This window comes from Sciurus vulgaris (genome assembly GCF_902686455.1).
Source record: "Sciurus vulgaris genome assembly, chromosome: 8".
In the NCBI taxonomy this organism is placed as follows: Eukaryota; Metazoa; Chordata; class Mammalia; order Rodentia; family Sciuridae; genus Sciurus; species Sciurus vulgaris.
The window spans coordinates 81,536,101-81,680,279 of NC_136468.1; the positions used below are offsets into that span (position 1 = coordinate 81,536,101).

The following is a 144,179-nucleotide window of genomic DNA, read 5'->3' on the forward strand; positions in this document are numbered from 1 at the left end:
CCTTGTATCAACACCTACACGGGTCCTCACCATAGGCTGCATGTAAGTGACACAGGGGGTGCTGTGATTTCATTCTCCACCTCCCTCTGAAGTATGTGGGCCTGCACCACTGTCCAGAAAAAGGGCAAGTGCTTCAGGCCCATGACCAGTATTGGCGCAGGCAGTGCCAGAGACCCTTATAAGTAACAGAGCCAATAAACAGTTCCAGAGGAAACCCCCAGTCCCTGAGAGGTGTCACCACTGCCATTGTAGGAGTAGTCAAGCAGGGTATACCCCACATATTCTGCTGGCTATACCATACCTGCCTAAACTGCTAGCGTCCCCAATCCTGATAGACAGTGAGTATTTCAGATTTGAATACATTATACACTGCGCCCAAATTCACTGATCAAAGAAACAAACCCCATTATAGTACCCAACTAGCAATAAGGTCAACACTGCATAACAAAACGATACCTCAAGACACATAGGAGAAAGCTAGTTATTAAGAAGACCATCCCATAAAAGTAGTAAAGATTCCATCAGATGTATAAATCTCAAAATAGGAATACAAGAAATATAAAAGAAGGTAATATGACACCTCCTAAAGATCATAACTTCCTAGTAACAGATTTCAGAGACATCAAAATAGATGAAATGCCTAGCAAAGATTTCTAAAGAGTGATTTTTAGGAAATTTAATGAAATCCAAGAGAATACAAATAAAAAGTAAAATGAAATTAAGAAGACAGTTCAGGACATGAATGAGAAACTCTGCAAAGACATTTTGTGTTTTTTGTTTTTTTTTTTTTTTTGTGATGCTGGGGATCGAACCCAGGGCCTTGTGCATGCAAGGCACGCACTCTACCGACTGAGCTATCTCCCCAGCCCAGCAAAGACATTTTGAAGAGAACCAAACAAATCTCAGAAAAGTTAAGTCAAATAAAAAATTCAGTCAAAACTCTCAACAATGTCTGGATCAGGCAGAAGAAACAAAGAATATCAAAGCTTGAAGACATTTTCAAACTATCACATTCAGATGCAAACAAAACAAAAACAAAGAATGAAGAAAGCATTCAAGATCTTTAGGCCACCATTACATGATTAAACAACTGCATCACTGGTACACCCAAAGGGAAGAAGGTTAAAGGCATAGAAAACCAGTCGCATGAAAGAGCAACAGAAAACCTCCCTCATCTTGGGAAAGACGTGGGCATCTAGATACATGACACCAAATAACAAGATCAGAAAATCTCCTCACCAAAACATAATAAAATCAAATTTTCAAGAGTACAAGACAAAGAAATTTCAAAAATCTGCAGGAGAACAGTTCCAAGTTACATTCATGGGTAACCCCACTGATGAATAGATTTCTCAGCAGAAAACCTATAGGCCAAAAGGACATGGACTAATGTTTTTCAAGATCTAAAAGAAAACCACTAGTTAACAGGATTACTATACTCAGTATAGCTTTCATTCAGAAATGAAGAAATAAAGACATCTGAAGATAAACAAAACGGAAATCATGACCACCACACCAGACTTACAATGCTTGAGTCCTACACCCAGAAGTGAAAGACTAGCATCAAGATAGCAGTGAAAGTACAAATCCTGTTAGAAGAGTGAGACACAAAACAAATATAAAACAACCAAATATCGGGGCTGGGGAGATAGCTCAGCTGGTGGAGTGCTTGCCTTGCAAGCACAAGGCCCTGAGTTCAATCCCCAGTACCGCAAAAAAAAAAAAAAAAAAAAAAAAAAACAACCAAATATCACCAATATGAAAAAAAATCATAAGACGCGAAGAAACTAACAAAGAATACCCAAAATAAATAGAAGAAAAATCAACAAAATCACAGGAATTTCAATAATTTTTAATAGTAACTCTAAATGTAATGGACTTAATTCTTCCATTAAAAGATAAGGGCCAACTGAATGGATTAAAAAACAAGACTCAACAACATTCAGTCTATAAGAAGCACTCCTCACCAGAAAAGACAAAGAATGAAAAATGTTATTTGTAGCAAATGGAATCCTAAAACAAGCAGGTTAAGCTATACATCAGACAAAACAGATCTTAATACAAAAATAGTAAGAATATACAAAGAAGGATATAAAATGATCCAAGGACCAATTTGTCAAGAAGATATAAGGATTATTAATCTATATGCACTTCATGTGGGAGTACCCAGTTTTATAAAATGCTCTAAGGCCTAAAGGGACAGACTGGTTCCAATACAGTAATGATGGGGAATTTCAATACCCTACCATCACCAATGGTTAGATCAACACAGTAATATCACAGTTAAACTATATTACAGTTGAAAGGGACTTGACATTTATAGAACTCTATCCAACATCTACACGGTACACATTCATCAACACAAGGAACATTCTCTATATCATATATTAGGCCACAAATCAAGTCTTAAGAAATTCCAAAAAAATTAAAATCATTTCCTCTATCTCTTATGATCACAATGGAATGAAACTAGAAGTTAACAAGAGAAATATAAGAAAAATTATACAAACATGTGAAGACTGAACAGCATATTTTTGAGTGAGTGAACAGTGGGCCATTAAAGAAGTCAGAAGGAAAATTTAAAAATTCCTTGAAACACATGAAAATGGAAACAGAACATAACAAAACTTGTGGGATAAAGCAAAAGCAGTACCAAAAGGAAAGTTTACAGCAATGACTGCCTACATAAAAAAAGTATAGGAAGATTTCAAATAACTTAATGAGGCATCTCGAGTACTTAAGAAAGACCAAACCAAACCCCAAATTAGAAGGAAAGAAATAGAAAGATCTGAGTAGAATAAATGAATTAAGAGTATAAAAGAACAATATGAAGGACTCATATTTGACAAAACTTTAGCCAGAGTAACCAAAAAAAAAAAAAAAAAAAAAGCGTGCAAGAGAAAAAGAAAAAGGAGAGATTATAACTGATACTACAGAAATTCAAAAGGGTCATTAGGGATCACTTTGAAAAACTATATTTTGACAAACTGGAAAATCTAGAATAAATGTACAAATTCCTGGGCATATATGACCAGCCAAAATTAAGGACATAAAAAGTCTAACAGATCAAATATCAAGTCATTTGATTAAATCATTAATAAAAAGTCCCCCCATACAAAAGTCTAGTACTGGATGGCTTTACTGCTGAATTTTAACTAAAAAAAAAAAAAAAAAGAAAAAGAAAAAAACAAAAACTACTCCAAATATGACTGAAGAACACAGATATGAAAATTACCAAGAAAATACTAGCAAACTGAACTCAATGGCACATCAAAAAGATCAAAAACTATGAGCAAGCTGGTTTCATTATAATGATGCAAGAATGGCTAAACATATGCCAGTCACAAATGTAATCCATCACATAAAGGTCTGAAGGAGAAAAAAATCATTCAGTCATCTCAATAGATATAGCAAAAGCATTTCATAAAATTCAAGATCTCTTCTTGAAAAAAGTCCTGGACAAACTGGATACAGAAGGATCTCCGCATCTAATAAAATAAAGGCTATGTATGATAAACCCATTGCCAAAAACATACTGAGTTGGGAAAACCGGAAAGCATCTCCTCTAAGATCAAGAACAAGACAAGGGTGCCCATTCTCACCACTCTCATTCATCATACAGTACTAGAAATATTAACAAGAGCAATTAGACAAGAAATGAAAGAGATACGAATAGAAAAGGAGGAAGTCAAATTATCCTTTTGTAGATTATATGATTCTATACACCAAAAAACCTAGGCTCCACCAAAATACCATTAAAACTGATAAATAAGAATTCAATAAAGCAAGAGGATTCAAAATCAATATTCAAAAATCAGTAGCTATTCTATACACCAATGAGTTTGCTGAGAAAGAAGTCATAAAAGAAATAGCAGTCACAATAATCCCCTCTCCAAAACAATAAAAACAATCTAGGAATGAACATAGGGAAGTAAAAGATTGTTATTATGAAAATTAAAAAAAATAATAATAAACTGAAGAAAGTGAAGGAGACACTAAAAGATGGAAAGACTTCCCTATGTTCATGGGTTGAAAATTATTTTTTAAAGGAACTTATTACTCAAAGTTATCTACATATTCAATACAATTGCATCAATCATCAGTCACATTCTTCGCAAACTAGAAAAAAAATCCTAAAATATATATGAATGCATAAAAGACCCTGAATAGCCAAAACAATCTTGAGCAAAAAGAGTAAAGTTGGAGGTATCATAATATCTCATTTCAAGACATATTAAAGAGTCATAATAACAAAAACAGTATGGTATTAGCATAAAAAGAGACATAGATCAACGTTAACAAAATAGAGGATCCAGTAATAAACCCACACATCTACAAGCCAACTGATTCTCAAGAAAGATGCCAAAAACAAACACTGAAAGAAGGATAGCCTCTTTAACAAGTGGTACTGAGAAAAATGGATATTCATAAGAAGATGCAAGCTTGATGCCTATCTCTCACTCTGTACAAAAATCAATTCAAAATACATCAAAGACCTTAATCCAAGATCTAAAACTGAAACCAATAAAGGAAAACATAGGGGAATCACTTGAAGATACTGGTACACACAATGAATAGCTACTACCAAAAAACCAAAAGAAAAAATCCTGGCAAAGATGTGGAGGGAAAGAATCTTACCCACTGCTGGTGGGAATGGAAACTAACAGACACTATACAAAACAGCAAGAAGGTTCCTCAAAGTAAAACAAAAACAATTACCATATGAGGGCTGGGGTTGTAGCTCAGTGGTACAGTGCTAGCCTAACACATGTAAGGCACTGGGTACAATCCTCAGTACCACATTAAAAAGTAAATAAATAAAATAAAGATATTGTATCAATCTACAACTAAAAACACTTTTTTAAAAAATTACCATTATGATCCAGTGATCCCACTCCTAGGTATAAACATGTAACAAACATAAAGTTCAGCATGTAAGAGAGATACCTGCATGTCCATGTTTACTGTGGCACAATTCACAATACCTAAGATATGCAATCAGTCTAGGTACCTGTCAACAGATGAATGGATAAAGAAAATACGGTATATGTACAAAGTGAAGTAGTATTCAGTCATAAAGAATGAAATCCTGTCATTTGTAGCAGAACAGGGATGTAACTAGAGGACATAACATTAAACAAAATAAGCCAGACACAAAAAGACAAGTTTTGAATTTTCTCACATATGTGGAAACCAAAAACTAACAAAACAAAACAAAAATAATTTTAAAAAGACTTAAAAAAAGAAAAGGAAAAAAAAAAATCCACCTTAACCTGAAAGTAGAATAGAGACTACTAGAGACTAGGAAGGGTGTCAGTCCCAGATTAAAGGATGCAGAGCAACTAGAAGTAATGAATGGGAAATAAGTTGATAATACTTTTTCAAAAAATTAAAAACACATTTACCTTGCGACTCAGCATTTCCACTTCCACTTATACACTTGATAAATATTAAAATGTGTACAGAATAGCTTTATTCTTAATAGTCCTAGACTAGAAATAAACCCAATGTCCATCAATGAAGATAATCAAACTATGATATACTCACAAGACAGCACAAAATTAAAGTGACTATTGTTTAAACTACTGTCACAATAAACAGTATGGATGAAATTAAAAAACATGTCTACAAAAAGTAGCCAGATTTTAGAAGAGTATGAGTTAACTGTGCAAATATGGAATTACAGAATGAGCAAAACAAATTAATGATACAAAGTATCAAAACAGCATTTGTATCTGGGACAGAGGGAACTGAAGAGGCAGGAGCATAAGGGTCCTTTCAAGGATATGGAATGATATGTGGAACTGCCAAAATTCATGATTTGTGCATGTTATTATATGTAAATTATATCTAATTAGAAACAAAAAATTGAAAAAAGTGGACAAAAGTATTTGAGGACTGAATCTTGTCTGTACAGAATAAATAAAAGGGACATTTTCACTTTTGTACTTTCTGTACAATTTTAATGTTACTTCCATATACATCTTCACACTTAAAATGATTATTTACAAAAAAGCAGATAGAAGTCTGGGAATTAATATGTACAAATCTCCTGCCAACTTTACTAGTATGAAGTCCACGACACTATTCCTAATGTTTTAATTGCTACTAAAAAAATTTTAAAAATTGAAATTTCTTGTGAATTTTGTCATAGTGAAATGTGATCTATATTTTTATTAACAGTGCTGATGGTTAACAGTTCTTATCTACTAAATATACATATACAGATATATGAATATAAATATACATAAACCAACATATATATACAAACAGATCTGATGGTGGAAGAGCAAGTAAAGAGGATAAAAGATACATATTTCAACAGATTTCACATCAATTTCTCCATTTCCATGGTCTAGAAAACTGGAAGATCTACACAGAACCTCCACTTTCTTGGCATTGACTGACTGCCCTATCCTGTTATTCATTTGTTTTCATTACTTGCCTGACTCCACAGCCATATGAATGCCTGTTTCTTATGAAAGTATACTACTTGAATCCTTTATTAAGACAAGATATTTGGGTAGAATTGAGGAATTTTAAAGTATTGCTATTTTTATCCCTCAAGATTACCCTAAGGACTTTGCAAAAAAATGGAAGAATGAAAGAAAGGAAAAAAAGAAAAAAATCAACTGGATAGGTCACGTACTGTGCACCCATGCGTTTTACTAGGATGGAGTATACATACTCAACTTGACTGAAATGATATATTTTTTCTTTTAAAATAATCTTTGTTTATTCACATTATTTAGGTCTCTTTAAAGTTTCCCAAATTACAAAATTATTCCAAGAAAGCTAAGAAAAAATGATATACATACCATAAGCTTTTGTCCAGGTTCAGGGCTAAAAATAACAAAATCAGCTTCAATGTTAAGATGAATGTGTCCTTGATCATCATATATATCTCCCAGTTCACCCACAACTTTGATGTTATCATATGCAATAGGGACACCTAAAAGACTTAAAAAAAAGAAGAAAATGATGCCTTTTACCTTTCTATAAATTAAGCCATTATGATACTGATTAGATATTCTAAGAACCCAAAAAGTGTACGTGTCCTAAATATATCACCCATGTCAAAAGCATAGCAGTATATGTTTAGTCTGTAACAACTCCTCATCAGTTCCACTTCACCAAAAGGTTCCAATGTGCTGGTTAAGTTAAAATGATTATTCAAGATAAACTATTCAGAAACAAAAGGTCCATTTATGTACCAGCAATAAATTGACCCTTCTTCCTTATTTGCTACCTATTTGAATTAATCAAGCTAGAAAGAGAAATAATGGAAATTGGCAAGAAAAATGTATATGCTTTTTTTTTTAACTGAACAGGTAATATTGATATTATCCAATATGATTAAATTTCTGTACTTGATAGCATATACGGTTAAAGCTGAAGCCCCTGAATACTATAGCCAATAACTTAATACAGAAAAATCTCAAACTGCGACTGTTGCTAGTAAATGGAAATTTTAAAACACACAACTATATCATTTATTAAGAAACTGACTTTGACACTCTACACATTTCAGAGTCAGGATTAGTTGACAACTATTATTTCAAAATATCATTTTTTAACTATGAAGGATAAAAACGTGGCTGCTTTTACTACTACACCCGCTACTTGAAGGAAACTTCCCTAACTTTTCAAGGCAAACCTGAAATCACTCTTTTAGTATAAATTTATCACTGTTCTTAACCTAATTTTATTGAAACTATTTGTACGTGTTTGGATTTTACAAACACTTTAAGGCTATTAGCGGCAGAGAATTGTGTGTGTGTGTGAGACAAGTTTCCAGCATGATTCACAAATAATAAAAGAATTTATCCCTAACAGATTTTTAGTAAAATAGCCACAACTCCCAAGAAAGGAACTATAGTAATTACCAAATTAGAAAAATCAAACTCAGAGATTAATTTAGGAATGCCCTTTTTAGTTTTTACTTTATGCATGTAGCTTTCTTCATAAGGAACCAGCAATTATCACTCAGACTATCTTATAGTTGCTGAAAACAGTAAGAAGGAAGGAAAAATTAATCGCTAAATGACAGCAAAAAAAATTTATAACCTTGTTTCCTTTAATCAAAGCTTCCTCTCTCTACTACAGAATGATTTTCAAGTGGAGAATACCGCTGTTTCCTGAAAGGCACTTGGGAATTTTTGGGACCATTCATGTTTGCTACAAACACTGCAAAGAGGAGGGAAGGGAAAAAGTCTGTTATGCACAGGACAGCCCTGTACAATGATGAAATATCCTAGCTCTGCATGACTTTTGAGTAAAGAGATGAGCTTGTTTATAAATAGTTGGGCACAGAATATAACTTTAAAAGTAAATGTATCAACATAAAATCATCTTTGCATGGTTTAAATAAAATATAAAATTTCTAGGAATGGAGTAATAAGCAAGTTGAAGAGACTGTTTCATGTAGCACTTTATAAGAATTACTCAACCATTTCAGAAAAACATTATGACTGAAAATATTATGTGTTATCTGAGCTATCAATGCAAAATGTCTACATCAATCCAAAGCTTTAGCTGTCACATTCACGATAATCCTCAGGAATAAGTGAGGGAGGCATTAAACTTCTTTAGTTTTTTTCAGATAGTCATGTTAGATATTCATGTTCAGATAGTCAGAACACCATCATATTGAAACATTTTATTGTATTAAGAGTACTATATAGATTTTTTTTTTTATTGTGTAGGCAGGTTATATTTATCTTTAAATTTGATTTCAGTACAGTAAAGAATGTTTTCACAATAGTGAAGATGGTATTGCAAACTATTGCTTACAAAAGGGAGGTACTAAATCCTATAGGGTTCAGGGCAATGATCAGGGATTGTATGATAGAGCCTAAGGACAAAGGATTTGTGTAAATCCATCAAAGCTTTGAGAAAACAACTCATTTAACTTACTAAAAATCACCAGATATGCAAAGACAGATTCCCCAACACTACATATCTTTTCCTCTTTTACTTTTGTATTCCAAAAACTATCCTAAGTAGATGTCAGAACAGAGTGACAACCTCACATGAGAGATTAGAGAACAATTCAATCAAGTTTAAGGGATGCTTAGATTGAACTTTCATTTAAGACTTCTCTCAAACTACTGGAAGAGAACATATGATTTGTCCCTTTTCTTTCTCCCTGAATGGCTGCTCAAAGGTACAACTTAGCCATAAGTTATAACGTGATTTTTAAAAACTTTCTTAACTTTCTCTAATTAGACAGTCCAAATTTGAAATGTGATACCTTTAAAAAAAAAAATCCTGTCACTGGGAAAGAAAGGAAGTCTACCAAATAGGAGATGACTTAAACACAAACCGCAAAAGCACTTCTCAATTCTCCTTTTCTCAGACTTTCAACAAAGAAAAGTAAGTCCTACTGATGCTACAGGATGGTCAATGAGACTAAAAACAAACTACACATGATAAATGGTGGATGTGACACTATTATAATTCCCAATATAGTCAATGTTCTATCCCTCATTAGTAATGTTTAGTTCAATGTGTGATGCCTAATCATCACTCAGGAGTAATGGTGGCTCCTACTGGACAACTCTGGGAGACTTTCCCCTATTTTGTCAAATGCAGGAGGTACATGGATACAGACAGCAACAACACAGCTGCTTACATTTCCATGTTCTATGACCACCCTGTATATTCTTAAATCTCTCAAATCTATTCTCTTTAATCACTGTTCTCTTAGGTAACTGTAACAAACTCTTAACTGATCTCCTTGTCAACTGTCTCATCCTATTTAAAAAATTGTACAATGCTGAAGTGCCATTTCTTTAACTGCAAACCTGATTACATCCCAGGAACTTCAGATATGTACTATTCTCTCAAGGGTATGCCATGCCTCTGAGTTGGAGGGAGGATAATAAGGGATGAAAAGAATCACTATGCTTAAAGAGCAGAAGAAACAAAATTGAACCAAAAAATAAACAGAACAACAGCAACAAAACTGGTAAAGGCAGAAAGGAAGAAACAAAATGGCCATCCTCCTAGTTAACTCCCATTCCTGTCTTTGACATTCTGTTCTCCAATTCCATGGCACTCAATACCTTTCCTCTGATACAAGCCTTTTTCTAGCTACACAGTACGTACAGTTCTCTGACCAAAGCATACTAGTTTACATTAGTACCCATTTAGTCATTTACTCTGTCTGGAATGCTACCATCTCAAAGTACCCTCTTCCAACAAGTTGTTCTCCAAGGTCACAAGATCCAACTAACAATCCCTTCTTTTACTGTAACTTCAATCCCCAAATTTTAGATTTCTGCCAAATTTTGACACTTCACTAGATCTATATGGCTTACATTTATATCTGTATTAGAGGATATAATAAAACTAGGCTCCTTGAAACTAGGAACTTATTTTTTTGGTTTAATATCATGAGTTCCTAGTATATACACTATAGACATCCAAGGGTGTGTGTGTGTTGGTGCTTAGAAGAAGCTGTATATTCTAGATATGCTTGATTCTCAATGGGGGTGGAGTGAGGGATGTCCGGAATCCTAGGAGGAAGTGGTAAATTATAGATAACTTGTCTAAGGAAATTCCTACAATTCTAAGGGTTTGTAAAATTGCTATAGGAAATCATAAATCCCAGTAGAATCTGTTCACCCGAATTTTAGAACCTGTCTTTTGAGGCAACATAGTTCAGACAAATGTTAGGGCACATACTCTCAACTTCTAATTCTCAGTTTTCAAGTTACTTTTGATAAATGTAAATGCACCAGTTTGTTTTGTTTTTCTGCCAGAGCAACAAGTTCTCCAGTTAGAATGAATGAACTTTCTATTCTTAAAAATAAAACAATTAGCCGGGCATGGTAGCCCAGGTCTGTAATCCCAGCTGGGGACGCTGAGGCAGGAGGATCATGAGTTCAAAGCCAGCCTCAGCAATACCAGGGTCCTTAGCAACCCAGTCCTTAAATAAGCACATACACACAAAAAAAGGGCTAGGGATGTGGCTCAGTGGTTGACTGCCCTACGTTCCACCATATGTATGTATGAATGAATGAATGAATGAATGAATGAATGAATAAAACAAACAGTATTTCCCTCATTCCCGATCAGGTACAAAAGAGAATCGCGGGAAATTACCAGATCCAAAACAAACAACAAAAACCGACCATCGTATTTTACTCCGAAAACGGTTGTACAAATACTTATGTGCGATCTTCTATGGAATGAGAGAGAATCTACTTAAGTACTATTACCAACTCTTCATTGTCAAATGAAGGGCTAAATGAAACCTTCAATGTCAAAGAAAATTCCGTCTACTGGGTCTCTAGACACCTGGTCTATTCTCATGTCCACACCTGGAGCGAGTTTTTCCACTGCTTCAGTCGACACTTTCCTGTAAGTTTTCTTTACTGCCCAGAAAAGGACCCTGAAGAGATCTCGACCTGGATGCTACAGGCCATGAAGGGCGGACCACAACTACAATCTCTCCATACTACGCTCGGGTGGGGGTGGCCGGTGCGACCTTTACCACTTCTCCTCTTTTCTGCTGCGCCAGTAGCATGCCGTTCCCGTACCCCAAAGAAGGGGCTACCATCTACGTTACCGCGTGGTTGGCTTTGGAGAAGGAAAAGGCAAAAAGGCCCGTACCTCTCGGAATAGCGCAGGAGTTCAGCATCTAGTTGCTCTCGGATACCGGTGCGTTTCCTGTTGAGGTAGCGGGGCGACAGAGCAATGTGCCGTCGATGCGGCCCGGCCACCAGGCAGGAATAACGGCTATTCACCAGAGCACAAGCAGCAGCATAAGTGGGCAGCTCCAGGCAAGGTACGACACCGGCCGGTCCTACCACCGGCCCCTCGGAGGCCGCCTTGGGCCGCGGAGACTCAGAGCAACCAGCAGCCATGCGGCTGGTTACCTTCCCCTCGGCGCGCACCACTGACGCAAGCATAACCGCCTTTCCTCCGACGCCCGTTTCTACGTCATCCACCAGCTACCACGCCCCTAGAACTTTTCTCTCCTTTCGCTGCATTATGCACGTTTGACCGGCAGGGGGCAACCGTTTTTGTTTTGTTTTGTTTTGTTTTGTTCATCCCCGCGTTTGGAGGACCGTGCTAAGAGCCTGTGGTTGTCTGTACTGAGCATGCGCCAGGGTTTCTTTGTAAGGGAGGCAAACGTTTTTCCACAAACTCCTCAACGGATTTAGTATGTAGATTAATGAGATTGCCCACTTTGATCATTTGCAATAGTAGCGTGTTTTGGTAGAATGTTTCAAGCTTGAACTATTCAATAATATATGAAAAAATACAATGGAGTATAGTCCACGCAGTAAACCAAATCTTTTACAGCAACTCTCAGACCTCAAATGCAGTTATCTGAACGAGTACCCTCTCCGATCTAACGTTATTTCTCATTAGGCCAATCATTTAATTAGAAAATCCTCCCACTTTTCCAGTTGTCTAAGCCCAGCTATGATCTTCAGGTCTCTCTTGTGCCCCCAAACACCAAATCAGCCCAAAGTAAAAACCACAGCTGTATTTGTGCAGTTCTGTGTTCACGCAGTCAGAACTACAAAAGTCCTTTCCTGTCTATGAAAGGTTAACTTGTTGATCAAAAGCATACCCAGAAGCAGCCTGGTTTCTGAAACAACTTCGGTGATGATGTGCCTTTTTTAAAGCCCTAGGTAGGATCTGGTTTCCCCTAAGATAATCCAGATTCCTTAATAGAACTAATAAATTACTAGGCCATTTTATTATCTGCCCCTAGTTTCTTTCTTTAACATCATTCATCATTCTCTCTATGTTAACAATATCTGATAGCCATCCTGCTTATTGATCCACTTTCAGCTCTCCCCTTCTCCCCACTCCCTCCCTCCTTCCGGTTTCCAGCCATTCCTCCCCCCTCCCCCCACGTAATAATGTATATTTTCTCTTTCGTGGTTAAATTCTATTTCTGTCTATTTTTAGTTTCGATTTTACAGTCCCTTCCTCTGTAAAGAGTTCTCTACCTCCTTATCTCCCTCTTTCCCTGTAAGGACTAAGTAGTTCCCCATCTGTTTGTCACCCTCATGCACTTGTTGTTATGTTAAATTTGTCATAACTGGCTACTTGCCTGATGCATCCCTAGATTCCAGTTTCAGTGGGGGAAACCCCGTGAAGTTAGTCTTGTTCTCCAGAGAAACCCCCATAAACCAACCCCTTCCTCCCCCCCAAAAAATCAAACAATGCATCCTAAATGAATGAATAATATATGAAAAAAATTAATAAATGATATAACCATTGATAAAGAGTTCAGAGCCCAAATGAGAATGGGATCGTTGGGGCAGACCCCAAAAGGCTGTAGATGGACTCGGTTACAGAGACTTGTGGCAGGCTATGTTATGTCTTTAGAATATTGCCAGAGCTGGGAATCAAATATGCTGTGGTTAGTCAAGGCCAGAAACACTCTGATTCAGTGTTTATATTCAAGGTCACAAACATTAACTGTGAGCATGCACCCCCTTATGTAACCTGTTGGCATTGTGTCTTACTTGTTTGACCTGCATATAAAAAGGGCCTATGAAAAAGACTCCGGAGCTGATGGGGGCAAAATGAGGGCTAAAAAGGCACTGACTGGGGGCTAAGCTGAAGCTGGAGTTTGGAACCTGTTACCACCTCTGAATAAAGCAAGTCTGCTATCCTGTGTCTGGCATCTTCTTCCACCTGCTGAACCCCAAATCTGTTTCCTGGGTCAGAGTCCGTGCACCACAGGAATCTAAACAAGCATTTGGCATAGGTTCTAAGGGATAAATACCAAGAGAAAAGTATAGCAAGGAGTGGTTTGAATGTGCCCCAAATATTGTAAACCTAAAAACCCTGTTGTTTCACTTGCTGAATGGGGATAATAATGTGTGCCCTGCCTATCTTTGAGAGTTGATAGATGGTTCAAATAAGATAAATAAAAAAGAATTTTCTTCATTATTCTATAACTGACTACAAACTGAGCATGGAATGAAATTGTTTTCAACATCTCCAGACAATTGAAGTTCATAAATGGAAAACATAGCAACCTTTGCCTTTTTTTAAAGAATTCGGTAATATCTTTGTGTATGACTCTTTTGTTCAGTGCTCTCACCTTTGGCTGAACACTGAAATCACCAACGGTTTCAAAACTCCTGATGCTGAGGGATCATCCTAAGGAGATCAATTAAGTTAAATTTCTTCAAGTAATTGATTATAATTTGTCATTGAGATGGATCTGAATTGCCTGAAACTTTTTCAATTAAAAACAATTTGTCTGGTCTGTCGGGGGTCCTGGAGGCGGGATGTGGTGGTCTAATTTACACCAAAAATACAAAGAACCCAGTCAATAAATGGGCTAAGGAACTGGGCAGACACTTCACAGAAGATCACAAATATATGAAAAAGTGCTCATCATCCCTAGTAATTAGAGAAATGCAAATTAAAACCACCCTAAGATTTCATCTAAATCCAATTAGAATGACTATTATCAAGAACAGAAGCAATAGTAAGTGTTGGCATAGATGTGGGGAGAAAGGTACACTCATACATTGCTGGTGGAGTTGCAAATTGGTGCAGCCACTCTGGAAAGCAGTATGGAGATTCCTCAGAAAACTTGAAGTGGAACAACAATTTGACCCAGCTATCCCACTCCTTGGTTTATACCGAAAGGACTTAAAATCAGCATACTACAGTAACACAGTCACATTAATGTTCATAGCAACTCAATTCACAATAACTAGATTTTTGGAACCAATGGAGATGCCCTTAAATAGATGAATGGATATAAATAACTGAGGTATATATACACCACGGAATATTATTCAGCCATAAAGAAGAATAAAATTATGGTATTTGCTGGTAAATGGAGGAAGTTGGAAAATATCATGCTAAGTGAAATAGGTCAATCCCAAAAAACCAAAGGTCAAATGTTTTTTCTGATAACTGCATGACAATACAAAACGAGGAGGGGGTGGGGAGTGGGGAGAGAAGAATGAAGGAACTTTGGATGGTGTAGAGAACTTTTGATGGGGTGGAAGGAGAAATAGAGTGAGACAGACAGTATTATCCTATGTATGATTACATGAATGGTGTGAATCTACATTGTGTACAACCATAGAAATGAAAAGTTGTACCCCATTTGTGTACAATGAATCAAAATGCAGTCTGTAAAAACAAAATAAAAGAAAAAAAACAATTTGTCCAAAAACCAATTTAGTATAAAAGTATCTGTACAATTCAATCAAATATCTACACACTTTACCTGAAATCAAGTATTCTTGTCATGATTTTGAGCAATATTAAATATGATGAATCATGGAATAGTTTTGGAACCCTTTATGTATCCATAATTATTTTTTATCTCTGAAAATTATTAGAGTGGAATTTTATGAAGAAATGGAATTGAACAGGATTTTTAAAAGCTATGTGTAACATTTTACATCAAATGGTTTCATATAAAAGGTATTCCAAAGAAAAGCATTATCCTCTCTGTTGACTTTTGCTTCATAATAAACTATTCCTCCATTTAGTGGCTTTATACAACAGCCACTACTATTAATTTAATTCATAGATTTGGGGGTATAAATTCGGTCTGGGTTCATTTGGGCTCACTAGTGGCACCCGTGGGCAGATATGATTTCATGCGACTGATCTACCAGAAGACTAGAATGAGCTTGCTTTCCCGGAACAGCTGTGGAGGTGTGCAGGGGTGGGGGCATGCCCTACATCCGGTATGCATTACACGTCCCTAAATATGTCTATCCATAAAGAATAAATCCAGTACAGACTGGAAAGTTGTCATTTCTGTGTTAGCTGATTTTATCAAGTTGATTGGATGAGTAATAACCATTGTGTTAACTAGCAGTCCATTTCTGTGAAAAAATAACCTGAGATAATCAATTTAGAAGGAGGAATGATTTGTTTGGCTTAAAGTTTCAGGGTTTTTAGTTCATGGCCAGTTGGATCCTATGGTTAGGTTGTGTGGTTAGGCAGAATATCATGGCAGGGAGCACGTGAGGAAAGGAGCTGCTCTCCTCCTGGCAGCTGAGAAATAGAGAAAGAAGGGACTGGAGCCAATATCTCCTTCAAGAGCAGACTTTCAATGACCTAACTTCCTTCTACTAGGCCCTACCTTCTAAAGGTTCCACTGCCTTCCAATAGCATGACAGTCTGGCAACCCAACCTTGAACACTTGACTTTTGGGTAACGTTTAAGATACAAACCATAACAATCAACGTCACAAAGAGCAACTTAATCGTCCTCATGGTCAGGATCAAAGTTTATTGCAAACCTGCCAGACACTGTGCTAAGTGCCTTGTATAAATGACCAACTCAGAATTTGTATGAGTTTATTACAATTATTACATATATTTACAGAAAAGAAGATTAGATTCTAGGGAAGATTAAAAAGCTAACTTCGTGATGGTGGCAATTCTCTCTGGATTAATTGTCATATGATAAGAGTCTAGCACATATTCTAAGTGAAAGAATGCATGACGTTCCAAAGGACAGACTAGTGACCAATCAAGGAGCTATAACCCAGGCTGAACTTATCTCATGCTCACACTTTGAATCATTAAAAGTTCTCACTTTTCGTTCATATTTGATCAAAGCTGATAAAAGGAGAAATTGTAACTGGAGAGTAAATGGCTAATTTTATTTAGCATCTGCCTAAAAATGTTAGTGAAACTCATACCAAAATGGTAAATGTCACCATTTTAAACAGGCTTGGGAAGGTGTCAGACAAGCATTGGTTTTAGCTAAATCATGAATGCTGGTGGTCTTGTGGAAAATAATTCATGCAATATGTCATTAGGAGCCAGATGCTAAACTCAGGTTATATGGGTGAAAATCCCAGCTGTCACCTTGGACAATTTACTTAGTGTTTTTAACTTCAACTTCCTAAACTTTCCTGTAGAGGTGTGAAGATATGGTCACATCTTTAAGATTTAGGAAAATAACAAGGGTGTAATACTAAACCCAGTGACTGCCCCACATTGAAGGCCTGAAAATATGTTTCTGTGAATCCATGATCAATAACTCATATGTGATATACTTGATTCAACATGATGACGGCTGTGAAGTTAAACTCGAGGTCAGGAGAACATGACCTTTGTGAATAGTAAGGTCACCAGAAAATAAAAGTGTGGATAAGAGTATGAATAAATACTGGAGGATATTTTGGCTCCTGTTCTCTGGAAATGATTTTTATTTTCTTGCTTTAGTGGTATTAACATGATTAATTTCAGATCCTTCTTACTTTACTGTAATTACAAGCAAATTAATACATGAATATTTGATTCAGCTTAAACTTTTGATATAGTATTTAAAATATTTTGTTGATAAAATTTGCTGTAAATATACATTTGTATACTGAGATAAAAATTTGTAGTTTCAAGTGTACGAACTAAAACAGCTTCAGTAAAAATCAACCATTCAAAATCAATGCAATTAGCTAAGGAAATAGTTTTATTTGAGTTGTTCAGAAATTATGGAACATGGTGTTCTTAGGGAAAATACTTGTTTAAAATTTGCCTACTGAGTTGAGGAAATAAAGAAACAACAACAAATGTGAACATTACTTACATCAAATATTGGTTGATAAAGACCCCATGTAATTCACGAATACATCAGCAGATGGCAAACGTGAGCTTTAAATTTGTCACATTTCACTTTAACCTAATATACTAGCAATGGCAAAAATCATGGCAGTTTTTGATTGATGATTTCTTTTTACATAATCTTTCTTCATAGAGGAACTTAGGATCGACTTTCGACTTGGAAATCTCCTACTTGCTTGTTATGCTGTTGTTGCTATCTGATGTACACAGACAATATGTCTACAGAAAACAAGGAAAAAATAATATTTTATTAAATACAGCAGATTTCACTTTACAAGATATGGCTAATGCTATGAAAGCCTATATATGAATGGCTTCAATGAATCTAAGTTAAGATTCAATTTCTTTAATAAGAGTGTTGTATGGGTGGTCCTCAAATCAGCGTTCTGGACTCATAGCATCAATAGCATCTGGAAACTGCTTAGAAATTAAAATTCTCAGGCCCTCCCAGGCTCACTCCATCTGGGTCTAGAGCCCAGAAATTTGTTTTAATAAGCTCTCTAGGTAAGTATAATACCTGTTGAAGTCAGAACCAGTGATTCTATAGAGACTTGAAGTACAAACCAGAGACTCTGAAATGATCATTTTTATTCAGCTATAATTGATGCAAACAAAATGATAATTAACTACCTGGTTGATTGATTAATTTGATTCAATGCAAACATGGAATGTTTGCTAAATAATATACGTAAACAAGTATGTAGCATACATAGATTCAGAAAGGTAAACTATCATTACTAAATTCTCTTCCATTTCTTACATAATGAAGATTTTAATTTATGTTCTCCTTAGATTATACTGCAAAAGATAACATTGTCATGATTTTTGTAATTATAAGTAATGAAACAAATTATAATTAACTGAAAACCTGATTATTTCTAAGGCATATAGAACATTTTATAGGACGAAAACTAATTCTGCATAAAACATATGCTCTTCTTATTTGTATTAACAAATGTGTGCTCCATTTTGTCCTAGTGATAGCCAAATCTCCTACAATTCATCCAATCACTGAAATAGATACAAGCACTTTAAATTAATAACAAATACACTCAAGTTGCATTTTTATTTATAAATAAGTAAAGGTAAACAAAAATTATGTAGTGATAATTTTATCCTAAATACTACTGTTTCAATTATCTGAATGTCTGTTCAATTTTACTTTATTAGTTCAGAATTTCTGAAATAACACCTAAGGTTCAATTCCCATGAAGAGGCAACGTGTATTCTGCTTCCTCAGTCTAGTGGTGTATTGTATCCTTGTCTGTTACGTATAAATACAGCTTTTACAGGTTTACAGTTTTAATAGGGATTATGTGTAAATCTCATCAGATATTTATGAGGGTAATAATGAGCAAAATCTACACATGTCAGGGAGGCAAGAGAGATACTGGTTTATACCTGAATTTAAAATACAGGTCTAAATGAAGTCATGCTAATATTTTAGCTTCATTTACCTTAGGTTGTAAGTATCTATGTAGGTATCTAGCAATCATTATTGGGCAATAAACCCCTTGGATGAAAGATACTAGATTAAAAGGATTGGTAAACATAATAAAAATTAATTTGAGGTGTGTGTGTGTGTGTGTGCGCGCGCACTTGTGCGCATAAGAATACACATATTCAACTATGAATATAGATGATTCTCTGCAGATATTGGGAAGGGTTAAAGGTGGTATCTCAATGGGGTGGGGCTGCTTTAGAAAGAGAGGATGCCACCTTTATATAATTTGCTATTCTTTTATGAAAACTAAGGTTAGTATTTCTTCTAAGGCCCTGTATGTTCTCTAATCAACCCTTACCACAGCTATGTTTCATCACACTGCTTTCAACCTTTTCCAGTCCAAGGAATCTGGCTAATAAAATTAGCTATGGTGCTTGCAAGGGTGCCTGTGGAAATCTCATTTACTTCCATCTGTCTTCAGCTCACTGCAGAATCAAAATAGGAAACCACATCATTTCCCCCCCCCTTTTTTTTTTTAAATTACTTTAAAGTGGTAGTTTAATAAGCCACCTGCTGGCTGCAGAGTCTGTGTGGGTAAGAACTCAAAGATTCAAAGATCCTGGACATTAAACATTTCCAAAGAAGGAGATATGGAAAGTTTGAGGGTGGAAAGTAGATAAAAACAAAACTTAGACATGGAGTTTTTGATGAGTAATTTACTCTGAAGCGACTGGACAAACTCCGTACCAAGGTATCATATTTTATTCCCCCTTTATTTTTATGGTTGGGATGTCTAATTGGTATCCAGGTCCTTAGTGTTCTGAACAAAGAATTGAGCAACACACACATAAGTTATAGGCAAAGTACAGATTTTTCGAAAGTACAGATAAGGGTAGCATTCTGCAAGGAAGAGCAGAGTGGGTCAAGTGAGAAAGAGAGGCTCAAAGACCCAGGGTCTGAAAATTAGTGTCTTAAATGCTGAACTTGAGTCCTTCTCTTTCCTATAAGGACTGGATTGAAGACCTTTAACTCATTTGCTCTTATTGGTTATCTAATGATACCTGATTAGAATATTGTCCAATTTCCCCCCATTGGTTACTTTAGAAAACGTATTTATAATGTGAAGAGAGAGCCTAAGAATGGGAGAAAATCTTTACCACATGCACTTCAGATAGAGCATTAATCTCCAAGATATATAAAGAATTCAAAAACCTTAACACCAAAAAAAAAAAAAACACAAATAACATAATCAATAAATGGACTAAGGATCTGAGCAGACACTTCACAGAAGAAATACAATCAATCAACAAATGTATGAAAAGATGTTCAACATCTCTAGCAATTAGAGAAATGCAAATCAAAACTACTCTAAGATTCCATCTCACTTTAGTCAGAATGGCAATGATCAAGAATACAAGTAACAATAAATGTTAATGAGGACATGGAGAAAAAGATACATTTATACATTGCTAGTGGAGCTGCAAATTGGTACAACCACTATGGAAAGCAGTACTGAGATTCCCCAGAAAACTTCAAATGGAATCACCAGTTATCCCACTCCTTGATTTATACTCAAAGCAATACCACGTCCTTTATTAACCATGAGAAATTAGGACTTAGGACCACTCCTTGCTATTAATTAGGGTACTCTGGTAAGCAGTATGGAGATTCCTCAGAAAATTTCAAATAGAACCACCATCTGACCCAGTTATCCCACTCCTTGGTTTATACTCAAAGGATTTAAAAACAGCATACTATACTGACACAGCCACATCAATGTTCATAGCAGCTCAATTCAGAATAGCTATGGTACCAACCTAGATGCCCTTCAACAGATGAATGGACAAAAAAAAATGTGGTATATATACATAATGGAATATTACTCAGCCTTTAAGAAGTAAGAAATTATAGCCCTTGCTAGTAAATGGACAGAGATGGAGAATATTATGCTAAGTGAAATAAGCCCATCTCAAAGAAGCAAAGGCTGAATGTTTTCTCTGCTATGTGTATGGTAATTCACAGTAAGTGGGGGGCGAATAGGGAAGAATAGAGTTACTTTGGATTAGACAGAGGGGATTGAAGGGAGGGAAGGGAAGAGTATGGGAAGGACAGTGGAATGAATCAGACATTATTACCTTATATACATGTATGGTTACAGGACTGGTGTAATTCTACATTATGTATAATCAGAAAAATGAGAAATTACACTCCATTTATGTATGATATGTCAAAATACATTCTACAATCATGTATAACTAATTAGAATGAATTTTAAAAAGAAAAAAAGAACCTAATTAGAATACTGCCCACTTACTCCCTATTAGTCACTTTAAAATACTGAACCGGTGGTGGAGTTTTCATGGTGATAAGTCATAAGTGGTGTCATGGTAATGGGACATGATTCCTCTACCTTTTCATTTCCCTCCAATGGCATCATTTTTATACCCTGCCCCTGCCATCTTGACATCCCTGAACTCCTACCTAATATTATGACCACAAGTATTAATACTTTCTAATTTGAAAATGATTATAGTAATGAACTTACTTTCTCCATCAGCAAAGTGGACTTTTCCAGTAACAAAAGAATGGCCTGCAAAAATTTACAACGGAAGGCATTAACTAAGGGGCCCATTTGCTAACAACATATTTGGAACTCCAGGTTCTGCACTGATAGGTGCATTTCTAAGTGAAGTGGACCAATGACTAAATGAAAACAATTCATCCCTTTGTGTCTCACTTTCTCTTGATATTTCTTCTTGTGATTCCTGCTGTCTTATGCTATATTGACTAGGGTGACACTGACAGTCCTAGCCCCACCTTGAATAAAACCAGTTGTAATATTCTGTGGTACATTTGAGTAGGCTAAACTAGAGATTTTACAATGAGGGAAAAACACCCAGAAAAAATGAATATATCTGGCATATGAGGGAAAATATTTTTTCAAAACAAAATTAGTTTTCTCTATAGCTTATAGGTCCAATCCCATTATCTACAGAGCCCAGGGGAATAAAATGATCTTCCTTCAATTTCTAACTTATAGCTCCCTGCCTGTCTCCAGTGACCTTCCAGATTTTCAAACTTCCTTACATCCAAGGTGTATGAATTTTGTGTTTTCTTTCAGTTCCTGAGATCCTTCTTTTGAATTCCTTTTTCTAAGTTAAACAAATACCTGTTGGCCAGGTCATGAATATTGTCCAAATGCCTTCTGTTACTAGCTGGTGCTGGCTCAATGACCCAGGCTGGATTTCACTGGCTGGTTCGGAGTGGGGAGTTTTGTTAAACAATCGCGAGTGCCTAAAGTGAAGGGGTTACCGTCAAGAGTCGACAACTGGAGAAAGGAAGACTAGGTTCAAGTGCAGTGGACGGAAACAGAAATCAAGGCATCACCACAGAAGCAGAAATTTAGACATGAAATCGAAGAGCAGATCAAATAAAACAGAGAGAGAGAGAGAGAGAGAGAGAGAGAGAGAGAGAGAGAGAGAGAGAGAGAGAGAGAGAGAGAGAGAGAGAGTGAGTTGTGGCTTGCTTTATTGACCTAAGAGTATATATATGTCACATGACTTGTGTGAATGACTTGTGGTTCTCAAACATCTAAACATTTGGAGGTATAGCCAAATGTAATCTCACCTTTCAAGGGGAAATATTGAGGTTTATTTTATGTTTCTTATTTCATCTTTAAAAAAATTTATAATAATAAAAGATGAATATACACATTTATAGATAGTGTACATTACAATAGTGCTTGGTAAATGGTTGCGTTTCACCTGCTGTATGGCTTTCTGTTTTGCTGGCAGCAATAAATTAAAATTACTAGTACTCCATGCTGTGACTTAGAAACTTAACAACTTCTCCAGAGGTTCATTTTATTATAGAGGACATGAAAACTTCATTTTATTTTCTTACAGATTTTTATAAGAATACTAATATATTTTGAAGACAAAAAGACTGGATCTCAATAGATTTTGGGGATGAGTATCTAGTGAGGACAGTGAGTATCTAGGCAGCTATCTACACAGGGGCCTTGGAGTACATTTACATACAGAGGGTTTGAGTTTCCTTATTCCTGGCTAGTTGATGGCCCTGAGTGAGGGGAATTGTTGACTAGTAGAGCCACTGACAATGGAATCTATCGCTTTTCTTTACTGGGCAGTGACCTTGGCAAGCCCAAGGGATTTTCTTTTCATTCTCCCTTAGGGTGTTATGGAATGATGTTTGAGAACCACTGTCCTGGTGATTAGGCAAACAATGGTACTCTAATTTTTTTCTATATGTAATTTTTTTTTCTATTTAACTGTTAGCTATTTAATTTTATTGAAGCTGAAAGGATACACATGTAAGAAATCATCAAATTGCTATATGAATTGGACTTTGCAAAACCTTCCTCAAGTGAGCCTATTTCATATTTACCTGCAATTCCTGAGCTTTATAATCTTGAAAGTAAGATTCTTTTTTTATTGTTTGTTCTATTTAGTTATACATGACAGCAAAGTGCAATTTGATTCATTGTACACAAATGGAGTACAACTTTTCATTTCTCTGGTTGTACACAAAGTAGAGTCACAACATTAATGCAATTATACATACATACATGTACCTAGGGCAATGACATTTGTCTCATTCCACCATCTTTCCTTCCCCCTTCCCCCTCCCCTCCCCTCATTTCCCTGTACACAATCCAATGTTCCTCCATTCTTCCCTTACCCACTCCCCGACCCCATTCGGTATCAGCATCCACTTATCAGAGAAAACATTTGGCCTTTTGTTTTATGGGATTGGTTTATTTCACTTAGCATGATATTCTATAACTCCATTCATTTACCTGCAAATGCCATAATTTCTTTCTTCTTAAAGGCTGAGTAATATTCTATTGCATACATATATCACATTTTCTTTATCCATTCATCTGTTGAAGGGCATCTAGGTTGGTCCATAGCTTAGCTATTGTGAATTGAGCTGCTATGAACATTGATGTGGCTGCATCACTGTAGTATGCTGATTTTAAATCCTTTGAGTATAAACCAAGGAGTGGGATAACTGGGTCAGATGGTGGTTCTATTTGAAATTTTCTGAGGAATCTCCATACTGCTTACCAGAGTACCCTAATTAATAGCAAGGAGTGGTCCTAAGTCCTAATTCCTCATGGTTAATAAAGGACATGGTATTGCTTTGACATGATTATAGGTTTCTCTGTGAAGTTTCAGCCAAGTTCCAGAGCCTTCTTGGCAATTCTCAGTAACATAATAGATGTTGGCTTTGGAGAATGGCTGTAATGTATTGTGTGGCTAAAGAAGTAGAGCCTTTGTTTGTTAATAAAGAAAAACCTTTCAAATCAGTAGACTTTAGCTGATGTGAAAGTAAAGATGACTTATAGACCTTTGAGAATTCCAAATATATGAAAGCTATCTGCCTAAAATAAAGGACTGTCTTCACTATAATTAGTTGATAAAAGATAACATTGAACTCTTACAACATTGAAACAAAATATCTATAGCTTGATATTTTAATAATATATTTCTTGGGCAATGCATTCCTAGTTAAGACTCTGGTATTCAATACATAGCTTTCCTGGCAAAGAGAGAAAAAAATCCCTCTGTATAGTTTTACTAGGACCCCATCAGAATTGGTTTCCTCTGCTATGAATAACTGACAACTTGTGATTTATGGATTTGGAATAATTGAATTTCTTGGCTGTCATACACTGTGAGTAAGAAGTATTACATATGTTTCCAGAAAAAAAAGTGGCTTAAAGAAGAAAAGAGTGAAGTGATGCCAAGTTTCGAAATTTTATTTGGAAACAGTGTTCTAACCAAACGGTACTTAAGATGCTCCTCTAAGTTTCCGAAACATGTTTGCTAAATAATCTTTGAAAATATAGTTTGGGACATAAGGTTTTACAACATGCCATTTTTTGAGCTAAATCAAAGAATAAAGTAGAAGGCAGCATATTGTTATTATCACCTTCCCAAGCACAGGAAATGCAGGTTTATGCATTGAAACATGGCAATATGTAGAGTAAATTTCTCCAAAAATAGAAGTTGCACAACATCTCATTCTGCCTGTCAAGCACAGAAAATTCAATGATTTAGTGGAATCTTTCTGTGAGAAGAATTTTTAACATGAACTCTCTAAAGCAATTTCTCAACATTACTATGTTTTGACCTACTGCAAACTACAACCACCTACTTTTGCTACTTTTTACTAGTTTTACACAGTCCATGGAATTACTGGTCCATACATTTTCAAGTTCCATAGAGTGCTTACCAATTCTTTTCACATTTCCTATTTTAATGATGATTGGTTGACTGTAGAATAACTTATATAAGGACTGAAGAATGCAGGCAATTCCTCTTTGTGTGCTTTTGATCTGCACTATCAAATAGGACTTTCTGAGGCGATGGAAGTATTTTGTAACTGTTGCCCACATATGGGCAACATATTTAGCACTTGGAATGTGACTAGTTTGATGGAGATATTGAATATGGAATTTTAATTAAGTTTTATTTAACTTTAGTCACAGGTATCTAGTAGCTATCCTATTGAATAATACAGGGAGACTTTATGTGTTAGAGAACTTTCTGTTTCTGTGACAAAATACCTGAGACAATTAACTTATGGGGAGGATAGATTTATTTTGGCTCACAGATTTAGACGTTTCAGTCCATGGTCAACTGGCTCTGTTGCTTTGGGTCTGTGGCAAGGGAGAACATCACAGTGGGAAATGTGTAGTGGATAAGGTTACTTATATGATGGTTGCCAAGAAGCAAAGAGAGAAAGAGGATGGGACTGGACTCTCAAAGGCCCTTAAAGGGCACACACCCAATAACCCAACTTCCTTCCACTAGGTCCCACCTCCTAAGAGTTCCACCACCTTTAACAGTACCATCAGCTAGGGATCAAGGCTTCAAATATAAGCCTTTTGGAGACATTTCAAATCCAAACCATAACATTCTGTCTCCAGCCCCCAAAGTCTCATGTCCATCTCACAATGCAAAATACATTCAGTATATCTCCATAGTTCCCAAAGTATTAAATGTTCCAGCAATTCTCCAAAAGGCAAGTCCAAAGTCTCTTGTGAGACTCAATGCAAACTATTTTTCTGTGAGCCCCTATAAAAATCAAAATACAAATAACATACTTCCAAGATGTAGGCACGAGGTAATAATTTCCATTCTCAAAAGGAAGAATAGGAACAAAGAATCCAACCAAAGCAAGACCAAAACCCTGTAGGTCCAACATTAAATCCTAATTCTTCATGTCTGACACAGAGTGGTGTGATGTGAGCTCCAAAAGGTTTGGGCAAAACAACCTCTGTGACCTTGCCAGTTGCAGTCCACATGGTCTCTCTTTGGGGGATGGCTCTGCTTACTGCTTCTTATTTCCCTTGGTAGATGTTTCACATGTCTGGCACCTCTAACTTCTCTAGCTTCTCCACTGCAGCTTCAGATTTACTCTCACCCTCTCAGGGACTTCTTGCAGAATTTTAATCCTGCCACATATTGCCTAGTTTGAAATCTTGGTGGAAGCCTCCGTGACTCTACATCTCTCACATTCTACGTGCATACAAAACCAGCACCAGAAGAAAAATGCCAAGGTCTTCCACCGGTGTGAGTCATAGACAGGCCAAGTAAAACCATGGTTGTAGTGGTCTCTGAATACGTGAATGGGGGCAGTGAATCCCAGGAAACAATTCCCTAATAGGCCCTGTGCCTCCCTTTCAAACAAAAGTCTTTGAACCTTGCTGACTCCTGGGATGCCCAAAAGGCATCTTGCCTATTTTTCTTGAGAAAAATACTTGGCTTCCTTATCATGGCACCAATCTTTTCAGCTACTGCATGTACCCACTTGGCTGCAACTTCAAACATGCTCCTTTTCTAACTAAACTGCACATTTAAAATTTTTTTCTGCTATGCTTTGAGCTCCTTATTCTCACAGTAAATCTCACTAAAAACAACCAGCAATAGCCATGGCACTTCCTGAATGCTGTGCTGCTTTAAAATTTCCTTCACCAGGTGAATTATTCTGTCACCTTTAAACTCAGCTTCACACAAAGTCTCAGAGAATGGACAAAATGTAGACAGACTCTTTGCCAGAATGTAACATGAATGGTCTTTATTACAGTTCCCCAAATAGATCTCATTTCAACCTGAAACTTTGTGAGCTTCACTTTATTTTTTGTATTCCTATCAGCATTCTAGTCTTCTGAGCTCCTACCAAAATCTCTTGCTAAGCTCCACTTTTATTATTTTATGTTTTTATTAACCTTCTTATCCACACATTTTCAAACTCTTCCCACAAACTAATTCTAAAGATTCTCATCGACATCATTAGGTATAATCAAAGCTATGACCCCTCTTCTTGGTACCTATTTTTAATGTTAGTCTGTTTCTGTTACTGTGACAAAATACTTGAAAAATATAAGGAAAGATTTATTTTGGCTCACAGTTTCAAGTTTCAGTACATGGGCAGCTGGCTGTGTTGTTCTGGGCCTTTGATGAGGGAGAACATCATGGTGAGGAGTGTGTGGTAGATGAGGCTATCACCTCATGGCAGTCAGAAATGAGAGAGAGAGGAATAGCCTGGGTTTCCAATGTCCCCATCAAGGATATGTCCCCAGAGACCCAACTTCCTTCACTAGATCCCACCTCATAAAGTTCCTACTACTTCCAACAGCACTATCAGTTTGAGACTAAGTTTTCACCACATGAAGTTTTGAGGGACATTTGAGATCTACACCATAAAAATTTTGAACTGGGAGTTTATGACCTTGAGCAATTCAGGTCTACACTTTTGGGTAGCATTAAAATAGGTTGCCCCAAATCATGCTCAATGGTTTTTCTCAGTGGTTCTAAATTGGGCAGTATTCCCTATCATACAAACAGATGAAAGTTTGTTAGGGCATTTTTGGTTGCAAGGGTGACTGGGTGAATCCTTCTAGCATTTAATGAGTAGGGACCAGAAATGGTAAATAGCCTGAAATGCATAGGACAGTCTTCATGATGTGTCATTGGTACCCAGTTTGACAAACAAGTAGAATATCAGAATTCCCTAAATACTGTTGTTTTACTTGTGAGATTTGCAATCTCAGTCCTACCTGCAAGCAAAAATAACCAAAAAAGGGAGCAGACCTTGGATCAGCAAGCTGTCTTTGTTAAGCAGAGGTGGAATGGCACATTTTCAGGGGAGAAAATGGTGACTGGTTACAAAAGGGGTCTGTTTTTATAGGTCTTAATGCGCATTAATCATAGCAGAATGTTTTGTATGACTTAATCATTAAAGACTGAGGTTGTGCACTTGGGCAGTTAGAAAACTAGTTGTGTAGGTTAAAAATCTAACTCAGGAAAAGAGTTACAAAAGCTTGAAACTCATTGTTACTGGGATAAAATCCCATTTGTTTGCCTTCTCCTCCAGGAGAAGTTACTCAGTGTAACTGGGAAAGGATGAAAAACCAGAGCCCAGAGCCTAAAGTTTACCTTCTCTCTTCTAGGACCCATTGTCCTCTCTCCTCCCTGGGGACTGTCATTCCCCTCTTCTTGGGGGATGCTATTTTCCATATCCTTCACTACCTATAATTTATTCTGTCCTCTCTGATCTGTATTTCATCTCCTACTGCCTCCCGGGACTTTATTTTCTTATCATCATTTTATTTTGTGTCCTCAACCACTCTTCAGTTGAACAAGTTTTAGTTTTTCCTATGTTAAGGAGTGTTCTTTAAACTTCTATATTCTCTGTGGCTGTTTTTTCTCCTTATTCACAGCAGTATTTACCTTGCCAATATCAGATTAGCACATTTATTTATTTAGCTTTGGGGGGATAACCATTTTTTGTATTATAATAAAAACAAAGCTGACACCATACAAATTTCAAAGAACACCATCTTTTATTACATAGATGCATTTAGAATCATACCACTTTCCACTTCAAAACCTTTGTGTGTGAGTGTACACACACACATATATGCATACAAATGTTTTAAAATTTTCAAGGAGAGTCCACTTTTATTCTTTTATGCTAATAATAACTCCACTGGTTTGTACTCAAACCACATCCCCACATTGTTTTAACATATTTTTTTCTAATTTATTATCACATTACTTTCCCTCATGAATGGGCTCATACTAAAACTATAGTCACTTAAAAAACTAGTTCATAGTCAATGTATTGTCAAAACTAAGTCTTCAATTATTTGAACAGTGTCTTTTTAACTTCCCCTACTTATCTCAAGAATCATTATACATCCAAAGTAAATCACTCCACAGAGCCTTGAAAACATTAAATCACTCCACGGAGCCTTGAAAACATTGCATTGAAATAATTGCATTTAAATATATAGCTATACTTGGTTAAACATAATTCTGTACTATTTGGATAACTGTGATGACTGCAATTTTTTTTTAACTCTATGTCAAAGCAATGATATACTACTTTTGTCTTTTAATGTGTGGTTTTATGAAGTAGTTTAAAGGCGTTAAAATGACCTACTAATGTATTATAATTCTGTATTGTACAAACATGTCTACAGAGAAATGCCACCAAAAATTAGCGTCGGTGGTTTCTTTCTGTACAAAACTATATCCTTGCATAAATTCAGTAGAACTGCATACACACAAAATTTCTGCATTTATAGTTCAGATTTTCAGTGACAAAACCATGCCTGATTTTGGCATCAAATGAACTGTGATGATGTTGATTCACTATTTAAGGTTACATTTATGGACAACATGTGTAATCTACCAGATACTGAAGTTATCTCAATGAGTTGGGAAACTTCATAAACTATATCAAACTAGAGTCCAGTTGTTACTGTTGAGTTGATAAAGAGAATTTTTTAAGGAACTAATTTAAACAGTTTAAATGATAATCATGTTGCTATAAAACTAAAAGCCTTCAGGTGTACATTAAATCAAATTATTATTTTTAGCACAATTAAAACCCTTATCTTCCTTATAAGCTACAACATATTCTTATGCTGGATAGTAAAGATTTTAATTTTACCTATGGTTCAGTAAGTAACTCATAAAAAATGACAAAAATTGATACATGTTGGGAAGTAATAAAAATATACAATATAGTGTGTTATTTATTTAAAAACATTAGATTTCTTCATTTTCTGTCAGAGTTTATATTCTCAATGACCACAATATTTTCTTGCCCATATGCAATATTGGTTGCTATTTTACCATTCCATTATGGAAGAGAAGAATTGAATGTAGCTATATGAATGTCATTCATATTTTTATTTCCTCCTACAACAACTCTTTCAGAGCCTTGGGATACATGTCTTCCCATTATAAAAGAGAATAGAGAAAAAGGGGTGGGTCTGTAAGTCTGTGGTGGAGCATTTGCCTGATATGCATGAAAACCTGGATTTCATCCCCAGTACTGCAAAATAAATAAATAGATAAATAAATAGATAAATTAAAGGAAGAAAAAGAAAACACCTTAATAAAGGATAGCAAAGCTGACTGTAATTTTGTTTTTAAAGGGGGGACTGGGGAAGGATACATCATCTGTTTTCTGTATAATTTAATTGTGTTCGAAATCTATCACAAGTAATCCTAAGTTGTAATGCCTTTGTTTATAAATATGAAAGATATGGTTTGAAGTTATTATTATAAATCAATCTTGAAATTATTATTACATAAGTACTATGATCATAGTAAAATAGCCAAAAAACTAAGTAATCTATGTTTAAAATACTGTATTCAGATCACAGAACTCCATAAATATCAGTCACAAAGTTATATACATACAACAGATATGAAGAAAAAAATGCGAAATTTTAGTAGAAATTAAATATGTGATTTTGTGGGCATAGAAAAACTTTGAGCAGTTACCTTGCCATCTGTGTTGAAATACCCCACAGCATCACAATTTCTTTTCTACTATCTGTTTACATTCATGTAGCTATAAATATATGCTGTATATATGTTCTGTATTTACAGTATATACACACATACACACTTTATTAACTCATTTGTGAACATGCAGATTAATCTGCACAGTGTGATCAAAACATTTTTCTCATATGGTATTCATTTATAACTTTTCACTCATGTGCAAAAATGCAAAAATATCATACAGATTAATATTCTCTTTCTAAAAATTTCTCTTCTTTATGTTTTAGGGTTTTTGTTGTTTACAAGTAAATTATGAAATATAGTTCATTCACAAATTGAAAATAATTACAATGTTGTTGTAACAAGGCATTGCTGAGGTTTTGAATTGTGGCATTCTTGAAGCCATCGTCTTTCAAAACAAAGACATCAATAAGTTATTGGTATTTTCTGTTATTTTCACTTTTTAATTACTCAATAGGAAATATGTAATTACAAATCTAATACTCATGCTAGTCAAATGTTTGTGTAGAATATGAATTTTATTTCTGTTTTATATAGTTTTGTTTTTTTCCTGAAAATTCTTCTTCAGAACAATCTGTAAAGTATGCTGAAATGATCAAACTAGAGCATTTCTGGAAAGGTTTTCACTGCATAAAAATGGTTGAAGAATAAGTGAGATAAAATTGATGAAGAATAATTTTAGTGGATGCTCAGGAGAGAGAAAAGCAAATACAAGAACTGTTTTAATTTTATCTCCTAGTCCCTTGATATCTCCTTGCCTCATGAAAATCCTAAAAACATTGATTATACTCTTCCATTAAATATCAGTTGTGGTCCTCCATTGCTCATGTTGTCTGTCACTTCCTGTTAGGAAAATAACATGAATTAATTAAAATTCACTTACAGAGTAAGATATTGATTTCATTAACAGAGTTGAAACAGAAATTTCAAGCCATTGAAAGACTTTTGAGGGGAAGGACAGGATTGATATTGTTGCTCCATTTGAGGGAATATAATTTCATGGGATTTTGGAGCACATGAAAATGCTGAAGGGACAGTCCCTTAAACCAAGGTCTCCTATCCACAAAATCAGTTCACTCTCCCTACTTTCCTGAGTGCCCCCTTTTCCCACTCTGCTCTATTTTGGAGGGACCTCAACTAGAAAGAAGATGATCAAGTGCTCAGGTTTCCCACTGTACCAGCTGCTCTGCTATGCCAGCACATTGCCTGGATTACCTTCGTTCTATAGAAAAATGCAGCCTTTGGACTACAAAATGAAAAGACTCACAAAGGGATTGTTGTTCATTTGTAACTATGGTTAACAAAAAAATTATAGAAGGAAAGTTTTTTTTTTTTAATGACACTATCACTTTTTATAGTAAAAAACAAAACAATGAAATTGCTGAGCATGTCTTTAAGGGCCCAATTACCAAGAAGTAAGGCAATGAAAAAATATATGTAAAGAATAACACAAAAAGTTCCATTGTAATTATAGAAATATATTAAGAAAAATTTGGTTGTTTTGAATTTATATATCTTATTTAATATTAAGCCCTTCCTTACAAAATAAAAGGTGATAAGATGTGAAGCCCATTTACTTTTATCATGGAGCACCATATTATAAATAATATATCAGTAAAATTATCTAAAAATATATTGAAAACATCCATATTCAAACAAGCCTATTTGCAAAAGAGCAGGAATAAAAAATACTTTCAAGTGAAATTATTTTCTCAATAATCTAATTTCTATCTAATTTCTGTTTTGAGAAAGTACAAGTTATCTTTGGAGAATCTTCTAGAGATATACAATGTGAAAGTGGTCTGAAAATACATTCATGTTATTGGACCTGTGTTAACCTGATTTGAGGCTTCATTTAATAATTCACTATTGATGGGAAGATTAATAGAAAGTGTGCCCCAAAATGATAGTTAACAAAATTTACTCAAAATTTTTATTCTTATTTATCCTGCTAGAAGAAAGAGAACTTTTTTGTGGATTTATAGAAATAGGAACCTTATTTGTCTCTTCCTTTTCAGAAAAGGCTTTGCATTAATAAATCTGCTTTAAAAATATAAAACTGAAGTATCAAACTTTTATTGCAGAATTTAAAGAAAGTTTTTTTTTTTAAAATTTACAGAATAAGAGAATTGTCTTAACTAAATTCACCCCAATATGGACACAGTTAAATTATTCATAGGAAATAACAGTAAAAAATAGTTTTGAAATGGATGAGTCTTATCACCTTATTTGTAAATAGGAATGTCCAATTTAATGAGAAGGTTCTAGTAGAAATTTGGATAGGGCCAATTGGATATTTGCAAATGGACATACTTTCTGCAATTGGGTCACTGTATAACTTTCTGTATTTCCAATTATACTGTTGAACCAAACCAAAAACTTTATTTTCAGCAATTGGAAATATGGAAAATAAATTGGAAAAATATTGTATTGGATAATTTTGCCAGAAAAACTTCTTATACAGAATTTGTACTATATTAATGTCAAAGTTTGGCTCTCTGTTCATGCAATTTTGGCAAGATGGAGATACAGTTTGTAGACTCATCTATTATTGAAAGCAAAACTTGTCTGTGAATGATGATATTGAGTCAGAATCATGATGTAGCAGAGAATAAAAGGAATTATGAATCATCCAAGCAAAAACGTGTTTGGATGCTTAAAGGCAGGCTGAATATTTTAAATACTCAACCAACTTTCAAGCTGCAAGACGCTGCCATGTAGATTTATGTCAACTCCTCGAAGCAGCCCTTATGAAAGTGATACTTGGAGGAATAACATTACAGCATCAGTCCAGACTGATCTGCTGACATCATGGCTTCCTGAAAGAAGCAGTGCTTCCTGCAGCGACATTACAACATGGCAACTCCCTGGAAATCAGCGTACCTTGTAGGTAACTCTGGTGTCGGGGGCACCACCGGGCAGCTGGGCAAGTCGGTTATTTCAATAGCCCTCAATCTCTAATGTAAATATAACAATTATACAATAAATATTGCACAAACATATACAAAAAAATGAAAGCACACTAGAATAGAAATAGAGCACAAAAAACTATCCAATATATTATGATCATCTATTTGTAATGACCTATTTCTTTAAATTATCTGTCCTGTTACTTATACTATTAATTATTTTTTGAAGGATATCCAGAGCTCTGTCTAAAATTACTTTCTTGGGACAATTTAAGAGCATCTCCTCCCCTTATATATGGATCATATACAAAATGAAAACATACCAACTGTATAATAAATACTTTTTTTAACTTCAAGGGAACATTATAAAGAAATATACTGTAACTCCTGCTACTATTTATTTTACTCTGTGGTTGCAGAATTTTATTTCCATGACACAAAGCAAAATATGTTTGGCCATTATTTTAGTGAGTTTATTTTACAGATGTTTATTATTTTCTTAATAGATCCAGTAATAGGAACTGAATTAAGAAATGTGTGCAAAATATAGCAGAAACACAGCTCTCTATATTATTTCTCCTTTTATGCAATTAATATAACTTTCTGCTTGAATAGGTTTCATGAAACAATTGTGCAAGGATCATTGTTTAAAATACAGGCAAAGCAATCCAAATATGCATCAAGTTAAGATGAGAATTAAATGAAGCTTTATATGGATTGTAAAATATGCACTGATAGATGAAGCATTTTGTCGCCTTCTTAAAAAGCCCCTTTATACTTGATCTAATTTACATAATCAAATGCATCTACTTACAAGAACAAGGGATGAGCTAGTAAAGGGAATTCATGCGATTTCTAAAACTGGCATTATTGAGTTGAGACTGTTTTTAGTTTGTGTTTTTCCTTGGTATAATACATAAAAATTCATATTTATAAGGCATTCAATATTTTATGAAAGGCTATTTTAGGAAATGTGTTTTGAATAGTCAGGCTACAAAATTATGTTGAAAATAGATGTAACCGTGAATTGCAGAGAAAACATAATTTAAAAATTCCCATACTTAATCCAATAGGGTCAAATTTATAAATTATGATTCCCTCATATTGTCATCTAGGCTTGCAAGTTGAGTCACCCAGAGCAGACTGCAGTCTTCATCACATGACAGCAGTAGGAGGCAAAGGTACAAAACTCACTTTCTCAGCCATTTCATGAGAGTGATGCAGGGAATGCTCCCTTTCTGAGAACATCCTCCTCTGCTCATAGCTGGCTAGTCGGCAAGTGAGCCAGGAAGACAGGGTGCAGCCCCCAATCCCAATGCACGCCAGGGACATGGAGGCGAGATGCAGAGGATACAGGGACGAGGTCTTCTTTGTGACTGCCCGAAGGAACTGAAAATTCAGGATGCCCCCAATGAGCCCACAGATACAGCAGGCTGAGAAGAGGATCATCTGATAAGGAAAAGAAATAGGGGTTAAACTTAGCTAACCTAGAAGATGCTAATAGGGGACAGGAGCTAACCGTTCAGCTGGGATTCTACTCATTCAGATGTATTGGAGAGGGAGTAGACCACAGTGTCTCAGAAATAGAAATCAAGGATATATCTGATGACAATTCTGAAGTAAGCATGGTCTTTCACCTAGATTCAGATTTAAACAAAATTTATTTAATACCTATTGTGTGCTGCTATGCTAGGAATTGCAATAGTTGTCATCTCAATTTGCCTCCACTGAAGAGATACTAATACACATTTTGGAAAGGTGAATGGTGATCAGAATAAATTCAGATTTTAAGTACACAGATTTTCTGACTTAAATCCAGTTTCACTATGTCAGTCCTCTCAAAGTGTCAAAATATCTTCTTCTCATTAAATTTTCATTACTTCCACCTAACTTTGAATATTTATGCCTTTCTACCTATGGGAACTTAGGAAATTTAATTAAATTCTTGTTTCTTTCATTAAGTATTTTATTGTATATGTATCTATTTCCCCAACATGTAGATTGAGGCTTCCCATGAACTGGCCCTGTATCTTACAAATCTTTTGTTTTACTCTGGTGGCACTACAATGAAATATACATAAGTGTTCCAGAAATACTGTTTGATTATGGCTTAGCTTTCAAACTTATTGGTTTGATCTGGGTCTCTCTCATAGGAGTGGGAAGTAATCAACTTAAATAGCATCCCAGAAGAACCAAGTACAATGCCTTCTGTAGCAATGTTCTCTGAATATTTAAGAAACTTAATTGACTATTCCAAAAACTTTAATAAATTTTTCTTTGTTTTTGCATCTGGTATAAATAATCCTGGTACTTGATAAGGTCATACTAATTTAATTATCCAACCTTGTTTCCATTCTTCTCTGGAACACAGTATCCAATCACCCCATCCCAACACCTACTGGTCTAGGGATGGAACCCAACCCTCAAGCTCTAAGTCAAGCACTGCAGCACTGAGCTACAAACCAGCCCAGACATTCTTGCCCATTAATAGAGCTTGCTCATTTCCACCTCAAGGATATTTTTAGTTTCCTGGAAAAGATTTTGCTTTTTACTTGTACTCCTAGATGAAAGGCACAAATCAAGTCTTAACTTTTTCAGAAAACCTACCTGAATTTATTGACGCCCTCTTTGCAATAATTCCCCAGAGCAAGCAACTTTATAAATTACTTTAGCGTTTACTTTTACAATAAGGTATTGTTTGCTGACTACAGGTAGTTAAGTGTAGCATCATTACTGAGTACCTAGCACTTGGGAGACCATAGTGAGGCAGCTGGCACTACCAAGAATAGCTCATAATTATTCTCCTTGAGATCTTGTGAAAGAGAAGATTCAACTTCTCAAGGTGGTATGATAAATATTAAGAGGAGGCGATGCATGGTTGCCCTAGGAGTAGGGAAAAGGGGAGTTTAGAGCTCAGCCCAGTGAGAGTTGTTGAAAGCTTCCTGGATAATATGCCATCTCAGTTAAGTCCGTCTACATGCCAGCAGAAGGCCCAGCCTGTGTGGATCAAGCACAATGAATAATGTTCAGATCTTATGATTTTTTTCTTTTATATTTTATAAGAGACTTAGGAAGACAGAAAAGAGACAGTAGTGTCTTTTTAAAAAGTTTGTCCTCCCTCTGTCCCTTTCTTGCTTTTTTCTCTCAATAAGTTGTTCCTGCACAACCATAGAGAGTCTTGATTGAGGAAAGGTGTAGAAAGAATGAAGGTCATGTCTAAGGAATGATGGGAGAATCACAGGTACCAATTCCATGTATCCAAGAAACACTTTTTTCATCCAAAGATTTCCTTTTCCATTTTCATATAATTTTTTAAAAGTACAGCTCACATGTCTACAGCAGTGAGTGTGGAACCCTTTTTGTCACAGTAGAAGTTATCATAGAGAAAGGCATAATTAGAAAATGGGGTAAAACGAAGATAGCTGCAATTCTATCCATTTCTGGCCCTGCTCAGTTATCTGACGCCTCCTTGTAGAACTTCAGGCACAAAGGCCACTTCCTGGAGTTGTTGTGCAGCATGGATTTTCCCATTTGGCAAAGGTTTATGATCTTTGCTTTTGTATTCAATAAAATAAACCATGCTCTTTCCTTCTCTTCAAACTCTCACAAAATGTCATGAAAGGCAATAAGGGGTTCCACACTTTAGCATGCAGGGTTCTCCTCCAACCTAATGTCAGAGTCAACTGGGAGCATGTTCCCTACCCCAGAACCCCATGATAGAACCATTAAACATCTGAAAACAATTACATGTGCATTTATAATAATAAAACAAAATAAATCTTTAAGAATTGTCTGTAAGGGTAGCAACACAGCTGTCTTGATGCTTTGCAAAATTAGTTTCATAAAGCCAGTAATCCTTAGGCCCAGTTCCTTCTTAACCAGTTAAATTTCCCATAGACTCAAGCTTTATCTTTTTTAGCTTGTGGAAGGATTCAGGTGATTGCTAGGGAGTCTCTAAGTGGAAAACTGGAGCTGTCATTCCTAGCAGACATTAATGCTTGCATATTTATGTATTAAGAGGATATATCAAAGCTTTTTTGTTGTTGTTTTGGTGTTTTGTTATTGTCTGTACTACTCTTGGTGATTTTCTTTGAAACAAGAAAACCAGGATTTATTTGTCAGATTTGTCAGTCTCCTTTTTATCCTAGATTAGTAACATCCATTACACTAAAGTTGGCTAGTCATCATTTCTGTTTTTGAATTCTTATAATTTAAACACTTCAATGCACAGTACAAACAAGGCATAAACTTACGACAAGTCCTGATTTTTTTTTGGCGCACAATATCCCACATATGCCACAAAGAAGAAACTGCAAAGAAAAAGAAGAACAGTTACTTCATATTCAAAGATAGGAGAACACCTAGATTTTAGTTTATTATAATTCACTCATGACACTTGCTCCAGGGAGGCGTGAAAGTTTTAAATTCCCATGAAAGGCTAGAAAGAAAAATACCTGGTTATAGAATAGTGAAGGCTAAAAATGTACACTTTAATTAAAATTTATTTTTTGCAAAGTTGATAAATGTAATTGTGATATTTAAGCCCAAATTAATCAGGCTAACACCAGACAAAAATATGAAGTAAATGAATTTAGAGTTCTGTTCCTCTTGTTTCCTATTACTTCTTATCTCTTTCTACTTCCTCAGGAAGAAAAATGGTGTGATACATTCATTCATACTAAGCAACTAGCAATAGGTTATACTACAGGTAGGGGTTTAACACTTTATCTTTTTAGATAAGGCATCAGAGACATATTTCTCTATAGAGAAATTATTTGTAACTGTCAATTGGTACAATGGCTCCCTTAGTCCATCAGAACTGAGGATGCTGCCTTTGTGGAAACATCAAAAGAACACAAGGGAATGAAGTGACTAGAGGCATGTAATTTCATGTAAATAAGAACACTGGTGACATAATTGCTTTGCAAAAGCAATTACATCTAGTCATTTCCAATGACAGATATTAGACATTTTGATTATCATGAAATGGTAAACAATTAAGTTTGGATATAAACATTTAAGGCCATTTGAATCCAAATTGGCAAATATTTTCGACTTGAAATATATCATATAAATAGAATAATTCATTAGCAAGAATAAACCCACTAAAGGCTTTCAGATTTGCAAAAAGAAACTTGTTTCCACTTTATCTTTTTAAATTTTGCTATTTCAAATAAGAACTAGAAATAAAACTGATTTAAACTACATATCTCACACATGAATAGATTTTAAAAGTATATATCATAATATCCTAAGGCTTATCTGAAATAGTATGCATGTGAGAAGTACAAATAAAACTTGTTGGAAAATAATAGGTAAGGGAAATTGTTGCCAGAGCACTTCCTAAATAAGGGAGGAGAATAATTACAAAGCAGGCAGAGGTACTGGAGGACAAATCAAGTGACACGATTTAGATGACCTTTCAAACTGATGAGGAAAGGATCAGGATTATTTGTTCAATAAATGAAATTACATAATTTGTTAACTTTCCCTAATGTCTCACACCATAATTAATATGAAGTGATTTGAGTGTTTAGAGGCATAAAAATTTATAAGTGCATTGGGATACAACAAAGTTAAAAATCTATAATTTTACAGGAATGGGAAGCTTATCTAAATATAACACTGAAGTTATAGATCAAGGTAGAAAACACTTATAAGTTGAAGAGGAAATTATGATTTTATGAATCAAAAATATTGAAACTTTCAAAGACAAAAATAACTTTAGGGTTATGTTCAGAAAATATATTATGGAAAAAGGGTTAAAATATTCTATATATAGCTCTCACACAATATTTATAGTGCTATAAAACCAGGAGAAGATAGAAAACTTGAATACTTGCATAATTTTCAAAAATATTAAAAAGTTATTTCTGAGCAACTGCTTCTCACTGCCGTCTGTGCCCTAACTTAGTCCTCCTGGTGTTTGTGGAGTCCTTATAACTGATTCTATCTAGCATATTTCAAGGCCATGCTCAAAAAATTCCAGTTTGGACCAATCCTGTACCTCTTCATGCTTCAAACTTCAAAGCCCAAGCACATCCTTCTCCTTAACTAATTCTAACTCGACCTGAAAATCTATTCACCTGGAATTCATTCTTGAAATAATTTGAAAGCAGTGTAGTTTTATGTTCTTTGGACCTGTTTTGAAATCTATAAATATCATCATTATTTATTTACAGTAAGGCTCAGGGGACCTCAGGAGCATAAGCGGAGGTCACTACACCAGGCACTTGGTCGGAACATCTAGTTGGAAATGAAATTGCTACATCTAGGTAGCAATTGTTCCACTTCACTTGGATGGAGCTAAGAAATTGGGATTTCAGGGCTGGGGAAGGGGAAAGTAGAGGAGGGAAATTAAGCAATATTTTTCCATTCCTGCTCATCTCTGCAGTGTAAATACTCTCTAAGAGTTACATCTGGATCCAAAATCCACATTCCCTAGAGGAAACCTGTAATCTGAGAAAAAACAGACACATGTAATGGGAAATATATAAAATCATGGAATTTCTGAATATAATCTAAGAGATTTTGACTTAAGTTTAGTCATTGTAATTTATAGAGAAGAGAAAAAGCACCCTCCATCCCAAAAGCTGTAAAATGACCTTTTATTGCAGTGGCTGTCTTTACCCCAAGCCATACCACTGGAAGGGATTTCAAGTGATGATTTAATTAGCCCTCATTATTTGCACATGGGGACCTGGAAAACTAGATGTCCAAGCAGGTTTAGTGACTTACTAAATGTCACAAATGAAGATCAGCCTTCACACCCTTCACATATAATTTAAGATTTTACTAACTGTCTAATTTAACTCACTTCTATTAATATGATGGAAATGCTTCTGAAAATAATTTTTTCAAGTGTGAGTACAGTGTACTTTAAACTAGTAAATTCAATGAACATCCACTCATCTATGATTGCTATCTTTGCTCTTGGCATAGTTAATTTTCATGGTAATAAAAATAATTAGAAACTCATCATGGTGTTACAGTCTAAAATTACTTGTACCTTATTTTATAGGGGAATCTGCTATAATAATTTAGAATTACTTATTTTGCTCAACATGACTTTATGCAGGATGGAAAGTACTTATTCACATTGTGGAAATTATTAAGCAAGTATAAAACAAACTAGCTCAAAGCTGATAGCTGGTCACATAAATGTGTGTGTGTGTGTGTGTGTGTGAGAGAGAGAGAGAGAGAGAGAGAGAGAGATGGGAGGGATGTGTGTGAAACCATGCTCCTTCCTTATTCTTCCCTTTTTAAAATAATAGTTTTAAGACCCTGGCAGAGGGATCACAAAGTGTTTCATTTCCAGGGCATAGGCAAGAGTAGATGGCCACTGTAATTAGGGAAAAGTAGAAGAAACAATTATTTGTATAGGAAAAGAGGCAGAAATTCATCTGGGGCCTAATACCCTATGCCTATACTTAATGAACACTATCAACTACTGGAGAAGAGGCAGTATCCCACTACTTAAGATCATCCACAGATACAAGGCAGAATTTAGCTTGTCACAAAGAGGAGGGTACAGAATACTAAGACAGTACCATATCTGAGGCTAGATGCACAGGGTCTTTCTAAACTGAGATGGGCCTAGAACAAAAAAGAAGTTTATTCTGGATCCCACCTGCCCTTAACTTGGAGCCTAGCACATGGAAGTAACAAGTAACAGCAGTTTTCCACTAAGGGGAGGCAAGAGCATGGCAGAAGACCCCTCTGGTGCTTGTGAGCAGGGACTCAAGCTGAGTGTCTGACATTAATAATGGAGAATATATTTTTGCACCCAAGTTCCTACCTGGAACACAGGATGACCATGGCCTACTACTAGAAGAATTTGAAGACTATGGTGCACCAAAGACATTTATAGTAATAACAAAATTTAATTCCTCCTTAGGATGACAGGACCTCTCACACTAGTAGTCTAAAAGAAGATATAAACTACTATATTCTGGGAAAAAAAAAAAAAAGACTGAAATTGGAGCTATACCCTCCATCCAAACTCTTACTCAAGAGATTATAAGAAAACCATGCACATGTGGCTACTGGCATGGTGGTAGAATGGATTATGGCCCTCCATGTTCTAATCCCAAGAACCTTTGAATGTCACCTTATTTGGAAAATAAAAACAAAAACAAGCAGATGTGATTAAGTTAAGGGTCTTGATATGGGGAGATTATTATAGATTTTCCAGAGACACCCTAAAAATATAACCACAAGGATCCATTGTTGGGACTAATGACACGTTAACTAACTCAGGTTGACTCCTTACTCCCTGGCGAGTGAGCAAGATCAAGGCTCAAAGGCGGTTTCAAAAGTTAATGACAATAAATCAGACCACCATCAGGGATTGATTAACAACAGTTCCGAAAACGTGATCAGCTCGTGCTTGCCATATAGTCCTATGGGACTCTCACCTGTGTGAACCCCCGTGCCTTGCTGACCTTTAAGCTGATTGGTTCCCGCCTAGCCTCCACCATACATAAAAGCTGTGTGACTTCCTCAATAAACGAGTTCCTGCTGTGACTGGTCTCCCTGATGCGCCTGATTGTCCTCTGCCTGGAGGGCTGGGTGCAGGCAGTCAGTCGGCTCTACCTTTCCTGGTCTGACCTTGTTGGGGAGTGCTCCCTTCCCTTGTTGCTGGTCGAGAAGAGCAAAGGGGCTAAAGACTCCGACAATCCATTAAGTGGGGAGCAGGATCAAAAGGAATAGAAGGCTATGTAATAACAAAAGCAAAGAGGCAGAGAAATTCCTGAAAATAACACAGGGCTGTTTTTGAAGATTGGAGAAGGGAGCCATAAGGCAAAGGATGTAGGAGTCCTCTGTCAATTGGGGAGGAAAATGACATGAATTCTCCCTGGAACCTGTAGTCCTACAGACCCATTTTAGACTTCCAGCATTCAGAATTTTGAGAGAATGAATTTCTGTTGTTTTAAGTCACTAAGTAAGGATTCCTTTTTATTTTTACAAAAGCAGTAGGAAACTAACACAGGTTCCAAAACATTTCACATGAAACACTCTAAGAGAATTACTAGAAGCTGTTTTTAAAGAAGATAGAGGAATGAAGTAGCAAAAGCACTGACTAAGATGGGCTCAGTGGCACATGCTTGTCATTCCAGTGACTTAGGAGGCTGAGGCAGGAGGACCCCAAGTTCAAGGTCAGCCTCATCAACTTAGTGAGGCCCTAAAGAAATTAATGAGACCCCGTCTCAAAATAAAAATAAATAAATTATTTAGAGACAGGGTCTTACTGAGTTGCTTAGTGCCTTGTTTTTGCTGTAGCTGGCTTTGAACATGTGATCCGCCTGCCTCAGTGTCTCAAGTCACTGGGATTACAGTGAGGTACTGGAAACTTTCAGGGACACAATAAGTCCACAGGGTAGAAACTATACTGCTTCAGATTCATACTCTGAGATGGGTAGACACACAAAGAACATGAAAAAGCAAGGGAAAAAATTGCCCCAAGCAAACCAAGATACTCCAATAACAGAATCCATTGACACCACAGTGGAAGAAATGTCAGAGAAGGAGTTTAGAATGTGCATAGTTGAACAGATCTGCAAAAGTAAAGGATGATGTAGGAGAGCAAATATAGGTAGCAAAAGATCACTTCAATAAAGAGACAGAGATTCTGAAACAAACGAACATAAATCCTTGAAATGAAGGAAACAATAAACCAAATTAAAAATCAATAGAAAGCATCATCAATAGACTAGACTACTTGGAAGACAGAGTTTCAGGCAATAAAGGCAAAATATATAATCTTGAAAACAGAGTTGACCACAGAGAGAGATGTTAAGAAACCATGAACAGAGCTTCCAAGAATTATGGGATAACATGAAAAGACCAAATTTAAGATTTATCAGGATAGATGAAAGTGTGGAGATACAAACCAAAGAAATGTGTGATCTTTTCAATGAAATAATATCAGAAAATTTCACAAATCTAAAGAATGAAATGGAAAATCCAATACAGGAAGCTTATAGGACCCCAAATGTGCAAAATTACAACAGACCTACATCAAGGCACATTATAATGAAAATACCTAACATACAGAATAAGGATATAATTTTAAAGGCTTCGAGAGAAAAATATCAGATTACATATAGGTGAAACCAATTCAGATCTCAACTGATTTCTCAACCCAGACCCTCAAAGCTAGGAGGTCCTGGAATAAGACATACCAAACTCTGAAAGAAATGGATGCCAACCAAGAATCCTATGTCCAGCAAAATTAAGCTTCAGTTTGAAAATGAAATAAAAACCTTCCATGATAAACAAAAATTAAAAGAATTTACAACAAGAAAGACTACACTTCAGAATATTCTCAACAAAATATTCCATGAAGACAAATGGAAAAAGAAAGTGAAAACCAGATAAGAGAGGAACTACGTTAAAGTAATAGTCAAACAAAGAGAAACTAATTCAAATTAAAACCTAGAAATAAACCAAAGTGACAAGGAACACAAATCATATCTCAATAATAACCTTGAACATTAACAGTCTAAACTCATCAATCAAAAGACATAGACTGGCATATTAGATTCAAAAACAGGACCTAACAATATGCTGTCGACAAGAGACTTACCTCACAGACAAACACATCCACAGACTAAATGTGAAAGGATGGGAACAAGTATCACTCACATGGATCACATAAACAAGCAAGGGTTTCTATCCTTATATCAGATAAAGTAGATTTCAAGCCAAAGTTAATTAGAAAGGACAAAGAAGACCATTTCATACTGCTTGAGGGAATTATACAAAAATAAGACATAACAATCATAAATATTTTTTATGCCCCACAAAATGGAGTATATATGTACATCAAACAAACCCTTCACAACTTCAAGAATCAAATAGACCACAACACAAATATACTAGGTTTGAACATTTTAAAACATATATATGAACACAAATGTGAATATATATGTAAAAATATATATGAAAATATTTAAATGGATATGGATTTGTGTATAGTTATTTTTCATTTGAGATGGATGCTTATGATTTTGGTAAGATATAGGATATGATTATGTAACTGAATATATATGAAAATTTTTGGGTAGGACTTGGGTTGCCATTAAGGTGCCTATATATATATATATATGAATGTATACATACATATATGGAATATATATATGTATATGTATATATACATATATAAATATATATTATATTATAAATATAATTTATAAATATTATATTATAAATATATACATATATATAAATATATATGTATATGCATATATGAATGTATACATACATATATGGAATATATATGTGAAAATACATAAGGATATTTAGTTGTGTTTATAATTTTTGTTTAAAAGGCTCAAGATTATGGGTAGGGTTAGGTTTAGTTCTGAGTTATGGCTTTGGTTTAGGGAATGGATTATCTTAGGAACATATATATCAATATATATGAACATAAATATGAATATAGAGATAATATTATACATCCAAATATATATGTATAAATATATATTTACCTATGGATATTTTTAAGGTAAGCGATATTGTTATATCATGTGTGAAATATGGGTTATGCCTGTAGAAATGAATATATATATAAATCTCTGGGTTTTTATGTGAATTTATGAATTTATATCCCCAAATACATAGGTACATTCATGTAAAATTTTATGATTCATATATAGAGAGATTTCTCTGAGGTGTACTGGTAGGTATAGGACTAATGTAGAAAAACAGGATTAATTTAGGGATTGAAAACTTTTACCTATATATAGGAATACAAATATGAATATATATATATAAAATACATGACAATATTTAAATGGATATAAATTTGTATGTAGTTATTTTTATTTTGAGATGCTGTTTACAATTTATTTTAGTTACAGTTTATGATTATGTAATTGAATATATATGAAAATGTATGAGCAGGAGTTTGGTTTTTGTTAGAGTATATATATATATGAATGTATATAAACATATATAGGCATATATGTGTGAAAATACATATGGATACTCAAACTAAATATAAATAAATAAATGAATAAATAGATTTAAAAAATAAAAATGAATAAATAAATGAAGAGCTGGGGATGACAAAACATCCCTAGGTTCAGTCTTAGGGGTGGGGTTTGCGGGGGGGGGCGGCACAGAATAAAATAAAATAGGAAATCTTTTAAGTGGAAAATATTGATTCAAAAAGTTAGTACATATTTAGAATGGATAGCCCAGTTGATTTTGATTTTGGCATGAGATATGCTGTAAGCAAAATGTTCTTTTTTCTTATATCATTTAGCAGAATAATAGAGATCCTAACTAGTTCTAAATATTGATAGGAAAGTAGAAATTTAAATTTGTGCATTTAATTATAGAAAACTAGAAAAATAAAGAGAAAAAACATAGTGATAACCACAAAGATTAAACCAACAGATGTCAGGAAAGTTAAAAAATAGTGAAAAGAAATAAAGTGAAACTATAAGGTAGGTGGACATGAATAATTCTCATAATGAAAGCCATTGGACTAAATGTGAATGCGTTCAATTTTTCCAACAAAGGATTTTGTCAACATGAATGAAAACTTGTCCTTTTCTTAGAGGTTCTTCCTCTCCTTTCCATCTCTAAGAATAAAACATACTAAGACAGGCTTTTGTGGAATTTCCCGGTTTGTGTTATGTAACAAAGGTTCTCCAAGGATGATTGCTGTGGAAGCAGATAAAAGCAGTGGGTCCCTCAACCAGTCCGAGAGCATGTGAGGCTGACTTAATGGGACTATGAAAGATGATGAGCCAATCTCGTTTCCAGACAGCATATTAACCTTTTTTTTCCACTTTACATTTTACCACTTCATATGAAATGCTTTTTTCTGAAATTCTGTAACCATTACAGAAGATGCATTCATTAGAAAAAGGACTAGTTGTTTTCCCCTTCAGATCAGGGGCTGAACCACAAATGGAATTAAATACTTTAAAACCACTCCTGATTTATGCACTTTTATAAAAATCACTCAGTTTTAAAGATGTATTGAAAAATTGTCAGGAAAACACACAAACATTAAATGTTGTGAAATTGATCTAATATTATCTATTTAATTTAGATAATATAGTCTGTAGTTGGATTAAAAGTTGTATAATTTGTTTCGCAACTAGAAGTTTTTAAATATCTTTATTCTGCTTCAACCATTTCTTATTTAAAAAATAACAACTATGGGCTCTCTTAAATGGATTATTTTGGAGTGTAGCATTAAAATGCACATAAAAAGCAATTCGTATTTTTCCTGGTATCATGCTGATATAATTGTAGGTTTGTTTTTTTTTTTTTTTTTTTTTTTTTTAATCAACACTAGTTAAACTCTAAGGATGCCACTCTTTCATGGGATTCATTTCATTTGGGATTCCTTTCCCCTAGATATTTCTGTAAAGATTATTTGTGTAGGGCTGGGGATATAGCTCAGTTGGTAGAGTGCCTGCCTCGCAAGCATAAGGCCCTGGGTTCAATCCCCAGTATCCAAAAAAAAAAAAGATGATTTGTGTAAAATGGGAAAGTTTATCAATTTGGGTAGCTTGCGTATAAGCAGTGGGTCTCAACTTTGGTTGCATATCAGTTTAAAATTCTTGATGCCTTGAAGCAGTTAGAATCTCCAAGTTAGAGTCCATATATTTAAATCTTTCCAGGTGATTCCAGTGTATAGTCAGGAGCCAAGAACCATATGCCATTAGGAATCACACACATGCTCAATGATACCTTACCTGTAGACCCTCACTTCAGGATTTTCTACAGAAGCTTTGGTATGGCCCTTAATTCCCTCAGTGAGATATGGACAAACATGAAGGCCAGCAAAGTACTCTTCAAGGGAAAAATACCAAGTTTATAACATACCAAGTTTATAAAATAAGGTCAGAGAGTCAGAGCTGTTTGGTCTCTAATGACTCTTAGAAATTGAGATCATTATATCATCAGTCTTTAGTTTTATTCTACTCAGTCCCTTTCATCATTGCTAATAAATTTTTCCCCCTGACCCTCTGAACTTTTCTAAACTTTCTTCAAGTTTTCTGTTTCACTTTACTTTACTACATCTAGAGATAACCATAATACATGATTATCAGGAAGTATCATAGTATGTTTGTTGAGAAAAAGGGCATAAGAAAGATACCTATACAAATAATCACCAATTTAGGAAACTATTGAAATGGAATAGGTTGAAATTAAGTGAGAGAAAAATAAGAAAACAAATGGCTAAATTAAAATATGGGCAAAATATCTGAACAGACACCAGAACAAAGAAGACATACCTGACAACTAAGCATATGAAAAGATAGTCAACATTACTTGTCATTAAGAAATTTATATTTAGGATTCTCCATATTGCTTTCCAGAGTGGCTGCACCAATTTGCAACTCCACCAGCAATGTAAAAATGTGTCTTTTCCCCACATCCATGGCAACATCTATTATTGTTTGTGTTCTTGATAATAGCCATTCTAATTGGAGTAAGATGAAATCTTGGAGTTGTTTTAATTTGCATTTCTCTAATTACTAGAGATGTTGAACACTTTTTCATATATTTATCAATTGCCTGTATGTGTTCTTCTATAAAGTGTCCTTCAACAGATGAATGGATAAAATAACTGTAGTATATATACACAATGGAATATTATTCAACCATAAAGAAGAATAATATTATGGCATTTATAGGTAAGTGGATGGAATTGGAGAATATCATGCTAAGTGAAATAAGCAAATTCCAAAAAACCAAAGGCCAAAAATTTTCCCTGATAAGTGGATGATGATATATAATGGGAGTGGAGGAGTAGGGGGTGAGAGAAGAATGCAGGAACTTTAGATTATGTAGAGGCAAATGAGAGGGAGGAAGGAGGGAGCGGTGGTATGAAAGATGGTGGAATGAGACAGACATCATTACCCTATGTACATGTATGATTACACGAATGGTATGAATCTACATTGTGTATGACCAAAGAAACGAAATGATGTACCCCATTTATGTACAATGAATCAAAATGCAGTCTGTAAAAAATTAAAAGCTAAATAAAAAGAGAAATAAAACCAATAAAATTTAAAAAAAGAAATTTATATTTAAACAGCAACTGAGCACCAATACATCTTTTAAAGTGGGTAAAATGCAAAATACAAGCCTGATGATACTAACTACTGGTGATGTGAAGCAACAGGAATATTCATTTTTTGCTTATAAAAATAGAAAAGGAAACAGCTGTTTTGGAAAACAGTGTGGTAGTTTCTTACAAAGCTAAATATAGTCTTCCCTTATGCCCTGACTGTGCTTTTGGTATCTGTCCAACTAATCTGAATTATCATGGCTTTATTTATCATTGATAAAAATTGGAAGCAGTGAAGTTTTTCTTTATTAGGTGAATGGATAAACTGTGGAACAACCTTGTAAAGCAATATAATTCAATGATTAAAAAATGAGATATCAAATCACTCAAAGACATGGATAGAATTTAAATAAATATTGCTAAATTAAAAAAAACTAGTCTATGTACAGTACAAGTCTGATTATAGAGCATTCTGAAAAAAGTGAAAAAAAGAAATAGCCAAAAACAACAATAAAAAAAAGTAGCAGGCCTTTTGGGGAGAGAAAGAAGGTTGAATAGGTAAAGCAGATATTTTCAAGACAGTAAAATTACTCTGTATGATATTGTAACTGTGGATACACGGTATTTGAATTTGTTGAATTTGTTTATGGCACAAAAACCTTAGTGTATGCAAATTTTTAAAAAAAACTTTTAAAAATTCATTCAGGAATAAAAATAAGAGAATACAGAACATTACCAAACAATATAATTATTACAAATGTATTAAGATGATTTTACTGAAAGTGGGAAGAGAAAGACACTGACTTAAGTAACTTTGGAAATAGTAGAATAGAAAACTTAAAGGAAAAAAATAGAAAATCTGAACCTATGTACTGTATTTGACAATATTGTTCCTGCAGGGTAACTGGTTAACAATTCTGATACAAATATAGATGTATCTTGGAACTGAAAAATTCAGTTAATGTGTGGTGTGGTGGAAGCCAGATTTCTTATTGTTGGCATATGAGTTTATAGATAATCAAGGGGAAGAGGTTAGAATAATCTACATGGTAAGTGATTAGAATGAAAGATACGGTATTAAACACTTTTATAATTAATATAGATACAGATGGTTAAATATAGAAATATTTATAGATATGTCTATATTCACATTAGAATACACACATAAATTTCACTGCTTTGTCAGCTGAAAGGGCCTACATATAATTAAACCTCAGTAAAAATGAGCATACCTCTCACCCAGATCTTGGTTTTTAATATCATTCTCCATAAAAGGAGCTATGCCTCCTTGGAGAAATGGCTGATTCTAGATTAAGGCAGGAAATATATAAGGTGAGCTTAGAGTATACTATAGTATCAGAAGTAATTAGATACCCAAGAAACAAATAGCACACACTGATTGAAGTTTGTCAAAAGGAAAAAGGAATCAATTGAAAGAGCTTCCAATTGCCAAAGTTGGAAAAATTTGAGCAATAAAATAGGTAAGTATTGGATTATGACCTTCTGTGTACAGTAAATATTCATGAGATCATAAAGATGAAAACAAATGACCAAATAAATCAATAAATGGTAAAAAGAGAAAAATATCTATGCAAAAAAATCCAAATAATTTATATAAATACTTTGCTCTTAAGGCAATAAAAATATATATCACTCTCCCTAAGTGTGGGTCACACATAATGATTTACTTCCAAAAGTATCATATGTAAAAGGGAAAAAGTGTAAACTTAAGGTAGAGAAATGGAACAAAAGCTACTTCAGTCAGGTGACAAAGGTCAATACCAAGAGTGATGACATGTCCATTTTTTATGTACTTGATATGATATGACAAAAATGTAAAGATGTCTACTATAATCACTTGTGTTAAACACTGAAATGGAAGTACTTAACAAGAATTAAACAATAGAAAGAAATTTAATATATAAAAATTGGAAAGGTGTAGACAAATTGTCATTGTTTTCAGACAATTTGATTAATTTATGAACTCTCCAAAAGAACCAAATCCAAAATTTGCTACAAAAAAGTAGAGTAATTTAGTAAGGTAGCAAGGCACAAATTAATATATGGAAATTAATAATATTTATGTACAAAGCATCCTATTGGAAGCTTCAATGGGAGAAATCCCATTCTTATACAAAAGGATGGATTTCCTAAAAATTTATTTTATAATACAGGTGTTAATCAATAAGTGGAAAACTTAAAAACATGAATGATGAACATAATCACAGATTTGTACAATTGAAAAATATATAACATGATGGCTACCTATGTTAAGTTTATGAATGGGAATAATGCCCTAAAAGAGACCTGAGGAAAATTGTTCATCCCTTCAGCCATGTGGTGCACTAGAGGTGCCATCTTCCCCCAGATGCTGACTCTAATGGTGACCTGATCCTGTACTTCCCAGCCTCCAGAACTGTGGGCAATACACTTTTGCTTTTCATTAATCATTGAGTCTAAGGCATTTTGTCATAATAACTTAAACTGACTAAGACAATGATCTTAGATGGGAAAATTATAATAGTAAAGTATGCTGATAGTTTTAATTTAATTTGGTAATTTAATACAATGCAATAAAACACCAAAATGATTTATTCTCTTAAATTAGAAGGCTGATTTTAAAATTAATGTGAAAGCATAAATATCTTTCAGGGGAAATATCAAAGGAAAACTCTGTTAAAGATGAGCTATGAAGTTGTTGAATTTTAATAGCAGCTATCAAAACATATTATGAAACCTCAGTAATTTTAAAAAAATGGTATTTGAAAATGAATAGAAAAATTGAATAAAGGAATAGAATTACAAAGTCTAGAAATAGTCAAATATATATGAAATTCATTTTATAATAAAATGGCATCTTTAAGCAGTTATGAAAAGATAACTTTTAAATGGTATTTGGGCATCTCTGTATTCATCTGGAAGAAAAAATGAAATTAGATTCATAATTTACATCATCTCAGGGTAATAGCCCGATGGACTAAAGATTTCATTTACAAACAAAACTATGAAAGTACTGGAAGAAAACAGAACTTCTTTAGTACTTTGAAGTGGCAAGGACCTTTCATCTATGACTAATAATCCATAAAATGATAGACATTAAAAAATTAAGAGCTAAAAACTGTCACTAAGAAAAATTACAGAAAAACTTCCTATGTGGCCAAAACAAACAAACAAACAAACAAAAAACCAACTATGAATAAGTTTTAAATGACATACTGGTGACAATATTTGCAGCTATAAAAAAAAGTCTAATCTTCGCAATGTAACATGAACTCTTAGGAGTCAATTAAGAAAAGACTAACTATCCAATAGAAATACAGGCAAGAGATATGAACAGATACTGCCTTGAAATACGAATGACTTTTAAACATGAATAAGCTCAACTTCATCCATAATGACAGAAATGCAATTTCAAATTAACTTGGTTAAGCTTTTTTCGCTATTTGATTGGCAGAAGTCTTAGAGTTTAATAAGAACTTTGCCAGTCTTGGCAAAGATAACCAGACAGTCATATATTGTTTGTAGAAAAATTAATTGCTACAATCTCTACTAGAAGAATTCATCAGCAATTATCTAAATTATATAACACATATATTTACACTCAGCAGTCCCATTTTTGAGAATTTAGCCAACAGATGTAACTGGAAGTATGCAAAGAGATCTATGTGCCAAATTATTTATTTTAGTATGGTAAGTAATGACACAGAAGGGCAATTCCAAATATCAGTCAGTAGAGAATTGACTAAATTGAATAGAATTCTCTATAACTACTTAAAAAATAAATATGAGAAATCACTACACATTGATATGGAAAGTTCTCCTAAGTATAGTGAAAATAGCAGAACTCAGGATCATGTATTATATGATACAAAACTTTTTGTGTAGATAGGCAAGAGACACATAGTAATATGAATGCCATTTACACACACACACACACACACACACACACACACACACACACACACATATATATGTAAGGTAATTCTGGAAAAACACAGAAGAAACATGGCTGTGGTTACTGGCAGGGAGTGAGGGGAGAGGAGTGATGGCAACCTGGTAATGGGGGCTGGACTTTTCATTGGATATTTTTGGTTTTATTTATTATTGAGCCATATGTAGGTGTTGCCTATTTAGAAAGTTAAATAAGTAACCTCCTATTTGCTCAAGTCAAAATTATTGTGTAGATATCAGAAAAAAAAAATAACCCATTAAGATTCATCCTTACAAGTGAATGACTCAGAGAGATTCACGCCTCCTGTGGGTATTTAGAAAACACCAATAAAACCCTCCCAGTCTGTATATTATCAGAATGTGTACTTAGGAAGAAACATTGAGGGTCACAGAGCTCTGCTAGTGTGTCTTCAGTCACAACTTGAAGGTCATTGTCTTGCCTTCCTATTTGCAAGACTGATTTTCCATGTTGAATTAAACTGAGGTAAGAATTTTCTAGGGTAAGAACTGTTAGACAGACACAAACCCACAAGTGCCACAGAGTAGTTAAAAGAAGTGAGCATGGTCCTTGAAATAAAATGAAGCCTATCACGGAGAATAGAGGTGGAAGGCTGAGTGACTTTTTCTTCTTAAATATAGTGAAACATAAATCTCTACATATTAAAGTAGGAGCAGCTTCACCTTCAATGACCACTGTATTTCATCTTTGCATAGAAAGGATTTTGTAGTTTCACCTATTCATAATAGAAGCTGAAATAAAGTTTTATTTTGAAAAGTATTCTGATTGTCTCTCAATCCTCTAGAGGAAATAAAGAGTTGAAAAGGCATTTTTCCTCCAAGATGGATAAGTTGATGAAGAAAATAAATCAGGGAGCAAAGAAACAGTTTTGAAGTTCATATGAACCTCCATATACAAAAATGGAATTCAGTATGTAATTTTATTTGCCATTGCTGGTATTGTTCAGGTGACAGGTTTTGTTTGTTATATCCAGCTCTGCCATAGCTTCTCCTATGAAGATGTGCTATTGGAATAAAATTTCTAGGTGACATAACGTAAATTCAAACTGAATGATTGAAATAGTACATTATTGAATTATTGTATTTATAGCATGCATGGGGAGAGGCAAAATTAATAATTTCTGTCAATTCTAAAACATATATATAGGTATAATCCCTCTTTTCATGGGGTAAAATTTAGTTATTCATTTTTTTAAGAATATCCACAAGTAGATTTATTTATCACCTTCTCAATGAAAGTGGTTGAAAATAATTTGGATGGTGTTGACTTTTTAAGTATACTAGTCATCCTTTTATAGCTTTCTCAGATGCTAAGATGTCAACATAAATAGATTTTTCCAGGCCAAAGTCAATGAAAAGAATTTTACCTTGACCCTGAGTGATGATTATAGAAGATTCCTATTTAGAGGTGAAAGTGACTTTCGAAACTGAAAAAAGGTTGTATTCTTATGAGACAGAAAATAATTCAGGAAAGTTATCTATGAGTATGTGTCCCAATGTTCTAGTTGATTCACTTTCTCTTGGAATAAGTTTGACATAGGATAGCTTTTCCCCTTTGGTGAAACTAAAATGTTGGGCAATATCACAGCACTCTCATCTGATTGCTATCACCTACTATAAACTAGTACACTGCTGTGAGTTCAATCTCCTCTGTACTCTCCCCTCTAGCCTTAATACACAAGCAATCCCAATTCCAAAGAAAAATGTGTTTCAGGAAGAAATAAGATACTTTTCATTTACTTGAGATCCAATAATTTAAAAGCAAACAAAAAAATATCAGAAAATGCTTCAGTACATGAAGATTTCACAATACATAAAAAGAAAAAGTTTCAAATGTTTTGCCACTTTGTGGTTCTTTTAATCCTTCAGATATTATTCCTGGCAAGCCATGCCCATCTAAAAGCAGAGGTTTTAAAGGAAGGAGAGGTGCACCACATTTTCTGATTATGATCAATGGCTCATCTTAAAAGCACTATGACTAAATCTAGGCCTTGCCATCTTTGTTGGTTATGCTTTATGGGGAAAAAAGACAATACTTTTATAGAGAGTTTAGGGACTCCTAAGAACAACTTCATCAAATCTCAGGGCTTCTGTCATATTAATAACAATCTAGACTTTACATACCCAATTTGAAATTCTGTATGAGATCTCATTCAGAATAGTTCTTTACAAAATAATCCCATGTAAATATGTGTCCATTCAGTACAAAAAGATTTCCCTCAACACTGTTGGTATTTAGATAGATATAAAAGCCGCCCATGTTACCTGCTTCTTCTCCAAGGGAAGTCTTTCAGAATCTGCTTCGGACTGTCTTGAAATTGGACCTACTTTTACCCCAATGACCTGAGTAACAAAGTGATGGCAAGAGTTTTTTCAAAGAATGATTTTTGTAGACAATTATCATTAGAATGATATGGACATTTTCATTAGAAATGCAGATCTATGGGCCTCTATTAAATCAAATTTTGATGAGTGAAGTGGAAGAATCTGCATCTTGGATCAAACCCCAAGGTAATTCTTGTGCTGTATACAGTTTGAGAACCTTAGCTGTAGAATCTGAGCACTGATTTAATTATCTACTTTGGCTCAGATGGGCTGGCCCTACCTTGAGCTGGCCAAATATGGGCACTGATAAAGAAAAAGTAGTCCTGGAGGATAACCAGCTTGTGGCATGGAAGGGAGCAGCAATGGTTATCAAATATTAGATCACAAAGACTCCTTAGGCTTATATCATGAACCAATGTGTCCTTCTTTAAAGGTCTATGCTTTTTCTAGAGACTTCATCTCTCCATTCCTAGGTGTCAAGCCAATTTTCTAAATGATTCTAGCAGGATTTATTGTCTTGTTCATACTTGTCTTCCTCAACCATAGGGGAAGGAAATGAATGTTTTCTCTAGAACTATTTTAGACATTTTATGCCTTGGCATGACAAGTTTTATGTGTTTATCTTTTACAAGCTGATACACCATCAAAGAATTGTTGGGTTGGGTGTGTTGGTGTATACTAGTATTTCCAGAGACTTCAGAGTCTGGGGCAGGAGGATTGCAACTTTGAGGCCAGCCTCAACAATTTAGAAAGATCCTGACTCAGAATTAAAAATGTAGCTCAGTGGAAAACTACTACTTAATTGCGTTAATTGGTTCAATCCCCAATACTGGGTGATATTGGGGAATTGGTGATATGGTTGAACTTTTAAGTTCTTTTAAGTCTCATTTGCTTCTCTGTTTCCCATGATGAGGAGTCATTTCAGGAAATCAGAACACCTATGTTGAAAGGGAAGTGGTGCTATCAGTATTCCAAACTTCACCTCCAAGGAATGAAGGAATTGCTTTTTTTTTCCCCTCCCATACTGGGAATTGAACCCACAACATGGTGCATGCTAGGCAAGTGCCCTACCATTGAGCTACATTCACAGACCTTTTAAATCTTGTTTTGAGACAGAGTATCTCTAAATTGACAATAATGGTCTTAAACTTCCCCCAAGAGACTGGAATTACAGGTGTGAACCACTGTACCTGGTTGAGAATTGCTTTCTTAAGGGGCATTAACAAAGTGAAAGTTTTCTTACCCTACTTCTGTCCCTATTTTTCTCTCCCTCCCTCTCCCTTTTAAGGGAGTCTGGAGCAGTTGATTAGAGGCCTGTGAAAGAAACACAGGGAAGAATTTTATTATCATTCTGCTCTCTGCTACAATTCTATAATGCATATTTTGTATCAGGCATAAAATTATGATTTTCTTCTTGAATTTATTTATGCCAGAGGTCATCAGTATATATAATTGGACTATGAAAACTAAGGGATTGGAAAAAATTAAACTAGAATGAAGAATTTCTAAACTCCACTAAAAACCAATGAATCACAGAGCACTATTTACAACTCATTTGAAATTCCCTGAAAGGAGAGTGTCTCCTCTTTCCATGTGACTATCCAGTTAATTTCAAACTGGTTTTAGAGGGTAGCAAACATGTGCAGTATCTTTCCAGTAGTTGATTCAATTTGTCTTCCAGAGAGACTTAAAACCCTCATAAGGTTAATAAGGAGACTTGAAAATCTAATCTCAAAAGGGGACATTAGAGAATTATAAAATTAAAAAGAGATTATACATTTCCCATTGCCTCAAACAGTCTAAAACAAGACTTTACAGGAACATGAATTAGGCTGTTAAAACTAGCAGATTCTGGGAAGTGAATCTGGAGAGGGAGGTTTTTAAGAATTGGATTCTGGAAGGAAGCATTGTAATTGAAGTACAAAAACAGTACAAATGATTTATGAACTTAAGGACCCAGAAAAGATGCTGAATTTCTGAACTATTTAAGAATAGCTCTGAATGGTGGTTTCTATGCCTCATTGATTTCTGTTATTAATCTTATAGCCTTCAGCTTCCTCTGGATAAAAAGGAATGTCATAAAATCATTTTAAACCCTTTCTCTCGCCTTTCACTAGTTCATTTCTTCATGACTCAGCAATCTACTCTTCCAGCAAAGATGTGTAGAGGACTTAACACTTGTAAGTCTGTCATTTTATAACGTGATGCTACAGTGAATCAAAACTGGCTTATACTTCCAACAGCCAGACAATAGTTTCTGGCTCATAAAAAAAAAAAAAACAAGAAGAAACAAGCCTGATAGATTTTCTATTTCCTGGAGTTAAGGTGTGCTTTTACTGAGAAGCCCACAAAAGTTGCAGGAAGAAATATCAATGTGGCACAATAAAAACTTTGAGTTCATTGAAAAAAAAAAAAAAACTTGTGTTAAGGACTTTGAGGAAAATACTCAACACTGTACTATTCATTGATATCCTTCAGCATAACAATTACCTGCCTTATCATAAGAAAATTCCCAAGATGTCTTAGCAGGTGGGACCTTTGTTCCCCTCCTCCAGTCCTTTGACTTTGATTCCTATTAAAGGACCCAAAAGGAAACAATTTCTCAAGGATTCTGTTGGAAATGAATTTTCCAATTCCCATGGTTTACTTTTTTTAGGACGTTGTTTTAGAACTTCTATTTGGATTGTCTTCTTCAACGTGGGGTGGGAGGGCACTGAGAAAACACTCTTTAGTATTTCTTTTCTGTGGGTAGAGAAATTAAGATGCAATCAATCAATCTGTCAGGCACATATCAAATCCTAGAAGTTCAATGAGAAATGAAACTTGAGATTCCCAAACCACAGTGCCTTAAACTCCACTGTTACTTCAAAACACATCAGAGAAGGTACTGGTAGGAAATATGCTCTTTAATAGATAAATCATAAAATGATGTCAGTGAAAAGTTTTTGAGGGGAATCTCTTGGTCAGGAAGGATAATTATGGAAGGAGCCTATCACCACAGTGTTGACCTTCCCATTGAAAGTTTTTATTTTTTCCCCCCAAACTCATGATCATATTTAACATTAGGTTTCTGCAGTATCTCTTGCTCAGTTATGAGTAAAATCTACCGTAAAATAAATCCCTTTCCATTTAACCCTTAACACAATCAAAATAAGCTGATATTTTCAACGTACTAGAAAACAAAGTGAGTAGAAAAAGAAAATGAATTAAAATTATATGATGTGTCTCCTTTCTGGGACATAATTCATCTTATTTGCAGGACCTACTACATCTCACATCCCATCTGAGGGACCTTCTGAGGGTCCAAAAAGTATAACAAACCTTAGGAAACAAAGGGTCAGAGGCCACTTCTGTGGTCATATGCATATAATTGAAATCATCCTTTGGTGCATACTGTGGTTTACCTGTTAGAGGTGCATAGAATAGGGTTGAAATATTTCTGACAAGGCATAGAAGTAAACTTCCTATAAAATAAACTGAAACAAACTGATATTCTAGTTGACAACAATGTACCACTTGGCTAAATGCTCAAAGAATTCAATTTTAGTGACATACATTGGACACTGTAGTCTCTCTCTGATTATGAGACAGAAGACATTTTAGCCTCCTTCAGTGTCCTGAGCTCTTTATTATTATGAGAACAAATTAGTCAATTTTCAAATATAAGAATGTATTGGTTAATCGAGACTACTGACCACAGAATATCAGATGATAGTCCAGTATAACTGAAGAAATAATCACACTATTTTTACCCTTCTTTTCACTTAAGTTTAATAACTGATGACTTTTTATAGTTCCTATTGAATGAAATTATAATTGGAATCCACATATAGATTTTATATTTTAGGCCACATCCCACAAACACTCATTGATTCATATTCTTTATAGCATTTGTGGGAGTTGGGAGAACTAAAAATAGACTTAATTGCTTTGCCCAGCACCTTAGCAAGAAGAAACCACGACTGCCTGATCTATATGGAGAGCTTGGAAGGTTTCTTCATTTTTGTCTTCACACTCTGCTTCTCTCTTCAGAACTAGGGAAATCAAAAAACATCCTATCATGGTTGGCAAAGTATTGTTATGGTGGTGTTACCTTCTTAGTCTGAGCCTTTTTAGGTTTGGGTTGATATATCAATAATAATTGTAATGACATGAAACACTTAGGTTTGAGGAAGGAAAATAGTTGTCATAATAAAAAGGATTGGGTGACGTTTACTGAGCAAACACCAGACTCTGAGCTAAACCTTTTGTACACATCACCTAAATTCATCCTCATGTTTCAGCAGAGAAAACATTTCAGATAACTTCTTGTTCACAATATAGAGCAGATAGATGGTACAACTGGTATCTGAACACAAACCTTTATGACTCTAGAGGCTAGTTTAAGATTTCCTAAGTTTAATAGTTGATTTAAACTCAACTTTTTCAGCATTCATGGTGCAGTTTTCTTTCTGTATTTGAGACCGAGTTTAAAATAAACCCATAAATTTCATATTTTGACAGGATACTATTTTGATAGTGTGTGTATAGAAAGCAAAGCCATCTTACCATTTTATGAAGATCAGATCTTGGATGGTTATTGATGCAAAAGAACCCATATTTGGGTCCAAGCCCCAATGGGGGCTTTTCCTCCTAAAAGCAATTGCATTCTCTTTTCCAAGGAAGTATTTTGCTACCACTTGGTGGCAGCAGCTACCAATTAATTAACAGGGCTGTTTTCCAATTTATAGCTACAAATATCGTCTTTACCTCTAGGTAAAGGGGATGATTTCTGTTTCTTTTGAGTAAACATCAATCCTTTCAATTAATTACCCTTTCTATGTAATAAATTTATTTCCATAAGTTTCTTCTGTGATGATGATGATGATGATGATGATGATTGTCTTGGACATCACTCAGCAATGTCTGCCTCTCCTAAGCAAAGATTCTGGATTTCCCTTTAAAATAAAAGCCATACACAATGACAACAGAATAGTTTCATTCACTCAACTTTATAGCTTTAGAGATGTTCATTGTGCAGCTGACCAAAATAGACTTATGACATAGCTTGGAAAGAATGAGGGCTTATGAAACCAGAACTGGAAAACAACTCATAATCATCAAGCAATATACTATTAGTATTATGGGTTTTCACCTCATCAAGAACTTCAAGCATACTGCCTCAATCCATATGACCAGTCCATTTTACAGAAGAGGAAAAAGTTCAGAACAGCTTCAAGGATTTTGATTAAGATATACTTGGACAAAGTGCACAGCTAATAAATGGCAGATGTGAGATTCAAATCCACAACTGTCCAAATCAAAGCATGTACCCTCTCCATCCTTTCCATGTTGCCTCTACAATGATGGTATTACTATGGTTAAGGAAAGACACAGTTAAGCAAGACTTCTAATTTTCAAGTTCAAAAAGAGATATAAAAATGTCAAGGATGCCGAATTCTCCGATGTAGAGACAGGTAGTAGAAATAAATTTATAAAAGTATAGAAAGACTATATTTTGGTTAGCTTTAAAGATAGATGAAATTTTTGTCTACTAAAATTAGCTAAAGGAAAAAATTTTGGTAGCTATAAATAATCTATCTTAAATAATGATATGGAATTATCTGAAAGTAGATGATGAGACTACCAAATCACTAAAATTTGGGACTGACAATGAGGCTTTCTTGAACTCTGTTAAGTCAAAATAAAATACCTGGAGACTATTTTCAGAGACAGAAAAAGATGGCAGCTGAGTAAGGTCTCCAGTGTTTGCCTCCCCATAGATACATCAATTCCAACAGCCATCCATGAACCACACTACCTCCACTAAGCTAAGGAAGCTAGGCGAGAGAACACAGTGCCCAATGATAGTATCATAGTAATAAGAGATGCATTGAAGAAGGCAGGAAGGAGATTCCCACATATCCCTCCCTGAACTCCAAGCAGCATAGAGAGAGGCCTCTTACTTTTTGGAGGTCAAGGATATTAAGTTCAGGCTTTGGACTTGATACCCAGTCACCAGGCCCTCTACAGTGAAACTCAATGTTGGGAAAAGCCCTAAAACCCTGTGCCCAGGCTGGTACCAGCAGACTGAGGTATAAGACCTGATCAGTAGCTAAGTGATTGCCTCTACTACCCCTTCCCTTACCTTGGGGAGCAGGAAGAAGAACATGATTCCACCTTCTGGGAAGCAGGGAATGGAAGCTAGAACAGAACTTATAATCAAGCTCTCCAAGGAGAAAATAAAGGGGATTTTCTCAAGGCTTCAAGAATAAAGAAATAAATAACATATGAGGGTATTCCAATTAACCTGACAGCAGAAAGCTTAGGAGCCAGGAGATGAAATTTTCATTGCACTAAAGAAAAATTTAAAAATCTTGTCCACCAAGGATATTCTACTCAGTAGTCTATCCTTTAGAAATGAGGGAGAGTTAAACAGTCTCAAACAAAAGCTAAAAGAATGTATTTCCACCATACCTGTCCTACAAGGAATGCTAGTGATTTCTTCAAACTGTAATAAACAGAAATAAATGAGTGAGAGTAAAAGATTGGAAGGTATAAAATCCATTGGTAAGTGTAATTATACAAATTCAAGAATGCTCCAATAATGTAAGCATGGTACAGAAACCAATCATATTGTTATTATGGAGGATTAAAAACAACTGAAAAGAAAAGTTATTCCATTAATATATTAAGAGATAGGTAACATCGAAATATGAAAAATGGGACACCAAAACTTCAAATGTGGGGAAGAATTGAGTACAAGTGTCGAGTTTTTTACTGGTGTATTTTGTCTTCCTTTATGATCATAGAATATTGCCATCATTTCCAAATAGCTTATTATAATCAAAAAAGTTTTTTGTAAGTTCTATGATAATAACAAAGCAAAAATCAATAATAGATCAATCAAAAAACATAAACAAGGGATGAAAACACTGTTACAACAAATCCCTTAATCGCCATAATCATCATATAATACACAATCCTACTCTTGGCTACATAGCCAAAGGAAATAAAAGTAATACGTCGAATAGACATCAGCATTCCCATGTTCATTGCAGCACTATTTGCAAAGGCCGAGAAGGGAAAAGAACCGAAGTGTCCATCAAGTAATGAGTGGATGAAGAAAATGTAGTACACATGCACAATGGAATACTATTCAACCGCAAAAAAGAATGAAATCCTGTCATTTGTGACAACATCATGGAACTGGAGATTGTTCTGTTAAGTGAAATAAGCCAGACACAGAAATACAAGTACTGCATGATGTCACTCATACGGAATATAAAAATGTTAATCTTATAGAAGTTGAGAGTTGTTGGTTACCAGTGGCTGCAGAGAAGCTAATCAATCATGTTAAATTAAAATTAGAAAAAAGAAGATCTGGTGTGCTATTGCACAGTAAGGTGACTGTACATAGCAATTATATATTGTATATTTGAAAAATACTAGAAGAAATTTTTTTTTTTTTTTTTTTTGCGGTGCTGGGGATTGAACCCAGGGCCTTGTGCTTGCAAGGCAAGCACTCTACCCACTGAGCTATCTCCCCAGCCCAAGAAATTATTTTTAATGTGCTTCTGTAAAGAAAGGATAAATGTTTGAGAACTGTGCTAAATGTCTGGGAGAGTTATGGTTCTTTTTTTAAAATGAATTTTATTGTATATTTAAAATATATAACATGGCATTATATGGCAGATAGATTGATAGATAGATATAGAGAGATAGTAAAATGGTTACTCTAGCAAAGCAAATTAATATATTCATCATCTCTTTCAATGAAAGGAAAGTCAGGTCTGTGAGTTAGTTTTGTGCTGATTAAGTGCTCCTCTAGATTTTTCTCTTCTATTTGTTTTCTTTCCTTTTCCCTACTTGGTCTTGCTGTCTCTCAATAAGCAACAATCACAAACAATTCTTCTACTTACTAGGACTCAGCTCAACCTGCTGCAGTGGAAACTAGGGTGTTACTTGTCCAACATCACTCTATTTCTTGTATGCCTTGCTTGAGGAATTTTTACGGTTTAAGATCAACCTTCTCCATGAACAAAGGATTTCTTTTTTTCTAAGTTTTAAGTAACTCTGTCAACAAACTTTCTTTTATTAAGCCTGAAGCCTTTATCTCTGTCTACAATTTGAATCCACCATTAACCCTGTGTCTTCTCTAGGAGAAACATGCTCTAGTCTCCTCACAATTTTTGCAACTACTCTTTCCTGATGTTGTTTTTATTTCTCTCTCCTTAAGAAAATTATCAGCAGCCTCTCCCCATCTCCCCCAAAGAACAGATTTTAAAAGTTTTCACTACAAAAACTTAAGATTGTGAGGTGATCAATATGTTATCTAGCTTGACTTAATTATTTCAGAAAATAAATACATATAAACACCATATTGAACCCTATAAATAAACACAATTATTATTTGTCAGTTAAAAATCAAAGAACAATTAAAAAGTGACAGCCATGGAATTGCTCGGAAAGCAAATCAATACATTGGTGAAGTTTCTTCTTTTAGTTAGGATACAATTTCTTTCTAGTAAATTTTCAAATAGTTGATGTCTCTAAATCATCATTTTGTTTGGTTCACATTCTCCTGATACATATTTGTATCTCAGAAACACCTCCTAATATGTATCAGTTTTAAACTGTTAGAAAGTTGCTTTGGGGCTGTGATTTCTTAAAAGCAGTGGTCCTCTGGTGTTCCTTTGTCTATTCCAGGTCATTTTCTACTCCCCTAAACAAGACAATAGAGGTTTAAAATACATGGGGTCTACAACGTTCAGGAGTCTATAAGCAAACATCACCCATCCATTATGCAATTCTTTTCTTTTAGAGGTATTCCTATACTTTATAGAATTCAAAATAGCATCATCCTCCTATAAATAAGGTTGTATTCAATTTGCACCAAAAATGCAGCTTTGGAAACTTTGAATTGGGAGATAATTATATATTATACCTTTTAAATATCTGCTTTAAAGGTTTCAATTTCCCAATGCTCATTTCCTTGAATAGGATTTTGTTTCCAAAGGTATTTGAGAACACTAACTGTAATGCTTGAACCAAGTTAAGAGGAATGGATAAAGATTAATGCAATTCAAAGTTTTCTTCTCATCTCCAACGGAGAAAACAGGGAGAGTATCTGATTTGAGGAAAAGGATATTATGTTTATTATCATTTTTTAGTATAGAACTAAGAAGATGTCGGCTGGCATGTGAAGAAGAAACAAAAAGGTTGTAAAGGAAAATGATCCCATTCTCTTCACAAGCTAAATGGTGTGGTGGCTGTGCACTGGCTAGCAGGGAGGGCTCTCAGGTGGAAGGAAAGTGTCTATAAAGGCTTTTCAGGATGGGTTGCTGGTTTCTGAAGCACTAGAGGAGCCATATTGATGCTTCGAAAACACTTTTCACTCTGGGAAAATGTTAATTTTGAGGTGCTAACCAGAAAGGTCAGGGATATAGAACCAACACTTCTCTTCAGAGACAGAGTTTAAAAGAAATAATTGGATAGGCATAGTGCTTACGAGTACATTCTTTGAAGTCAAGGAAACAAGGGTATTAAATTTGGCGGTACCACATAGCAGTAGGGCTTAAAGAACCTGCCTACACTCTCAGAATCCCATTTCTCCATCTATAAAACAAATATACTATAAGTATGCTAATATTCATCTTACATTTCTGTTAAAAGAATTACTAAGATAATGCTTATGTTTTGGGTATGTTGCTAGTATATAATAAATCACAAATAAGTGGAGTTATTTAATAATGATTACTAAATTTGTATGATATTTTTGATTATCTGGTAGTTCAGACCAGTGTATGAATTCCTAATAGAACTATAATATTTTATACCTTCCCTTTTTTCATATTTACACAATCTTGCCTAATATCAAACCTGTTTGTAAATTTGCTTCAAAGTGCTGTCTTCCCTCCTCTTTGGAGATTTTTTCCATATCACATCAGTTTAGACTTGGGCACTATCAATTTTTCCAACCTCTGACCCTGATATGATGCACTGCAATTAGAAAGAGTTGATGGCTTGTAAGTAGACTACCTTCTAGAAAATAATTATCAAATTACTAATTTCTATTTAATGCAAGGGAAGTTTTCTAATAGTAGCCAATAATACTTGCCTCTGAATGTGATATTTCGAAGTAAATGCCAGGTCTAAAGTGTGTCCATGCTCCAGGACACCAGAGAATAGCACAGGACGTTGGTCATCTTGACAGCTTTGCCTATTTTTAGCTCAGCCTGCAATCATTTTGCAATTCAGTGTGTGTGCATCCAGATGTAAAGCAGTCAATGAAAGAGATCCAGCAGGGATATTTGCAGCTCCAAAACCTCACAAAATGAATCTCAATCCTGTTTCTATTCCATCCTGTTTATGCCTATCAATCTTTCTACCATTCTCCCCAAATTGAGAGGCACTAATGAGTTTTTCCTCCTCTTTTCATAATTTTCATCAAATTAATTACTGTATGCCATTCATTCTACATCAATGGTGATCTTCTTATTTCATTCCAGGGTTCACCAACCGTCACCTGGATTATCTGAGAGCCTGCAAGAAAATCTTCCACTCTTGTGTTTCTGTAATAGCACTTAAGTTCACACTAAGCATGATTTTTAGCACCTAATCCCTTTGTTCAATCTTTTCTCAATGCCTCTCCAAACTTCTTGGCCTAGCATAAGAACCCAGATGGATAGTTCCAACCCAACTTGACAACTGGTCCCCTGCTAATCTTCTATGGCCAAAGTAGATTCACGTAATTCCATGTAGTCTAAATTTATCTTCTTTTCTCATCCTACTTCTCCACTTAGAAAGTTTTATTCTTTTTCTTACCTATTCTCTAGGGTCCATTTCAAATTCTCTGATCAGATATGATGCCATCTATTTTTCTGGATCCTCATAGTACCTCTTTATGGGTCATATTACATTTTTTACTTCTATTGTTTATGTTTTTATTATTTACATCAGTAGAACTTAAGTTATTTAAGGAGGAAGGCATTCTTTACTCATCTTTATGATTACCACCAGCACACTACTCCTACTAGGAATACTTAGCAGGGTCCCTGGCTTAAAATAGGCACTTATTAAAATGCTGGAATGAACGGGTAAGGTCTGTGGTTAAAGTACTTAACAATCAATAGGTTTGCAATACTTACTTCTTAAGTAAATAAAATAGTAGTTTTTATTCCCATGTTCCAGTAAAATTGTCTTTTCAAAAATTATCAGTGACATTCTCTTATTTTTCAAATATTCTCCTTGTTGGCTTCCATGGTGCTCTCCTGATTGAACTCTGAATTTCTTCCCATTGCTCCCTTTTCTCTAATATGGATTCTTTTCCCCTACTCATGCTTTGAGCAGGTGTTCCTAAAGTTTAAGTTCCCATCTTCTCACTCCATGCATTTTATGGCTTTAGCTATTACTTCTCTCCCAACAACTTTTCACATCCACACATTGAGTATGGACCTCTATCTGAACTCAGACTTCCAACTGAATTTTCTATAACAATGCCTATGTTTCAAATTATACATTTCAATCTTTTTAAAAAACTACTTTGATTCTATCAATTACTATGTGTGGTTGTAGAGAGCTGTAATTTTTCTGCTCAATATTTATTTATGCATTTCTTGGCACTTATGCTTCATTTTTCTGCTGAAGAAATCATCTATCCCTCATTCTCAGTCATATGCTTCTCATCTGGATGAGGTTTAATGCATCGGGATCTTTTATCCATTGATCTCAGTAATTGCTTCAGATACAATCACATGACACAAATAAGGTCTGAGGAAAAGAGAACAAATTATAGAAATTTTGTTTCATCAGTCAGGGAAGCAGATTCTCTTTTCTACTGGACATAGGTGTGTGATGACATGACAAGAGAACTGGTAGGGAGCACAGCATGAAAACTAAGAACAAAGCCAACCACAAGATTCAGGCACCAAGATGCCTCAAAAAGAGCCTTTGTACTCAGGATGTACTAATCACTGTCATCTTCAACTGGAAACATTCCTCCTCCAATACTTCTCACTTTTGGAAATAGAACAGCCATCCATTCTGCTCTCTTACTTGACATCAGGGACACATTGACATCTCCTTCATACTCTTGCATACTAGATTGAGTGAACCGCACACTACTGTGCTTTTGGTCTCCAGAATGTTTCTGAAACGTATCTGCATTTCTTCACTTCCATTGCTTCAGTTTATTCCCAGACACTATCATCTCTCTTCAGTGTCACAGCAAAAGCTTTCAAATTGTTCTTTCTACCCTTGCCTTTGTCAAAACCACTTTCCTCTGAACTTGTTTCTTCCATGTTTAAAAATCTTCCAGTATTATCCCAAATATTTACCTGACCTATGAAGTGTTCCATGATCTGCCTTCTCTAGCCTAAGCCTTCACTGACTTCTCTCTTAATTTCTTGAAGCTCATCAAATTCTACTTCAAGGACTTGACCTATGCTGTTTCTTTTTATTCAAATGTTTCTATTCTTCTCTACCTAACTAACTCCTATTCAAGATTAAACTCTTGGCCTCAATGTTATTTCTTCATGGAAGACCTCATTAACTTTTTGAACTGAGTCCTCGTGTTAAGTACTATGGCACCCTCAATTTTCCCCTGTGGCATTGTAATTTAACAGTTACTTGTATAATTATTTGCCTAAAGTTTTTCTACTTTCCATAGAATATGAATGTCAGGAGAAGGTAGGAACTTTATATTCTTATTCTTTATTGGGTTCCTAGACCAATAAGGCATGGCAGAGCATCTTATGCTCATATGATGCATGGATATTTTATGAAAACAAATGAACCAAAGATGCACAATTAGTTTAAAATTAATTCATTTTTGCCCCCCCAAACATGTCTCCATTTTTGTTAACTGCATTTTTCATAGCCTGTGTCACTTCACTTGTTGAATCTGCCTCCACAAGATGTCTCACATGAACCCTTTTTTTTTTGTTGTTGTTGTTATTGTTTTACCATTTCCACTGGTAAGCCCTTCATTCTGACAATAATATTAAAGATGTGCATAATCTCTTTGACTCATTCTTCACACTGCTGCCTGGGTGATTATTCTGACTAACAACAGTCATCCTTAATCTGAAGACCTTTAAAACACTTTTAGTACTTGTTCATTTCTTTTTTTAAAAAAGTATATAATTAAAATCCCATTGAATAGTACTCCAGTTTCTTACAGCTAGGCCAAGCTCTTTGAAGTCTCTTTCTTCTGTGGATTCTGTGCTCTGAAACCAAACTTCTCTTTGCAATTCTCAAACTCTCATGGGCTGGGACTCACCAGCCTGACATATGCTCTCCTCCTCTTTTCTCCTCCACCTCTTTCTAGTTGTGCCAAAGGCATAGCCTTCATGAAGTCATCTGTCTCCTTCTTCACCTTCCCTTGTGCATCCACAAGGGTTGCATGCATCTCATTCTTTACTGAAGTATATATTTTTGGATTTAATAGGAGATTGATTAAGGTTAGTGATTAAGAATCACTGCTTTTGAGTAAAATTCCATGTGTTTGAATCCAAGTTCTTCCATTTTCCAGCTATGTAGCATTGAGAAAACTACTTAAATATTTCTTTCCACAGTTTCTTCTTTAGCTAGATGCATAAATGTGCATACTTAGAAGAATTCAACTGCTCAATATCTTCTTTTTTGCAGGTTTATTTCTCCCACCAACTTGGATCCAGGGACCTGTGTGTTATAGATGTGGCCTTATTCTTTTTTCTCACTCCTTTTTAGCAGATATTTCTCCAGTATCTATCATGACATAAGTCACAGCTCTCTGTAACTAAATATATCATTTATAATGAAATTATATTCTTCATTCTTTTTATAAGAATGAGGAGACTAATGTCATAAATAACACATGATTGCAGAATTTAAAAGGACAACTCTTGTTGAGAGTACTTAATCTTATATATGGGACATGGTAGTTGTCAATAAAGTTTTATTTTCTCTATATGGGAAAGTCCTTCTTAAATATTATAATCAGTATAAAATTAAATGTATTTCTGAAGTTTTCTTCAACCCCTGTACACAGTCCTAATCAAAACCTAATAAAATATATTGTACATTAATGCCTGTCATAACACCAATGTGCAGATCATATTTTATGGTAATTATTACACATGCCATTCTGAAAGGTTTGAAATTCCTTCAAATCAGGTGGTATTTTTTTTAAGAAAGTCTTTAAAACTTTAGCACTAACATAAGACTTAGCCCAAACACAAATTTCAATGAAGATTTGCTGGTAAATGGTAAGTTAATAGATTTCAGGTTATTGGGACAAGTGGGAAAAAGCCTCTCCTTATCTCACACTTTTGATAGTTTTCAGATGATACTTGAAATCCCTTTAATAAAATGACACACAGAAACTTTGATTGCAATTTCAAAGTAAAGGTTGAAAGGCCTACAACATGGGAGCAGGCAACTCAGGTGCCCATTTGGAAGAATTGTAGGCTGTAACACTCAGCTGTCTCTGGTGTCTGTACCAACCAACCAATTTTACTTTCCTGGTTAACTAATACCTCAAATTGTTTTCAAGAACTTCCTCATCTTTGTTCATATCTTAGCAAAACAATACAGGAAAAGTTTCCTGATCAGCTAATCACTTCTTTTGATAAAAAATGTATCTAGAAAAGAGCTGTGCAATAGAAATCGAATGTAACCCACAAATACAAATGATGTGTATCTTCTCATACATTAAAAGAGACAGGTTATATTAATTTTAATAATATAGGTTAAACCAAAATATAAAAGTATTTTCATTTTTCCATGTAATCAACATAAAAACATGGGACATTTTACATTCTTTTTTTCATACTCAGTCTTTGAAATCCAGTGTGAATTAATTATATTTATAGCACATCTTAATTCAGACTAGCCATATTTAAAGTGCTCTATAGCCACACATGGCTTGTGACAACTGTCTTCAACTGTGCAAATATGAATGACATCCACTTCTATTAATGATCATAAGTCAAGGAAAAACAAGTTTCCTCCCAAATATCTTATCACTTAGGAGATACAGTGCTTTCTTAATTTAATTAATTTTTGTTATGTGAGAGTTTCAGAGGCAATGTACTCTTCCTACCAAGTTTTCTGATAACCTATTAATGTAATATCTCCAAACTTGCATATTTTAACAGAGAAGGTACTTTCATCTTATTATAATAATAAATGTCCTGAAGGTCTGAGGACCTAAAATGGTAGATGGACTTTGGCTAGAGCTGAAAAGATCATTATGTCTCCACTGTAATTATTCCTTGGAGAAATTTTTTTCTTTAATTATAAGTAATTGGCATATAAAGGTGGAGAATAATGCTTTTCATAATGATATTTTAATTTCTTAATTTTATACAAAAAAACTCAGCCAAACCTTTCACTAGTAAGTATACTGTTATGGCCAAAATCAACAATAAATTTATATGGATTTGTTTTTGTGTTTGACATATCACTGCTTCTTATGTTTCTGCCAATTTCAACAATCTCACTTTAAAACTTAAAATAAATAAATTTAATTAAGTCAGGTATACTGTTTGCACATTAGTAATGTAAATTACTTGGGAAGCTGAGGCAGAAGGATCACAAGTTCAAGGTCAGCTTCAAAAAAAAAAAAAAAAGAAAAAAAGAAAAAGAAAAAGAAAAAGGGACTAGGGGTTTGTTTAATCAATGGTACGGTGAAGTACCCTTGGGTTCTACACCCAGTACCAGAAAAAACTATGAAAAATAAATTTACTTAACACTTTTCTTAATGTGTTACTATTAAGAGACATTTGCCTGCATAAAATATTTTTTAAATGTTTTAAACTATGTGAAGGAATAATATTCATGTACATATTTGTCCCTAAACACTTGAGGAAAAACATATAAATTTGTTCATCCTGATTCCTAAATATTTGAATTAAAAAGAAAAAAATAGCAAATATTCATAACTACAGGACTATGACTTTTCCAATCCAATTTCTTTGAATGTCCACAACTTGATAAATGAACTTTTCAATCTGTTTTTAAAGTCTTCTTGAAAGCAATTCATTTTCATTTACTTATCTAAACTGATCTATAGCTCTTGTGGGTTTGAAATTATTTGCTAAGTTCTAAAAGTTAGCTTCCATTCCAGTTGGTGTGGAAAAATCACCATGGAGTACTTTAAAGATTCTGAAGAAAGTCATTTCTTTGGATCTTCCAAGTGGATGGAAACCCTTGAAACCTGTTGAAATACTTATATTTTCATGATAGTCTGGCTGGTGCAATAATTTGGGATCATTCCTGTTCATTTTCCTTTTGGTACAGAAACATATTTTAAGAATTCTTAATATATTGCGGCAACTGTGGAAATAGTGTTTTACTAAGAATTAGATGTCTTGGACTCTTCTCCAAGTTCTGTGACTAGCCAGCTATACTAATTTTCTGGGCATTAATTTATTTATGTGTAATATGATGAATTTAGAATAATTTATTTGTAAGTGTTTAAGCAGTTTACATTATGTGACTAAATTATAAATTTCACCATCAGGGAGAGAAAACATTTATGATATTTTTAGTGTGCTTGAAACTAGGATCCTACACTTTCTTTCCCCTCAGTTATTAAATGCTAAAGTCTCAGACTAGACAGAAAAATAAAAAGGAGTCTAAGACTTCTCTCACTATTGGCCATTAAATGTGCCAAACTCTCTGCATCTTCACTTATATTAACGTTGTTTTCTCTATATTTGTACAATAGATAAAAATAAAACTTAATAAAACCTTTCCCACTTCTGCTCTAAATCCAATCACCCTTTTACCTACTCAAATACATTCTCTATATTTATATTTCCCCTATCTACTTCCTTATTCATGTTGGCATGCAAAAGTCTTCCAAAATCTCCTTTAAAAAAAATAAAAAAAAAAAAAATTCCTTGACCCCAGATCTTTTTATAACTTTTGCCCTCTCTACACAGGGCCCATTTCTCTTCCTAGGGTTCTACACTTACTATTTCCATTGCACACTTTGGACTGGCTTATATTCCTATCTCTTTATTTCAACTACGTTTGCTAAGTAAACAATGGCCACCACATCTCAGTCCTCCCCTCACAAAGAAGGTCTCTCCTTTTGGAATTCTCTGACACTACACTATTCTGGTCTTCTGCATATATCTGGCCACAACTTCTCAGCCTCCTTTTCTCTTGCTCCTCATAGCTATCATACCTCTGAATTTTATAGTGATAAAAGGCTTTGTTTGAGTGCTTGCAGCCAACCATGTTACTTTAAATACCTCTATTTTCAGATTATTTCCCCATTTAAGCATCTGACATAGCTGTTTCTTCTCAACTCTAGATCCAAGTATATAACAATCTACAGGATCTCTCCATTTTGATGTCACATATAACTCTAATGTGACAGGTTGCAAATAGATTCTTTTTATTTGTACATTATAATTATACCTAATAGTTGGATTCATTATGCTATATTCATATATGCAAATAACATAATTGAATCAATCTCGTTTCCCAGAAACTTCCCTTTCCCTACCGTTCTCACTCCCCTGATCCACTTGCTCTACCCTATTATCTTCTTTCTGTATATAGATTTTTGATCTCTCCCCATCTCCCTCTCCCCACACACAGAGTATTTCCCTCTTCTAATCATCTACTTCTCAGAACAGTAAATGGAAACTCTATCCTATTAGTTGTTTGATCTCAACATCTGGGAGTCCTTCTTAATACTTCCCTCTACACTGGTGTATAATCAAACACATGTCTTGTCATTCTGTATCTTAAATACCTGTGTTTCCTCTATTTTTACCACCTCCACTGTCATCCTAGTAGTCATATTAAACATCCTAGTATTTGTATGACTCCAATAATGTTTTCTAAGCTGCAGCCCAAAATGAGCATTTTTCAATGCAAATATAAGTTTGGCCTTCTTCTGCTTAAATGTTTTTGTTGGTTCCTCTTAAAAATTAGTGGGAAATCAAATCAGTAGCATGTTGACAAAGTTTTAAATAATGGAATGGGGATGTAGCTGGTGGTAGAGCACTTGCCTAGCATGTAGGAAGCCCTGGGTTCAATTCCCACCACCACACACATGTGAATAAATAAATAAATGAAGCCTTAAGTGATTTTCACTTCTATTGGCCTCTGTACCTCACTTAATGTCTTCTACCTCCTCATTCTCCCTTGCTACACTCCAGTCACCTTGGTCTTTATATAATTTCTGAAACAGACTGACTTTTTCTATGTCATGGTCTTTACCCACACTGTTTTCAACTTAAAAAAATGTTACTTGTCTTCTTTTCTGAGTAATGCCTTATTATCCTGCAGAAGAAAGTTACATCCTGGTAACACTAATCTACAGAAAGTTATAGTAGTTGCATTCTAGACAAAGCAGATTTCAGAATAAGGAGAATTACGAATAAAGAGTCATTACACACACATACACACACATACACACGCACGAAGAAAATACTGATTCTTTAGTGATGTTTTTACTGGTTCCCCTATTGCTAACAAAGTTCATTTGTATTTTCCACAAACCTGTATCATTTCCTGTCCAAAAAAGTACAATCTATAATTTTAATTCGTGTATTATTTATTCATTCTCTATATTCCTTTTTTTTCTTTTAATTAAGCTTCAGAAGATCAGGGATCATGCTTATTTTATTCACTGCTACATCTTTATGACCTAATTCAAAATATTGAATTTGGTGGCTGTAGCATCACTATCAATAAATCTAATAGGAAAGAAAACTGATAGAGTGAGCAGCTGGACATTGAGAGAACAAGAGCCCATCCCTCCTGGCTCCCAACAGAGCTCTTCTTCCACAAGCCACTGTCATTTCTCTCCATGACTCATTCCAACCCAGTGCAGACCATGGTGTGCAGGCCCACTGATTCTCATTGCCAGTAAACTCAGCACTGATTTGGCCCCATCTCTGTAAGCCTAACCCTGGAAAATGCCAGGCCTTGAGTTGTGCTATCTCACAATCCAGTTTTCCGGGCTTTCTATGCCTGTATTAGATGGTCTTGGCCTTCCCCTCTCCCAGTTCTTCAACATTTTAAACATATTGTTCATCTTTAAAAGAAGCCACTTTTCTGCTTTCCTATTTATATTTCTTTCTTTTCTTAGTCCATGGAAAACCTTGCTAATTATGCAGTGTTCTTTCTCCCCCTAAAGCTTAAACTAATTTCTTATTTTCTATCACAGAATGATGTGCTGACAGTTGCATATATCAGTTTTCTTCTGCTTCACACTGACATTCGCGATCAGTTTAACTGGAAAAAGGTGAATGCACATCTTTGTCAATAAAGCTATGACTTCTCATAAATATAATTAACTGTGCAGAATAATAAAATACCAAGAGGACAAAATGTACAACAAATATATTCATGTGATTAGCTTCTTCAAGTAGCATCAGGCCATCTTGGAGATAAGAGGCAGTTATAGCAAATGGAGAAGTTTAACAAACAAACAAACAAAACACTCAAGGGAGAAATGGAAAGAATGACCTATCAGTATTACGTGAAGGTGCACAGCAGGTAATGGGGAAAACCTCTTCAGAGACTATAGAGTAACTGAGTGAACTATGAACACAAGATTAAATTTCCAAAGAAATCATCAGACAAAGCATGAGGCTAATCGGCATGCCAAACACTTTGAAATAAATCCAAGTCCAAAAAGGTCTCAGAAACTTCCTACTGGCCTGGGATTCAAATCTTTCAGTGCAAAGAACAAATCAGGCTTGATTCTCAAAATGTCATTTTTCACATCTCCCCCTCAATGCTCACATAATGTGATCTTTCTTGTTTTTAATGCATTATGCATTGTTCTGTTCTAATTCTGTTTTGGGGTGGCTTTTCTTATTTAAAAAATAATCTATTGAATATTTTGATCATGCTAAATAAATGAGACTTTTTGATCTTAGGTCTGTTTCTTCTCCAGAAATGGCAAAGAATATTATAACTGAATTTAGAAACTTAATTATAAATTTATGAATTTTGTGAGAGGGACTTTAAATTTTGCAGTATCTTAAATGTCAAATGTTCAAGCAAATCGTTTTAGTCACTATTCACATTAGTTCTTTTAACAGAATAATACAAAACCAATGCCATAGATAGCAGTAACAACACCAGAGGAATTTATCTCCCGAATCCAAAATTTTTGTTATTTTAGTCAAATATAATAAATGAGGAAATTTAAAATTAAATCTATATAAATATTTAAGATATATATTATTTCTGGAGGGAAGTAAAGTGGACTGTATTGGGTATAGATAATGTTACCAATAACATTCTATTTACTAAGGTAATTTAAAATTTTGATATATAATATACAGAACTTCTATATTACAAAATTCATAATAATTTAATAATCATATTTACATGTAAATTAAGTACTTATATGTGTTATAATTTGCATGATTTTTGCTTATATTTCTATATTTAAGAATTATTTTTAATGAATATGAGTAAGATAAAATTAGATTTTATAATATAGAACATACAAATATAATGCTCATAACTTGATACATATGACAACTGTAACAGTTTAAATGTGATGGATTTATTGATAGGGAGAGAATAAAAATTACTCCCTTGGGTACCTGCCAGTTTTGAGTCTAATTTATGATATGTTCTTGCATTTAAAAATAGCCAAGGACCTTAGGGGATTTAAGGATTGAAATTATGCTCTTCCCAAGAATCTCCAACACAATGGATGACTGGCCATGCAATGTGCATGGCAGTTTCTGAAAGCCAGCTAGTTATAGAAATTAACTGCAGCTTCATAGAGAGTCACAACGCTATGAACTTGTCCCCCAGTCAGGGGCACTAGCAGCCTAAAGGCAGCATATATTGCAACAGTTATCAATTTCTTCCTAGAGTTGCTCATCTTTCCACCTGCCCTGTGCCAGTGGGTGCACACCTACACCTACACATTATTTCTTTCTTTATGTGACTTAGATTTTAGATTTTATCCTATTCTTTTTTCTGATTTTACTTTCGGTATTAATCACAAATTTTAAATCCTTTAGGTTCTCATCCCATAAGTAAAGGGATTTGTTGAGATAAAAGTTAATGAAGCAATTGGAGTTCTTAGACAATGCAATGTATTACAAACATAAACTGTCATTGAAAATGTTATTAATGTCATCTTTATTTTAATGCCTCAGAATAATCCACATAGGAAAATAATTGGCAAAAAAAAAAAAAAAGTAGCGAATAAAACTAATTCCAACATCCTAGTCAAAAACAATGAGAAAATCAAAACCATATCAATATTTGGTAAAATAAGTAAAAGCAAACCTATTTTCCCCAAAATTTACCTAAAATAGTTGGGACCCCCCCTGGAATATCCACACTAAATCTTAATTTTTACCAATGTCTAAAATTGGTTACAAAGATAACACATATCTAAGAGAGGATAAGCAATTTAAATGTTAGCAAATCTAGAGTCCAACCAAGATCAACTTCACCAATGATCTCAAAATAAGATCCTCTTTAGAAATGTATAAGGATACAATTTTGCTATGATACACAGAAACTACAGAGAATATGGATTTTTGCAGAAAAATGGCAAAGGCATTCAGTCACTGTTGTGGGTTTAACATGGTATTGAATATCTAACAGGAATGTGGAATGCTTTTGTATAAATATTATTTAATTTTCAAGATAATTTTGTAATAAGCAGTGTTGCTATTTTTCAGATGAGTTAGCTAGTTGCTTAGCAAGATAATTTAACTCTCTCAATTTAAATAATCAGAAAATGCTAAGCAAGAATTTGAATTCAGACCCTAATAGCTTCCAGGTCTTTTATCCTTTCTTAGTATTATACTTATAGCCTCAATTAAATGTACAAATTCCTATTTTTATATGCCAGGGAGCTGTGAGAATATTGAACAAAAGGAAGTTATGTGCTTAGAAATCCACCATCAACAGAAAATATACTGAAAGATCTGATTAGATTTGTGACGATGAATTTACACTTCCCTCAAGTCTTTCTTTTAATCTAGGATGTACATGGGACCACAGGCAGGTATTTGACTTGAAAGTCAGCAGTGATTCCCGAACCCAGTAACTTGGTCTTGTAATCAAGTTCTAGCTCCCCAAGCCCAGCTGGGAAGCAAATGCAAAGTAGTCTTGCCATTCTTTCAGGAACCTTTTAAAGCTACTTAGATAAAGTAAATCTTCATTTACCAGTTCAGACCATGAACACATCTAAACAAGACTGATCTCTTTAATACCCTCAGAACACTCCATTGTGTTGTTCCTTCTACCCCTCCATGACTTTACACACGGCCAGCTTTGCTTACTTAGCACATCTTCTCTTCTTTGCCCGTGGGAAACCTGCCTCACCTCCAAACCTATATTAAGTTCCCCTTCCATGAGGAAAACATTTTGACCCTTCACTGCTATTTTTTTATTTTGAACACTTTAAATTTGTTGTCTTTCATCATTCTGACTTTCCCTCATGATATTTAAGAATCATTTGAAATGAATAATTTGTTTTTTTTTTTTTTTTTAAAGCTAAGGTTTAAGCTTTAAGAGTAGGAAAAACCTAAGTCTATATCTTAGATTTTATAATTCTGATAACATGTGGGTTGTGCTTGTTGATTGACTATGCCAGTGTCTTCTGGAAAATTAGAAAGAAAGAAAGATCAAAACCTGGCCTTAAACCATCCTCCCTGACTCATATATTCAGGTGCTGGGGAGCAAATAATGAGGTCAAGCCTCAATAACATTTTTAATGAAAATTTCCAATGTTATCCACAATGTGATGGAAAAAATACAGACTTTGAAATAAGACTGACTGCTCTGGCTTTAAATACTTACTCTGATGATTAAATAACAGCAGCCTCTAGGTAAGTTCCATTTTCTACTTAAGTTTTTTAAAACACTACATTCTTTACAAAGTTAAAAGATTAGAAATAATAATGTACGTGATAGCATCTTGGAATTATTTCACAATTAATAATAATAAATCAGTAATAGGTTTATTTCTACAAGATAGATCAAGGCACTCTGCTTGCTAAGGGTTATTTATTTAACCATTAATATTTTTCTTTTGCCTTGACCACATAATTTTGTCCAATATTTAACAACAGATCATGAACTAATGGAACTTAGAACTGCTTCTCAGCTTCTCAGGAGTCTTAATGCTGGTGCTAAAACATTACAGACATTAATTAAGGTTATAATGGTCATGGGTAAAATCTAGATATTTAATTGATGCATCCGTGAATTATATAACACATAATAAGTGTTGCTTCAAGAGCTACTTGGGCAGTCCAAGGAAAAAACTGTACAATTTTCCAAAATATTAAGTATTTTTTTCAGAGAGAATAATTAGTACTTTTGACTTTCTGAGAAATACTTAAAATAGTTCTAAATGTGTTTTGAGGACTGATTTATGGCATATATAGTAGTCACCATCTATCCCCTTATCTAACCTAATTTATACAATTATTTAATTGAGCTGAATATCTTTATGATACTTTTTACTGCCATCTCTCACTCCAAAAGGAAAACAAAGGAGCCTAGCAATGGCTGTATGTGCCTCTAGTTTCTGCTACTTAGGAGGCTGAGGCAGGAGGTTCATTTGAGCCCAGGAGTGTGAGTCCAGCCTTGGAAACAATAATGAGGATCTGTCTCCAAAAAGAAAGCATCTCCACCACCACCACCACCAATAACAAAAGGAAAACAAAAGGAACTATGCTTTGTAGACACCACTGTTTCCTCATTCAGTTATAGGCTAAATATTTTCATGATCCCTGAGTTATAGATATTTGGTACATTTTCATAGTTGCTACGGTCTATATACCTGAATTAAACCAAAAGCTAACTAGACATATATTACATGTGAATAACAACAAGAAGAAAGAGTCAAACTAGGGTTGATTAAGAGTTCTGGGGAAATGCTGAAAGCCAGTGTAACCCCAGTGGATCTTAGGTCCAGGCAGTCATGGAACAGCAGAAGGACAGCAGAGGGAAGGTAGCACTAATAATCACTGGACACCTGCTTGGTACAAGGTTCAGTATAAAGAGTTAATAAACATTGTCTTCTGAGCTCCACAACAGCTTCATGAAACTGGGATCTTCCTACTTTTACAAATTCAGAAACCATGAGTTAGTGGAGAAGCATAACTTTTCTACTGTCATAGTTACATTGAGACATATACATAAATTCAGTCTGTCATTCAACTTGAATAACATTCAACTTGAATATATAATATATTGGTTCTATAATCATGAGAAGGACTACATTGCTTGGTATATCACAATTTCTTTTCTTTCTCTCTTTCCTAGAAACATGCTCTATGAGAGTTTCTATATGCCCCCATCTACTTATCTGGTTACTGTCCATTTGGCATTTTGAGACACCTAAATGTAGAGTTACCACCAGTAATGTCACTAAATTCCAAAAAGAATAAACTCAAATATTTTGACCAGTTAGTATTTGTAATCTGAAAATCTGAAATCTGAAATGCTCCAAACTCCAAATATTTCCAGTGCTGACATGACACTGCAAATGGAAAATTTCACATCTGTCCTCATGTAATAGGTAGTAGACAAAAGACAGGTACATTGAACATATTGTATAAAATTACCTTCAGCCTATGTGTATAAGGTGCATTTGAAACATCAATTAATTTTATGTTGTCCCATGAAGATAATCTTATTATTTAGATACAACTATTTCAAAACAAAAAAAAAAAAAAAACCATGAAATTCGATACATATGTATCGATACAAGCATTTCAGGTTAATGGTTATTCAACTGTTTATATCTGTATGTGTATGTATGTGGGGAGTGGTAGAGTGTTGATAATTCATTTTATTCAATAGTGCAATTAAATTTGGTACTTCACAAGTGAAACAATTTCAATCCAACATCCCTTGAATATGAAACTGTTGTGACTCCTTCCATTTTGGCTCTATGTGTATATGGGGAGAGTGTGACTGGGGGTATGTGTGCACATGTGTGAGCACACACAACAAAAGTTGCTATAGTTTTTACTAAGTTGAAAGATGGGCATTTTGCGTTGCATAGTTGGGGTACACTTTCTGTCTACTGAAAGAATTTATTGTTAGACTAGACTAAGTGAATATACAAAAACAATTGGTTAAGTTGAATGGTCTGGCTAATAATTAAACCCATACAAAGAGCCAACTCAAACATTTTAGGGAAAAGGATACAAATTCAGAGATTTGACTTGGTTTCAAATCATGTTTCTATCAAGTAAAATGTCAACAAGTAGGTGATTGTTATAAATATTATCAATTATGCCCTAAAGTTTCCAGGGCAGAGATTTCAAGGTAAGTTATATCCCCCAATTAGGGCAACAATTAAAAAGTAGATTTTTGCTTTGTACAGAATAGAAATTTAAAAACATACTATTTTAGTGTGGATAGAATTTAGACAAAGAAAATTTCATCAATAAGCAAAACCACTATTCTCTTTTCCATTACATCATTATCAATGAACACCAGAAAAGGACATGTATTTATGCCGCCTTAGATATGCAATACGATCCCTTCAATAATAATTCTACTTCTGAGTAGTTTGGCTTACTCTACTTATCTAAATTTGAGATTGAGAGTATATGAGTTATACACGAGACTCTGCACCTGGACTCCATAGAATTCATGAATGGCTTTTATTCTTTGTAAAAACTTGACCACACATTGAGCTTTATGACCCAAAGAAAACTATTTATGCATGGAGAAATGTTTGAGATTTTAAGATAATTTTGGCTGGTTTTGATGAACTGGTAAGGAAGAGAACTTCAGTTTTAATTCTTTTCATAAAAAATGTTTCGAATATGTCTTTTTCATAAATTACTTGTAAAATTAAAATTAAAATCAATTTTAAAATGAAAGAAACATATATTTGTAATTTTTTTCTGAGAATACAGGCAGCATTTACATCTCATGATAAAGAGTATGATCTCTTATGTATTTTGACAGTGTAGAAAAATGGCATACTATCTGGACAGAGATATGCTAGCTTTAAACTGTGCATTGGAAGTAACGGGAACTTCTTTCATGTTTTTGTTCTATTTAAATAAATTAAAATATCTAAATATAAAAATAATATTTTTCAGCACATATCATTTGTATATGGTACCTCATTTGTGCTGCTATGTTATCAGAATGTATAGATGAATATTTTAATTAAGTTTTGAAATTGGTTGAATTGTTGCCATGGTGAATCAGGAGTCTTTAGAACAGGTATATTTGCACTGATTATGCCATAAAATTTCACCCAACCAAAACATCATATTTATTAAGCAGAAAAGTTATGATATATAAATATGATATATAAATTAAGTATATCCTAAAAGATAGGCAATAAAATCACTCAAATTTTAAATGATTTGGATAAGGAAACTTCTAAGTATTTTAAAAGACTGCATTTTGGTTTACATGTGGGAAACCTATGCTTAGAAAAATTCTTTTAATGAATTTTACAGAATGATTATCAGATATAGATGGATGGGATTATAGCCTGATGTAAATACAACTCAGCAACAGACCCTGTTCTGGACCGAATCTCCAGATTTCAAATGCCAGACTAGGGTAACAATAAAAAGTTCTTGGGAATTCATGGATTTGCATATTACTAAACCCATCCATCTACATTATAGATGATGCACTGAGAGAAGTGACTTTTGCACAGCAACTTGGAAACACAACTCTGTCTATTTAACTCCCTGTCAAATCTTGGATATTGATTCTATTTCCTATGCCTTTATCTTTTCCAAAGTAACCAACTCAATGGTTCATTCACTGTCACCTAATAGATATGCTTTCTGATTTTGTAGTTTCATTGTAAGTGACCATTTCAGCTATAACAAAGAATCAAGAAAAAACAAAAATGCTATAAAGAAAGATATCTTTCAGCTTTCTCTATAAAATTATAGGTAGATGATTATTTTTCCTTCTCATTGCCCACATTTGTTAGGCTAATCACAGTAAGCTTCTTGTCTGATTGTGAAATACTGACTGGAACTATCCATGTAAGTATTCCTCCCATTTGTTTTAGACCCTTTATCTAAATACTACTTTATTTTTAAGTCACTTTAAAAAACATTTATGTTTGGGGTCAAATAATCAAACTGGCTGCCTAAAACCCTAATAGACTTGTCCTAGATTAAAGATTGTGATTTTAGTAATTCTTTATAGAGCAGCTTTTATTTCCACTGACTTTCAAATTTAATTTAGAAACCTTGTAGTAATGATGTTAATGTTTTGAAGAAAGCTTCACAACATCAATCAAAACACAGTAAGCTTTATACTTTATATATCCTGACAGGTTAATTATTGGAAGATCTCATTAGGTATTTATAAACAATACAGTTTTTAATTCATAAATTACCAAAGAGATGAATAGTTTTCAAAATCGAGTTTCTCTTTGCACTTTCCTTAAATCTCTTAGGGAATTAAGACTTGATGTTAATATTATAAAAATATGAAGTAATAAATCTATTGCCTTAAACTGGCATACAGCCTCTTATGGTCTGACCCCAACCCCTGTGTCTATGTCTAACTTCCTCTTCTACACCTAAGCCCTAGGAAAACATGAAGAGCCTACTCCTGGAACACCCTACCCTATTCCCATTCTCTGCCTTCATCCATGCTGCCTGAAAGGATCTCCCATTTCACACACTCCACTGCAATTTTGTGTGTCCAGTACTTGCTGTTTGTATTAATTCAGTGCTCACTGCATGCCAGGCTGTTTACTTAGGACATTATTTAAGCTGTGCCTTGTACCAGTATTGTTTTACAGATGAGGAAACTTTGCCTAGTCACCCATCTAGAAGTGACAATCTGAGGTTTTTAACCAAGTAGTCTGACTTCAGATCCTTACTCAGTGATACATTACTGTGATAACTTGATTTCAAGTCTCAATGAACTTTCAAGTTCAAGAATAAAATAATATTTCTTCCATGGATATTTCATTGACCATGCAAACCTTTCTCCCTGTTTTTGTTCTTATAACTCTCTGAGGTCACACTAACTCTTTACCACTGACCAAATTAGTGATGTACACATATTATTTTCTTTGTTAGCAAAGAAAGAGGATAATGCTCTGATTCATCTTGATACTCTCTGCAGTAAAGAGTAAAATGTCTTTCACATGCTCAACTTTGTGTTAATACTGGTTATATGAATTCATCAGTGAAGGAATTAAAGAGGTAGTTCTGATTGCATCACAAATGACTTGCCAAAAATAATTTAAATCGTCTATTTAGCCAGCCTATAATATGATAAACATAATGATTCCAATTGAGTATTTCTTCACCAATTTGATTTTTTTAAATTGGGTTTATAACAGTGAGCAATGGTGTTGGGTATTTTAATTTCAAACCCATTCATTCAGTCAAATATATTATTTGATTTTACTGAACTAAACAATATAATTCAAAATTCTTGTTCCAGGAATCTAGGTGAACTTGGCTTACTCTGAACAACCAATTAAAAATGGTAGCAATTCTTTATAATAACGACTACATGAATATGAATGTTATATTTTACATGATACTAAGCTAAGCTAATCATTTCAAAGTTTTTGAATATAAGGTGAATACATAATTTAATATTATTTAGAGGCAACTTATGTTTATTCATTCAATTTCTTGAATTTCAGGGGGTGGGGAGTGACTTAAGAATATTTGAGGCTTAGCATTCTTAAGTCATCAGAAGATGGTATTTTCTCCCCCTTTCTCAATATTTTGGCATTAAAGTTTGACAGTTGTACAATAAAAGTTTTAAAGTCATATTCTTCATATATAATAACAACAATAACCAAAACTCTCAAAAATATTTATAACCACATATAAGTTATAGAATTATCAGATTTAAGATGTGCCTTTTACCTGTTCAAACTCAAATTTAATATATACCTTGACGAAAATTGCATAATAAAGAACACCATAGCTATTTGGAGCTTGATAGTATCTTCTTATTAACTTCAGAACAAGTATTCTTAGGGGATTTCAATAATAGAATTAAACACCATTTTTGTCTCAAGTTCTGTAATTTAGGAATATTTATCTGACTTGGAAAAATTTAAATATAAAAACTAATTACCCAAGGCCCAATTTTACCAGTTTGGAGCATACCAGAGCATTTCTCAAAAGTGAATTACTTTGGAATGATTTTTCTTGAACTCCAGAATGGTCATTTCCTCCTAGTGTCTTAAAACTCAAGTAATGAAACCATTATTGTTAAACACATTATGGATTATCAGTGACAGAATACCTACTAATAGATCATGCAGAAAAGTAGGACCAAACTGGAGACTCAGAGGGCCTGACAGCTATATAGTTTAAAGGACAGAGGAAAAAAAAAACTGTTTTTTTTTTTTTTCCCAACAATTTGATCCACACTAGAAGTAGTGCTATTTTATTCATCCTTGTTAGAACGAGTGAGTCTCTAAAGCTTTCCTTAAGATTCAGTCAAGTAATTAACCAAGAAGCTTGTAGGGTCTGCCACCTTACCTAGAGAAAATTCTGATATTTTCTATGAGCAGTTAGGTACTCTTTAAGATGGGTTATTCTCCAATTAGAATGCTGTTGCATTTCTTATCATTATTGGTAAACTTATCATTCTTACTAAACTTATTGCCTACAACTTACAAAAGAGTTTTCAGAGGTAAAGTATCAGAAAGATAGCAAAGAAAAATTAAGAGTAGTGTTTTCTGGGATGAAATGTACCATAGGTTCCTTTCACAAGTACACACCACATTTCTTTTTTTTTTTTCTTTCTTTCTTTTTCTTTTTTCCTTGTCATGTTGGTGCTGAGTTTTGTATACCTTGAGCATTGTTGCCCAGAAATAAATGCCTAACTATCCCTGTTTGTTTCTGACACAGGAAAATGATGTAACACTCTCATCTTGATCTTCCTTTTAAAAGGGACAAAAGACTGAGTCTGCCCTTGACAGATGTGACCCCCTAATCATTAACACTGGCCAGTCCTTTTGTAGAATCAGCCAGTGGAACTGAACACAGTCCCCCCAACTTTAAACAAAGCCATTTAATTTGGTCTTGGTAAGAGAAAAAAACCCAAATAAATAAAAGGACAACATAAAGAAACATAGCTTGCCAATACGAACCTACATGCAAGCCAGAGGAGATTTATGATACTGTTTCCCGGGGGAGGGAGTGACTAACGCACGCACACTGACCATCACCATAAAGAGGTAAAGAGAGAGTGAAATGGCTCAACGTACACACACCCCGCTCCATACCGGGGACGAGTCTCCTAGCTGCGGCTTGTGCTCTCGGAGGGCCAGGCTGAAGCTGACCGCCCCCACGGCCACGCTGGATACCCCCAGCCCTATCTCCAGCACGGAAAGCACCAAGAGGCTCCCAATAATCTGGCCGCTGGTGCACATCCTTCCTGGGTCATCATTCCTTCCAGATCAGAGAGGAAAACCAACCATCCGCCTTCTTTCTTCCACGATCCTCCTTACCCCTTCCACCCACTACCAGATCCTAAAACTTTTCTTTCTTCACCAGCGAAATATTATCCGCAAGGACTGGATTTCCAGAACCGAGACCCTCTCCCCTGTCTTGGTCAGAGGCGAAAGAGCTGCTCCACCCACTGGTACGCTCAGACAGGGATCCTGGATGGATCTTCCTGGGCTTGGTGGTCAGAGTCCAGAAAGGATCACATTGGTAGCAGGGCTTTCAAGGAGCTTCAGACCTGGGGGAGCCCTGGGAGCAAGCCCGCGCTCTAGAGGCGCTGTCCAGAGTTCTGCCGTGTCCCAATCTCCGCAGGGAAACCCTATTCCTCTTTAGCCTCCCGGACCTTTCCGGGTCCCTTCTCTTTCCTTGCCGAGGAGAATGAGCTTTGCTTCCCGGAGATCCAAGGGGGGCTGCTCAGAGCTTCCCTCTGCCTCTCCCTCTCGCCTCCGCTCCTTTGTTTTCGTGGTAAAGCAAAGTGCTTCTACGAGTCTCTCGGTCCCCTGGCGGAGCCGGCGGATGATATTCAGCACCACGCTCCTCTCAGTCTCCGTGTCGCCAGAAAAAGCGACCTTGTCTGATGGCCTCTTTCCGTCTGGGTTTCTTCTCCCTCGTCGTCGTCCTCTTCCTCCCCCTCTCTCTTGATCCGACTCTCTCTCATTGCTATGACCTCATTGGAATTTAGGTTGACGGAGGAGGGAAAAGCCTGATGTATTCGTGGGTCTAGGACCAATACTCTTGGCAGGCCCTTGATCTGCCCCGCCCCGGGACCCTAACCACAGGAATCCAAGTGATGCCGACCTCCGCATCTCCCCCACTCACTCCCTTCTGGGCTTCCATCCAGCAGGGAGAAGAGGCGATGCCTACGTCAACGCAGGGCTCATTCCGTGTAAAACTTTCTTCTGCGTATACACGGGGTGGTGGCGGCGGGGGAAGGGGCGGAGGAGCAGTGAGCCAAGAAAGGCAGAGAGAGCAGGGGATGCAGAAAAACCGAACTCCTAATTTCACTAGGACCCCGAAGGACCCTCACGGAGGAACTCCTTTGTCCAGATAGGCTAGACTCAAGCCTGCTTATAAAGAACGTCCACTCCAGGATACTACGACCCAACCTGTCAAGTTCCATATCGGAGAAAGAAGCAGCAGTTGGCTGGAGCCACACTTCGGTGAGGATGTGACCACAGTGCACTCCAGCCCACAGAGCACTGCTTTCCCCTAGGCGCGCTACTGAATCCTGGGATGTGTGGCCAGACCTGGTTGAGCTGGGACCCTGTGTTTCCACTGAAATTCAAGAGATGTGTACCCTTAAGGACTACATAAAAACTGAAATTATTAAAAAAAAAAAAAAAAAAAAGGTGTCTGGGTCAATGCACAATGGTTTTTGACAGTCAACCCTAGCCAGAATCATCAGGGCACACACCAAGCCTGGTCTGGGCATTTTTGTTTTGTCATCTTTGACGCATGTGGGTCTCCAGGAGTCTGGGAATCGCTGTTTGAATCTTGTTTCCATTTCTCTGCTCTTATGAATAATCTCAAGGTATTCCATTAAGGATATCCAGAGAGTAGAGGAAGGAGGAGAGGTTTTGAGGTGTGGATAATCTTTCTCAAAAGCTGAGTTCTGCAGGTACAGATGGACTGAAGGAAAATAGAGTAGAGAAGGTTGAGTAGGGGTATACTAACATAAGGCTATGGCATCTTTACCTCTAAATACATGCAGACAAGTGCACAGTGCAAGCACTTCTGACTGGAGGCTTTTTTTTTAAAGTCCCAATATTGAGAACACAAAATCTGAGTGACCCATTGCCTAAATTCTGTAGCCTAAGTGCTATTTCCAGTGCTCTTAAATTTGATTTAGGGATTGTTTTACAGTTTAAATTAAACTCTACAGTATAATTTATTTCTTTATGGCATATTCTGCAATTTTAAATCTTAAGTCTTAGAAAAAAAACATGAAAGAACAATCACAAGTTACTTGGCCTTTAAGAGTTGTCAATTATTGTAACAGAGAACAACTTAAACATTTATATTGAATGATAATGAGTTTACTTGCTACTTCTTAAAATTTGGCCCATCAAATAGACATTTGCTAAATCCCTCAAAAGAGCCCCCTGAGCCACAGTTTATTGTATTTAAATATTGTAAATGTCTTCTAACTAATCTCTTCTATACACAGAAATAATGAAGGATCTATGTTGCCTACTCTTTGGTTGGAATTTAGTCAACACTGTTCTTTTTGCAATTTCTTCTTCCTTTTTCATTAAAGAATAACTAGTTGTAGTATTTATTAAAATAAATTAATTAATGCAGATATGGAGGAAAGAGAATAGCTTATTGGGAGAGAACTTAATATTGGTGTTAACAATAAATAAATTTTAAAGAGAAATGAACAAGTAATGTCTTATGGTTGAATTTTTATCTCTAACAAATGTGATGGAAAAATATGAGTTTACTTAAATACCTTAAACCCTAATCAGATGTCCAAATATAACCAATCTTGATTGATTCTAGATCACTGGTACAGAATTCAGAACTTTGAAAATTAAATTTTTGTAAATACCCATGAGTTACAATATACTACAAATATTCTCTGGACTAAAGTTAAAGTAATTATTATCCACAGAATAAATTACATATTGTTCTGTATTTAAAATCATGTCTATCAATGTCAGAATTTTCAATGAAATTTTACATTATTTTTTCTGGCATAATGTACATTTTGCATACCTGGCAAATTGGTGTGAAATATTCTCCCATAGTAAACACAAATGCATCTAAAACTTCATAATTACATAAATCAAGAATAAAAATGCGTTAAAACTGACAAAATGATTTATTATTGTCATTATCCCTGAAAATTATTTGTTAGGAAAAAAATTATAGGATTTAACCATAAATCAAGAAAAGCTACACAAACTACATTGCTATTCAAATTCTAGAGCCACCATTTAGTTTTTCTTACATCAATTTGAGGATTTAGTTTTTCTTACATCATGGTATAATCAGAAGTGTTATTCATGAGATCCATTGAAACTTGGCTCAACATTTCTACATCTTCAATAAAAGCAACAGTATAAAAAAATTTCAAGCTTTCCACCTGCTGGCTTGAACATGACACAAATAAATGTGTGGATAGCCTCAAAATAATTCTTATAAAACTCCATCTCTAATAAAAATGCTTCATTGTTGTTCTCTTTAGTGACCCAAATATTGCTATTAAGTATTCAAGAGTTCTGAGATATTCATATATTTATTTACATAAATTATATTAATAGATATTAATTTGTATAAAGAAATATCTAGGAATGAGGACACAAATACCCTATGCTGTGATTTGAATAAGAGTCCACCAAAGGCACATGTATTAGAAGCTTCGTTCCCAATTTGTGGTGCTATTGGAAGATTGTGGACCTTTAAGAGTTGGGGCCTCGTGTGAGGAAATTAGACCACTGGGAAGGACAGGTTTTTGAGGGGGACTCCATCCCTCTTGTTTCTCCTTGATTTCTGGCTGCCATGAGTCGACCATCTTGTTCCCCCATGTGGTTCCTGCCATGATGTAAAATAGACTACCACAGGTTCAAAAGCAATAGGGCCAATCGGTCATGAATTGGAATCTCCAAAATTGCAAGCCAAAATAAACCTTTCCTTCTTTCAGATATATTGTTTCAGATATTTTCTTATAGTAACAGGAAGTTGATTAATACACCTCCTGTTTTAATGTAAGAAAGATCACTGTACTCACTACTGTAGAGTTAGTTATTGAGGAGCCCCCAAATTTTAAATGGTTACTTTTTATCATTATGATCATCATGCTCTGATTTACAGAATCTAAACTTTAGATGCTCACTATATGCACTGGACCGAAGAATCAATGTAGTAAAAAAAAATAAATAAGTAAAAAAAATCACAAACTTATCTCAAACCATTTGGCAGTTTTGAAGTGCTAGATATACATTTTGAAGATATAGATGCCCACTTTAATATATACATACATGCATATATAGATATATACACACACATACATATATACACACATATCCCATACCAATGGGATGGTATTAAGAATTTGGTATTTGAAGGAGTAATTAAGTTTAGATATACACATATATATAAGTGACCATAACTCAAGATTTTATTCTCTTCATAATACAAAAGGAAGCTTAAAACTGGATCACTTGGCCCTTTCTTTTATCTCCTCTTAGTTCAAAAGGCTTGCATCTCTAAATAGACAGTATTCTCTTGGGTTTTCAACACACTCAAACCTCCGTAGAATCATTTCTGTAGTTGTAGCCAAATTGGCTTAGTTTGCCCACCATGGCTGCTGAGCTTCCTGTCATAATGCCACTTCACCTGCGCATACAGTGAACACTTGCCTTTCTTGCACTGTGTTGATTTGTGGGCTTGGTACTTGCCACACTTACAGAAAGTCTGGTGTGTTTAGGAAAAATCATCTTATCTACAGGAGTGCTATTGGCACAGAAAGAAGTTTATTTGATATTCTAATGCTCTTGTCAATGTGGTTAGAAAAGATTGTACCTAAATATTTATGTAGGGTTGAGGAAGTGGTTCTGCTAAAAAGGGAAAAAAATAAATAAAGCAACATTTGGAGGTTTTGTTTTTTTTTTCACTTAAAAATCCAGAAGTAAAACTAATTACATTGGAATTTATTTTTTGCCTTTTGACTTTTAATGATAATGTAGCTCAGAAGGCATTATACAAAAGTAACTTCAGAGCTCATGTTTATTAATCAGAGAAAGTATAGTACTTAATATTTAGATCAATTTTCCATTTATGTCCAAAATATCACCTAGTTATTGATCTTTAAACGCACAGACATACACACACACACACACACACACACACACTGTAATTTCTAATTTTTCACTCTTGGCCATTATGAAGACAGTGGGCAGCACAGATCTGTGAACCCTGTAGAAAAGAAACAAAGTTTTCTGTCTTTGTTTCCTACTTATAGTTATCCACAGATTATTTTATCAAAAAGGGGTTATTGGCAGATAATGGTAGTTTCATAGAAAGTAAATAGCAGAATATTTTAGGGCTGAGTGCAAGGATTGTGTGTTTGTGATCCCCTGAGATTCCTGTGTTGAATGCCATACCCCAATACCAATGGGATAGTATTAGGAATTTAAGACCTTCTGGGGAAGTAATTAGGCTTAGATTAAGTCATGAGGGTGGAACTTCCATGGTGATATTTGTATCCTTTTTATTATTTTTTTAATTTTTAAAAATCAAATTTATTGCACTTCATGGAAATTTTTAAAATTCACTTTTTGAAGAGATATTTTTAGAAAAAATGAAGACAAGTCACACTTCAGGAGAAAATAAATGCAATCTGTGTATTCGACAAAGAACCCAGGGATTCTGCTTCAAGATAAATGAAAACATGTATCCTCAAAATGACTTGCCCATGAATGGTCAGAGCTGCCCTCACCTGCCTGTGTGGGGGATTGAACCTGGTGCTTCATACAAGACACTGAGTTATGCCCCGGATCAACTAGCAACCTTCTTCTTTATGGCCATCTGACAATTTTGGAAGACTGAAGACAATATTTAGTTTTCCAATCTATGAACATGGTGTCTCTCCATTTATTTTTAAATGCATTTTTATTGTTTCTTTTTAGTTATACATGACAGTAGAATCCATTTTTTTATATAATTGTAAAAGAATGGAATTTATCTTATTCTAATTAGGACCCCATTCTTGTGGATGTACACAATGGAGGGATTCACTGTGGTGTATATATATGTACGTAGGAAATTATGTCATATGTATCCTTTTTAGAGGAGAAAGAAGAGTTCACACTCTCTACCATGAGAAGATATAACAAGAAGGCTGTCATTGTCAAAACAATAAAAGGACCCTCATCAGACACTGATAGAATCTCTCAGCACCTTGATTTGGGACTTCTCAGCTTCCAGGTATGAGAATTAATTTTTGTTATTAAGTCACCCAGTCTGTGGTATGTTGTTACAGTAGCCCAAATTGACTATGGCACTGAGGGCTGATTACTGATGAGGAGGGAGTGACGTGGAGAAAAAGATCTATATATCTCCATAGGGAATTCTTTATCTTTTCTTTTAATCTAAACTCCTTAGTTATAGGGTGCAGTTCTGCAAGTTTATTTTAAAATTTGAAGGAATAACGGCCATTTTTTCCCCCAAATTTGGTGAAAACTACAAACTCACACAGCCAAGAAGCCAAAGAAATTGCAAATAAGATAAACAAAGTATCCTATATATAGGATAAATACACCAAGGAACATACCAGTCAAGCTGCTGGAAATTAGTGATAAGGATTACACCTTGAAGAAGAAAAGGAAGGACACATTAGGAAAAGGGGCAAGAATTTGAAACTATCCATCTAACATTATTCAAGTTGGAGGACAAGTGAATGACATTTTAAGGTACTAAAATTTAAAGACAAATACAAAACCCTTACCAATGTAGAATTATATACTGAGCAAAAATATCCAAAAGTAAAGGGAACCAGAATTTCAGACCAATAAAAGCTGAGAGAATTTACTAAAATAAGATTTACAACATAAGTCATGTTAAAAGAACTATACTTTAAACAGAATTAAAAATATAAGAAATAAGTTTGGACCTACAATTAGGAATATTGAGCATCAAAATGATACATATATGGGGAAACTGTAAATAATACTTTCTTCAGTTACAATCTTTCAAAAAGGAAAAAATAATGTTTTTAAATTTGTGATATATGTACAGTTAAAATATATGACAGCAATAGCACAAAGGGAACAACTAAGTGAAAGATATTATCTTAAGGTTCTTATATGTGTAGTAGTACAATGTTATTTGAGAGTAGTTATGATAAGTAAAAATTGCAATTATAATCTGTAAGATAGAGAACTACTAAGCAAATGTGATAAATAATAGCAAATTAGCAAAATGGAGATAAATGCTAAATATTACTATGTGATCTAAAAGAAAGAAGGAAAAGATAATATAAAAGAAACAAGTGAGACAAATGACAAAATGTCCGATGAAACAATCCCAATCATATTGATAATTATGAATTAAGTGGTTTGACTACTCCAATTAAAGAGCAGTGATGGGAAGACTTAATAATAATAACAGTAATAATCTTCATCATAAAAAGACAAATGGTATATATGCTATCTTTAGGAAGTTTAGTTTAAATGCAAACAAATGGAAATTCATGTTCTGAATGTAATGTATACCACATCCTTCTAATTGTATCTCCTTTAGAAAAATACTATGAAATTTGAATATCATGTAAAAAGCAACTATCTAAGGGTGTGGAACAGTGAACAGAAGTAGGCAGACTCTGGTTATGTGTGGATGCTTACTTAAAGAAAGAGAGTTGAAAAACTGTACAAGTAAGTCCTCAATTCTACATCTTTTAGCCTGTGGCAAAGTGCAAACTGTATGATGCATCCAACCATGGCAGGGCCACGGTGTGGAGAAACCTGTGGTTTTCTTATCTGAGAAACAAGAAAAATGTAGCTAGAAAATTGTCAATGCAACTGAGAATAGGGAACAGCTGACAGGAAAGAAGCCATAGGGTGGGTACCAATTTTTAATAGATCCCTGTACAACACATGTAAAACAAGATGAAAGACATGATCTGAGACCAGAACTTGAAGGCAAGGAAGAGTGTGCAATTCTTGCACAGCCAAGAAAATTGACAGCCAAAACAAAGGAAACTATGCTTACAGAGAAAAATGAAAGACTTAGAATCTTCACAATTTATAATAACTTAAAAATTGTACAAGATATGAAAAGCCAAGATAATAAGCATTCTCACTAGAGGAAAAAATGTCCAGCCTGACCATAAAATACATCCATAATATTGGAAATGACAGATGTAAGTTTTAAGATAGTAAGTATAACTACCTCAATGAATTAAAGCAGAATATTTTTTCAACTAATAAATATTTCAGTAGAGAAATAGAAAATTATATTACAGGATAAAATCAATAAAGAAAAGAACAAAATGAAAATTCTAGAAGTTAAAAAAATAATTGAAATTTATAAAAAAGACACTGGAGGGACTTAGCAACTGAAAGGTAATGACAAAGGAGTAAGTAAATTTGAAGATATATTGATAGAAATGGACAATTGTAATTAGCAAGATAAAAATTTTAAAAATGGATGGAGGCTCAGGGACCTGTTAACTGAAACCACATGGTAAATACAAGTCACAACTGGAATACACAATGAAAGAGGAGAGAAATAGAAAAAAAAAAAAACCATTTGAAAGTATAATGGCCAAAATTTTTACAAAATTGATAAAAGGAAGAAATTCACATATTTGAGATTGTAAATGAGCACCAAAACAGAGAAAATGTAAAGAAACTAATAAGGCACATTTAGTAAAGCTAAGTTATTATAATTCAAAGACAAAGCATATCTTGAAAACAACAAGAGAAAAATGACACATCATGTGCAGAAAAAATAACTTTTTATTAGAAACCATGGAAACAAGGAAAGAAACAAAAGAGAATGTCATAATAAGTGCTTAAGGAAAAAAGAAATCCAACCTAGGAATCTATATATATCTAAAATAACATTGAAAAATAATGGTCAAGTAAAACCACTTTTAGACAAAAGAATAAGAATCCATGTTCATCAGACCTGAACAAGAAACCACGTTTTCAAATTGAGCAAAATGATACCCAGATTCTATGAAAAAACATAAAATATATCAGAAATTGCCTATAACTGGGTTAATGCAAAAGACTATGTTATCATTTAATTTCTTTATAAACCAGATAACTGTTTAAAGCAAAAATTGTAACATTATTTTGTGGGGTTTTTAATAAACGTGGATATTTATTTTATTTTATTTTATTTTTACAGACTGCATTTTGATTCATTGTACACAAATGGGATACATCTTTTCGTCTCTATGGTTGTGCACCATGTAGATTCTTACCATTTGTGTAATCATACATGTACATAGGGTAATGATGTCTGTCTCATTACATTTTTCATACCCCTCTCCCTCTCATTTCCTTCTATGTAATCTAAAGTTCCTCCATTTTTCTCACCTACCTCCTCACTCCCATTATAAATCATCATTCACCTATCAGGGAAAACATTTGGCCTTTGATTTTTTGGAGTTGACTTATTTCACTTAGCCTGATATTCTCCAATTCCTTCCATAATATTATGGCATATTCTTTATGGCTGAATAATATTCCATTGTGTATAAATATCACAGTTTCTTTATCCATTCATCTGTTGAAGGACATCTAGATTGGTTCCACAATCTAGCTATTGTGAATTGAGCTGCTATAAACATTGATGTAGCTGCAGTTACTGTAGTATACTAATTTTGAGTCCTTTGGGTATAAACCGAGGACTTCCTTAACAAGACTCCCAAAGCACAAGAAATCAAAGAAGAATCAATAAATGGGATGGATTCAAACTAAAAAGCTTTTCCTCAGAAAAGGATACAATAATATGAAAAGAGAGTCTACAGAGTGAGAGGAAATCTTTTCCACACACACTTCGGATAGAGCACTAGTCTCCAAAATTTATAAAGAACTTACAAAACTCTACACCAAAAATACAAAGAACCCAATCAATAAATGGGCCAAGGAACTGGGCAGACACTTTACAGAAGAAGATATACAGACGATTAACAAATATATGAAAAAGTAGTCAACATTTCTAGTAATTATAGAAATGCAAATTAAAACAACCCTAAGTGTTCATCTTACTCCAATTAGAATGGCTATTATCAAGAACATTAACAATAATGGATGTTGGCATGGATGTGGAGGAAAAGGCATACTTTCATGTTGCTGGTGGTGTTGCAAATTGGTGCAGCCACTCTGGAAGGCAGTGTGGTGATTCCTCAGAAAACTTGGAATTGACCCACCTTTTGATCCAGTTATCCCACTACTCGGTTTATACCCAAATGTAGATATTTATGTAAAGAATACATGGATTTACTATATAGAGATTATGAAAAGTTAATAATGTTGTATAATGTTATATAATTCCTAAGGTAACCAAGAAAAATTCAAAATATTAAAATAAGACCAGAAATATAGCTAAGAAGCTAACCAAAATATTAAATAAAATTATAAAATTCTAAATAAAAGTAAAGGATAAACACAGGAACAAAACATGTAGGATATAAGTAGAAGACAAAAAGTTAAGTAGTATAACATCCAACAGTATTAGTGATTACATTCAATACATCAGCTATTAATGAGATAAACCTTACAACTAAAAGAAAAAATTATCAGAAAGAATAAAAGAGGGGGAGACAACTATGTGTTGCATATAAACCAAATACTTTAAATAAAAAGATATTCCATGCTAACAGTGATTATATTAACAATAGAGAGAATACGTTTCAAAACAAAATTATTACCTGAAGTAGAAATAGATATAAAGAAAGGTTAAATGAAAAGATAGAATATAGTTAGCTTCTGAGCTGTCTTCCTGTCTCTGCCTCCTGGAACTCAAACCCTTGTGTAATACCCTCCCTTTCAATGTGGACTGGACCTAGCAGCTTACTTGTAATTAATAGAATATGGCAAAAACAATGGAGTGTCACCTCTTTGATTAGTTTACAAAAAAACTCTGCTGACTTTTGGTTGTCTGTATTCCTTCTCTACTTGTATGTTTTCAGAGAACATATTGATGTGCTGGACAGGCCTAAAAGACCAAAATTTGAACGTGGCCTCAGACTACCAGTCAGTGAGGAATTAATACCCTTGGTTCAGAATCTGATGAGGGACTAAGTCTTGCCAAAACCCAAGTGAGTGGTCTTTGACACAGATCCTTGACTAGTTGGATTTTGAGATGGCTACAGACCTAGCCACAACTTTGACTGCAAAAGGCCCACCTAAGTGACACACTTAAATTTCTGATTTTCAGAAATTGTGATAAGGAATGTTGTTGTTTCAAACCATTTACTTTGGAGTAATAGTTTTCGGACTATTAGGCTAATACAAAAACACAGGGGCTGGGGATGTAGCTCAGTGGTAGAGCCGTTGCTTAGCATGTGTGTAGTCCTGGGTTCAATCCCCAGCACCACAAACACACACACACACACACACACACACACACACACACACAGAAAACAAAGGCATGAACAATCATAAATGTGGAAACCCCTGATAACAGAACTTCGAATACATGAGGAAAAATTTGTTAGAATTAAAAAGAGAAATGGAAAATTCTATAGTTTATATTTGGAGATTTTATTATCAATTGATAGAACAAGTAAAGAAAAATCAGCAAAAACATAGAAAGACTGAAAACATTATCAACCAACTGTTGTAATGTATCTAACATGGTAATAATAATTTCCCTTTCTATCTTAATGAGAATCAGATGTCTAGCTATTGAGGTTTATTCAAGTGAAGTGTTTGCCCAAATTCTTGGAACTAGAAAGAAACAGATTTCATATTTTTCTAATTTCTGATACTTCCTTGATCACTCTGAAGAATGAGTGTTAAGATATTTAATAATTATTTTCATTATGTGCATATTAACTGAGCAACCATTTATATAATTATTTAAAAGAGAAAGAAATTGATGAGAACAAGCTATTAGGTTACATTAACAAAAATGAGAAGTAAATTAACGCATAATGGTAGAATTAAAGAGACTAGGAAAATCTTTTTTCTTAGCTTTAACCCTATATTTAATCCTTTCTAAAACATTTCTGATCTCTTCAAACTCTTCTAGTAACCAGAAACAATGCATTAAGAAAATGTTTGAATATTAAATAGACATGTTTATTTTTATAATTTTTCCATTGTTTTCAGGTATATGTTCTGGTACACAGAGCACAAGCAAAAACAATTTTTATTTTGATAGTCTTTCAATCATTTTACAAATGTCATACCTTTCCAACATTTATAGGAGAAATTGCCAAGCTCCTTCAAGAGATTGTACACAATGGTCCTTAGCACTAGTGAGTCTTAACTTGCACCTGTCTCTCAAAAGGAAAAAGAAAAACAGTTATAACTGAATAAAGTATAATGCATATGTTCTGAGTAAGAGCAAGTAGTGGAGGATAATTATCTCAGTAATTTTGCATTTCTGTGAATGATCCCTATAGTGATGTGACCATTTTTGGTCACATTGTCAACCATTGATTCATACTGAGTTTTTAACTGATGTAAACCCTAGAGAATTTTTCTGTGTACTGCCCTGTTTCCTCAATCTTGTATTGGTATAGTTGCTGTTCTTTTAACTGAAGGGCAGGTTGATTCATGTGTCACTACTTAATTTCATCTTGTTATCTTTGACGCTTCATTATTTCCTGTTGAGATCTTTTTGAATCCTCTCTGTCATCCCATGCATTCACTTTTTCTTCCAGAATTATGTCATATGCCCCCAAGCAGTGGGCCTATTCTGGCCTCATTCTTCTTGTTCTGAACATTTCTAAAAATGTCATTTTTATTATCTGAGGCATTTTTAACAAGTTTCTGCTTATTTGTGCCTCTTGCTTTTCTGTCTCCATATTCTCAGATTCTTGCTACTTCAGGGTTTATTATCATTTATTATAGACCCCAACTCTCAGCTTTTCATATTTCCTTCAAAATGCATGCTTACCCTCGTAGTTCCTAGGCAGGCACAAGTTTTTCTTCATTTCACAGTCACTCAGACAGAGACAATTATAATGAAGTATCTAGTTGGGGGCCGATATGTTCTGGAGGTTCAAATGTATATTTCACTAAGCCACTAACTCCTTTCTATGTTTAGAATTTTAAGATGATACCAATTTACAAACTCACAAGTGCTTAATAAACTTTCATTGAATGAATATATGAAAATAAACGGAAGGAAGATTGATGAAAAACTGGTAATGTGTTAGTTGCTTTTCATAATTATAATAAATACCTGAAATAAGCAACTTTTAAGGAGAAAAGGTTCATTCTGTCTCACAGGTTTGGAGGTTTTTAGTCCATGATTGGTTGACTGTTGCTTTTGGGCCTATGGTGAGGAAGCACATTATGAAAAGGAGTGTGTGGTAGAGCAAAACTGCTCATCTCAGGGTCAGGAATGGAAGAGAAAGGAAGAGACTGGGGTCCCCAAATCCCCTTAAAGGGCATACCACCAATGACCTGAGGTCTTCCACTAGGCTCTACCTTTTAAAATTTCCACCACCTCTAAATAGCACCAACATGGGAACCAAACCTTTAATTCATGGGATTCTCGAGGACATTGAAGATCCAAACTATAGTAGATAGACTATTATTTTTACAATACTTCATCTACTTAACTTCATGAACTACTGATATATATATGAAATTATAAGAAATTAAATCAGCAAGGTGATTCCTCTCTTTACTTCCTTACTGATTGATTTAAAGGAACAATTAAAAAGAAAAATTCTAACCTAGAAAAATGTGAAACATTCATGACAAGGTTTTATTTTCACAGATAAGTAGCTCATTCCAATCCAATGCGGTAGAAAGGCTAATAATACAATGAATAGGCAATTTCCTTACCCTAATTAAATTTTACAAGGAGCTAGCTAACATGTTAAAGAAAAGTTAGACTCAGTAGTAAACAAAAAGTATAATTAGGCACCAAAAGTGCAATCAGTCACTACTTTTCCTCTTGGAATAGAAAGTGTTTATTTAAAAATGATAATTAGTGTCATTGGGAAGAAATAAAGTAGTTATTCTCACAAATGCTGTTGGAAATATTAAATGGGCACAATACATACAATGCATATTTAGTAATATATCAGTAATATAAAAATGCTTATACCTTTTAAATCACTAATTTAGCATCTGTATTTTTACTCTAATAAAATGTTTATTGATAACCCAAACATTAACAAAAAGGAAACTTTTATAAGGGCATTATTTTCAGGAAAAAAATTTAAATCTGCCCTGTATTCTAATTAAATGCTAATGGTGAAATACAGAATTATAAAACTAAAAATACAACAATTTATGGTCATTAAAATTATACTTCAAAATCTATGCTATTTAACTATTAATACAAATTAAAACTGTACTTTGTCATGCAAATAACAAAAAACAAATTTCTTTAAAATATGAATGCAAAGAATACTGTAAGGAACTACATAGTCATTAGTGTTTAGAGTAGTGATCAAGGGTTATTTTTCTCTTTTATACTTTCTGTATTTTTCAATTTGTCACAAAAATGAATATTTAATTTTTAATTAGAAAAAGCATACAAAACAACATTCTGGAATAATTTAATGTTGATGGAATAATGCCTATGATTCTCGATACCTCCAGAAAACATAATTAACTCAAAATTTAATTTACAAATATAAGTGAATAATGACAATGCTTGGAAATTAAAGTTATATTATCTTTAATATACCTTAACAAGCCAATGAAGTAAATCACAAGTTTTAAAAAATATTTTGTTAATCATCAATGTTGAAGATTTCTTTTTACATGTATTCTTCTGATCTTAAGAAATGATAAGGACATACCATGCACATGGACACAGCAAAAAAGCTGGAGCATCCATCCTCATTTCAGATAATGTGGACTTCAAGCCAAAACTAGTCAGAAGGGATAAAGAAGGATATTACATACTGCTTAAGGGAAGCATAAATCAGCAAGACATAACAATCATAAATATCCATGCCCCGAACATTGGCTCACGCATGTATGTCAAACAAATCCTTCTTAATTCCAGAAATCAAATAGACCACAACACAATAATACTAGGCGATTTTAACACACCTCTCTCACCACTGGATAGATCCTCCAAACAAAAATTGAATAAAGAAACCATAGATCTCAATAACACAATCAACAATTTAGATTTAACGGACATATATAGAATATACCATCCAACAAAGAACAAATACACTTTCTTCTCAGCAGCACATGGATCCTTCTTTAAAATAGACCATATTTTATGCCACAAAGCTACTGTTAGCAAATACAAGAAGATAGAGATACTACCGTGTATTCCATCAGATCATAATGGATTGAAATTAGAAATAAATGACAGAATAAAAAACAGAAACTTCTCCAATACCTGGAGATTAAATAATACACTATTACATGATGAATGGATAACAGAAGACATCAGGAGGGAAATAAAAAAATTCTTAGAAGTTAACAAGAACAAGATACATCATATCAAAATCTCCGGGACACTATGAAAGCAGTACTGAGAGGAAGATTTATTTCATGGGGCCCACTCAACAAAAGAAGTAGAAATCAACAAATAAACGACTTAACACTACAGCTCAATGCCCTAGAAAAGAAGAGCAGACCAACACCAAAAGTAGTAGAAGACAGGAAATAGTTAAAATCAGAGCCGAAATTAACGAAATTGAAACAAAAGAAACAATAGGAAAAATTAACAAAATAAAGAGTTGGTTCTTTGAAAAAATAAACAAAATTGATAAACCCTTAGCCACACTAACAAAGAGAAAGAGGGAGAAAACTCAAATTACTAAAATTTGGAATGAACAAGGAAATATCAAAACAGACACGAGTGAAATACAAAACATAATTAAAGCTATTTTGAAAATCTATACTCCAACAAAACAGAAAACCTCGAAGACATCAACAAGTTTCTAGAGACATATGAATGACCTAAACTGAACGAGGAGCACATACACAACGTAAATAAATCAATTTCAAGCAATGAAATAGAAGTCATCAAAAGCCTACCAACAAAGAAAAGTACGGGATCACATGGGTTCTCAGCCGAGTTCTACAAAACCTTTAAAGAAGAGCTCATTCCAATACTTCTCAAAGTATTCCATGAAATAGAAGAGGAGGGAACCCTCCCAACTCATTCTATGAAGCCAATATCACCCTGATACCTAAACCAGACAGAGACACATCGAGGAAAGAAAATTTCAGACCAATATCCTTAATGAACATCGATGCAAAAATTCTCAACAAAATTTTAGCAAATCGCATCCAAAAATATATTAAAATGATAGTACACCATGATCAATGGGTTGTATCCCAGGGATGCAAGGTTGGTTCAACATCCGGAAATCAATAAATGTCATTCTTAGAGACAGACTTACAGTTAAGAATCACATGATTATTTCAATAGATGCAGAAAAAGCATTCGATAAAATACAGCATCTCTTCATGCTCAAAACACTAGAAAAAATTGGGGTAGTGGGAACATTCTTTAACATTGTAAAGGCCATCTACGCTAAGCCCATGGCCAATATCATTCTCAATGGTGAAAAACTGAAAGCATTCCCCCTAAAAACTGGAACAAGGCAGGGATGCCCTCTTTCACCACTTCGATTCAACGTTGTCCTTGAAACTCTAGCCAGAGCAATTAGACAAACCAAAGAAATTAAAGGGATATGAATTGGAAAAGAAGAACTCAAACTATCCCTGTTCACTGATGACATGATTATATATTTAGAGGAACCTGGAAATTCCACCAGAAAACTTTTAGAACTCCTAAGTGAATTCAGTAAAGTAGCAGGTTACAAGACCAATGCTCATAAATCCAATGCATTTTTATACATAAGTGATGAATCTTCAGAAAGAGAAGTTAGAAAAACTACCCCATTCACAATAGCCTCGAAAAAAATAAAATACTTGGGAATCAATCTCACAAAAGAGGTGAAAGACCTCTACAATGAGAACTACAGAACACTAAAGAAAGAAATTAAAGAAAACCTTAAAAGATGGAAAGATCTCCCATGTTCTTGGATAGGCAGAATTAATATTGTCAAAATGGCCATACTACCAAAAGTGCAATATAGATTCAATGCAATTCCAATTAAAATCCCAATGATGTACCTTACAGAAATAGAGCAAGCAATTATGAAATTCCTCTGGAAGAATAAAAGACCCAGAATTGCTAAAGCAATCCTAAGTAGAAAGAGCAAAGCAGGGGGTATAGCAATACCAGATCTTCAACTCTATTACAAAGCAGTAACAAAAACGGCATGGTATTGGTACCAAAATAGACAGGTAGATCAATGGTACAGAATAGAGGACACGGACACAAACCCAAATAAATACAATTTTCTCATACTAGACAAAGGTGCCAGAAATATGCAATGGAGAAAAGATAGCCTCTTCAACAAATGGTGCTGGGAAAACTGGAAAACCATATGCAACAGAATGAAATTAAACCCCTATCTCTCACCCTGCACAAAACTCAACTCAAAATGGCTCAAGGACCTTGAAAGAAAAAGTAGGTCCAGATCTTCAACATGTCAGCTTAGGACCAGACTTCCTCAATAGGACACCCATAGCACAAGAAATAAAAGCAAGAATCAACAATTGGGATAGATTCAAACTAAAAAGCTTTCTCTCAGCAAGAAAACTATCAGCAATGTGAAGAGAGAGCCTACAGAGTGGGAGAATATCTTTGCCACTCATATTTCAGATAGAGCACTAATTTCCAGAATCTACAAAGAAGTCAAAAAACTCTACACCAAGAATACAAATAATCCAATCAACAAATGGGCTAAGGAAATGAATAGACACTTCACAGAAGAAGATATACAAGCAATCAACAGATATATGAAAAAAGGTTCAACATCTCTAGTAATAAGAGAAATGCAACTCAAAACTACCCTAAGATTCCATCAAACCCCAATTAGAATGTCAATTATCAAGAACACAAGCAACAATAGGTGTTGGCGAGGATGGTGGGAAAAAGGTACACTCATACATTGCTGGTGGGGTTGCAAATTAGTGCAGCCACTCTGGAAAGCAGTATGAAGATTCCTCAGAAAGCTTGGAATGGAACCACCATTTGACCCAGCTATCCCACTCCTTGGCCTATATCCAAAGGACTTAAAATCAGCATACTACAGAGATATAGCCACATCAATGTTCATTGCTGCTCAATTCACCATAGCCAGATTGTGGAACCAACCTAGATGTCCTTCAATTGATGAATGGATAAAGAAACCGTGGCATATATATATACAGTGGAATATTACTCCGCCATAAAGAATGATAAAATTATGGCATTTACAGGCAAATGGATGAAATTGGAGAATATCATGCTAAGTGAGATAAGCCAATCTCCAAAACTAAAGGAAAAATGATCTCACTGATATGCGATGAGGACATATAATGGAGGGTAGGAGGTGTTAGCGTTAGGGTTAGGGTTAGGTTTAGGGTTAGGGTTAAGGAGGGTGGTAAGAATGGAGGAAGGAAGGACTGTATAGAGGGAAAAGAGGGGTGGGAGGGGTGTGTGGGAAGGGAAAATAATAACAGAATGAATCAAACAACATTACCCTATGTAAATTTATGATTACACAAATGGTATGTCTTGACTCCAAGTACAAATAGAGAAACAACATGTATCCCATTTGTTTACAATAAAAAAATGCAACTGCAATAAAATATTTTAAAAAAATTAAAAAATAAAAAGTATGGCATGATAACTATGGGGAAAAAAAGAAATGATAAGGGAATATGAAAAATCCAATAATGTTAAAGTTTCATTCCTCTCCTAATAGTCCACAATGGCATTATATCATGTGCCATAAGATTGAATAAACATAAAGTTTTTGCATATTTCACAGAAAAAATTTTGGCTCAGCCAGTTGTCCTATTAGTAAATATACCAATTGCTAGAAGTAAAAAGAAACACCAGAAATTCTGTTCACTTTCTTTAGGCCACTGGGATATGAATAAAATTTGAATTTTATTTTACTTCTACATCTTCAAAAATATCAAACAAAAGTTTGATTAAAGTCATTTTTCTTCTGAGCTATTCTAATTAGTTTGCCCCTACCCACACACTGATCTTAATGGGATGCTGGGTGTGAGCTCAGACCTTATAAACATATTCTGAGCAGGAGTACAAGGAAAGAATGAATCATAAGATAATATTGAACATGAATAATACTGAATATTTATGGAGTGCTTACCATGTGCCAGACACTATTCTAGCCATGAAGGATAATATAAATAAGACAGAATATCTACCCTAATGTAGTTTACATTCTGTGGGAGATGTTTATTGCAAACAAATAAAGAAACAATTTTATGATATAATTTCAGCTAGTATACTAAATTAAATCAAGGCATGAGAATAAAGAAATGATAAATGGATATTTTAGATGGAACTTAAACAGGTGACACATGATCAGAAAAAAACCTAAATGGGTATGAGTGTGTAAATCCCAGGGAGAACTGCGCAAAGAAGATATCCAGCAAAGGACAGAGAGGACCATTGAATATGTCCAAAATGCTGAAATTCTGATGAGCTAGGAATTGTTTGAAGATGAGATTGAATAAGTAGACTATATTATTTAAGGCTGTGTGTTCCTGCTAATGTTTTATGCTTAATTCTAAGTGGATGGATTACAAAGTTTTGAGATGTGGAGAAGCATGATAGGATTTAATATTTTAATAATATTAAAATACTAAATTATTAATATTAATATTACTAAATATTATAAATATTAATATTACTAAAACCTGTTAGCTGGTTTTAGTAAAAATTGAATGAGAAATGGATTAGAGAGAAGCAATAGGAGTCTACTGCAATTGTTTTGAAGGCTTGGACTAGAGAAGTGGTTTCAGAGGTAGTGAGAAGTGCATTTTGACAACATAATACAATGGAGGAATCTGAATTTTTTAAAAAAGAGCATTCAACTTCAATCTTATTATACAGTGCTTGTTTGAGAAACTGAAACCAGGCCAAGAAACCAAAGAGAAGAAAATTAGCAAGAGTGGTTTCTGTAAAACTGACTAAGGCAGAGATTTGTTCTGGTGTACAATGACTTTGCAGGATGCTAAAAGTCTTACACATATGCTAGGAAATATTTGCCTTCTCAGTTTTTAGTATGGGTTGTGGGGTGTATGGAGATCTCCACCCATTTCCCAATCACTTTTTCCATGCCCACTGCTAGATACTTCTCACTGCTGTATGCAATCTGCAGTCACAACTGTATCATCTAGTATTTGAAGGTATATTGTGTGATACTGAGTATTGTCCGGTAGGGTCTCCATCTCTTGGAAATCTCTTATAGTAGGTAGATTCATACATACAAATTTGAATCTCAAACTCAACTGCAGATCCTGAAGTAACCTTGTGATCTGGCTCCAGCCCTAATCTACTGTGATTGCAAAAGCAGTTCTACTTGCCTAGTTACCCCTTACCCTGCCCCCAAGTAAATAATGGTAGCTTGTTCAGAAATCCAGTGAGAAGTGGGCCTATCTTTGTACCTGGTAACAAGCCACAGATGGACTGAGGACAAAGAAGTGATCCATGATCTGGTTCTAGCTCCACTTGACTGCTAATCTAGAGGTAGTAGCATTGTCAAGGAAATTGACAGGAAAAGGACTTCACATGCCAAAAGGAGTCTATAAAGACAAAGAGAGGTATTTGCTGTTTCAAGGACTGATATCAATCAACATAATGCCACAAACATCATGAAGAATCAAAATGTATCATAAAGCATGAAAGAAAATTAATAAAACATTAGCAATTGACCTCAAATAAATGGAGCTCTATGAATTACCTGACAAATATTCAAAATGATTGTTTTAAGGAAGCTCAGTGGGTTACAGAACACAGACTATGAAATCAAGAAAACAAAACAATAATAACATATGAAGGTCAGTAAAGAGGTATAAGATAATTTTAAAAATCCAGAAATATGAGACCTGAAGAATACAATGAATGAAATGAAAATTGCAAAAGAAAGTTTCAATAGCTGATTCAATTGAGCAGAAGAAAGAATCTGCATTTAATGATAGGTCATTCAAAGTTATCTCATCAGTGGAGAAAAAAGAGTGAATTCTGAAGACACTATCAAGTGAACTGATGTATGCATTATGTGAGTTAGAGAAACAGAAGAGAAATAGAAAAGGGCTAACAGTTTATTTAACATATAATGACTGAAAACTTCTCAAATATTGGGAGGAATATAACTTCATTCATAAAACTCAAAATTTATAAAAGACTATTAATCCAGAGAAGATTATACCAAACACATTATTATTAAGTTACCAAAAGTTAAAGACAAAGAGAATTTTGAGATCAGGAAGAGAAAAAGCAACTCATCATAAACAAGAAATTCCATAAGGCTATCAGCAAATTTCTCAGCAGCAGCTTTGCAGGCCTAGAAGGAGTGATAATATATTCAATGTTCTGAAAGAAAAAAACATTCCTATCAACCAAAATAGTCTATCTGGCAAAACTGTCCTTTAGAAATGAGGAAGATAAAAAGAACTTCTTAGGAAGAAAAAAGACAGGGAGCTCCTTATCACAAGATCCGCCTTGTAAGAAATCCTGAAGGATGTTTATTAAATTGAAATGATTGAATACTAATTAGAAACATGAAAACATATGAAAGTATAAAATTCATCAATAAAAGTAAATTTACAGTCAAATTTAGTATAGTCTAATATTATAATGGTGGTACTTTTAAACTCTGGTGTAGAAGTTAAAAGACAAAAGTATTAGAATTTATTATGATAAGATAATTTGTAAATGGATAATCTATATAAAAATCCATATGGCATCAATGAAATAAAATGTGAAGAAGGGGATATGAGTAAAAGTGCTGAAATTTTGTATGCAATTTAAGTTTTTATTAGTTTTAAGCTCAATTATTCTAACTATAAGATAATTTATATAAGCCTCATGATGTCTCAAAGAAAAAAAAAACTTGCAGTAAATACACAAAAAATAAAGAGAATGGGATCAAAACATACCACTACAAAAATTATATCACAAAATAAGAGAAGAGAGGAAGAAAGTAAAAAAGGAACTATAAAATACAGAAAAATTGACAAAATGACAGAGAAAGTCTTTATGTATCAATAATTCTTCTAAATACAAATAAATCCCTCAATTAAAAGACAGAGTAGCTGAATGAATTTTTAAAAATAAAAAGAAATCCAACTGTGTACTCCCTATGAGACTCACTTTAGCTTTGGGAAGATACGTAAACTGAAAGTAAAGGAATAGGAAAAGATATTTCAAGTCAATGGCAATCAAAAGAGATCAAGGGCACTTATAACTATAAAAAATATGATAGGATTGAGGTAAAAACTAAAATAAATGGCAAAGAAGGGCATTATATAATGATCAAAGGGTAAATTCAACAGGAAGACATAACAAATATGAATACATATGCACCCAATATCAAAGTATCTAAATACATAGAGCAAGCATTGACAACAGAACTGAAAAAAGAAATAGCAATATAAATAATAGTAGGAGAATTCAACAGCCTACTCTTTATTAATGGATAGAGAATGTATACAGAAAATTGATAAGAAAACAACAGAAATGAACATATTATATACCAAAGAGATCTAACAGAAATGCACAGAACTTTCTATCCAATAGCAAATGAGGGAACTCCTTACCATTAGATCTGCCTTGCAAGAAATACGTTCTTCCCAAGTAATCACATATCATTTTCCAGAGAGATCACACATTACATTTAAAAAAATCCTTTAAAAAAATTCCCAGATATTTAAAGTTATTATGAATTTATTTTTTCTTCCTTCCTTCCTTCCTTCCTTCCTTCCTTCCTTCCTTCCTTCCTTCCTTCCTTCCTTCCTTCCTTCCTTCCTTCCTTCCTTTCTTTCTTTCTTTTCTTTTCTTTCTTTCTGCATGTGGGGAATACTGGTGTTGAACTCAAGGGCACTCAACCACTGAGCCACATCCCCAGTCCTATTTTGTATTTTATTTAGAGACAGGGTCTCACTGAGTTGCTCAGCACCTTGCTGTTGCTGAGGCTGGCTTTGAACTTGCATCCTCCTGCCTCAGCCTCCCAAGCTTCTGGGATTACAGGCATGCCCCACTGTGCCCGACTCCAAATATCTTTTTTGACCACAAAGGAATAAAACTAGAAATCAAAATGAAAAAAATAAAAAGTGCATGAACATTAAACACACACTTGAACAACCAACTGATGAAATAGCAAGTCAAAAAGAATTTAAAAATCATCTCAAGACCAATGAAAATGAAAATACATATCCAAATTTATGGGGTACAGCAAAAGTAATCCTACTATGAACCATGAAATGCCAAGAAATGAAATATGATAGAAGAAAAAATTCTAGAAACTTACATTACAGTCTTTCAAAATTGAATCGATTGAGTGGTAACTGTAAGCAGGTAGGATGTAGCTGGAGGAGATGGGTCACTGGGGGTGTGCTCTGGAATCATGCATGTTCCTTTAACCATGCCCGCCCAATTACTTCCTGACTCCACCATGAGCTAAGAAATTTTCCTTCTCTGGTCCATTCCCCCATGATGTGCTATCTCACCTTGGGTCCACAGCAATGGCTGGTTGTCTATGGATTGAGACCTCTGAAACCTTGAGTCCCAAATAAACTTTTTCTCTGAGTTGTTCTTGTTGGGTATATTGGTCACAGTGACTCAAAAGTTGACTGAAGCACCTTATTTCAACTTTCCCACTGGAAAGTTCACAGTTATATAACTACAAGTTAGTTGCTGCTTCTGATTGAGCTTAAGTTTTCATTCTCTAATATAAGCATTTACATGGGATAGCCCAAGTTCAATCATACTTATGTTTGTCCTTTACACAGGTTGAGGTTAATTAAAATACCGAACTGGCTTTGTTTGCTAAGGGATTTTTCTAGGACTGGTCTCCATTTTAATTTGCTCAAACATGCTGTATTAACAAAATGAAAGGAAAGAAATCAAAACAAAATGCCATCATCTCAACAGTGCAGAAAAACATTTGACAAAGTTAAAAATTGATTAATAATTAAAACATTCAACAAAATGGGTATAGAAGAAATTTACCTAGACACAATAAAGGCCACATATGAATATACCACAGTTAATAACATAAGTGGTGAGGGAAAAAATAAAATTAAGCTTTTTCTCTTTTTGATAGTGTGACAAAATATAAGACTGGGTAATATATGATCAATAAAAATTTATCTCTTAAAATACCACAAATTGGGTAATTTATTAACAATGTATATTTATTTCTTATGTTTTCAAATCCTGGGAAGTTCATGATCAAGGCAAAAGCAGAATTAGTGTCCAGTGAGAGCTTCTCGAAGCTTCTAGAAGGGTTCCTCATTGCTGCATTCTCCAAAGGGAAGAAACACTGTCCTAATAGGCTGGAAGGTATAGTAAGGTATAAATGTCCTAATCTCATTCATGAGAGCATTGGGATTTTAATTGGAATTGCATTCAATCTGTATAGCACTTTTGGTAGTATGGCCATTTTGACAATATTAATTCTGCCTATCCAAGAACATGGGAGATCTTTCCATCTTCTAAGGTCTTCCTTAATTTCTTTCTTCAGTGTTTTGTAGTTTTCATTGTAGAGATCTTTTACCTCTTTGGTTAGATTGATACCCAAGTATTTTATTTTTTTTTGAGGCTATTGCAAATGGAGTTGTTTTCCTCTTTTCCCTTTCAGCTGTTTCATCAATTGCGTATAAAAATGCTGTAGATTTATGCGTGTTAATTTTATAGTCTGCTATTTTGCTGAATTCATTGATGAGGTCTAGAAGTTTTCTGGAGGAGGTTTTTGGACCCTCTAAATATAGAATCATGTCATCCGCAAATAGTGACAGCTTAAGTTCCTCTTTTCCTATTCGTATCCCTTTAATTTCTTTAGTCTGCCTAATTGCTCTGGCTAGAGTTTCGAGGACAATGTTGAATAGAAGTGGTGAAAGAGGACATGCCTGTCTTGTTCCTGTTTTTAAAGGGAATGGTTTCAGTTTTTCTCCATTAAAAATGATGTTGGCCATGGGCTTAGCATAAATAGCCTTTACAATGTTCAGGTATGTTCCTACTATCCCTATTTTTTCTAGTGTTTTCAGCATGAAGGGGTGTTGTATATTGTCAAATGCTTTTTCTCCATCAATTGAAATAACCATATGATTCTTATCCTTAAGTCTATTGACATGATGGATTACGTTGATTGATTTATGGATGCTAAACCATCCTTGCATTCCAGAAATGAACCCCACTTGATCGTGGTGCACAATTTTCTTAATATGTTTTTGGATACGGTTTGCCAATATTTTGTTAAGGACCTTAGCATCAATATTCATCAAGGATATTGGTCTAATTTTCTTTCCTTGATGTGTTTTCCTGGTTTGGTTATGAGGGTGATATTAGCTTCATAGAATGAGTTCGGTAGGGTACCCTCCTTTTCTATTTCCTGGAATACTTTGAGAAGTATTGGAATGAGTTCTTCTTTGAAGGTCTTGTAGAACTCTGCTGAGAATCCCTCTGGTCCTGGGCTTTTCTTGGATGGTAGATTTTTAATGGCTTCTTCTATTTCATTGCTTGATATTGATCTGTTTAAATTGTGTATGTCCTCCTGGTTCAGTTTGGAAGGAGCAAATGTCTCTAGAAATTTGTCAATGTCTTTGGTACTTTCTATTTTGTTGGAATACAGATTTTCAAAGTAGCTTCTCATTACGTTCTGTATCTCAGTGGTGTCTGTTTTGATATTTCCTTTTGCATCATGTATTTTAGTAATTTGAGTCTTCTCTCTCCTTCTCTTTGTTAATGTGGCTAAGGGTTTATCTATTTTGTTTACTTTCTCAAAGAACCAACTTTTTGTTATGTCAATTTTTTGAATAGTTTCTTTTGTTTCAATTTCATTGATTTCAGCTCTAATTTTAATTATTTCCTGTCTTCTACTACTTTTGCTGTTATTCTGTTCTTCTGTTTCTAGGGCTTTCAGCTGTAATGTTAGGTCATTTAATTGTTGACTTTTCATTCTTTTCTGGAATGCACTCCATGCAATGAATTTTCCACTTAGTACCGCTTTCTTAGTGTCCCAGAGATTTTGATATGTTGTATCGTCATTCTCATTGACCTCTAAGAATTTTTTAATCTCCTCCCTGAAGTTTTTTGTTATCCATGTTTCATTCAATAGCATATTATTTAGTCTCCAAGTGTTGGAGTAATTTCCTTTTTTTACTTTGTCATTGATTTCTACTCTCAGTCCATTACGATCTGATAGAACACAAGGCAGTATCTCTATGTTTTTGCATTTCCTAAGGGCTGCTTTGTGGCATAACATATGGTCTATTTTTGAGAAGGTTCCATGTGCTGCTGAGAAGAAAGTGTATCCGCTCACTGATGGATGGAATATTCTATATATGTCTATTAAGTCTAGGTTATTGATTGTGTTATTGAGTTCTATAGTTTCTTTGTTTGGAAGATCTATCTAGTGGTGACAGTGGTGCGTTAAAGTCACCCAGAATTATTGTGTTGTGGTCTATGTGATTATTGAAATTAAGAAGAATTTGTTTGATGTACAGGGATGCACCATTGTTTGGGGCATAAATATTTACTATTGTTATGTCTTCCTGATTTATGGTTCCCTTAAGCAGTATGAAATGTCCTTCTTTATCCCTTCTGACTAACTTTGGCTTGAAGTCCACTTTATCTGATATAAGGATGAAAACCCTCGCTTTTTTACTGGGTCCATGTGCGTGTTTTTTCCCATCCTTTCACCTTTAGTCTGTGGATGTCTTTTTCTATGAGATGAGTCTCTTGCAGGCAGCATATTGTTGGTCTTTTTTTTAAATCCATTCTGCCAGTCTATGTCTTTTGATTGATGAGTTTAGGCCATTAACGTTCAGGGTTATTACTGAGAAATGATTTGTATTCCCAGTCATTTGGCTTATTTTTGGTTTTTAAGTTGGCTTGGTTTCTCCTTTGAGTGGTTTTTCTCTAAAGTAGATCCTCCCTTTGCTGACCTACATTGTTGTTTTTCATTTCCTCCTCATGGAATATTTTGTTGAGAACATTCTGTAGTGCAGGCTTTCTATTTGTAAATTCTTTTAACTTTTGTTTATCATGGAAGGATTTTATTTCATCTTTACATCTGAAGGTTAGTTTTGCTGGGTATAGGATTCTTGGTTGGCAACCATGTTCTTTCAGAGCTTGAAATATATCCAGGCCCTTCTAGCTTTTAGAGTCTGGGTTGAGAAGTCTGCTGCTATCCATATTGGTCCCCCCCATATGTAATCTGATGCTTTTCTCTCGTGGCCTTCAAAGTCCTATCTTTATTTTGAATGTTAGGCATTTTCATTATAATGTGCCTTGGTGTGGCTCTGTTGTGATTCTGTGCATTTGGTGTTCTGTAAGCCTCTTGTATTTATTTTCCATTTCATTCTTCAGGATTGGGAAATTTTCTGACATTATTTCATTGAATAGGTTGTTCATTCCTTTGGTTTGTATCTCTGTGCCTTCCTCAATCCCAATAATTCTTAAATTTGGTCTTTTCATGATGTCCCACAGTTCTTGGAGATTCTGTTCATGATTTCTTACCATCTTCTCTGTTTGGGTGACTTTATTTTCAAGATTAATTATTTTGTCTTCATTGTCTGAGGTTCTGTCTTCCAAGTGGTCTAGTCTGTTGGTGATGCTTTCCATTGAGTTTTTTATTTGGTTTATTGTCTCCTTCAGTTCAAGGATTTCTGTTTGGTTTTTTTTTTTTTGAGAATCTCTATCTCTTTGTTGAAATCATCTTTTGCTTCCTGCAGGTGCTCTTTCAGCTTATTGGTATTATCATTCATTGCCTGCATTTGCTCTCTTATCTCATCCTTTGCTTCGTGAATCATCCTAATCATGTATAATCTGAAGTCCTTTTCTAACATTTCTTCTACCATACTGTCATTGAATTCTATTACTATAGAATCTAGATTTGTTTGGATCATTTTCTTCCCTTGTTTTTTCATGTTGTTCATGTATCTTCCCCTCTAGCGCTGCAGATCTGGGGTATTGCAGATTTCCCCCTATAGGCTTATAGTGGCCCTGTAGGTTTCCAAAACCCTTTCTTTAAGGGGAGATCAATATTAGCAGTGCCCAAACCAGACACTATGCAATCCTAGACCAAATAGGCCCTATGGGGACAATAACATCATGTAAATAAGGGAGAAAGCGACTCTGAGGGAACAGGTAAACAGAAGGAAAAGAAAGCAAGAAATGTAAAGAAATAAAAACTTAATTTTTTTTAAAAAGGAGAAAAAAGAAAATCTACTGTATAATAGTCATTTTGTAATGAAACCTGTCAGTGTTCAGTAGCCTGATGTATGAGAGGTACCTGAGAATGAGCTTCAAACCTCCAGCAGGCGTCTCAGGATGGGATTTGCCCCACCCAAAGATCGGAGCTATGGCTTCCAGGATTATCCAAGATGGCCGCTCTGGCTTCCAAATGTGTTGGCAAATGGGGAGCTGCAGCTCAGGGGTGGACGTGGTCAGCTGGAGGTCCTGGTGACAGGATGCAGTTGGTCCAGCAGGGGTCCTGGAGGTCTGGTGTGTTTGGTGTGGTTGTGGGATCCTGGAGGCCGGGTGCAATCAGTCGGTCTGGGGTCCTGGTGATAAGGGCGCAGTCAGTTGGTCTGGGGTTCCTGCAGGTACTGTGACAGTGAACTTCCAGGCAGCAGCAGGCAGCTGGTTCTCCACTGGCCGTCTGTGGTCAATCTGCTGGCAGCTGTCGGATGATCGGGAGGTGAACTTGGAGCATTGGGTGATGGATAGGGCTAAGGCAGGCGATGGACAGGCGAGAGGCAGGCAAATGGCGGATGATAGACGCCTGACAGACAGTGAGCAATCTGCTCTCAAAAAAGGCCTCGATATGCTGGCAGACTGCAGGTCATCACAGCAGACCAATGGGGTAAAGAGCAGGGGATCGATAAGCAGCAAAAACTGCCTCACCGAGAAACCAAGAATATTTATTTATTATTTATTTACTTATTTGTTTATTTATTGGTACTGGTGATTGAGATCAGGGGCACTTAACCACTGAGCCACATCCCCAGTCCTTTTTTGTATTTTATTTAGAGGCAGGGTCTCACTGAGTTGCTTAGCACTTCTCTAAGTTGCTGAGACTGGCTTTGAACTCTTGATTCTCCTGCCTCTGCTTCTCATACTGCTGGGATTACAGGTGTGTGCCATAGGGCCTGGCTGAGAGACATATTTAAATTAGAGAAAATAAATAGTTGTTATAATTTTTAAAACTTCAACTGTTATGATTTATGATAATTTGTAGAAATGATTTAAATTATTATCAATTACCTAACCATATATAAGCTCTTTCCAAAAATTTGATAAGATCATTTTAACAAAATTTTGATTTGAAATTACATGTCCATTTCAAGAATATAAAACTGGATTCAGTCTTATTCCTTATTAAATTTCTTTATAGATTGTATTCAAAAAATTTATACAAATTCAAAAATATAATATTTTGTTTAATACTTTGGGTGGGTTTAAATTCTAATTATGCCATGCCTACAAAATGGAACATTTTAAAATCTAAATCCATATAGTACCTAGATTCCCATTATCTTTCTCCAATGAGCTATGCTTTCTGTCATTTCTCTATATGCCATGATTTTTTTTTGGCGTGGGGAGGAATACCAGGGATTGAACCCAGGGGCACTTAACCACTGAGCCACCTCCCTAGCCCTTGTAATGTTTTTATTTTGAGACAGGGTCTTGCTGATTTGCTTGCGACCTAGGCTGAGGCTTGGTTTGATTTTGAGGTCCTTCTGCCTCAGCCTCCAGTGTTGCTGAGATTCCAGGCATGTGCCACTGTGCCCAGTTCTATATGCCATGATTTTCAGAAACCCAGGAAAGTGAGGAAAGCTTAGGAAGTTAAGGTTTAAGGACATAGATCAGATGTTTCATGTCTAAATAAATTAAGAAATTTTGTGTCCTATTTTTTCTTAGGCTGTTCAAGAAAAAAAAAAAAAAAAAGTGAGGTAATTTTATTTTCCTCTTTCCAAAGAGGAAAATTGAGATTGAAGCTTCCCTTCTTCCAATGGAGAAACAAGAGATTTGTGGAGAAACAAGAGATTTATTTTGGTAAAGGGGAAAAATCGGAAGGATTTTGGAAGTATTGAAAGGTGGGAGAAGACTGGGTTCCTCAGGATTAAGGAAGCAGTGAAAGAATTAACTTCCCTGAGGGTGAGGGAGTCTGGTTACTTTGCCTGGTGAGGTAGAAAGACATCTAATGAAAATGTTAAATGTGATTGCTGACACAGGGGTTTTGGAAATGTCGAAATGTTTCTGTGGCTGCCAGTAAATGAATGGATGTCATGAGAAGTCAAAGGAATAGGTTTAAAATGGACAACAATGGATTTAAACCATCTATTCTAAACATAACTGGACAAGAGAAATTCCACAGGGGATGATTTTGTCCATTCCCCCAGGGATGGTTTATAGGGAGTAGCACAATCGAAGAAAAACTAGTTGATTATAAACATGGAATACCTTAGGACCTTAGGTCTTATGGTTGAATATGGAATATGTCCTTCTAGAATTCACATGTTCAAAGTTGTGCGCCCTTGTGTAGGTGCCTTCAGAGGAGGATCTTTTAGGCTCATGAGGGCTCTAATCTCATCAGTGGATCAATGCACTGATGGCTTTGTAATTTGATGGCATTGTAAAGGGGTGATGGAAACTGTAGGAGGTGGGGCCTCCTTGGAGGAAAAAGGTCACTGGGGGTTTTCTCTGGAAGGGTATATCCTGTCTTCAGCCATTTCCTTTTTCTCTCTGCTGCCCAGTTGTCATGAAGTGAGAATTTTTGCTCCACAAAGATGCACTCTTCACCACAGGCCAAAAAAACAATGGAACCAGACAATGGAGCCAGCTGATAATGGAGTGAAACCTCTGAGACTGTAAGCCAATATGTATCTTTCCTTCTTTAAGTTGTTTTTCTCAGGTATTTTAAACAGTGAAAGAAAAGCTGACTGCCACAGATTTTAACTGTCAAGAAACCCATAGTGAAAAGGGATGATTTGGACTTTGTTTTTTTCTCAAAGTAGACCATGATAAACCAAGGAAAGAATATTTTTTAAACATTTTGTTTGCATTATGTGAATTCTCTTGGAATCTTATACAACACATCTTGGGAGGAAAAACAATGTCTCCCTCAGTCTCCACCCCCTCCTAATGACTTTAATCGAAAATTCTGGAAGTGGTGATTCAAGTCAAAGCATTTGAATGAAAAAACAATGTTGTTTTTTCTTATTAAAAAACACTGAGATCATCTTACATGATAACCTTCATTTTATAATGGTTCAATTTATCACTTTTTTGCTTTATGATGATATGAAAGTGATGTAGATTTATTAGAAACCGTATTTTGAATTTCGACTTATTCTCAGGCTATCTGTATGCCCTAGATAGGATAACCTCTCAAGATGCTGGGAAGCATCTGTGAGTGATAGGTCTTAGGTCAGTCACATGATCATGAGAACAAACCAATATTCTATGGTATCCTCTGTTGCTAAATTATGATGTTCAGTAGGTTAAGTGTAGTAAATGCATTTTCAACTGAACATTATATTCAATTTACAATGGATTTTTTGGATGTAATCCTATCTCACGTTGATGAACATTGGTATATAGGTTTTAAGGAGAATGAATGTACTAATAATGTGTAACAGACCATTGGTAAACTGAAAGACAGCAAAATAGATGCTTTCTTGAAAATTTAGTTATTCCCCAAGGTAAAATTGGTCTTCAATGTAATCTGCTTCATTCATAACATCATACTTTGTATTACAAGTGTAATATTCACTAACAAAAGAAGATTCAAGAATAACCTGGCAAAAGAGGTTTCCTTTGTGAGGAAAAGTAATATCCCAGCAAAATGTCAACCTGTCCATTTTATCTATCATGATATTGCCTATTTTTTCTATTAAATCAGTGGTATTTACAAAATATTTGGTAAGTAAAGATCAGCATAATATAAAATTTTTAGTGTAATTTAATTTTTACATAGAAAATTTAATATTATACTGCTCTCAAAGGAACTTCAAAAGGTTTTGAGAAATAAGAAGAGACAAAATAATTGATTTTCAAACAATCAAGATTGAATTTATTTCAGCACTTAATGCTTTAACAAAAGTTGGGACATAATGTGGTGCTGAAAACTTGATTTGGCATGGCGTAATGAATTGTTCATTATATATTTAACTGAAGAGCCTGATCCGTGTGTGTGATTTCCTTTAAGTTGAATCTTTTCATCATTTATGCAAGAAGTACTTATTGCCCACCGGTAAGTACCATGCACTATTTTATAAACTGGGAATGAACAGAAAAGCCTACAAAAAAAAAAAAAAAAAAAAAAAAAAAAAAACCCTTTAAAATACTGTTAGTTATAATGACACTGTAGGGATACATTAACATCTTCCACAGAACATATCTTCTTTTTTTATCTATCCAATTAGAGACAAACATTTGGTAACAAGATAAAATCTAAATAAATAAACCCAAATTACCTCAAATTAGGTATTTCTTATACATACTTAAATGAGACCAAGTTAATATCTTGAATGCTAAACTAAACCAACAATTTCTTAGCAGAGGATTCCTTGCTGCACCTTACCCTCTGTCCTGCTTCATTTGTAGTGCCTTGAAAAATAGAATCTACACCATCTCCCCTAAATAACTATTTCATAGTTGAGTGGTTGTCACTCTCAGGAACTTTTCTTCATGGCATTTAGCCTAACTGTTCTTTTAAAAAATTATATTCTGGCTGGGCGCAGTGGCACACGCTGTAATCCCAGCAGCTCGGGAGACTGAGACAGTAGGATTGTGAGCTCAAAGCCAGCCTCAGCAAAAAAAAAAAAAAAAAAAAAAAAAAAAAAAAAGGGGGGGGTTAAGCAACTCAGTGAGACTCTGTCTCTAAATAAAATACAAAATAGGGCTCGGAATGTGGCTCAGTGGTGGAGTGCCCCTGAGTTCAATCCCTGGTACCAAGAAAAATTATATTTTGGGCAACCCTTATTATTGTTTGTATTCTTGGTAATTCCATTCTCACGGGAGTGAGATTAAATTTTAGAGTAGTTCTGATTTGCATTTCTCTGACTGCTAGAGATGGTGAACACTTTTTCAAATGTTTGTTGATGGATTGTATTTCTTCTGTGAAGTGTCTGTTCAGTTCCTTAGTCCATTTATTGAGTGGGTTATTTCTTCCTTTCTTTATTTATTTGAAGTTAAGTTTTTTGAGTTCTTATATATTCTGAAGGTTAGTGCTCTATCTGAGGTGTGCACGTGGTAAAGATTTTCTCTCATTATGTAGGCTCTTTGTTCAGGTTATTGATTGTTCTTTTTGCTGAAAAGAAGCTTTTTAAGTTTGAACCTATCCCATTTATTGATTTTTGGTTTACCTTCTTGTGCTTTAGGGATCTTGTTAAGGAAGTCAGATCCTAGAACTGACATGGTGAAGATCTGGGTCTACTTTTTCTTCTAGTAGGAGCAAGGTGTCTGTTCTAGTGCCTAAGTCTTTGATCCACTTTGAATTGAGCTTTGTGCAGTGAGAGATAGAGGTTTAATTTCATTTTGTTACATGTGGCTTTTCATTTTTCCCAGCACCATTTGTTGAAGAGACTATCTTGTCTCCAGTGAATGGTTTGGTGCCTTTGTCTAGTATGAGAAAATTGTATGTGGAGAAAAACGTACACTTATATATTGCTGGTGGGAATGCAAATTGGTGCCACCATTATGGAAATCAGTATGGAGATTCCTCAGAAAACTTGGAATGGAACCCCATTGACCCAGCTATCCCACTTCTTGGCCTATACTCAAAGGACTTAAAATCAGCACACTACAGAGACATAGTCACATCAATGTTTAGAGCAGCTCAATTCACAATAGCTAAGCTATGGAACCACCTAGGTGCCCTTCAACAGATGAATGGATAAAGAAAATGTGGTAAATATACACAATGAAATATTACTCAGCCTTAAAGAAGAATGAAATTATGGCATTTTCAGGTAAATGGACAGAGCTAGAGAATATCATGCTAAGTGAAATAAGTCAAACCCCAAAAAATCAAAGGCTAAATGCTTTATCTGATAAGTGCATCTGGATCCATAGTTGGGGGCGGTGGGGAAGGATGAAGAAACTTTGGGTTGGGCAGAGGTGAGTGAGGGGAGTGGAGGGGGTGTAGGGATGAGAGGGATGGTGGAACATTATCACCCTATATACATGTTGGATTATATTACTGTTGTAACTCTGCACCATGTACAGTAAAAGGAAGGAAAAGTTGTGCTCCATTTGTGTACAATGTATCAAAATGCATTTCACTGTCATGTGTAACTAATTAGAACAAATTAAAAAATAGAAAATGAGCTAGGAAATCTAAACACGTTTATATTCTGCACTTGTCTAGTGTGTGGGAGGCCCTGGGTTTAATCCCTAGCACCATAAAAAATTATATTCTACTTCTCTTAGCTATATCTTCTCCAATTGATTATGATCATTTATCCTTTTCTTATTTTAGGACCTACATCTTACTGATAGTTATGGGCTATTGTATTTATTTTCCCTGACAAAGCAAAACCAAGTACATTTTTAACCTATCATTCTTCTTTTTTATTTTTAAAGGCATGAAACTTCAAAAATATTTTTGTACTGCATCTTAGGCCTCCTACCAGTTAATCTACTGCTGGAGGCTCCTGAGCTGCCAACAAATTTTAAAAGCACAAACTTTTTCCAGGTGCAATCTTCACACAGTCATCTTGATGGTGATAATAATCCTCTCACCATGACACTCTGCCCAAAATAGCACTGGCATTCTTTGACACTGTGAGGAAGCAACTTTTGAAAAATCTTCTTTCACTTTATATCCAGTTGGCAGTCATGCCACGTGGCACAAGTTCATAAATACAGGATCCTCTGGATGACTGAGCTTGAGAAATCAGTCTCGATAAAGAATACAGAAAGTAATTGAAAATGAATAATACATTACTCATGTCTCTCCACTGATGATAATAACTATTCAGCCATCTGAAACCTATTACATAGGTAGTCATAGTTAATACTATTTTTTATTTTTGCTCATATTTTGATTTTATTTAATTCTTACAAAAACCCCGAGGTATACTGTCAATGCGGAAACTAAGTTTTAGCATGTAAGCATTGCTGGATCTTACAGCTAATAACTGACATCTTCCATATATGCAGTGTCATTTGCATGACAATGCAGTATCTCTACATATTTTTGCCTTTTTGAAGTAGAATATACATACTTAAAATCACATAAAGGTACCGATTTATGGAGTTTTGCAAATGGTACACTCATGTAACCAGCACCCAGAATAAGAGCTCCAGAGCTCTGCCTTGTACACTTCTAATTACTGTTCATCCCAACAACTTCAAGAATAACCAACATCTTGAATTCCAGCAACACAAAATTTCACCTGTGTTTATACTTTGTATCAATAGAATTATATCCGATATTCTCCTTTATATTTGACTTCTTCAACTTGACATTATGTTTGTGAAATTCTTCCATATTATTTCATGTAGTTGGAAATCATTATTCTCATTATTACATGCTATTGTATAAATTGGAAATAATTCACAATTTACCCACTTTACTGTTTAAAGACGTGGGTATTTTTATTCTATGTCTATTAAAAACAGTATTGTTTTGAACATTTTAATCCATTTAATGAAATTTATACATGTTTTGAAGATTATCTATCTATATTTAGCTATATCAGGGAATATAGATGTGGAAATAAGATAGTTAAGGCATAAGCTGTAGAAACATTCAGCTTTGGTAGATACTGACAAATTTTCATAGTGGTTCTACCAGTGTCTCTCTATTTTGTTATTATTCCTAAATAATTACATTAATGATTACCTTTCCAACTCTGACTCCTGCCCTTACCCATAGAAGTTTTTGAGTAATTATTGTGAGTAGGCACATACACATGTGTATACACATGTGCATACACATACATGCACAAATATACACTTTACACCTACCAGACATAATACAGTTATACCTTTAGGGTAATGTACCTGTATAAATTCTTTGGAATTCTCCACAGAAGCTTCATCTCTTCTTCTTATATACATTTCATTAATCATTTGTGTATGTATGCATGAATTTATTGTTATTTATTTTATAGTTTGGGTTATTATGCAATGTTAATGTTGCTCAAATTGTTCTAGATTTGGTTATTGAGAGTTCCTTTGTTGGCTCCATAAACCATTTATCCAAGAATCTTTGGTTTCCTTTATGGAATATTGTACTATGAAGGAAATTCTGCATTTGGTGTGCTAGTTGCTATGGGGTGTCATTACTTGTAGACCCTCTTAGCTGATAAAGCATGTAAGTACATATGTGTATACCAACTTGTATAAAATGTCTACAAATATATCTATAACCTTCAGTGTCTACATTAGGATAAACATGAATTTATAATGGCATATAATGCTAATTAGTTACCATGTGGATTAGCCTAACCTCTTTCCTGTATTTATTTTTAAATTCCTATATAATAGTGAAAATCATGACTCCACCATGGGTAGACTTAGTTGTTTAATTTAGTATCTATGTACAGCAGTATCAGAATTGCTTACCAGGACTACTGTGTAAACCACTTTTATCACCTAAAGAGCTCCAAATGTAGTTCTTTTGCCTGTAGTCCTATAGACTCCAGAAGATTTCAGATTTCAGAAGTTACTTAGGTCAGCACCTTGAGTTCATCTTGTTCAGTGAGGTTGTTTCCTAACATTTGTATTACAGTTAGATTCTCTGATCACAATTTGCATTTCTTTCTGGAATCCCTAACCTCTTAAATGATTTTTTTAAATAAAAGTTACAAACATTAAAGTAAACGCTATACTATCAAGTTCTATGGGTTTTGACAAATTCACAAGGTCACCACAGTATTATACAGAATAGTTTCATTATTTCCAACAAAGCACCATGCTTCATTGATTCAACTTTTATTTGGAACCCATAATTTCCACTGATCTATTTACCATCGACATAATTTTGCCTTTGCTACAATGCCACAAAATTATAATAATATAGTATGTAGCATTTCAGAATGACTTCTTTCATTTAGTAACATGCATATATAAAATTCATCCATGTCTTTTCTTAGCTTGACAGCTCATTTTTTGGTTACCTTAAGGTGTTGGGGTCATGCCCTGATCTCCTATTTGGAACCCCAAAATATTACCACTTGGTGGTATTATAAGCTAGAGGTGCACTAAGACAGATTGTAAATCACTTTTGAGTCACTTAGTCTGTTATGAATTAAAATGACTTGTCTTTCTGTTTGCTGACAGAGAAAAGGGAGGAACATCATAAAGAGAGAAAATACACAATACTTGATGTATGATAAGGTAAAGAGGGTTAAGAAAGTTATTTCAGGGGGGGTTTCAAGATGGTGGACTAGAGGGTGGCTGCATTTCATGTTGCTTCAGGACTCAGGATTCAAAAAAGGAGATATTGAGAGACTTGGGACCAACTCAAAGCAGCCAGGTGAGTCTCTCCCATTGGGGAGGCGTCCCGGATGAAACACCTTGTGAAGTAGAGCTGCCCTGCGAGACACCCCTTTCCCCGCTGGAGCAGTGAACTCAGACAACTAGGAGCATCATAGAGGAGGCCGCTCAGCACAGCGCTGGGACTTGGAGCAACCACTGGGGCTCTGGGTGGCGGCCCAGAGGAGGGGCTGCGAGGAGAGCTGTTTGGACTCAGAGCGACCACTCCTGAACACCAGGGCCTGCCCAGAGGAGGAGGAGGAGGAGGAGGAGAAGGAGGAGGAGGAGGAGCAGCGCAGCAAGGCGCTTAGACTGGGAACAACTGCACCAGAGCTACAGGCGGTTGCCAGAGGAGGAGTTACTCGGCGAGCTGTTTGGACTCAGAGCAACCACTCCTGAACGCCGCGGCCTGCCCACAGGAAGAGGAGGAGGAGCGTGGCTGCTTGGATTTGGAGTGACTATACCAGAGCTATGGGCAGTTGCCAGAGAAGGAGCTGCATGGCAAGCTGTTTGGACTCAAAACGACCATTCCTGAACACCAGGGCCTGCCCAGAGGAGGAGGAGGAGCACGGCGGGTCGCTTGGACTTGCAGTGACTGCATTGGAGCTCCAGGCGGCTGCTCAGAGGAGGAGGCGAGTTGTTTGGACTCAAAGCGACTCCTCCTGAACACCGGGGGCTGCCTGGAGGAGGAGCGTGGTGGGTCGCTTGGTCTCGAGTGGCTGCACCAGAGCTCCGGCGGCTGCCCGGAGGAGGCGTGCAGCGGGTCACGTGGACTCAGAGCGACTCAGAGCGAATCAAAGTGACCACTCCTGAACACCTGGGGGGCTACCTGGAGGAGGAGGAGGATGAACAGGGTGGGTCACTTGGACTCGGAGTGACTGCCCAGGGCTACGGGTAGTTGGCAGGAGGAGGAGGCACACAGTGAGTTGCTTGAACTCCTAGCAACTGCACCAGAACACCAGGTGGCTGTCTGGAGGAAGAGGTGTGCGGCGGGTCACTGGGACTCTGAGTGATTGTACGGGGCTCCAGGTGGCTGCTCAGAGGAGGGGCCGCATAGCCAGGTGATTATGTGCAGAGCAGGGTTCCAGGACCTAGGAGGCTTCTTGGTGGACGAGCCCCACAGAGACACGCTTAGGGGCGGAGCGAAGGTTCCAGGACTGCGGGCAGATTCTCTGAGGAGAGGCAGCCCACGGAGACTCGTCTGCGAAGGGTGAGGCTCCCAGGCCCAGGAGGTAGGTCCGGGCCCCTAGGAACATTGCAGAGGAAGGCAGCCCAGTCCAGGCGGTAGCTGTAGATTGAGGGGAACCATTAGGAGGGGAACTGACCAGTGAGACCTCCCCACGAGGTGAGTCTTTGTGCTGGGTGAGGTTTTCCCACAAGGACGATAAAACCAGAGACACAGGCCCAAACAGGCCTTGCCTCAGCCCACAGCCTAGTTCCCCTTTGGATGATCATCGATCAACAATGGAGGCACCTCTGCCCACTAGCAGGGAATATACCCCACCTGAAGGCTACCACCCCTAGAGAGACAGCTTCCTTGTGGAGCACCGCGCTAACAACTTCCTCAAACACTTCAGCCTACTGAAGGCTAAGACGGGATATACTAGAAATCTCCAGGGACATTATAAGTCAATAGAGGAAATCTGCAATATCTCAGCGGTCCACTGATACCTGAACAACATGAGAAAACAAGGGAAGAAAATGCCCCAAACAAATCTAGATGTTACACCAATAAAACCCAATGACAGCATGGCAGAAGAAATGACAGAAAAGGAGTTCAGAATGTACATAATTAAAATGATCAGGGAAGCAAACGATGAGATGAAACAGCAAATGCAGGCACTGAATGATGAGATGAAAGAGCAAATGCAGGCATTGAATGATCGCACCAATCAACAGTTAAAAGAGCAAATACAGGAAGCAAAAGATCATTGCAATAAAGAGTTAGAGATATTGAAAAAAAACCAAACAGGAATCCTTGAAATGAAGGAAACAATAAACCAAATTAAGAACTCCATAGAAAGCATATCCAATAGGATAGAACACCTGGAAGACAGAACCTCAGACATGGAAAACAAAATATTTAACCTTGAAAGCAAAGTTGACCAAACAGAGAAGATGGTAAGAAATCATGAACAGAATCTACAAGAACTATGGGATATCATGAAAAGGCCAAATTAAAGAATTATTGGGATTGAGGAAGGCTTAGAGAAACAAAACAAAGGAATGAACAATCTATTCAATGAAATAATATCAGAAAATTTCCCAAATCTGAAGAATGAAATGGAAAATCAAGTTCAAGAGGCTTATAGGACTCCATATACACAAAATTACAACAGACCCACACTAAGGCACATTACAATGAAAATACCTAACATACAAAATAAAGACAGAATTTTAAAGGCTGTGAGAGAAAAGAACCAAATTACATTCAGGGGGAAACGAGTATGGATATCAGCAGATTTTTCAATCCAGACCGTAGAGCTAGAAGGGCCTGGAACACCATTTTTCAAGCTCTGAAAGAAAATGGATGACAACCAAGAATCTTATACCCAGCAAAACTTGCCTTCAGATTTGACGAGGAAATAAAATCCTTCCATGATAAACAAAAGTTAAAAGAATTTACAAAAAGAAAGCCAGCATTACAGAACATTCTTAGCAAAATATTCCATGAGGAAGAGATGAAAAACAAAGAAACAAATCAGCAAAGGGAGGAATTATCCTAAAGGAATTGTCAAATAAAGGAGGAACCAAGTCATGTCAAGTAAATAAATAAATAAATAAATAAAATTTTAAAAATGAACCAAATGACCGGGAAACCAAATCATATTTCAATAATAACCCTGAATGTTAATGGCCTGAACTCATCAATTAAAATACATAGACTGGCAGATTGGACTAAAAAGCAAGATCCAACAATATGTTGCCTGAAAGAGACTCACCTCATAGAAAAAGATACTCATACACTAAAGGTGAAAGAATGGGGAAAAACATACCATGCACATGGACTCAGCAAAAAAGCTGGAACATCCATCCTCATTTCAGATAATGTGGACTTCAAGCCAAAGTTAGTCAGAAGGGATAAAGAAGGACATTTCATACTGCTTAAGGGAAGCATAAATCAGCAATATATAACAATCATAAACATCTATGCCCCAAACAGTGGCTCATCCATGTATGCTAAACAAATCCTTCTCAATTTCAGAAACCAAATAGGCCATAACACAATAATACTAGGTGATTTTTAACACACCTCTCTCACCACTGGACAGATCTTCCAAACAAAAATTGAACAAAGAAACCATAGATCTCAATAACACAATCAATAATTTAGACTTAACGGACATTTATAGAACATACCTTCCAATTAACACTGAATACACTTTCTTCTCAGCAGCACATGGGTCCTTCTCTAAAATAGACCATATATTATGCCACAAAGCAAATGTTAGCAAATACAAGAAGATAGAGACACTACCTTGTATTCTATCAGATCATAATGGATTGAAGTTAGAAATAAATGAAAGAGTAAAAAACAGAAACTATTCCAACACATGGAGATTAAACAATATGCTATTATATGATAAATGGATAACAGAAGATATTAGGAAGGAAATTAAAAAATTCCTAGAGGTAAATGAGAACAAAGAAACATCATATCAAAATCTCTGGGACACTATGAAAGCAGTCCTTCGAGGGAAATTTATTTCATGGAGCGCATTTAATAAAAGAAGTAAAACTCAACAAATAAATGACCTAACACTACAGCTCAAAGCCCTAGAAAAAGAAGAACAGACCAGCACCAAAAGTAGTAGAAGACAGGAAATAGTTAAACTCAGAACTGAAATCAATGAAATTGAAACAAAAGAAACAATACAAAAAATTGACAAAATAAATAGTTGGTTCTTTGAAAAAATAAACAAAATTGATAAACCTTTAGCCACACTAACAAAGAGAAAGGGGAAGAAAAGTCAAATTACTAAAATTCGGAATGAACAAGGAAATATCACAACAGACACAAGTGAAATACAAAACATAATTAGAAGCTATTTTGAAAATCTATACTTCAACAAAATAGAAAATTTCGAAGACATCAACAGGTTTCTAGAGACATATGAATTGCCTAAACTGAACAAGGAGGACATACACAATTTAAATAGATCAATTTCAAGTAATGAAATAGAAGAGGTCATCAAAAGCCTACCAACAAAGAAAAGTCCGGGATCACATGGGTTCTCAGCCGAGTTCTACAAAACCTTTAAAGAAGAGCTCATTCCAATACTCCTCAAAGTATTCCATGAAATAGAAGAGGAGGGAACCCTCCCAAACTCATTCTATGAAGCCAATATCACACTGATACCTAAACCAGACAGAGACACATCGAAGAATGACAATTTCAGACCAATATCCTTAATGAACATCGACGCAAAAATTCTCAACAAAATTTTAGCAAATTGCATACAAAAACATATTAAAAAGATAGTGCACCGTGATCAAGTGGGTTTCATCCCAGGGATGCAAGGTTGGTTTAACATCAGGAAATCAATAAACATAATTCACCATATCAATAGACTTAAAGTCAAGACTCACATGATTATTTCAATAGATGCAGAAAAAGCATTCGATAAAATACAGCACCCTTTCATGCTCAAAACACTAGAAAAAATAGGGATAGTGGGAACATTCCTTAACATTGTAAGGCCATTTATGCTAAGCCCATGGCTAATAATATTCTAAATGGTGAAAAACTGAAAGCATTCCCCCTAAAAACTGGAACAAGGCAGGGATGCCCTCTTTCACCACTTCTACTCAATATCGTCCTTGAAACTGTAGCCAGAGCAATTAGACAGACCAAAGAAATTAAAGGGATATGAATAGGAAAAGAAGAACTCAAACTATCCCTATTTGCTGATGATATGATTATATACTTAGAGGAACCAGGAAATTCCACCAGAAAACTTTTAGAACTCCCAAGTGAATTCAGTAAAGTAGTGGGATATAAGATCAATGCACATAAATCTAATGAATTTTTATACATAAGTGATGAATCTTTGGAAAGAACAATCAGGAAAACTACCCCATTCACAATAGCCTCCAAAAAAATAAAATACTTGGGAATCAATCTCACAAAAGAGGTGAAAGACCTCTACAATGAGAACTACAGTATACTAAAGAAAGAAATTAAAGAAAACCTTAGAAGATGGAAAGATCTCCCATGTCCTTGGATAGGAAGAATTAATATTGTCAAAATGGCCATACTACCTAAAGTGCTATACAGATTCAATGCAATTCCAATTAAAATCCTAATGACGTACCTTACAGAAATAGAGCAAGCAATTATGAAATTCATCTGGAAGAATAAGAAACCCAGAATAGCTAAAGCAATCCTTAGCAGGAAGAGTGAAACAGGGGGTATCGCAATACCAGATCTTCAACTCTACTACAAAGCAATAGTAACAAAAACAGCATGGTATTGGTACCAAAATAGAAAGGTAGAGCAGTGGTACAGAATAGAGGACATGGATACAAACCCAAATAAATACAATTTTCTCATACTAGACAAAGGTGCCAAAAATATGCAATGGAGAAAAGATAGCCTCTTCAACAAATGGTGCTGGGAGAATTGGAAATCCATATGCCACAGAATGAAACTAAACCCATATCTCTCACCATGCACGAAACTAAACTCAAAATGGATTAAGGACCTCGGAATCAGACCAGAGACCCTGCATCTTATCGAAGAAAAAGTAGGTCCAGATCTTCAACATGTCGACTTAGGACCAGACTTCCTCAACAGGACTCCCGTAGCACAAGAAATAAAAGCAAGAATCAATAACTGGGATAGATTCAAACTAAAAAGCTTTCTCTCAGCAAAGGAAACTATCAGGAATGCGAAGAAAGAGCCTACAGAGTGGGAGAAAATCTTTGCCAATCATACTTCAGATAGAGCACTAATCTCCAGAATGTATAAAGAACTCAAAAAACTCTACACCAAGAATGCAAATAATCCAATTGACAAATGGGCTAAGGAAATGAATAGACACTTCACAGAAGAAGCTCTGCAATCAATCAACAAACATATGGAAAAATGTTCAACACATCTAGTAATAAGAGAAAAGCAAATCAAAACCACCCTAAGATTCCATCTCACTCCAATTAGAATGGCGATTATCAAGAACACAAACAACAACAAGTGTTGGCGAGGATGTGGGGAGAAAGGTACACTCATACATTGCTGGTGGGGTTGCAAATTAGTGCAGCCACTCTGGAAAGCAGTGTGGAAGTTCCTTAGAAAACTTGGAATGGAACCACCGTTTGAACCAGCTATCCCACTCCTTGGCCTATACCCAAAGGACTTAAAATCAGCATACTACAGAGATACAGCCACATCAATGTTCATAGCTGCTCAATTCACAATAGCCAGATTGTGGAACCTACCTAGATGTCCTTCAATTGATGAATGGATAAAGAAACTGTGGTATATATATATATATATATATATATATATATATATATATATATATACACAAGGGAATATTACTCAGCCATAAAGAATGATAAAATTATGGCATTTGCAGGCAAATGGATGAAATTGGAGAATATCATGCTAAGTGAGGTAAGCCAATCTCAAAAAACCAAAGGTCGAATGATATCGCTAATAAGTGGATGAGAACACCTAATGGGGGGAGGGAGGTGTTAGTGTTAGGGTTAGAATTAGGGTTAGGGAGGGGGCAAGAATGGAGGAAGGAAGGTCTGTATAGAGGGAAAAGAGGGGTGGGAGGGGTGTGTGGGAAGGGAAAAAATAACAGAATGAATCAAACAATACCCTATGTAAATTTATGATTACACAAATGGTATGCCTTTATGCCATGTACAAACAGAGAAACAACATGTATCCCATTTGTTTACAATAAAAAAAAAATTTAAAAAGATAGTTATTTCAAATAAATGGCATTGGGTCTACTGGATATCTATGGAAATGTATGTGCATCTTGACCCATCTTTTTTAATCTTTAATAATGCAATTTCTTTTGACAATTATAAACAAAGATACTATAAACATTTATGTGCAGATTTTTGTGTAGGTATGTTATTTCAAATCAGTTTCGATGCAATTTCAGTTGCATTATAAAAAGTCATTTTCAAGAGAGCTTCTAGAACAGTGAAGTGACCATAGAGAGGAGTCTAGTATACAACAAATAGAGGAAGCCAGAAAAACATTGCTCAAGTATGGTTAATCGCAGGTAAAAATATGTAACAAAATTTCTAGAAAATTTGTAAAAATCTGCCACAGGGATAAGGTGAATATTTTCATATCTGCTACCCAGAAGGCCCTAATAAACACATCAATGTACATTTAAAACTATGTTAATCTACTATCATGATTCAGCGGCACATGAATTGTTTAGTCAGTATTAAATAAATACTAATGTGCTAAGTTCAGTTCTGCTGGAAGTTCTTATTATCTTTTAGGGTGGTTGAAAAACAGCCATCTGGAAACTGGTAGTTCTGCAATAAGAAAATGAGTAGGATTTCTTTTGAGTTTGTGAATGATGGAAACCCAAACTAAACTAGCTTAATCAAAATAATGTAGTTGACTCACTTAACTAAGGAAACAGGTATGCTGCAAGTTTTAGTCACAGGTATATTTAGGAACTCAGCAATGACTTCAGGAAACATCTCTATGTTTGGATCTGTCTCTCTGTGTAATTGTCTTGTAAAATTCCAACTTATTTTCTGGAAATTTAGCAGGAGAAAACGATGCTATTTTTAAGAACTAAAATTTTAAGGTAAGATTCCTGGGCCCAGATTTTTTCTTGTGCTTATTCTAAACCAATCCAAGTTACTCTGATTGACCTTTGAAGCTTAGAGATGGTAGTTAGTCCCAAATACACAATATAAAATGAAAGTAGGAGGAACCTGGTTCTACAAATTAAAATTGAAGTTCTCTTACCAGAAATGGAGTAGAAGATTGTTAATGCTAGTCAGGTAAGTGTCTCAATGGAGGAATTTGACATCTAGCCTACTCTAAATGTGCATGTTCTTTTAATCAAGACTTCCTTAAGATATTCTTTATTTGGAGGAAATATGGATGAGTAGTAACTTCTCCTTCATTCACAATCAAAAGTAGTTTCCTCAATGTAGTACAAGAAAGTCAATTAATATCAAAGTAGTGGTACTACCTATTAAGAGAGTAGATACAGATGAATCAGACATACTCTACCAAATGAGTGAGTTTACTTTAGAAATTTCAATACAAACATTTTCTCTGTGTGGCAGACTCCCTTGGGCATAATCAAAGTCAACGGAGAAGGAGGCACACATTTAAAAATAGTTCTCATAAAATATGAATTAGTGAAAGAAGAAATAAAGCATTATTTGGTGTGCTAAGATATGCATGGTAAACATTTCATTCCTCATTTTATTCCCTTCACTCTCATTGAGCTCCTCCGAAGTCCTTAGGAGGGAGAACACACTGAACTTGCTATTTTTATAATAGTCCAGAAAGCAATAAGCAGGTTACAGAACACTTTACAAATCAGTACAGATTCAAAATGGAACATACACATTATATTTTCCCTTGGCATTATTTCAACTCTTTATCTGTGCTGATATTTAATGGTTACAAATATAATAATAACATACTTTTTCAAGAGCAAAAAATGGTGAAGTAGATCTTTTATCCCATTAAAAATTCCTCCTTAGAGTCTCGTTTAAGCCTTATGCAAATCATCATTCTACCCTGTTTATTAACAAAGGAGCTTCTTTCCACTGCCTGGGAAGCCACATTTCTAGGAGGTCAGTATTTCAAAGTCAGAAGTCATCTCCAGATCCTGCCAGGGTCTTGCTCTCAGCCTCTTGTTGATTGTGGTATCTTTTAATACTAAACCCAGGGCACTTCTCAGTGAGAGGGTCCAATTAAAAATCACTCAAGACTCCAAGGATTTGCGAGGCCCCGGCGCGTTGCTTGTGTCTGCACCTTCCCAGAGGCCCTGGTTCTTTCCCAGCCCACCGCAATCATGTTTGTTCCCTGCGGTGCCTGGGTGCCTGACCTGATGAGCTCCACCCTCCTGATGCCAGCAGTATCCACCAGTTTGCAGTAGATCTGATCATTTCTATACTGAATGTGTGTAAAACTGGCTAATTCTATACTGATCGCTTGGTGCCAATGGTTAGAAAAAATCAACATACAACTGTAGAAGACAGTTCAACAGAGCTCAGTAAAAACGGGCTGAAGTATATTCATTGCCTTTAAGGAAGCTTGTGGCTCTTCAGTTAAGATCCATTTTTATCAAGTATAAATCCAAGCCATTCTGTGAAAAGCTGATATCCTGGGTGCAAAGCAATGGCTGTGCCAAAGTTGTCGTTCTTTCAAACAGTCATTCCCCTACCAGAGCAGTGATCTCTAGCTGCTGCATAGTACTCCCTTCTGTTACCTTCTGTGCAAAAAAAAAAAAAAAAAAAAAAGTCCATGCAGGCCTCAAATGGATGATTCTGAGTTTTGGAGTTTTGTGTCCGTGTTCCAGGAGGAAGGATCAAAAAACACTCTAGTGAAAGCTATTCTAAAGAAATCCAAATGGCAGTTCTGCTGAAATTTGTTTCAGAGGGGGACAGTATCCAAGATGCATTAGGTCTTGTCAAATATCTTAATGAATGGCTTCAAATAATCAAACCACATTTACAGAGTGATGACCCTACAACATCTACCTTGCTGTGGAAAATTCCAAGTTCTTGGAGGTTACTCTTTGACAATGATCTTCCCCCTGCACTGTTTTTTGTTTTATACCTTATTTATACACTTATTGTCAGCACAACTGTTATTTAACACTGTTAAATAATCTATATAAAACTGTGACTTTGCAAGAATGGAATAGGAAAAGGATGATCAAAAGATCTTTGGCTGTACTTTCCATCATATGTAGCAAATGTCAATTTCATACAGTAAGATTTTATTTCCTGAAGAAAAAAAAATAACTCAAAAAGGGAAGTGCTTAGAGGGAGTGTTTAGGGAAGAGAAGAAGTATTTTACCCTTTTCCAGATCACCCAAACCTTTGGTGAGTCAAGGCATCTCACTTCACTGGCTCTGATTTTCATTGAAACCCTGCATCATCAATGATGCTTAGTACTCCCTTGCTTCACTCCATTAATGGATGCTTAATGATGCAATAGGAAGAATGATTAATATATTAATATATAAAGACCTGAAGTAAAAAGTTTATGTACATGTTTTTAAACATGTACATAATTTATTAGATTATTTAATAGATTTAATAGATTATTTATTATAATAATTTAATAGATTGTTTATTATATCCAATCATTTGTCATCTCAGCATTAATTTCTTCTCACTTATTTAACTCAATGAACATTATTAATCATGGAATAGGTGGAAGACACTCTGCAGACATGTGATCCCTGATCTCTTCACTTACAATCTTGAGAAAAAAGGTTGATGTGCATAATGTTAATTATAACACAAGATAGAATAGAGTACTGCATAATTATAAAATGGTTTCACATATTTGTCTAGTTCAAGCTTCACAAAATCATGTTAAAGAGAGAATACATAAACCTATTCGTTTCCCTTGATTCCTTCTTTTTTCTATAGGAGGTTGGAGACCAATTCTGTCTTTGCTTCCTATTTTCCTTGATGTGCCTGGGACATACTAGTCACTCAGGGAATATTCACTGAATAATTGAATGAATGAATGTGTAAATTAATCAATTAATAATGAAATCCATTAAAATGATTGGTCTTATAAGGAGATAGAAGTGGTGAGAGATACGGGAATCTCCAGGTTTTTGATTTAGATTAACAAGCAAGATGTTAGTTGCAGGATTTGGAGATGTTACACAACTTTGGAAATATGGAATGAGTGGAGAAACACTTCTGTTGAGACATTTAGGCTGAGATAATTAGTAGAGAAAAGTGTGGATCTCAGTAGAACACATGATATAGAAATAGAATAGGGAGACATCACTTGAAGTCAGGGATATGAATAAGTGTATGAAGCACAGTTAAGTCGTTTGGGAATGAACTTTTAAAGACTGGACATTACAAGGAAAAAGAAAAGGGCTTCTGATGGAATCCCACCGCAGGTTTGATTTTATAGACAAAGGGTACTACAAGACTCTTTAAGAGATTTGTATCAGACTTTTTTCTTGCAGTTTTCAATAGAAACATGATGAAAATCATCAATAAGTACAAAGTTAAGAGAAGAACAGAAAATAGCCATTAGAATAGGATTAATAATTAACAAAAAAGATTTGCTCAGAGAATATGTAATTTATCTGTTTACTTTGTGTCTGGAATGTTCCTTAGAGAAGGACCATCAAGTAGAGTCTTGAGAAAGAGAAAGAGGGAAAGCCATGCAGGGGCCAGGAGGAGTGAACAATACTAAATAGGATGGCTGCTGCTCTAAGTCAGTCACAGTGGGAACTTGGACACACACTGACCTAGTCCTCATAAGCATCTCAAGAGTTAGAATTATGATCCCTGTTTCCAGACTGTGAGAGATACGTGATTTCTGAGAATGCTCAACTATAATAAGGGAGCATCAAGCCTACACCACCCAGAATTCCCAGCTTCCTGCATTACTCCTTGAATAAATACTTTGAAGAGTCAAGATTTGTTACAATAATTTAGGAGATAAATGATGAGAAGCACAGTCAATGAAGATTTTTTAGATGGCAATTATCATTATCAATTTCAATGAGGTATAGGCAAGAGATATACTTCAGGTGTATTTGTCAAGGCAATCACTGTTTATGGCTAGACCTGATTGCTTTGTGGAATGTTCTGATTTATTGTTGCCCTGACATATCATTATTAAATATTTTGAATATTTCCAATAGGAACCTAGAATATTACATAAGGTACTGAGTTTGGGGAATTTCATCTTGATAAATGCAGACAAGAGCTATATTTTATCTAAGGAATAAAGGGAAAATAAAGTTTTGTCTAAGTCTCTATAAGGAAAAGCAGATGACAGAATTAATGGCAAAATAAAATCCAGAATGATAGAATTAATCAGATTTTTATGCAAGAAAGACAAGAGGCTGAATTTACTGCATTTTAGCATGATAGTGGATTGTTTTTATTTTGCAATTGAGGTAAGGGGTTCAAATCAGATCCTCCACTTCACTATGTGTAAAATTAGTATAATAATACTATACTTGTTATGAAAATTATGAACATTAAAAAAATACATTGATGGACTTGATATATTATAGACATTCACTGCACTATGCATTATATTATTATTAATAAACAGTACAATATTTGAAAGAAATGTTGGCATGGGAATATAAACTTTTTATAGGAAAATAAATATCAAATATTCTTGTTTTTGTAAACCAAGAGGAACTGGAAATTAGGATAAAGAGTCATGCAAATATTCTAGGTTTTTTTCTATTTTGGTATAGGAATACTATAATTTAGACCTCCTCTGAAAAGAACTGCTGCATCTTACTAGAGCACTTATTTAAGAAAGTTGTATGATCCATGAGATTGTATTCTTACATTCTCAAGAGTGGCTCCCAGTTAAATTCATTAGTCAAATTTTAGCTACTGTTCCCAAATTAAGGAAATAGACATAATACACTCTTTTTGGTCCTCTGAAGACCTGCCTGAATCTGTATTTCTACGATGGATTTTTAGTCATTTTTTGCTCTAAATCAATTGAAATATTCCTTTGTTTTTGCATTTATATCTTTTATTTTACCATTTTTCTTCCTGCAATACTTATTTTCTTTATATTTCATTCATTGCACACAAATGGGGTACAACTTTCATTTCTCTGGTTGTACATGAAATACAGTCACACTATTTTTGTAATCATACATGTACATAGGGTAATGATGTTTGTCTCATTTCATTATCTTTCCCTCCCGCTGCTACCTCCCCACCCCTCATTTCCCTCTACAAAATTCATCCTTCCTCCATTCTTCCCTTATCCCCTCCCCACCTGATATGTATCATCATTCACTTATAAGAGAAATCATTCTGCTTTTGTTTTTTGGAATTGGCTTATTTCACTTAGCATGATATTCTCCAATTCCATTCATTTACCTGCAAATGCCACAATTTTATTCTTCTTTATGACTGAATAAAATTCCATTCTGTATATATGTCACAGTTTCTTCATCCATTCATCTGTTGAAGGACATCTAGGTTGGTTCCACAATCTAGCTATTGTGAATTGAGTTGCTATGAACATTAATGTGACTGCATCACTGTAGTATGCTGGTTTTAAATCCTTTGAGTCTAGGCCAAGGAATGGTATAGGTGGATCAAATTGTGGTTCCATTCCAAGTGTTCTAAGGAATCTCCATGCTGCTTTTCAGAGTGGCCGCACCAATTTGCAACCCTACCAGCAATGTATGAGTGTACTTTTTTCCCCATATCCTCACCAACACTGTATAAATGCAGGAAGAGTGAAGCAGGAGGTATCCCAATACTAGACCTTCAACTATACTACAGAGCAATAATAACAAAAATGGCATGGTATTGGCACCAAAATAGACAGGTAGACCAATGGTACAGAAGAGAGGACACAGAGACAAACCCACATAAATACAGCTATCTTATACTAGACAAAGTTGCCAAAAAACGTTCACTGGAGAAAAGATAGCCTCTTCAACAAATGATGCTGGGAAAACTGGAAATCCTTATGCAGTAAAATGAAATTAAGCCTCTATCTCTCACCCTGCACAAAATTCAATTAGTAATGGATCAAGGACCTAGGAAATAGACCTGAGACCCTGCACCAAACAGAAGAAAAAGTAGGCCCAAATCTTCATCATGTGGGTTTAGGAAAAGGTTTCCTTAACAAGATTCCCAAAGCACAAGAAATAAAAACAGTAATCAATAAATGGGATAGATTCAAACTAAGAAGCTTTTTCTTAGCAAAGTAAACAATCAACAATTTGAAGAGAGAGCCCACAGAATGGGAGAATGCCACACACACTTCAGATAAAGCACTAATGTCCAGAATTTATAAAAAAATTAAAAAACTTTACACCAAGAATACAAATAACCTAATCAATAAATGGACTAAGGAACTGAGCTGACACTTCACAAAGAAGATCTACAATCAACAGATATATGAAAAAATGTTCAACATCTGTAGTAATAAGAGAAATGCAAATCAAAATTACCTGAGATTTCATCTCACCCCAATTAGTTTGGCTATTATCAAGATTACCTTATCATTTTTAGTCTTTCTCCTTTGCCATTCCCCAATGTAACATTCTCACATTCTCCAGTTATCTTTATTTCCCCATATCCAAAAGCCGTGATCCATAAAGAATCCCCACAAGAGGAAGTGATCCTCTCTAATTATTCCAATGTCTTCCCTTTACACCTCTTATGGTGTTTGTCACACTCCTCATCAGATTTTCTTCAAGCATTCTTAGCTTCTTAAGACTGTTAGCACAACAAGAATAATTATACCTGATTCACTTTTTTCTTCCCACAATGCCTGGCATAGTAGCTGTATTCCACATAGTAAACATAATAATGGAAGAAACAATTTATTTAGTTTTTATTATGTATACTGTTTCCATTGCCATTTTAAGTTTATTTTTAGGACTTTGAAATTGCTGGTTTTCCTCAGAACATGCAATAGATTGTCTGTTAATTATCTGATAATAACCAGGACAAGTCTATGATGATGCTTAAATTTTTAGATTTTAAATAGCTGTTGTTCTAGAATTAAATTAGCTGATGTTCTTAGAATATTTGTATTGTCTGGGCTGCAATTCATTTAAAACTGCTTCAGAATAACAGTGTGCCAGATGAATATGATTTAGTTTAGTCTAAATCCAAGGAGAAGAGGTTTTTAGCATCTAAATTTCCCTAATTGGGAACCAATTCTCTGGGGGTGGCTCAGAAATACTATAAATATAATTATTAAAATTGCTATCAGAACTATAGCAACAATATCAGAACAATAGAAGATAGGATGCTAGAAATAATTCAAATTGTGTACCAAAGTGAAAAACTCTATGAGGTAGAGAAGCTTTATTTTCAGATTAGGAAATGAGATGAGCTGTAATGTTTTCTTAATATATAAAAGTTGATTTTCTAAGCACATCTGAAAATTTAAAAAAAACTTATTTTCTGAACAACAACAAAAAAAAAACTACAAGCATTTTAGGGCCTTTTCTTGGAAGGCAAGAATCAATTTTGACTAGGTTGAATCCAGTGATATAGGAATTTAAGTGAAATTACTCATCTAAAAAGCTGTACATTAAGAGGTTACCAGACACTGAGGAGAATGGGGAAAAAATTCATCAACTGTATCAAGTCATAGTTAGAAGAAATGAGTTTTGGTGGTCTATTGCATAGTAGGATGATTATAGATAAGGAAGATATATGTATATTTCAAAATAGCTAAAAGTCATGCATAAGGAGGTGAATATGCTTGATTTGAGCATTACACAGTAAATATATGTGTTGTATGAATCATCATGGGGTACCCCATGTTTATGTTCAATTCTTATGTGTCAATTGGGAAAATTAAATTAAAAGGAGCAATACATCAAAAAGAAATGCACCAGCTTCCAAAGAAGCTGGGGAGTCAGGGGGGGGGGAGTTGGTGGGCATTCTGAGGTTTGAATGAGGCAGGCAGCTGGGTGGCATGGTCTCTGGTGTCGATCTGCAGCTGGGGGTGGGTGGGGGTGGGTGGGTATCTTTTAGGTCACCTACTGCGTGTTGCTCATGCTGAATGCAATTTACTTGGGTGATTCATTGGAGGGGCAGCTCCCTTCCTGAGGAGACCAGAGGCACTTTGATAGGTACCACACTTGCATGGACATACTAAGGACTGGGAGGTTTGAGTGGTGGATAACTGTGAACCATAGACTTTTGTTTGTTTTTAATTTTTTTTATATCTTCTTTTTTTCTCACACTATTTTCCTTTTATTTACCTATTCCTTGGAGTCTCTTTCTCCCTTTTCTCATGGTAAAGACCAACTTCTTTTAACTTAGCTCTCACTCTTACTTTGATCAGGTACCTCTATTTACTCACTTACATCCTACACCTCTCCCCATCCTCTTCGTCCACCACCAGAAATACTGCAGATAATAATCAAACTCATCCTGTTTATTACAATAATGTTAAAGTCTTCATAGGTACTATCTGGTTCAGGGCTGCATTTTCTCTGTATTGGGTGCTACTAATATTGATCTCCCCTTCAAAGGAGAGGTACTAGAAACTTGAAAGGTCAAAATAAGCCGCAGGGGGGAAACTTCAGTACCTCAGATCTTCACTGCTAGATGGGAATATATAGAAACAAAATGAAAAAACAGGTGAAGAAAATGTCCCTAACACACCAAGATACTATTATGATAGAATCCAATGTCAGCATGGCAGAAGAAATGACAGAAAAAGAGTTTAGAATCTGCATACTTAAAATGATTTCGTTCAGCAAAAGATGAGTTAAGAGAGCAAAGGCAGGCAATGCATGATCACTCCAATAAACAGATAAAAGAGCAAATGCAGGAAGCAAAAGAGTACTTCAATAAAGAGATAGAGATTCTGAAAAAAAAAAAGAAATACTTGAAATGAAAGAAACAATAAACCAAATTAAAAAGTCAATAGAAAGCATCATCACCAAGATAATAGATTTCATGGAAGACAGAATCTCAGACAATGAAGACAAAATATTTAATCTTAAAAATAAAGTTGGCCAAACTGAGAGGATGGTAAGAAATCATGAACAGAACCTCCAAGAATAATGGGATAGCATGAAAAGACCAAATTTAAGAATTATTGGTATTGAGGAAGGCACAGAAATACAAATCAAAGGAATGAATAACCTGTTCAATAAAATAATATCAGAAAATTTCCCAAAACTAAAAAATGAAATGAAAAATCAAATACAAGAGGCTTACAGAATACCAAATGCACAAAAATATAACAGATCCACATCAAGGCACATTATAATGAAAATGCCTAACATACAAAATAAAGATAGGATTTTGAAGGCTGTGAGAGAAAAGCATAAGATTACATATAGGAGGAAACCAATTTGGATATTAGCAGATTTCTAAGCCCAGACTCTAAAAGCTAGAAGGGTCCGCAACAATATATTTCAAGCTTTGAAAGAACATGGTTGCCAACAAAGAATACTACACCCAGAAAAACTAACTTTCAGATTTGATGATGAAATAAAATTTTTCCACAATAAACAAAAGTTAAAAGAATTTACAATTAGAAAGCCTGCACTACAGAACATTTTCAACAAAATATTTCATGAGGAGGAAGTGAAAAACAATAATACAAGTCAGCAAAGGGAGAAACTACCCTAAAGGAAAACCCAATCACAGGAGAAACCAAGTCAAGTTAAAAACCAAAAATAAGCCAAAATGACCAGGAATATCGGATCACAATAATAACCCTGAATGTTAATGCCCTAAGTGCATTAATTGGAAGATATAGACTGGAAGATTGGATTAAAAAGAAATATCCAATAATATGCTGCCTTCAAGAGACTCATAGAAAAAAAATCCACAAACTAAAGGTGAAAGGATGGGGAAAAACATACCATGCACATGAACTCAGTAAAAAAGCAGGGGTCTCCATCCTCCTACCAGATAAAATGGACTTTGAACCTAAGTTAGACAGAAGGGATAAAGAAGAACATTTCATACTGCTTAAGGGAAACATAAACCAGCAAGACATAATGATTTTAAATACTTATGCCCCAAACAATGGAGCATCTATGTACATCAAACAAACCCTTCTCAATTTTAAGAATCAAATAAACCAAAATATAGTAATAGTGGGTGACTTTAACACACTGCTCTCACCACTGGATAAATCCTCCAAACAAAAACTGAACAAATAAATTACAGAACTAAATAATACAATCAATGATACAGACATAACAGACATATACAGAGTATTTCATCCATCATTGAGAAAATATACTTTCTTCTCATCAGCTCATGAATTCTTCTCCAAAATAGACCATATGCTATGCCAAAAAGAAGTCATTAGTAAATACAAAAAAAAAAAAAAAAAATAGAGATACTACCTTGTATTCTCTCAGACCATAATGGAATACAATTAGAAATCAATGATAAAATAAAAAAAAAAATTAGTCCTATACCTGGAGGCTAAATAATATGGTATTGAATGATGGAATGATAACAGAAGACATCAGGAAAGAAATAAAAAAAATCTTAGAGGTAAAAGAGAACAACAACACAACATATCAAAATCTCTGGGACATTTTGAAAGCAGTACTAAGAAGAAAGTTCATTGTATTGAAGTCAAACATCAAAAAAAAAAAAAAAGTCAACAACCAAATGACCTAGCATTACATCTCAAAGTCCTAGAAAAAGAATAGATCAATACCAAATATAGTAGAAGATAGGAAATAATTAAAATTAGAGCTGAAATCAATGAAAATGAAATGAGAAACAATTTAAAAAATTGACAAAACAAAAAGTTGGTTCTTTAGAAAAGTAAACAAAATTGATAAACCCTTAGCTACACTAATGAAGAGGAGAAATAAAACTCAAATTACTAGAATTTGTGATGAATAAGGAAATATCATGACAAATACCACTGAAATACATAACATCATTAGAAGTTACTTTGAAAATATGTACTCCAACAAAATAGAAAATATCAAAGACATTGAAAATATTTAGAGACATATGATCCTCCCAAATTGAATCATGAAGACAAACACAATTTAAACAAATCAATTTTAAGCAACGGAACAGAAGAAGCCATCAAAAGCCTACCAACCAAAAAAGACCAGGACCAAGTAGATTCTCAGCTGAATTCTACAAGGCCTTTAAAGAAGAATCAATACCAATAGTCCTCAAAGTATTCCAGGAAATAGAAAAGGGGGGAACCCTTCCAAACTCATTCTATGAAGCTAGTATCACTCTGATACCAAAACCAGGCACAGATGCATCAAGTAAAGAAAATTTAGACCAATATATCCCTGATGAACACAGATGCAAAAATCCTTAACAAAATTCTGGCACATCACATACAAAAACATATTTAAAAGATAGTACACCATGATAAAGTGGGGTTCATCCCAGGGATATAAGGTTGGTTCAACATCTGGAAATCAATAAATGTAGTTCACCACATCAATAGATTTAAAGTTAAGAATCATATGATTATTCAATAGATGCTGAGAAAGCATTTGATAAAATACAGCACCGCTTCATGCTTAAAACACTAAAAGAAAATAGGGATAGTCAGAACATACCTCAACATTTTAAAGGCTATCTATGCTAAACCCATGGCCAATATCATTCTAAATGGAGAAAAACTGAAAGTATTCCCTCTAAAAACTGGAACAAGACAGGGATGCCCTTTTTCACCACTTGTATTCTGCATCGTTCTTGAAACACTAGCCAGAGCAATTAAACAGACCAAGAAATTAAAGGGTTATGAATAGGAAAAGAAGAACTCAAGCTGTCACTATTTGCCAATGACACGATCCTATATTTAAAGGATCAAAAAAAACTCAACTAGAAAACTTCAACATATGAAATGAATTCAGGAAAGCAGCAGGATATAAACTCAACACTCATAAATCTAATGCATTTTTATTCATAAGTGATGGATCCTCTGAAAGAGAAATTAGGAAAATCATTCCATTCACAATATCTTCAAAACAAAGTAAAATACTTGGGAACCAATCTAACAAAAGAGGTGAAAGACCTCTACAATGAAAACTACAGAACACTAAAGAAAGAAATTGAAGAAAATCTTCGAAGATGGAAAGATCTCCCATATTCTTGGATAGGCAGAATTAACATTGTCAAAATGGCTATTCTACCAAAGATGCTATAAAGATTCAATGCAATTCCAATTAAAATCCCAGTGGCATTCCTCATAGAAATAGAGAAAGCAATCATGAACTTCATTTGGAAGAACAAGAGACCTCGAATATCCAAAGCAACCCTGAACAGGAAAAGTGAAGCAGGAGGTATTACAAAACCAGACCTTAAACTATACTACAGAGCAATAGTAACAAAAACAGCACGGTATTGGCACCAAAATAGACAGGCAGACCAATGGTACAGAATAGAAGGCACAGAGGCAAACCCACATAAATATAGTCACCTCATACTAGACAAAGGAGGCAAAAACATACAATGGAGAAAAGATAGCCTATTCAACAAATGGTGCTGGCAAAACTGGAAATCCATATGCAGTAAAATGAAATTAAACCTCTATTTCTCACCCTGCAAAAAACTTAACTCAAAATGGATAAAGGACTTAGGAATTAAACCAGAGACACTGCACCAAATAGAAGACAAAGTAGGCCCAAATCTTCATCATGTTGGCTTAGGATCTGACTTCCTTAACAAGCCTCCCAAAGCACAAGAAATCAAAGCAAAAATCAATAAATGGAATGGACTCATACTAAAAATATTTTTCTTAGCAAAGGATACAATCAACAATGTGAAGAGAGAGCCGATAGAGTAGAAGAAAATCTTTTTTACACATACTTCAGATAGAGCACTTATCTCCAAAATTTATAAAGAACTTACAAAACTTTACACCAAAAATACAAAGAATCCAATCAATAAATGAATCATGGAACTGGAGAGACACTTTACAGAAGAAGATATACAGGCAATAAATAAATATGAAAAAGTGTTTCAACATCTCTAGTAAGTAGAGAAATGCAAATGAAAACAACTCTAAGATTTCATCTTACTCCAATTAGAATGACTTTTATCAAGAACACAAACAATAATAGATGTTGGTGTGGATGTGGGGAAAAGGCACACTTTGATATTGCTGATGGAGTTGCAAATTGGTGCAGCCACTCTGGAAAGCAGTGTGGAGATTTCTCAGAAAACGTGGAAAGGGCCCACCTTTTGACCTAGTTATCACACTCCTCAGTTTATACCTAAAGGACTTAAAATTAGCATACTACAGTAACACAGCCACATCAATGTTTATAGCAGCTCAATTCACATAGCTCGATTGTGGCACCGACCTAGATGCCCTTCAATAGATGAATGGATAAAGAAACTGTGGTATATATAAACAATGGAATATTATCCAGCCATAAAGAAGAATAATATTACGGCATTTGCAAATAAATGAATGGATTTGGAGAATATCATGCTAAGTGAAATAAGCCAATCCCAAAAATCCAAAGGCCGAATGTTTTCTCTTATAAGTGGATGATGATGTATGATAGGGATTAGGGTTTGGGGGTGAAAGTAGAATGGAGGAACTTTAGTTTATGTAGAGGGAAGTGAAAGGGGGAAGGGATGGGGGTATGAAAGATGGTGGAATGAGACAGAGATCATTACCTTATGTACATGTAAGGTTACACGAATGGTATGAATCTACATCGTGTACAAACATAGAAACAAAATGATATACCCCATTTGTGTACAAATGAAT

General features: G+C 34.9%; 2 protein-coding genes and 1 pseudogene across 7 annotated transcripts in view; 1 reads left to right on the top strand and 2 right to left on the bottom strand.

The window, feature by feature from the left end:
- POLR1F (RNA polymerase I subunit F) overlaps positions 1 to 11,902 on the bottom strand; it is a 23,919-nt gene extending 12,017 nt beyond the window's left edge. Inside the window, exons 1-2 of the mRNA XM_079152322.1 lie at positions 11,620 to 11,902; positions 6,819 to 6,960 (exon numbers count right to left, since the gene is read on the bottom strand). Coding sequence (XP_079008448.1) covers positions 6,819 to 6,960; positions 11,620 to 11,873 — 396 coding nt within the window. The 5' untranslated portion in view covers positions 11,874 to 11,902. The remainder of the gene's footprint in view (positions 1 to 6,818; positions 6,961 to 11,619) is intronic.
- A 17,005-nt stretch (positions 11,903 to 28,907) lies between these two features.
- TMEM196 (transmembrane protein 196) lies at positions 28,908 to 86,377 on the bottom strand. Of its 5 annotated transcripts, none has more exons than XM_079152325.1 (5): positions 85,339 to 86,377; positions 38,053 to 38,109; positions 34,994 to 35,248; positions 33,774 to 33,847; positions 28,908 to 31,733 (listed from the first exon to the last, which is right to left on the bottom strand). In XM_079152325.1, the coding sequence occupies exons 1-5, from the start codon at positions 85,483 to 85,485 to the stop codon at positions 31,727 to 31,729; spliced, it is 540 nt and encodes a 179-aa protein (XP_079008451.1). In that variant the 5' UTR covers positions 85,486 to 86,377; the 3' UTR covers positions 28,908 to 31,726. The 5 variants fall into 5 exon arrangements, with proteins under 5 accessions (XP_079008451.1, XP_079008450.1, XP_079008449.1 ...); XM_079152324.1 differs by having other exon boundaries at positions 85,327 to 86,377; XM_079152323.1 differs by having other exon boundaries at positions 85,321 to 86,377.
- Positions 86,378 to 131,787: 45,410 nt separating this feature from the next.
- LOC306667648 (proteasome assembly chaperone 2-like) lies at positions 131,788 to 132,593 on the top strand (annotated as a pseudogene). Its single transcript has one exon. The product of its transcript is annotated as a proteasome assembly chaperone 2-like (transcript).
- The last annotated feature ends 11,586 nt before the right edge of the window (positions 132,594 to 144,179 follow it).

What these genes read in the sequence shown, in the direction of transcription:
- TMEM196 (XM_079152323.1), bottom strand. Translation starts at nt 85,485, where the DNA reads ATGTGCACCAGCGGCCAGATTATTGGGAGCCTCTTGGTGCTTTCCGTG. An exon ending in AAAAAAAATCAGGACTTGTC is followed by an intron (nt 35,249 to 38,052) that starts GTAAGTTTATGC and finishes TTTCCTTATCAG; the next exon opens with ATGATCCTCTTCTCAGCCTG. An exon ending in CTCATGAAATGGCTGAGAAA is followed by an intron (nt 33,848 to 34,993) that starts GTGAGTTTTGTA and finishes TATTTACATTAG; the next exon opens with AGATTGAGGGCTATTGAAAT.